The 144,179-nt window shown below is 41.2% G+C and overlaps 4 protein-coding genes and 1 long non-coding RNA gene across 11 annotated transcripts; 2 read left to right on the top strand and 3 right to left on the bottom strand.

Moving 5' to 3' along the window:
- The first annotated feature begins 27,065 nt into the window (after window positions 1–27,065).
- On the top strand, window positions 27,066–98,168 carry cdk18 (cyclin dependent kinase 18). Of its 5 annotated transcripts, XM_014408699.2 has the most exons (17): window positions 27,068–27,182; window positions 27,269–27,420; window positions 55,191–55,326; window positions 65,337–65,473; window positions 71,767–71,898; window positions 71,993–72,049; window positions 79,625–79,739; window positions 80,688–80,782; window positions 80,876–80,938; window positions 82,167–82,290; window positions 82,678–82,798; window positions 83,628–83,725; window positions 87,676–87,781; window positions 88,166–88,208; window positions 88,295–88,385; window positions 91,544–91,621; window positions 93,086–98,168. In XM_014408699.2, exons 3-17 carry the CDS (start codon window positions 55,209–55,211, stop codon window positions 93,118–93,120), a joined length of 1,413 nt encoding a protein of 470 aa, XP_014264185.1. In that variant the 5' UTR covers window positions 27,068–27,182; window positions 27,269–27,420; window positions 55,191–55,208; the 3' UTR covers window positions 93,121–98,168. The 5 variants fall into 5 exon arrangements, with proteins under 5 accessions (XP_076739793.1, XP_014264182.1, XP_014264185.1 ...); XM_076883678.1 differs by having other exon boundaries at window positions 27,066–27,416; XM_014408696.2 differs by having other exon boundaries at window positions 27,066–27,420.
- LOC105941108 (uncharacterized) lies at window positions 53,183–62,497 on the bottom strand. Of its 2 annotated transcripts, none has more exons than XR_013098568.1 (4): window positions 62,356–62,497; window positions 57,537–58,155; window positions 54,074–54,248; window positions 53,183–53,998 (listed from the first exon to the last, which is right to left on the bottom strand). It is a non-coding gene; the product is annotated as an uncharacterized LOC105941108 (long non-coding RNA). The 2 variants fall into 2 exon arrangements; XR_013098569.1 differs by having other exon boundaries at window positions 57,537–57,850.
- On the bottom strand, window positions 72,306–76,178 carry LOC143418693 (uncharacterized). Its single transcript, XM_076884410.1, has 3 exons — window positions 76,091–76,178; window positions 74,183–75,529; window positions 72,306–72,316 (listed from the first exon to the last, which is right to left on the bottom strand). Exons 1-3 carry the CDS (start codon window positions 76,176–76,178, stop codon window positions 72,306–72,308), a joined length of 1,446 nt encoding a protein of 481 aa, XP_076740525.1.
- A 3,883-nt stretch (window positions 98,169–102,051) lies between the features above and the next one.
- slc60a1a (solute carrier family 60 member 1a) lies at window positions 102,052–118,561 on the top strand. Its single transcript, XM_004559892.2, has 10 exons — window positions 102,052–102,426; window positions 107,963–108,161; window positions 109,379–109,633; window positions 111,978–112,101; window positions 112,184–112,299; window positions 112,870–113,043; window positions 113,922–114,069; window positions 115,479–115,549; window positions 115,874–115,994; window positions 116,326–118,561. Exons 1-10 carry the CDS (start codon window positions 102,197–102,199, stop codon window positions 116,376–116,378), a joined length of 1,491 nt encoding a protein of 496 aa, XP_004559949.1. The 5' UTR covers window positions 102,052–102,196; the 3' UTR covers window positions 116,379–118,561.
- Window positions 118,562–118,664: 103 nt separating this feature from the next.
- On the bottom strand, window positions 118,665–143,946 carry elk4 (ETS transcription factor ELK4). 2 transcript variants are annotated; one of them, XR_191406.3, is made up of 7 exons: window positions 143,738–143,946; window positions 130,956–131,170; window positions 126,027–126,800; window positions 123,830–124,072; window positions 122,200–122,319; window positions 121,839–122,119; window positions 118,665–120,038 (listed from the first exon to the last, which is right to left on the bottom strand). XR_191406.3 is itself a non-coding variant. In XM_004559891.3 (6 exons), exons 2-6 carry the CDS (start codon window positions 131,160–131,162, stop codon window positions 122,021–122,023), a joined length of 1,443 nt encoding a protein of 480 aa, XP_004559948.2. In that variant the 5' UTR covers window positions 131,163–131,170; window positions 143,738–143,946; the 3' UTR covers window positions 118,665–122,020. The 2 variants fall into 2 exon arrangements, 1 of the variants encoding a protein (XP_004559948.2); XM_004559891.3 differs by having other exon boundaries at window positions 118,665–122,119.
- Window positions 143,947–144,179: the final 233 nt, after the last annotated feature.

The following is a 144,179-nucleotide window of genomic DNA, read 5'->3' as shown; positions in this document are numbered from 1 at the left end:
TCAAGTATAAATAATATTAGCAAATTAATGATAAATGGAGTTATAACAGAGGATTACAGATTAATCTCTAAATATTGTAGTCATTTCTATAAGGAACTTTATAGTTCTACATTTTCTCAGGAAGATGCAAATCATCTCTTAGGATCGCTGAATGTTAAATCTATCAGCCAAGAAGAATCTATATTATGTGATCAACCCATCTCATTAGAAGAAGTCAAAGTTGCAATTGGGCTATTGAAAAATAACAAATCTCCAGGTACGGATGGTCTTACTGCTGAATTATATAAAATTTTCTCTGAAGAGTTGTCTCCCTTTCTTCTTGAGGTATTTGCAGAAAGCATAGGAAACCAACAGCTTCCCACTACGATGAATCAAGGTTTGACTACATTGATCCCGAAGCCTAATAAGGACCTATTAATGATTGATAATTGGAGACCGATTAGCTTGCTAAATAATGACTATAAAGTATTTGCTCTAATTATAGCTAACAGACTTAAGATGGTTCTTGACTCTGTTATTGATGAAACACAATCTGGCTTTATGCCCAAAAGACACATAACTAACAATATCAGATTGGTTTTAGATGTTCTGGATTATTCTGACCTCATAGATTGCAATGGTTTCATATTATTTTTAGACTTCTACAAGGCCTTCGATACGGTGGAGCATGAATTTATATTTCAAGCTCTGGATAAGTATGGTTTTGGCTCTTACTTCTCTACAGCGATTAAAACATTATACCATAACAGTAACAGCAGTATTAAATTAACAAACGGTACTTCACCCAGATTTAACATACAAAGAGGGATAAGACAAGGCTGTCCCATTTCTCCATACCTGTTTTTGTTAATTGCCCAACTATTGTCTAACCATATGAAATCAAGCAATGTAAAAGGTATATCGCTAATTGGCAAAGATTTACTCATAACACAGTTAGCGGATGACACTACATTATTCCTAAAAGATGAACATCAAATCTCTATTGCTATTGACTCAATCTCCATATTTTCCAAAGCTTCTGGATTATACTTGAATATTCCTAAATGTGAACTTATGGCGATAAAAGACTGCTCGAAAACAGCTTTGTGTAACATTCCACTTAAACAAGAAGTTCGTTATTTAGGTGTCATAATAACCAAGAACCAGGAAAGTAGAATAACTCAAAATTTTTATCCTATTCTAGAGAAACTCAAACACAGATTTAATCAGTGGCTCTTAAGAGATTTGTCGTTAAAAGGCAGAGTATTAATAACTAAAGCAGAAGGCATCTCTCGTCTTACATACGCTGCATTGGCATTGCACCTTGATAAAAAGCTTATAAAAGAGGTTGATAAGTTAATTTTCAACTTTATCTGGAAAAATAGGACACACTACATTAAAAAAACAGTTCTTATGAACTCCTATGTCAACGGAGTGTGTTAGATTTTAACACTTTAAATAACACATTCAAAATAAATTGGTTGAAGAATCTAATTACTAATCCTACTTCCATTTGGAATGCTATACCTGTGTTCATGTTTTCTAAGTTAGGTGGCACTGAATTTTTCCTTACTTGTAATTTTGATATTGATAAAATCCCGTTAAAGATCTCTGCTTTTCATCGTCAAGCTTTTTTAGCTTGGACCCTTATTTACAAGCATAACTTTAGTCCACACAGTTATTATATCTGGAATAATAAGGATGTTTTATTTAAAAGAAAATCTCTCTTCTTAGATAGTTGGTTTAGGAATGACATTGTTTTAGTCAACCAATTATTTGACTCAAATGGTATGCTTTTCTCCTATGAAGAATTTTGTTTACACTTCAATTTAGCTATAAATCGTCATGATTATACCAAAGTATTTAGCTCAATACCATCAGGGGTTTGTATGCTGTTTAAGAATCAACCTAATATCACTTCATTCCACAGGCCGTTGACATCTCCCATACAAACTTTTGTTGGCAAGATTTGCTTTTCTAAGCAATCTAAAAACAACAATAAATCGATCAGAGCTTTATTTCAGAGTACCATAACCACGCTACCATATGTTATTTTTTTCTGGAACCGGCTGTCAGATGGTATTATGTGGAACGAAGTTTGGAAACTCCCTAATCAGTTTTTAATTACCAACAAAATTAAAGATATTTCTTATAAATTAATACACAGAATTTATCCTTCTAAAGATTATCTTCAAAGCAAATTCAAATTAGACATTGATACAAGCTGTAGCTTTTGTAAAACTTCCAAGGAATCTACTACACATCTTTTTTGGTTTTGTAACCTTGTACAAGATTTTTGGCAGAGCTTATGTGTTTTTATTTCAGAAAATATATTTAAAGGATTTGTACTGTTTTGGAAATATGTTTTGTTTGGTCTGCACAAAAATCAAAAACAATTCAATTTTGATAACAGATATATGATTAACTTGTTACTTTTAATGGCTAAATTTCATATTCACAAGTCCAAATATTTAGGAAGACATCCCTCTTTCTATGTATTCTCCTTTGAACTTGTACAGTATCTTAACTCTATTAAGAACTCCACTAACCCAAAAGCTATAAAAACTATTGGTGTTTGTGAAAAAATCAAGATCTTTCAATCACTTTGTTCTTTGGCTTGATTAGTTACTTTCCCCCTAGCATGTTACTATTGTTGTTTTTGAATGCTGTTCTTGTATTTGTTTATCTATGCATACAATTCTTCTGTAAGTACATCACCATTATTGTAATACTGCTTAATTCCATTTTGTATTGTACTGATGTTTAAATAAAGATTTTGGAAAAAAAAAAAAAAAAAAAAGGTAACACAAGCTCAACACTGCGCCTAGCATCCTGGAGCACTTCTGTTGCGTTTTGTACAATACAAAAACCAACTACTTACATTTCAACTTTTAAGTAATTACATTTTCAGCTTTTTCCTTTTAAACAATTTTAAAGTGAAACAACACAAAACGCTGCAAACGCTGCAATTAAATATACATTTAAATATGAAAACAAAAAGAACATGCATATTCTCTGTCATATAGGCCCTGCTTGAATAAACTTTCTGAATCCTTTATAATCCACAACTGAATATAGTTGTGGATTAGTGATGGGATTTCCGGCTCTTTTTAGAGAACCGGCTCTTTCGGCTCCCAACCGGCTCTTCAGGTTGTTTTGTTGCTTTAATTAATTTATTATTAACAATAATATAAAATTATGCACAAAAGGAATTACTAATGTAAAAAAAAAAGTAGTTTTATTTATACATATTTATATATAAATAGAAACGGTGGCCCCTAGAGACAAAAACACGTACAAACTCCAAAACACATCTCTAGCATGATCTGAACTTCCAAAACGGAGCTACCTAGATCACTTAAATTACACAATTGAAAGCATGAAAGCATATGTGTATTGTTTGTGTATTTATACACAAGCATTCATATATAGTCAAATAATTTTTTTTTTTAAAAAAGTTCATTTACCTGTTTTTACCACACACCAAATCCGGTCGTTGGTACCTGCTGGCTTGTGTAGCCACTAGGTAACAAGAGCTCAACACTGCCCCTAGCATCTTGGAGTACTTCTGTTGTCTTTTGTACGTGTTTTGAGTTTTTATGTGCTTCTGAGTTTTTACGTGTTTTGGAGTTTATACATGCTATGGAGTTTGTACGTGTTTTGGAGTTTTTACGTGTTTTGGAATTTTTACGTGCTTCAGAGTTCGTACGTGATTTGAAGTTTGTATGTGCTTTGTCTGTAGGGGCCACCGTAAATATACTTTTATTTATTCACCTCACATAAAATATAATAAATAAATCATATAATACAAAAATCAACTATTCACATTTCAACTTTAAACTATTTAAATTTTCAGCTTTTTCCTTTTAAACAATTTTAAAGTGAAACAACACAAAACACTGCAAACCACAACACAATTAAATATAAATTATAATATGAAAACAAAAAAAACATGCACATTCTCTGTCATATGGACCTGCATGAATAAACTTTCTGACTGATGATTACTATACCTTTCTAATGTGACGTTGTTGTCCCTGGCTCTTTCTCTGTCTCTCCCTCCCGCTCTGTTCCTGTGCTACTGCGAGTGTAACTACCGCCCCCTCCCCCCTCTTCCCACCGTAAAGCACAAGGCTCGCATGCTGAGTGAAGCGGGGAAAAAAGTGCGAGAGAGAGGGTGAGAGAAAGAAAAAAAAAAAAACCCCACAGCTCGCGATAAGGAGCCGGCTCGCGTCGTTCACGCCAAAGAGCCGGCTGTAAGAGCCATTTCGTTCGCGACCGACACATCACTAATCTGTACAGCAACCTGAGATGAGTGTAACCTGATTTTTTGTTTAGAGAGCACCCAGCTGTGTCGGGTTTCAGTACAGCACACACTTTGTGATTTTGTAGAAGTGTGTGCACAGTGAAAATATAAATACTACTGATTGTTCTGAATTCCCTGTCTGGATTTGTGTTGAAGCAGAATTCCTGCTATGGCTATTTTTTTAGTAATAAGAGAATTTATCACATTTTTATTTTCAGTATTTTAGGTAACAGTAATCTACCTGTTAGATCCAAGCTACCCCAGTGTGGTCTGGATCGAGCTACCTAAGGGTCTGAGTTTCTGGTCCCAAAGGGTGTTACCCTAGTAGAAATTGCCAGAAACTTGTTGAAGCCAATGGTGGGGAGTAGGGATGGCAATCAAGAACCGGTTCTTCTAGAGACCCAGTTCCCAGTAGTCCAATTCCTTGGAATTGTTAGTCTGCCTGCCCATAGATCCCGCTTATCAGTTCTTGCACACTCTTTACGATCAGCTGATTTCAGTTTGTGTGTCTGAGGAGAAAAATAGTGGAGCAGTCTCCAGCGTGGATATGGACATTAATTTTATTGTTATTACACAAAAGGATGAGAGCGTGATGCTAAACTGGAGACTGCTCCAGGACAGAAATAGCTCCATCATACTGTTAACCAACTTCAGCTCTTAGCAAGCACCTGCACAACATGCTAATGCGGATTGTAATCCATAGGCAGCAGCAACAGAACATAATGAAGATCAGTGGAGTCCATGTTTCTTCTGCTGATGATTCAGTCCTGTAAACCATGGGCAGCTTAGGAAAAACTGGCAGTAAATGATAACAATAACTAGGGCTGAACAATTAGTCATTTATTGTGATTAAAATCAAACTTTAGTTATATTCTTTGACCAAATATGTTTACTTTGATATATTTCAGCACGGTGGCACAGTGGTTAGCACTGTTGCCTCACAGCAAGAAGGTCTGTAGTCCAATTCCACCATCAGGCCGGGGTCTTTCTGTGTGGAGTTTGCATGTTCTCCCCGTGTTTGCGTGGGTTCTCTCCGGGTACTCCGGCTTCCTCCCACCGTCCAAAGACATGCAGCTTGTGGGGATAGGTTAATTGGATAATCCAAATTGCCACTAGGTGTGAATGTGAGTGTGAATGGTTGTCTGTCCCTATGTGTTAGCCCTGCGACAGACTGGCGACCTGTCCAGGGTGTACCCCGCCTTTCGCCCTATGACAGCTGGGATAGGCTCCAGCGCCCCCCGCGACCCTGAAAAGGATAAGCGGAAACGAATGGATGGATGGATATTTCAACTCTAATCTAAAATACAATATATGTTAGAAAAATCTGAAACAATTTCAATAAATCATTCAGCCCTCAAAGGCATCAGGTATCACACATTACTCTCCATAAAAATGGATCAGTTTGGTCATCTGTCACTAAATCTGACTTTGCAGTACCACGTGGGGGCCATTTTCACAAGTGCAAATCCTGTGATGTAGCTGATCACTGCCTCCATGTATTCAGAGAGGTTGCATACATCTGGGAGGTCAGGAATCGAGTGATCTTCAGTGTCATTTACTTCCACAAAGTGCACTTCCATTCTGCAACAACATTTACAGCTGCAGATGTTGAATCGAGAATGTATGTGTTGTCTCGAAGTAAACAATTGTCTGTGCCTGTTTTAATTTGGTGCCTAACAAGTAAACGTTTGTAGGCTCCCCTGAACTGTCTGGCATTAGGATTGTCATTGTGCCCACCTCTTGCTCTTATGGCAGTGAAGAAGAGCTCCAAGTGGTCCTGACTCAGTTTGTAGGTCAGAAGATACCTGCATGGGTCCTCTCAACAAGTTTATTATAGATGTTAAGTGCACTTATGCTATTAGCAATGAAGCCATATATGGCAGTCTTCTTTTTTGTTGTTTGAAGTGGCACCATCTTGTCATAGTGCTTGACCTTCAACCCACGAAGCAAGGTTTCTGTATCCTCCAAGATTGTCTCAGCCCTGTGTTTAGTTGTTGGCTTAATTAGAGCTTTGTAACCTTTTCCAAGAGGATTACAGCTGTTGAGCACATCAAAAGCTGCATCTACAGTGTGCACCAACTCCACAGTTGCAGCACAACTCCTCCAACTTCACAGAAATCCATTGTATCCGCTGCACTTCTGCTGAAGAGCTGTGCTGCTAGGTGGACTTTCAGTTTTTGTTTTTTCAACTGTAAATGAGCCATGTCTTGGAGTTTATTAAGGGCTTCAAAGTACTTCCACTTAATCTTCCTCCCATCTTCTGTCTCAAATTCCATCGAAGATGCAAAGGCATTACGAAGAAGCTTTAGCATATGGCATGCATCCAGGATCACATGCACTTTTTGTGTGGGATTCTCTGGATGAAAGAAGTAGGGCTTCATGTTGTCGATATTTAATTCTGTGCCAAGTTCCCTTATCATGCCGAGGTTACTTGTAGGAGCATCACACGTAAGGTAGACAACTTTAACAATGACCTCATGAAGCCTGCTAAGGCTTTCCCGAATAACATTGGCCTTCTCTGATCCATCCATACCATCGATGAGGACGTATACAACGAGTCATGGGAATTTTCCATGACTCGTTGACAGCCACAACCATAAGGACCAAGGCCTGGGTGGCGAGTGTGTTGTCAATTTCACCAGTGCCTATATCTACATAGCCATGGAACTAGTCCTCTGCAAACTCAATCATCTTTTGGATGTACATTTCATCCATCATTAGAGCACACACTGTTTCCTTTCCCTGTTCTCTGTTTGCCTCCACATGATTTGTTAGTGCTCTAAAAGTTGCTACAGTAATCCAGGATCGGCTGAGACACTACTGTACCAAGTGTGAATGGTGTGACTGTGTGGCAACGCTTTATTAAAATTCTCCCGTACATACTCATATGCCTTTGGGCAGTAAAAAGGAAGTGTGGTGGCAAACTGTTTCAGCTCCTCAGAATATTTAGCTGACTTTTTCCCCTCTTGTATTTTATGCAAGATGTGTTTTAGAACTTCACTGATTGACTCAAGCAAAGATGCACACTGATTTGAGATCAAGAGCTTTTTCTTGAGTTCTTTGGTGACATTCTTTAAGGTACAAACTTTTGTCTTTAAACTCCTAGACCAGTGGTTCTTAACCTGGGTTCAATCGAACCCTAGGGGTTCGGTGAGTCGGTCTCAGGGGTTCGGCAGAGCCTCCACTGCGGAGGTCGCAGAGGTCCAGCCACGCCCGAATTATCGTGTAAATTTGTGATGACACGCCCCCTTCTGGCCATCACTGGCTGCAGACGATCATGCTACACTGCTTGGCCAATCAGGGCTGCGGGGAATGTAGCGCGCGCAGTAGTCAACATGTGAATGTCGTGGTAGTACTTCGCGTGATTTTTTTTTTAACATTTTAATCCATACTAACTATGTCGGGCAAAAAAAGAAAGTGGTTGGACGAATATGTACAATATGGATTTACATGTATCACGGAACGTGATGGGAGTGAGCATCCTATCTGCATGATTTGCAACGCCAAGTTGAGCAACTCTAGTCTCGCACCGGCAAAACTAAAGGAACACTTCTTGAAGCTGCATGGAGACGGGGAATACAAGAACACAACACTTGCTGAATTCAAGGTGAAGAGAGCCAGATTCGATGAAAGGCCCACTCTGCCTGCTCTTGGATTTGTACCCGTTAACAAACCGATCCTCACAGCATCGTACGAAGTTGCTTACCTGATCGCAAAGCAGGGCAAGCCACACACCATTGGTGAAACACTCGTGAAACCAGCCGCGTTAAAGATGGTAAATCTGATACTCGGAACAGCGGCCGAAGGTAAATTATCACAAATTCCTCTTTCAAATGACACCGTCAGCGACAGAATAGAAGACATGAGTAAAGACATCTTGGCTCAAGTAGTCGCCGATCTGATTTCAAGCCCGGCAAAATTCAGCCTTCAGCTCGATGAGAGCACAGACGTTGCTAATCTAAGCCAGCTTACTGTTTTTGTGCGCTATGTGAAAGATGACATGATAAAAGAAGATTTTTTATTTTGTAAGCCTCTTACAACAACAACTAAGGCAGCCGATGTGAAGAAGCTTGTGGATGACTTCTTCGGAGACAACAATCTTTCATGGGACATGGTTTCTGCAGTTTGTACAGACGGAGCTCCCGTCATGCTGGGAAGAAACTCTGGTTTTGGTGCGCTAGTAAAAGCCGATGCACCACACATCATTGTGACTCATTGTATTTTGCACAGGCATGCATTGGCAACAAAAACCTTGCCTCCAAAAATGGCAGAAGTATTAAAAACCGTGGTGGAATGTGTGAACTATGTGCGAAATAGTGCTCTGAGGCACCGCATCTTCAGTGAGCTGTGTAAAGAAATGGGCTCTGAATTCGAGGTACTTCTGTACCATTCTAATGTTCGGTGGTTATCCCGGGGACAGGTGCTGAATCGTGTTTTTGCCATGCGTGTGGAATTAGCCCTGTTTTTGCAAGAGCACCAACACTGTCATGCAGATTGCTTCAAAAATCCTGAGTTCATTCTCATTTTAGCGTACATGGCTGATATATTCGCAGCTCTCAATCATCTCAATCAGCAGATGCAGGGTGGTGGAGTCAATATCATAGAAGCGGAAGAACACCTGAAGGCTTTTCAAAAAAAGCTAACGTTATGGAAACGACGAACAGAGAACAACAACTTTGCAAACTTCCCCCTTCTGGACAACTGTGTAAGTAAGGTCGAAGATGTGTCTGGAATCAGAGATGTTTCTGTATCCACGGAACTGAAGCAAACAATTGCAACGCACTTAGATGAGCTTGCAAAGTCTCTCGACAGATATTTCCCTACAAGAGAGTCATATCCAGCATGGGTGAGACAGCCGTTCACGTTTGCTGTTGAGACAGCAGATGTCAATGATGAATACCTTGACGAAATCATTGAAATTCAGCAGAGCCAGGTTCAACAGCAACTCTTCAGAACAACAACACTCTCAACGTTTTGGTGTCGACAAATGGACAAGTATCCAATTATTGCTAAGAAAGCCCTGGATTTTTTTATACCATTTGTTACAACATATCTTTGCGAGCAATCCTTTTCGACGATGCTGGACATAAAAACGAAGAAAAGGAACAGACTTTTCTGTGAAAATGACATGAGACTGGCACTTGCCAAGGTGAAGCCACGCATATCTGAACTGGTCTCTCAAAGGCAACAGCAGAAGTCACACTGATTTGCAGGTATGTAATTTGTTGTAAGTTCATGCATTGTGTTGGTTTTGTTCTTTGAACAAGGTGATGTTCATGTACGGCTCATTTTGTGCACCAGTAAAAAAACATATCTATGTCTTGAATTTGAAGAAAAAAAATTTTTTCACTAAAGAGGGGTTCGGTGAATGCGCATATGAAACTGGTGGGGTTCGGTACCTCCAACAAGGTTAAGAACCACTGTCCTAGACTTTTGGCATTTCAGTCTCAGGTTTTTCCTGTACTTTATTTGCATCTCTTCTGAAGCCTGATTTTTACGCTTTAAAGACTTTGGAGACTCAATGTTGTAGCAGTGATCTTCTTGAATACCGCTCGGTTTTGCTAATGTAGTTGTTAATAATGCGTAACTATGGTCCTGATGGTTAATATCCACTGTTACGGCAGTGTCATTTTCAATCAAGGTGCTGTAATTGGCAGCAGATGTCATGTTGTGGTTTAATTTTGCATGTATTTGACCAACATTACTGTTCCCTGACACCTTGCTTGATAAACCTGGAGAGCCACTTACCTCTGTGCCAGTACCTACCAAAATCTTAGGTCTTGCTCCTCTCACAGTTGACTTCAGCTGAATACATGGAAAACTGAAAATAGTTGGAACTGCTGTGCTACTTAGGCAACAGATTTCCTAAAGCAGCACAAAATAAGAATGAGGAACTTTATATTTAATGTTATTTTTTATAATATTACATATTGTATAGTTATAGATTTTATTAACCTTTGAGTCCGCGATGATGATATTTTCTTCAAAATGAGCACTGCAAAGACGACATGATGGTGTGTGGTGCTGTAGCCTGTAGATTTATATTGTTAAATGGTAATTATGTGACAGTGCGTTTCATTTTACAGAGTAACATGAAAGTAACGTAACGAGTAGTATAACGACTGTCTTTCTCCTGGGAGTAATTAAGTAACAATACTGCACTACTTTTAAGAAAAACGTTCTCAATAATATGCGTAATAATGTTTTTACTTAACTTTTTTGAGTAATGACCCCAACACTGATCACAACTTTGATGCTGATCACACCTCCAATATGCACAAAACATTTGATCACCCAGCATGAAATGAATTTGCATGAATGTAATGTCTTTGACATGCTGCTTAGAGATGATGGTGACTCTCAAGTTGGAGCCAGTGAGAATTGATAAGGAATCGAATTGATAAGTGATATATGAAGTCAGAATTGCTAAATTCTTATCTATTTCAATTCCTGGTGGGGAGACATGCCTTTATCACAGTGCCCCACTAGTCCGGTACCATAACCAGCCAGACCCATTAATAGCAGTTTTCCATTTAATGATCTGTGAACTTTGCTTGATAAAACTTGTAGTTAAGGCTAGCCTGAGTGACCCTAGCAATCCCTTATGTTATTTTGCAAGAGATCAAGGGTGCTGGGGGGGGGGGGGGGGATTCCCATGATACTTTTCCTTCTTTACTCACCTCTTTTCCCTCTGTTTTATATGCTATTCTGCATTTAATCATTAGTTGTTATTACTCTTGCTCTCCTCCACGGCATCTTATGTCTTGCCTCTCTGCCCTCAATACTAACCTGTCGGCTGATGGCCGTCCCTCCCTGAGCCTTGTTCTGCTGGAGGTTTCTTCCTGTTAAAAGGGAGTTTTTCCTTCTCCCTGTCAACAAGTGTTTGCTCATAACGGTTGTCTGATTGTTGGGATTTTCTCTGTATTATTGTAGGATCTTTATCTTTAGATATAAAACTCAGTAAGGAATTGAATTGGTGAATTGCTAAGATTTTACTTTAGTTGTCAAGAAAAGGAACGTATGAAATATCTCCATAGTTCCCTTGAAATCCATAACGCAACATAAGAGAGTGACAAGCATTGCTTGTCTTTTCAAAACACAAATCTATTAAAACGTTTCAAAGAGCATTCTGTTCGTGCACATTTTCCTGTGTTAGAGGCCTGACTTCAGTTCAGGAGATGTGGCTTGAGCTAAGGAGGAATAGGATGATATTTTATTGAGATGTGGGTCAGCACGGCAGCTTCCGCAAACCAGCACTTCTATGTTGTTTAATGGATAAATTGTCAGTTTATGAGACTGCATCGGTTTGTTGAGAGATGCAGTTACACACTAGTCAATATATGTATTTGTGAGTACAACATTATTTTTTTAATTAAATAACCTAAAAAAATAATCGATTGTACGTTTTAACTAAGTTCAGTACAACCGATAATTAAGGAGTATTGTTTGTTTCATATATTATGAATACACGTGTGCTGGCTATCACCACAAAGGAAAAACTTCTGTAATAAACTCAATGTGCTCACAAACCCTAATTACATAAGTTACACTGAGGAAGAAAACTTCTGTCCTGCCTGACTGCCCTAGTCCTTTTTGCCTCGCTCGCTCTCTCCCTGGTTAACTAGTGTACCAGGACCCATCAGCTTGTCTTTTTGCCTGTCCGTCTGTCAAGCTTTCCACTTGGTTTCCCACCAAGATGTGTTTTTTCCACCTCATGGAGCAGACATAAAAAAGAAAAGATTTTCTATTTCCCTTATTTTTTTCCCCCAATATAGCAGTTTGTTTTTGTTTTTTTTACCCGAGTGAGTAAAATACAAAAGTACATGATATTCAGTTGGAAAAAAAATATCTTTGCTCTACAGCATGAATGCTCTACAGTTGAATTCTTGCTTCTGTTAATCCATCTGTTATTCTCTTTTTGTTCATTGTCAGTCTGTTCTGAATTCACAGGAGCAGACAGTGCTGCAGTCAAACAGCTCCACTTGTTCTTTGTCATCTGCTCGTTATTAGTTTAATGGAAGTGTTAAATCAAAACAATGTACAACAGTAAATCCAAATCACAGTGGGCTTCTTATAACTATGTATTCATTGCTGTTTGTTCATTCTCCCTTTGTAACCATCTGTCTGAGGTCCAACCCTCAGCATTCATTTTCCTTTCATCTGTGTCTGAAAAGGCTGGACTGCATAATTCATTATGAAAACCGACCTCATTATATACATGCCTCTAATTTACAATCATTTAAAATAAAAAACACATTTATGACTTTTAAAATTCCTAGTAAGTGGGTTTCAACCATCTATAAATGTTCCTGCTTAATTCTTCAGTGGAATACAAAATGCATAGATGCATTACACTTTGATTCTAATAAGAGCAAGAAAAACAAGTTGTTCATTTTTGGGGGGGTTTCTATTACATTGAAGGCTTAAAAAACAACATTTACAAACTGTAGAATTGCCAATTTACAGATCTAGAATGTATAAGGGAACAATTCAATTGTTTTGGAATGAGTTTTAAATGTTGGAACATTTTCCAGTCGTTTAAGTTAAAGTTTTGGTCTGTACTAACTACTGACAGAAATACTTGGGCCATTTATTCACAAAGCTTGATATTAATGCTATTCTAAAAAATCTCAATCCTAAAAAAAACAATTAACGAAAGTTATAGAAGTGGGATATTTTCTAAGATCGTCCCAGTAACAATAAAAGTTGCTCACGAAACGTGTACTGTCTACAAATCATGTGACAGCAATGTGCACCCTTGTAGTGGAAAGACTCTCTGTTCCATATTATGATGACTTAAAATATTAAATACTCTATGCAGTTTTTATTCTGCTAACCTTGAGTTTAGATCAACTACACACTTTTGTTAATTCTATTTAGTTGTGATCATTTCTGCACTTTTCTTACCTTAGTGAGTGATTTCATCCTGTGATATGGTATTTATCTTACTGACCTATTTTAGCTATTTTATTGTAGGTGGTGGGGGGTTTGGTGTCTGTGTCATGGGCCTGGGTCTGTGACCCGGTGTTTTTGAATTACTAATAGTCTTTGACTTCATTGTTATTTATAGTTTCTAGTCTCTTGGGTTCTGTCTCTGTGCCTCCCCGGTGTTCCTCGTGTCACGTCATCTTTTCATGTCTTCCCCAGTTCCAGTGTCAAGTCCACATCTCAGTCTGTGTCTCATGTTTCCTGTTTTATTTTGCTAGTTCCTTGTCTGGTGTGTAGCGTGTTCAGTTTTGCTTCCCTCCCAGCCTTGTGTGTGATTACTCCCACCTGTGCTCTCCTCCTGTGTCTCATTCCCTCGCACACTGGATGGGAAGCTGTGTGATAGCAGGCTGAACAAAACACATGTTCTTTTGTGGGGTAATCAGGTTGTTAGTTTTTAACTGTTGCAAATCGGTAACGCCTGCCTTGAGAGGGTTAAACAGGATGTGATGGTTTAAATGGCGTTCAGGACCTTTGCTCCTGGTATTATGTGCAATTGTTGCCTCCGGCATTAAGTGTATTCTTCTCTAACTCAGGTGAGGTGAATGATGCGCCTCCTTTTGGTGACAGCAAATTTATAAAGGTTTGCCATGAAACTCCCGTGCTTATGTTCATTTGTTGTCTCAAAAACCCATCCCACAGATGCTACGAATTTGATTTTACTGTGAATAGAAGGTTTTTCTGGAAGGGCATTATTGCCTCCTCACCTTCTACCTGAGCCAAATGAATTGGCATTGATATAGATAAGAGCCTGCTGCTGAAAATACCCCTGCTATCATTATCGGAGGTGCTGCAACTGTTTAGAGAGAATAGAGATCTCAGCAGGTTTAAGAGACAGGAGGAGGTGTATTTATCCTTCTGCTGAGAAGAGAGGTACACTGCAGCGTCTCATCTCATTGCACTGTTCAGCCTGAAGGGGAAACTCCCCCATCTGTTTCCCTGCAGGGAAAATGTTATTTGGCTGACTGAGACAGCTTCCACGATTATAGCCACTGATGGTGGGTAACGTGTGTCTGTCCATGTGCGTACTGTCTCTTCAGTTATTTGGAGATGATTGTGTAATGGGTTGCAGTTGAAAATAGGAAAACTGTACATGAAGTGCTACACTAACAGAAAAAGGAACAAGGAAAACGGGTTCTTTACTTTGAATTATTGAAAGTTTACCTTACAGCTGAGTTCCTGGGATTAACATATGGATCTATAGAAAACCTATATGTTTGGAGCAGCCTGAGTATGGCCTGGGTATGTGGCTCATTTTTACGTATGAGGTATTTGATCCCCACACAAAAGCTTGGTCATTGTCAGCAATGAGTCAGACTTATTTCTGGTAGGGTATTGGACTTCAACAAGGCTTCCTTTTGTCAGCTATTGTGTCTTCAATGATGTGCATGCTGTACTGATGCTGATGAGAAAGCTGAGCGTAAATATGAAACTGAAATTTGAGGACTTCTTTAATCCCACTGAGATGTCGTCTGTAGAGGAAGCAAAGTCTGGAGCAAGGCGACTAAAAATAAACGTATCCATGACCGCTTTGGATGGGGGGGTTTTCGTAGTCGGAAAAAGGTATCGTGAGAATATGTTACTTAATCACATCATCAAAATGTTTTTTGCTGGGTTGACTGGCAGTACCCTGTGAGTTTACATTTTTATGATTATTGAAGCATGTTTGTGTGCTTAACATGATGAATTTTGTTCGTTGGCTCACTGGAAACTCTTGTCAATGCTGTTTTTGTTTTCTGTTTCCAGGTGCCTTCACAGTTACCACGGCCAACTTCTGTAGCATGACCTTCCATCCTCAAGCTTCCATAGAAGCCAGTAGACTCAGCAGAAATTACACTGTCCAGAAGCACCTTCTACACACACTTAAGTAGTTTTATCATTACATAATATTAGATGGGTTATTATGGAAAGCTGACATAAATCGATTTTCACACAAATAGGTTGTTTTGTGAAATTTTAATTCCCTTTTGCAAAGGGGTCAAACAACAATACAGAGCACAACAGCACTCTGTGTGGCTTTTCAGAAAGAATAATAAGAAAAACCAAATCATTTATAGAAACAAGTTATCTCCCTGCTATGGTCACAGCATACAATACGGACATTCCATGCAAAACAAATTGCATTCATAGTCGACTGTATCTTGTATTCAAAGATTATATAAATGATGCTTTGGAACCTCCTGTTCAGCCAGGTCAGCTTAACACACACAACGAGTGAATCTTTACATTTTCTATCATTTTTTCATCGTCACACATCATGTTTACAAAATGGCGCAATCAATAAACTTCGAAACATCTAACCACTAACCACTGGGCTCATAAAAACATCAGCAGAGGAGAAAGTTAAAATGAGAAACACGAATAATGCTGGAATAATAAGACAGAATTCCTTAATCTGTGGCTCAGTTGCTACTCTTCCATATTTAAAGGAGGCAGGTAAGCTGGATCAAATCAAATCACTTTTATTGTCACATCACATGTGCAGGTACATTGGTACAGCACATGTGAGTGAAATTCTTGTGTGCGAGCTTCACAAGCAACAGAGTTGTGCAAAATACAATAATGTAAACAAGCAAAATACAAGAATGGCTACATCTGAAACTAATAAATATATGTACAATATATAATAGTATATGCATTTCTGGATGTGTATACTAAATATTTTTCTACGTGTGTGTGTGTGTGTGTGTGTACACATATTTTACAAATTAAATAGAGTAAACAATGAATAGAATATATAAAATAAATAAAATAAAATATACAGAGTTGAGACATGTGCAAAACAGTGGCATTACTGTACAGTATGGAGTGCATAATGTTAAAGTTCCAGTAGTGAAGCTGAGGTGTCTATGACGTGTTCAGCAGTCTGATGGCCTGATGGAAGAAGCTGTCTCTCAGTCTGCTGGTACGGGACCGGATGCTGCAGAACCTCCTTCCTGATGGAAGTAGTCTGAACAGTTTATGGCTGGGGTGACTGGAGTCCTTGATGATCCTCCCCGCTTTCCTCAGGCACCGCTTCCTGTAGATGTCTTGGAGGGAGGGAAGCTCACCTCCAATTATCCGTTCAGAGCACCGCACTACTCGCTGGAGAGCTTTGCAGTTGTAGGCGGTGCTGTTGCCATACCAGGTGGTGATGGCACAGTGATAGAAGGTCCTGAGGATGCGGGGGCTCATGCCGAATCTTTTCAGTCTCCTGAGAAAGAAGAGGCGCTGCTGCGCCTTCTTCACTGTTTTGTTTGTGTGTACTGACCACGTAAGATCCTCAGCCAGATGTACACCAAGGAACCGGAAGCTGCTCACTCTCTCCACAGCAGCGCCGTTGATGGTGATGGGGGTGTGTACTTCTCTGCACCTCCGGAAGTCCACTATCAACTCCTTTGTCTTTGCGACGTTGAGGGTGAGATGGTTGTCTTGACACCAGTGGGTCAGGGCGCTGACCTCCTCCCTGTAAGCCGTCTCATCACTGTTGGTGATAAGACTGTAGTGTTGTCCGCAAACTTCACAATGATGTTGGAGTTGTTAGTGGCCGTGCAGTCGTAGGTGTAGAGTGAGTACAGGAGAGGGCTCAGTACACACCCCTGTGGAGCACCAGTGTTCAGTGTGACGGGGAGGGAAGCTCACCTCCAATTATCCGTTCAGAGCAGATGAAGTCCCTGACCAGCTTCTCGAAGCATTTGCTTACGATGGGGGTCAGGGCTACAGGTCGCCAGTCGTTCAATGAGGAGATGGTGGAGGATTTGGGTACAGGGACGATGGTGGCCATTTTGAAGCAGGCTGGGACTACAGACAGAGAGAGGGAAAGGTTGAAGATGTGCGTGAACACTCCAGCCAGCTGAGCCGCGCATGACTTGAGGACGTGGCCGGGAATCCCGTCCGGACCAGTAGCTTTGCGTGCGTTCACCTTCGGGCATATGACCAGGATGTCTCCTCGAGATTACATCTCTCAGTTAGCCTCGGCTGGCATGGAGACGGTGGCTGGGAAAAGAGAGGTCTCGGCTTCATTCCTTAGAAAATGGATGGATTTTTTTTTTAATCCTAAATGTGACTTTTTTTTTTAATGACGTTTTAATTAAGAATTTAATGAAGGTTTCTTATTCTAATTCCACTTTCCATTTATTTGGGTATTTATTAATGCATTAATAGTTCATTTAGAAATATTTACTTATAATTTGGCTTTTTATAGTAAATTTAAATGATTAAATATAGAATTACGTCATCAATGATTCAGTAAAGGACTAGATGTTACAATCCCTGATAATGCATTGCTTCAAATGGAGTAAGTCTTGAGGGGTTATTAGGAAAGGCAGTCCAGAGACTTTACCAGCGGGACACATCTATGTGTGCCTCAACTTCACAGGGTGTTTCAGTCTTGTATCCCAGGCTAATCTGCCCTTTTTTCCCTTCCTTGGTTAGGGTTTAGGAATTAGAGATCTGATCTAGATTATCATATTAAAATTTTGGGACACATCGTCAGTAGTGGACCTTGGATTCATCGGGTGTTTCAGCCATTATTACTAGACACTCTCATCCAAGGAGGCCTTCCATGGTTGATCAGGCCCCGGAGTGTGTCACTGGTTTATGTTAAATTGTTATTTCTACTGCTTTCTTCTGTTTAGTTTTCTACAATAGTAATACTTACCTCTTTAATATTTATGGAGCCTCACTTCTTCAAAGGGACAGAAAAGGTGATAGAGAGCAGTAAGACAAAAGAGACAAGATAGGAGAGAGGACACACCTCCCCACTGCCTCCCAGAAAAGGGAAGAAGAGCAGAACATTTTACTTTTCTTTATTTCTCTTTCATTTAGTTTCACTACCATGAAGTTGACTGCACAGTCCCCAGGAGGCCCTGAGACAGCTGTATCAGTCAACCAGCAAAATTTCTAGTGTTTTCTACCCTTTTGACACCCTCCACTAAGGCAGGCCCACCACAGGTTAATCAATCCTGGGCGTGTGTCTCACGGTTAGCTGACTGCCTTAGCTGCCCAAGTGTTGTCAGTCCTCTTTAGCCACAGCCAGTGACTGGTCCTCTCAGCAGTGTTAGCTAGTTCTCTTATAGCCTGATGTTGCGCCTGTCTTCTGATCCCAATCTCTCTAAGCAGTTTTCAGAATCAGAATCAGAATACTTTATTGATCCCTGGGGGAAATTATTTTTTGTTACAGTGCTCCATTTTAAACCAACATTAAGACAAGACAGACAATACGCTAACTAAGAATAGTACAATAATAGTACAACAGTTTTGCTGTTGTACTGGCAACAAAGCCCCTGTACCCCACTTCCACCGGGCGCACCTTGATCTTTCAGCCTCTGTCCTCTGCCTCAGCTGCCAAGTTGGCATACCGCAGCTTCTTACGCTCAACTGCTTCCTCAATTGCATCCTCCCACAGCACCGTCAGCTCAAAGACGTAAACAAGTTTTCGGGAGTTGGACCAAAGGACTATATATTATAACTATATTATTATATTTTTATAACTATATAACTCAACCATAACTCAGATTGCTTTATTTTGATGTGCTTGACTCTCCTGATCCTCCACAGTAAGCATTTTCCCAGAGGACATATTTTGTCCAAATGCTTCATTTTGCAATACATGCTAATTAGTTGGGTCTGTTGCAAAGAGAAAACAGATTGTGCTAGCACATTTTGTTGTGATTTTGTAAGCAGATTTTCCAAACGTCCGCATTTCCACAGCTATACAAGAGTGTGGTCTCTATCATCAATATTTCCCTTTGAAAATTTAGTTTGTCTTCAGAAAAACCGTATAGATGAATGTTTGTTATCTCTATGTCTGTAACTGTGCATTCAGCCAGGCTTGAATGAAAGGATAGAAACAGAAAGCGAGATCTCTGTGTTTGCTCATCAAATATGAAACAGCCTCCTTGGTGGCAGCAGCTCCCCAGGATAGATTTTAATTTCTGTAATGCTGTGTGCTCGTACACCATCTCCCTGTGTGTGTTAATGAGTGAGTAGGAAAGAAAGAGAAACTTGCCTGCTGCCGAAGGACGAGGGCAAGCGTGTGTTTCCATCTGTTTTTACACGTGTATTTGTCTTTATGGCAGTTCAGATGAATTAAAACCAACATTATGTAATTTTTAATTTCGTGGGAATAATATAATGAATGTTTTCTACCTTATTCTTCATCATTATTCTGCAAAATGAAACACTCGCCTGCATTGATTCGTTTTTTGTCACTGCAGAGGACAAACGTGAGTGTCATGATTACATCAGACTTCAGCGTCATTATCAGCTTCACTTTTTTTTCTTTTTTTTCCTCTTAATATAAGTTAATAAACCTTGATGTTTTGAGAAGGGCTGCATGCTGCGTCGTGTTAATCATTTGATTCAAAAGTGGATTTTTCAGATTTCCCTTGTGGGTGTGTGTGCGATAATGCAGAATGACCGATTATAAACAATGTCCACCAAATGGACTGGACTATATATAGATATACTAGATATACACTCCCAACTGGTGCATCTGTGTCCAGTAAAGGTCCCTAGGCTAGACTTCAATGCCAATCAAGCCTACCTCAGACATGAGCAAGAGACAGAAAAATGAAGCGATACCAGCTCAGACATCACCCGGATTAACAAGGTCCACGTCAGGTGTTGAGGAACCAGGACACACTGAAAAGTGGGCAACTGGAACAAGAAGGCATAAGTGGGCAAGAGATGAAAATTGAGTGCTGTTGGAATGCTACTACGCAAGTAACCTCAGTGGAAGGTGTTATATGAATAGAATGAGAGACTTATGAAATCTCCGATACCCAGCATCCAGATTGATGGCGAAACAATGGTTGCTCAGTGTTCCAAAATTGGGAAGAAGGAACTGCTATCACGGCTAGAGACTGACGAGGTACAACACAAATGCTATGGCAAGGGGGAGCCAGGACAACGGGTCAGGGGATTATGTGAGGACAGCCTGGAAGGCTTCTGGAGAAACCTGTAGCAGAGGAGGGACTGGTTCCATTCAACTACCAGCCGATATCCTGCCTCAGTACCACAGGCATCAGAAGAATCAGAATCAGAAAGGGTTTTATTGCCAAATGTTGAGCAGGTTTACAACATTAGGAAATTGCTGCGGTACTTAGTGCAAACATACTGTCAGACAATGCTTAAATAAACATAAAAATAAAAAATTAAGTGCTAAGTAGATAGATATATGCATGAGTGCAGGTGGTAATCAGTGCAAACATGGAATGATGCAGTGAACACAGTGTAGGGTCATGTGTTAGTGGTGGGAACAGTCACATGGTTATTGTTCATGAGTCCAACAGCAGAGGGGAAGAAACTGTTCTGGTGCGAATGGACCGGAGCCTCCTGCCTGAGGGGAGCAGGTCAAACAGACTGTGTCCAGGGTGAGAAGGGTCAGCTGTGATCCGAGCTGCACGCCCCAGTGTCCTGGAGGTGTACAGGTCCTGCAGAGATGGGAGTCTGCAGCCAATCACCTTCTCAGCAGAGCGCACAACACGCTGCAGTCTCTGTTTGTCCCTGATAGTGGCTCCAGCGTGCCACACGGTGATGGAGGAGGTGAGGATGGACTCAATGATTGCAGTGTAGAATTGGATCATCGTCCGTGTTGGCAGGTTGAATTTCTTCAGCTGCCTCAGGAAGTACATCCTCTGGCTAAGATGAATAACCACATGGCTCAATGCATGAGCGGGGCACAGAAAGGAAATGGCAAGAAAACCAGAGGAGCGAAACACCAGCTACTGGTAGACAGAGCAGTCGCCTGAGACTGCAAGACCAGGCCGACCAACCTGTGCACTGCCTGGATTGATTACAAGAAGGCCTATGAGTCAGTGCCCCACAACTGGATCCTAGAATGCCTATAATTGTACAAGATCAACTGGACCTTAAGAGTCTTCATCAGGAATTCAATGGGGATGTGGCATACAACACTAGAGGCCAACTTAAAGGCCGCAGCACAAGTCAATATCAAGTGCAGGATCTACCAAGCAGATGCTCTGTCCCCAATGATGATCTGCATAGGCCTCAACCTCCTCAGTCAGCTCATTGACAAGACAAGACGGATACAAACTAAGAGCAGAGCAATCGTCAGCCACCTCCTCTACATGGATGACATCAAGCTGTTTGCCAAGAGTGAACAAGACATTGATTCACTGATCCACACTACCAGAATATACAGCAATGACATTGGAATGTCATTCGGATTAGAGAAGTGTAGTCAGATACTAAAGTGAGGCCTACTAGTTTAATTTCATTTAATCGGTTTTATTTGAAAAGGGATGATCTACAATATAAACAGAAATCTTGCCATTTGATGAATTATACCAGAGTTAGCTTAAAGCTAATTGGCATGTGCAGTCCCTTGGCAGGTTACATGCAAAGATCACAAAAATGTCACTGTGAGACAAATGAGGACACACACACAGCATTGCACATTGCTATGTGCTTTATTGTGTATACGATTAGGCACTTTCTTTCTGAGCAGCTTTCCAGCTGCTACACCGCTCTCCCCTCCAGTGCCGGCAACATCCTTTAAAGGGGAGACACATTCGATGATGGAGGTCAGGTGTGTGAGTCAGCCTCCCCTGACACCACACCCTGAACACACTGCTCCACACCTCCCCTGCAGCTGAGCCACAAGCCACACCCCGCCGAAGTTATTCACACAACAAAAAATGAACTAGTGCAAACATCCGTCAAATAGATCAAAACCATAAAATTATTGGACAAATAAGAAATGAAGTCTGTGTCCTCATCATAGATTTTTTTCTGTTTCTCATTTTTTCTGTCCAAATTGTAAAACAATAAGAAATAAACAAAAAAAATCTACATTATATGAATTTAAAGTGCACAATACATAAATATGTGACTGGGCATCAGTGTATTATTGCAATAAAGACAGATTAAACAAAGAGAACAAACAGTGAAAACTCAGTGCAAGGCAGCAGCAAAGAACTCTAAAGGGATTTATTTTAATTCTGTAACAGGGTAATTAATCTGCTGCGGAGAGTTCAGTAGTTCATTGTTTTTTTCTTTTCCACCCTCAGGGTTCATTCCAGAAAAACGCAGCTGAACTTTCACCTCTAACATCTTTTTCACCATGTGCTACAAAGTTCTTTTAAAAGACTCTCCAGCTGGTCCCGCAACATCTGACAAGCCTCCTTTTGGAAAGTCTGACCTTACTCAATATAGTTTGTACATGTGCAAGGCTCTGAGGCTGTCAGCATGTGAATACCCATCACTGACGCAGACAGTCCTCATCATGCTTGACCTCAGCTGCACTTCTTTACCAATGGGAGCCGCTCAAAATATACTAGCATAATGTGGCAATACTTTACCTCAAATTACTCTAATCCAAGATACTGGAGATATACATTTAAAATCAACAGGTAATTACATCAATGGTGATAATAATTCCCTTTTTACAACCTACTAATTGTGTTTAAAGATGTAACAAGACGTGTTTAAACTGGTTTACTGCCAAGATTGCAGCTTTGCAATAAACCAGTAAACTGTAGAGTCTGGACTATGGAGAGTCGCAAAATATGACCTTACAGTCACTCAGAGACTTTTTCTTCATCAGCTTGCTGTCTTGCAGAGAATATGAGAGATTTTGAGCTAGGTATGTCATTTCCACCTTTATTTGTCAAGTTTTGCATCAAGGTAAATAGGGACCAACAGAAGCAATCTTTGCATTAACATTAGAATTCAAGTCTGTTAAATGTACATCAAAGCAGTGGTAGATGTACACTTAAACACAAAAAGTACTCAAACTAACAAACTCTAAAAATGAAATCTAAAAAAGCATTAACAGCACAATATTTCCATGAAGTGTTAAAAAAGGAGTTGGTGAACAGTCAAAGGGGATTAGGTAACTCAATTGCTGGAATCTGAAGGGTACAGTGGTCCCTCGCTATAACGCGGTTCACCTTTCGCGGCCTCGCTGTTTCGCAGATTTTTTTGGGTGCAATTTTGCATGCCTTTTATTTCGTACAGCGCATTGTGTTCTGTGTCCTGATTGGCTGTAGACCATTGTCAATCAATCTTGTGCTATGTCTCCTGTGCAGTACAGAATGCATTCAGATTGTCAAATTTACGTAAATCTTCAATCGCTAGCAGTGTGACTCTGAAGTGCTGTACTGTATGTTTGTAGGTTTTCTCCCCAACAAACAAAACAATGTCAACGAAACCGCGGGTGCCTTTGGTTTCATTCTATGATACTGGACTTATTTTTCTACGAAGGTTTGAAATTTGAGAGCATTTAAACAAGAGAGAAAAGTGTGAAAATGTTCGTGCCTGTCTGAGAAAAGTGCATAAATTGTATAGTGAGGGGTTTTACAGCCTTAAGACATCTATAATAATTGTAAAAAAATATCGTGGGTTATTTTTGGAACGTAACTGACGCGATAAACAAGGGACCACTGTACAAGATAAGAGGTGACTAATGCAAAAGTTCTACATAAACTTGAATGGACTGACTTCTTTGTGAAATATTAGTTTCATTACCTGTGTAGTTATCCAATTGAGTCCTTAAATATTCACTGTGGCAAAAATGATCTTAATCATCCTAAAATGTCACTGTCTGAAACTGTGTATAAAAGATGGATGTGAGCACCATGACGCCACCCAGTGGTTAGCGAGGGTTCATGATGAGCAAGTGGTTACTTACTCATGAGCCAACAACGTCTCAGCAATGATGTAGATCTGTTTTATCCTCCTTTTCGGAATGTGTTTTTCCTTACTTTTTTGTTAAGCCACTTAAATCTGACCTGTGAAACATTCAGGAGGAAGAACCTGAGAGATGAATCTACTGTTCAATGAAGCGTCATCAAAAATGGCCTAATTAAAATGTAGCAGTTTTTCCCCAAATTTTAAACACAGTCTATGATCAGACAGCATGGAAAGAAACAACTCTTCTGTACGTAAACTCATTGTTGCGTAAAACCCTCAATAATTACTCCTGCACAACAGGTTATATTTTAATGTTACTGCTCTCATTAATCACCACGGTGTTAAACACACAACACAGTGACCAGCCACAGCTGCTCTTTACATAACACGATCTATCTGAAATGTCTACAAATGGAAGGTGATAGCAGTCGAGTCACCACTGCCAGAATGACTTCAATGTTGCCTAGAGGGGAAGGGGCGTTACTAAATTTGTACATTCACAACAGAGAATGAGAGATCAGAAGAAAAAAGAGGAGAAGAATCGTAGGGTTAGGGTTAGATCCCCACTGGGAAAAGGGTTGTCTTCTGAATCACTGTGATAGTGTCAAACTGAATTAAAATCAGTGTAGCCACAGTTGGATTATGAATGAACATTTGTTTGATTTAGCCTGAGTAATATAACTTCTGTATAGAAAGGATGGGCGTGGTTGTGTGGCTTTTAATTGTATTATTTCTAATGGCCAGCAGGGAGCGACTCCTCTGTTTGCAAAATGTTCTGCTTCCTTTATCTTTGACTGCAGTAAACACTTTCTCGATGAGTTTCTGGGGTCATTTAATAGTTTCTTCTATTCACAGTCTTTGATTAAGTTTTATAACATGGACCAGACCTACCGGATGTGTCATGGTCTTCAAGTCCTCCTAAGCTGCCTCACTCTTTTCTATCTTTTCTCTTCTCTTTATTGCACGATCTCTCGTTCTCCCTGTCTATCTGAATGTTGGTGTCAGTGTGTGTGCTAGCCACACGCTGTGTTTCAGGGGTGGGTCATACTCTGGTTTCCCACCCTCAGAATCTGCGCACCTGGAACTAACAAATTCACCTGTTGGTTATTACCTGAGTCTTCTACTTAATAGGAAGGAAGACCTTCAGCTGATGCCTGATCATTTTTTGGTACCAAGTTAGTGATGGTGCCTCCTTACCTGCCTGTTGCTTTAATTTTGCTCTGTGACTTTGTCTAACCTTCTGTTCTCCTCTGTGCAGAAAACCTGGAAGTGGAAACTGAGTGAGTTACCAAGAGAGAGATTCCTGAGAGAGGTTTATTCTGTGCATGTGTTTGTGGGAGCCCAGGCTAAGCTAACCTTGAATCTTTAATTACTGTAAATAAACATGCTGAACTCTTCTCCCGAGTCCAACCTGCACCTCTAGTCAAGAAAACATAGTATGATAATGTTGTTTCCATGGTAGCTGGAGCCTGGCTATGTAGAGCTTTGTGAATTGATGATAGAATTTTAAAGTGGATGCTGAATTTCACTGGAAGCCAGTAAAGTGAAGAAAGAATGTGAGTGTTGTGCGTCTGCCTTCTAGCTCTTGTTAGCAGCCTACCTGCTGCATTCTCAACCAAGTGAAGTCAGGCTAAGGAAGACAGAGATGCACGTAACGCAATAGTTACAATAATCACAGCAGGAGAGAATCCAAGTGCACACTGAAAGTTCCAAATTATTGAATGACAGTAAATGTTTAATTTTTGCAATACTTCTGCAAGACTGGATAAACTTAGATTCAAACTTCAGATCGATTCAATTCAATTTTATTTGTACAGCGCCAAATCACAACAACAGTCATCTCAAGGCATTTTATATTGTAAGGTAGACCCTACAATAATACATAAAAACCCAACAATCATATAACCCCCTATGAGCAAGCACTTTGGCGACAGTGGGAAGGAAAAACAGGAAAAAACCTCCAGCAGAACCAGGCTCGGGGAGGGGCGCAACCGGTTGGGGAGAGAGAAGAAAGACAGGATAAAAGACATCATGGTCAAAGATGATACCGTGGTTTTGCTTTAAAGGGGGCCGATATAATGACCGGCCTCCTTAGAGAAGCTGTCAGGGTCAAACACAAGAACCCGAGTTATCCCAGGGTTGAGATGGAGGAAATATGGGGACATCCAATTCTTAATAGAAATGGAGAGGCTTTTGAGGTTGTTTTGAGGCTGCTGGGCTTAACAGAAAAATTTAAAATAATTATGATGAAACCCATTTGAGAACATCACTGTGCCAGTGATGCGAAAACAGTTCTATAATCCATTAATAAGAAAAAGGTTGCTAAAAAACTGCAATGGAAAATTCACCTTTGTCTAAGTGCATAAAAATATTAGTAATTTTCAGTAAAGTGGACTCAATGAGCGATGGCAGTTTGAAATAAACGGCAGTTTGGAAGTAGGCCTGTAATTCTAAAATGACAGAACTCTAGGAAGAAGTTGTTTTAAGCAGAGGAAGACATGAGCTCTTTGACCCCTAAACTGGGCGAGTGGCTCCAGCAGATCCCAGGAACAACATCTGAGATCTCTGTCCAGAAGAGCGCAGTCTCAGGCCTCTGGTAGAGGACCTGAGATTGAGGCAAAGACTGTTGCTAGGTGAAATTAGAACTCTTTGGGCCCTAGCTAATTGCTTCATTTGCCCATAGTTTGCATGGAAGATGCTGACTTGTTTGCCACGCTCGCTAATTAACCACTAAGCAGCATTTAAAAAATGAAGACATGAGGCAAACAAAAAAGTAAAATCTGTGCCCTGCACACATAACTTTTTATGCTCATCAGCCATTCTGTGAGATCTTGTGTTTTATTACCAATTATTACTGTGCATGTTCAGATTTACACACAAATATGCACTGTTATATGCATTCTTTCACACACAGAAACACACACACATGCTTTCATAGATGTCGCCACGCTAGTGTGTGCGCCCTGTCAACACCACAGGCTGGCTCTGGGGGAGGAGGGGGAGGGCTGAGAGGCAGAGGCTCGTGTTTTCCCGAGTGGTAATTGGCAGTCGCCATACCAACGAGGGAGGGCCAAAGTCAGAGATTGGTGGGGGAGGAGTTGCAGGCTGATTAAAAAGCCCTCCTCAGCAGCAGTTTCTCCTCTCCTGAGCTGTCTCCACTGTATTTCTGTGTCTTTATTTAGTCCTTCCTGTTATCTGGCCAGTGAAGCGACGCTTTGCGTGGAGGACGGAAGGGAGGGTGGAAGGGTGAGCTGTCAGAAGGACTGGTGGACAGGTTGGTCAGTTTCTTTACCCTGCCAAGTCATCTGTCCATCACTGTGGCAGAGCTGCCTACATCCTGTGGATTTATCTCTGTTTAAGACTGTGAGTGACACCTGGGAAGGCGAGAAGAAACCTGAGAGACAGGAGGCAGGAGGCTGCTCAAATCCCCTCCTCACCTCGCCTCTCACTCCCTCCATCTATCCATCCATCCATCCTCTGTGTGTGTGTAGATGACCTCTGCTCTTCTGTAAGTAAGTAGCTCTGCTGCAGCAACATCCACTCACAATGTTTATTAAAGGCGAACAGACTTCATAGCACCGATCAGGGGTTCAGGGAAAGCATACTTACATTTCTTTTCTTTTTTCTTTAGAAATCCTCCTTACCTCACTGAATATCTCATTCAGTAGCTGTAATTTGCCACATAAGTTGCCAGTTTCGGTTTGACGCTTTGTCTGGTGCAAATACAAGGTCAGACTTAGAGACTGTTTACACATAATAAAAGCTGCTATTACATAACATGCTTTAAGTACAACAGGTACTGATATGAGGAAGCATTTTTCTTAAAGTTGTACGTCTGCACAATAACTGTAGCTGCTACAAAAATAACATCTGAAATCCCTGCCTACTCCCACCTCTCCCCTCAAGGTCTCTTCTCTGTGATCAGCTTCATGCATTAGTACTCACATGTAACCTGACACAGTGATAGCTGTGATGTAATAAGGACCCCTCACCCCAATTTACAGAGATCCATCTACAAACACTGTACACACTGCACTGTTTGCCCATAAGGGCCTGCAGGTGTAATTGTGCGTCTGATGTGTGTGTATGTGTGTGCAGACCAGCTTCTCTTTTCCACTTCATTGTCACACGTTGTTGAATCATGCAGAGTTAAGTCTGCAGCGTTGCTGCTATGGCATCACGAAAATAACTGACTGTAACATTTTAGTGAGAAGTTTTACATCTGCTTAAGTGTTGCATACTGAGCACGCTAAGAATGTGAAGTCATTATTAAATAGTTTAAAGTCTTCGCAGGCATCAAATAGCTTCGACTTTAATTCAGTTTCATTTTTCTGCAACTGCATTTAGTGACATACAGTTGGCAAATGTTTAGTTTGGCAATAACTGATCTCCCCTTATTCTGGACAGCAACTATAAGCTGGCCTGGCATGTTTGACAGGCTTTGATTATATCAAAATAGCAAAGTAGTGTCTGCAGGACTTAAAGTTACTCCAACGTTACCATTAGCTTGCTGCCTACTGTGGTACCTTAGTGCTGTGTGGATATTAGCTGCCATTATGGGTAACCTTAAAAAGCCACTCAGGACCAAAATATACTGAACACAGAGCTGCAAGCAAGTGTGAAAACACAACCAAAAGTGAATCTTTGAACTTGTTGCTAAGCCATCCAGTTCATTATAATCCTAAGTGGTTGAGTTAAAGGCAACGGGACTCCTTTTTAGGTGCATGAAGATATTTCATCTCTTTGAGACATTTTGGTTACACAACTTGCCTCATTCCCCCATTTACACAAACACTTTTTCCTCTTGCCAAAATATATTTGGCATGCAGACTGGAGCAACCAGGGATGGAACCACCAACCTTCCGATTAGCAGATGACCTTAGCTTTTGAGCAAGAGGTAGCCAGGGGTGCTTAATAAAGTGACTGGTGAACATAAATATGTAGCCATAGACAATGTTCCCTCCAAGCTGCGCGCGTGCGCAATTGCGCACTGCTGGCACGGTCTCTGCGCACAGAAAATCTGTGTTGCGCACAAAAAAAAAATCCGCACAAAAAAAAAATTATCCAACCTGAATTGAAATGAAAATTAAAACTTTAACAATTCTGTTTTGCAGTGTTAGTCAGTAAGTGACTGGCTGCTCCAGTATGGGATCAGAATGATGCCACCTTATCCCATAGTCCTGCCAATAATGTGATTCACATTCGTATATACGCAGCTAATCAACGTCGTTGACAGGCTATGACAGCGTACTTATGTGCCGACACCGGTGTTTTAGCTAGCAAAGCGGCGTGGCTGATGTGGAGTGAAGCCACGTTAATGACAACGTGTACAACCATTGGAGATGTGAGCAGGACAGACGGAACAATTGACAGAAAAAGTGTTGACTTTATACCAGTTTTTAAATTGTGTTGATTGGCCACGTAAAACCAGAGTTATGATAAAAATATCTGCAATGTTTGTTTTTCTTCCTGAATATTGTCGTTGTTTATATTTACTGCGGGAAGAAACGGTAAAAACTGCGTTTTATAAGGAAAACGTTCAAAAGCTCTCTCCACCTGTGAGCAAAAACCAAACCAAAAAACTCCACCCTTTCCTATTGGTGGAAAAATGTACTATGTGGACCAATCAAAAAATGATATGGCAACATTGCCTTTAGTTGTTTAGGAAGGGGGGAAGTTTTAGGAGTGACGGCGGTGTTTTGAGATGTGAGAGATTTGCGACGTTTAGCACAAATCTTGTGTAGTTAGTGTGTAGTGTAGTCAATAGTTTTGTTGTGTGTGTCAGAACAATGAGGCGACTGCTGAGTGTTACAGGTGTTACAGCAGTGATACATCTGCTGTTGTCAGGCCTGCAGGTATCAGGCTGTTGTTCTCCTTTATCTCATAGTGGACAGAAATTATTTTTTGGCACAAATAATCTGTGTGGCATCAAATTTGATGCAGAACAGCTGATTGTTCTGTAAATAGTTTGAAATGTTTATTTAAAAACGCTTTGGCTGCATTTAAAAAATAGCTGCAAGAAACTTTGTTGTTTGCATAACTCAGTTACTTTTTTAAAGAAGTAACTAAATAATTAATTGCCCAACATTGGTCATTATATTCTGTATTTTGTAGACAGAGTTACAGGACTCTCTCCCAGACCACAGACTCAGACTCATAATACAAGTCAGAGCAAATAATAATAATAATAATAGTAATAAAGTTGTGTTTTCAAAATTGGAGTTCAAGTTATTTTTACTTCCAATAGTGTTAACATACTATACACGTCATGAACAAGATTTTTTAACATTTTCATTGTAAGTGGGCTAAAGCAGTTAATTAAAAGTAGTCTAACAGAAATGTAAATGCTGTAATTTGATGATTTTAATAAACATGTAACTTGGATGGATTCGATGCTGGCGTGACCACAGTGCACACGTCTGCTGTTGCTCACAGTGGTCCACGGGATTGTTCAGCGAGTTTGTGTGTTCGCTCAGACACATGAAAAATTAGAGGGAACATTGGCCATAGACACATTGTAGCTTTTTGCAGGGTTCTTTAGTGTAAAATAGATTATCAGGTTACAATTTGAATGTTAACTGGCTATCTGGCTAGCTAGTAGTTCTAAAACTCCCATTAGCAGTTTCCAGCTTACCTGGCAAACATGCTTATTTTTGTATTTGTTAACTGCATATGTGTCAAGCAAAAATGAATTGCAAGAGTAGCAGCAGTGGCTCAGAGGGGTCTGAACGGGATGTGAAGGCTCACCTGTCTGCATGCAAGACAGCAGCTTGGATGTGAATAAAGTGACGTTGCATAAACAGTCACTTTCTTTCTAGTTTTCAAGTGTTTAACACTGAATTTGTCCCATCGCTCCAGGATTAATCCAACAGACCAAACACAAGATTTGCTCCTGCTTTTTTGTATTCTGTTAGTCTTTGTCAGCCTCATGACAGCTTCCCGTTTCAGATGACATTATCACATGCGTCATGTGGTTGTGGGTTTTTTTAAAGTAACACTTTGCCACACAGAGAGGTTTGTATAATTTGGAAATCATCATCATGTGTGCAGCTGAGGCACAATAGTAATATTTACATAAGCAGCTTATTATTGAGTTCCTAATTACAGAGCTCTAGGCCCACTCAGCCATGATAATGTGAAGATAGACCTTATCGTATTCAACAATAGCCATGGCACCAGCTCTGAGATGAACAAACACACGCAAACATTTGGTCAAACACACCAAATGGAAGATGGCTTGCCTGTCACACAGCACCAGGCCTCTCTCGCAACTAATGTGATGAAACATTAAAAGATTAAATGCTCCAGCAAGCCAGAATCTTTTGTGCAAATATTTCCACCGTGTCCGTCACCTGAGACTCCATTTGTCTTTACTGTGTCTGCATTATTACAAAGGCTGTATTTCATTCGTGTAACCTGTTTAAACAGGACGTGGCACTTCACCACTTTGTTCCTTTGTTTTCCATGAGACGTACAAAAAGTTATGTTTACTCGCTGTTCTCATAAATCATTTGTCAGTCTTTAATAGTACATTTGTAATCATAAACTAGCAGAACTGCCTGACATCCTTACCACAAATGTGCATCATATTGCAAGTGGCTTCGCATGAATGCTGGGCTGCTGGTGGGACCTTTAAATACAATCTTCTATAAATCATGTTCACATTTTATAAAGTGTTATAATGTTCCAATATGTGGACAAACTGAAAACTGTCAGTAAATTGCATGTAGCAGTCAACTGAATTCTGTTTTCTTATTATGCATAATCCAAGCTATGGTGGCCTCAGCTGGCTGACTAAAGCATACTTGTCCTACAGCAATCAAAAACATTAAATTAAATTAACTCATAGCTTTCATTTAAGTGATAACAGACTCCAAGGAATGAGAAATTAGGTGAAAAATGGATATGTCTTCATATTTTGCACTGTCACTGTGCAGAGCCATATGTTACTGGTTAAAAGGGCTGAACTAGTGCTGCACAATTATTGCCAAAATGATTATCTTAATAATTTTTTATTAATATTAAGATGATAAACATTTGTCAAGATTATGCAATGGGTTCAGTGACAAAAACGTTTTTATTCCACATAACACTGGTTTCACATCCATGTTTGGGTGTCATTCATGGTAATGTATACATTGTTGCATCACATAAAACTGATGACACTGATTCACCTAAATTCAGTTTTATCTTTTAGAAGAAAAGTGTAAAAATATAATTAGAAGAACTGCATCAAAAACAGGGAATTGTTTTCACTTTTAGATTCTGTTCCATTCCTGTTGGTCGCATTGGAAAGCTGGCCCTCTCTGAGCCTGGTCCTTCCAGAGGTTACTTCCTGTTAAAAAGGAGCTTTTCCTTCCCACAGTCGCCAAATGCAGAGTGCCATCTGATGGTTGGAGCGTTCTCTATATTATTGTTGGCCCTTTGCCTTTCAGTAAAAGCTGCCTCGACGCAAATGTTGTTGTGAAATGGCACCACATTGAATTATTTTAAACATCTATGTAGGCAAACAAGGTATGTCTTCACCTGACCTACGTGCATCTATTAGAAGCTCAATGTAAAGTCTTTCACTCTGTTGACTGTGCCCGCATTATGGATGTGACTAAAACCCATATCAAAGCACTCAACAGCTGTATGACTGCTGTACGTTGACCATTTTCCTGAAGCGTGTTCCTCACTGTGTTTAATGGACAGATGTCTTTGGCCAAAACAAATCTGACTGCTTGGTGATTTCATTGTGTCTTAGTGAGCTGGATGGATTGTAAAACCAGCTGCACAGGCTCATCTTTATATAAGCCTGAGCTGATGTTGTAACATTCACATTAGTTACCTTACATTGTTTTTCTTTGCTTTCATGCAGTAATTATACTGCAGCCTGTGGTGGCTTTCCAGGCAGCTGAATAAATCAGTTGTGTTGCTCTAGACCGCTCTGCATATGATTTGTTCTTGATCACTTGTGCTCAGTCCAAATTATTTCCAAACAACAGATGATGGTCCTCTTCGAGGGACAAACTCTTCACCGTCTGCCGTTTGATTTTTGTTTAACATAGTGTTACTCTTCCAGACTAGTACAGGAAACTTCAAGGTGCACAATACACGATGATTGGTTTTGTTTTGTTCTATTGGTGAAGCAGCCATTTTCAATACTGCTTAGGTGGTAGAGTGCACGGTCAAGTCAATCAGGTCGGTGAATCAAACCCTGGCTTTTATAGTCCATGTGTCAAAGTAACCTTAGGCAAGATACTGGACCCCCAAGTTGCCCCTGATGCATCTATCAGTGTGTGTGTGTGTGTGTGTGTGTGTGTGTGTGTGTGTGTGTGTGTGAGAGAGAGAGAGAGAGAGCGAGAGAGAGTGTGGATGTTAGATAAAAGCACTGCATGACTGCATTTGTGAGCATTATAACACACAGTCAATATATGAAATGGTCAAATTTCACAAGCATTCGCAGACAGTCAGATTCTGTCATGTGCACAGGCAGTAACCACGTACTGCAGCATGTGCAGCTCTGGCTGCTGCTGCTGCTGCCAAGGTCACACTAATTTTTTCTTTTTAAAGCCCTAAAGGACGTAAAGTGTTGCTGGGCATTCTTACCTCACTCACACCCATCACGCTTCAAATGGTTGTCACAGGTGTGTGGGCAGCGCTTTCGCAGCCTAGCAGTCCAGCTCATTTAAATGATCCATCCTATCTCAGGCAGCCAGTGCTTTTTAAAGAATAATTGTTGTTTTCAGGAATGTTGGACAAAAGCAATTGTTGTGACAGGCTCCTTCTCGAGGGGGGGGGGGTTCGGTGATGGCATGGGAAAACGGACATCCAGGATCTGCTTCCTTCTCTGTTCAGGAGGATAAACACTTTAAACTGTGAGCTCAGTTTTGTATTTGAACACTCTGGATAATTGCAGGGCTTTTTCTCAGAAGTTGCTACAGTGCTGCAGCTGCGTTGGCTTATTAGGTGCCCGCTCACACACAGACATGTAGAAGACACCTCTGTGGTGTAAAGTAAGCTGTGAGTCACCAAGCTGCTCCTGTCAGAAACCTGACCAGAAGCTAAAACCTGAGGGAAGAGTCTCAAAAACACCAGAATAATCACACACACCAGGTGATGTGAGGCGGTCTGACAGGTGTGAATGTCTGAAACACGATTCCTGTTTCTGCCTTTAAAATGTGTTAATTTCACAACCAAAGTTTGTTTTTCCGCTTATACAAACTGAAAGAAACAGAAGATCCATAAAGCTAAAAATCACATCCAGCAGCTCTAATCTGAAAGTTAATATCTCTCAGTGAAACACTGTTTCGAGTATTTGCCCCCTTTCTTAATTATTTTTGCATAGATTTGAATGACTTTGTTTCTCAGCTGTTTCTTTTGATAGTGGCATGATTTGTTTCTTTCTGAGCTATTTTAGCCTGCTTCACTTTATCAGACAGGTTTTATTTAAGTGGTATATTTCTGTTTAAGGTCTGGCAGTAACCAGGCCTGGGTGTGGCTAGTGAAACTTTGGGTGTTGATTGGTTAAGCTATAAGGACATTAAATTGTAGCAGGTACAATGCACAGCTCCTTATCAGGAGTGCGGAGCAATATCAACAGTAGTACACATGACCTGAAAGATAAGCCTGAAACGTGCCCTCAGTAATTCCTCAGACGGCGTTTGTGAGATAAAAAGCAACACCAGTGTCAAACAAAGCGCATGTATGGTGCCGATCAGAACGCCCTGACTAAACTTAACATTTCTTTCTGTCAACAGGAAGTCCCTCACTCTAATTTTCCACTGAGCCTTTTTGGCCTCACTCGAGTAATTTCATGCTTTCAGTCACAACAAATGTCCATTAGGCTGAGCTGAGCTTGTTTGAGCATGATAGCCTTTCAGTGACGCTGCTCCTTTATTCTTTATAGTCTGGGATTAGTTTTTCTTCTTTGTTCTTATACCCTTTGTTTTTCTGTTTGGCAGCTAAATTATTTGGAGAGACATTTTATTTATGCTGCACTTTGCATCACATGATACCACATTTCAGTCTGAATTCTGAGTCAATGTGAAATCTCCATATCTTTAAGTTAACAGCAAACCTGAGCTAGCAGGATGGTTTATGTTGGATCTATGTCTTTATTGTTGTTCGTGGTGGAGTGCAGACACTCGTTCCCTGTTCTTTGTAAGGATATTAACTTAACATGTTGCGTGCCCTGTTAGCCGCTATGCAGGTGTAGACAGTCTAAATAGATGCGGCAAAAAGGAAATCCCTTCATTCATTTTAGGTTGCTGATGCTAAATTTTTACCCTCATTTGTAGAGGAATGAATGAATGCATAAGTACCTTAACAATGCGGCAGACTCACACTCACTACAAACAGTTGCTGAGAAACGCAGCCACACTGCTAAGTAGCTCCCCCGAAGATCCTGATGAGCTGCAGGTGTGTGAGATCATCCTCGTCAGGTGTGGCCAGCCTCCCAATGGGACACACCCGGGACACAGGGTTGACAGGCCTGGCGGTTACTGTAAACCGGTCCTCTGGAACACGCACACACCCACACACAAACACCTATACACACAAACCCGGAAACGAGGGACACAAGCACCACGGACCAGCAAATATACACAATTCCACAAGCTACTCATGAACCCTGGGTCCACAGACCCAGGGTCCTTGACAGTACCACCAAGTTTGTCTTTTTAATCGAACTGTGTGACAAATGTTGTCACCTGTGGTAAGGCCTCAGTTTTGGTGACTGGTATTTTTTTTAGTCCGTTACATAATCATAATCAGGAGTTTTCTGTGGGGTGGCTGTAGCTACTAATCAGAAAGGACCACAAACACAGTTGGACAGTCCAAGTGATACTTGAATTAAGCCTTGAAGCAAGTGGCTACAGCTCCTTGTTTCCACATAAGTCAGAGTAGTCATGCCCCTCACTGTAAGTCTCACCAATATTTCTTACTCAGTTGTATATAGCATTTGTATTTCTATTTTATTCTATTGTATATATTATTCTATTCTATTTTATTCTATTGTATATAGTATTTTATTTTATTGCATTCCAGTGTTTTCTAATTTCTGCTACATAACTTTGCACTTTTGCTGTAACAAGACAAATTTCCCACCTGTGGGACTAATAAAGGTACGGAGCCCAGCAGGGGAAATGGGAGAAAAAAAAATTAAGACGGACTTTTGCGAGATCTCGCAAAACTATCTCGGGATCTCGCAAAACTTTTGCGAGATCTCGCAAAACAAACTCGGGATCTCGCAAAACTTTTGCGAGATCTCGCAAAAGTTTTAGCCGACCTCCCGTTAGCTCGGAGCTAACGGGAGGTCGAGACCTACTACAGCCGGGAGGAACACCACTTTCCCGGCACATCGTGCCTCAACCTCCCGGTCGGCTTCGAGCCAGCATCCGAAGAATGCGGCTAAAAGTTTTGCAACATCTCGCAAAACTTTTGCGAGATCCCGAGTTAGTTTTGCGAGATCTCGCAAAAGTCCGTCTTAATTTTTTTTCTCTCCCATGTCCCCTGCGGGGCTCCGTATAAAGGTCATCTTATCTTATCTTATTATATTTATTATTAACTATTATAAAGTTTTACAAACTTTCCCCACTATAGAGTTATTATGAAAGGGGAAACTAGCCAAAGAGGCCAAAGCAATTCATGTGCTCGGTTGTTAAGGTTTTCCAAGCACATTCATCTGTTAGGAAGTCAGATGCAGGTTCTGGGAATGTCCATCAGCTGACTGCCTAGAGAAGAATTAATTTTAAAATAAATACTAAAGCTCTTACAAACACATTTGCTGTTTTATTAAAACTTCTGACTGATTAAAAAATAAGCAAAACTCTAAATGAATTAGAGGATATGATAAACAAGGAAACAGAACAACCTCTATGACATTTAACACGTGCAGCACAAACCATGTCGGCCTGGGTTACAATAGGCCAGTCTGACCTGTTTGACCTCAGTACTTTTGCTATTCACTCATGAATACAGTGGGGCTACTGTTGACACGGGGACATGGGGTGACATGTAACAGAAAACAGCAGAGTACAAAGAGATTTATTGTTTCTGTCACACGTCTTGTCAGTTTTATCTCATTTATTAGCATTTATCTTCATCATCGAAGATGTGAACTGAGAATTTAAGAGCGATGGGAGATGAACAAAGTGATGGAAATGTGTAGCAGAGAACAGAAGGCTGCAACTGTAGTCTAGTCAGCCTTGATTGAAAAAACAAGAATAGATGGGATGGAAGCAAACAAAATGCCATCTTTATTAAGGCTTCAGCCTGGAGACAAAGAGGCGGCGAGAATGTGACATCATATTTCTAATTACAAGTATTGTGTAATATGTCACACAAATGTTAAGCACAACAATGCTTGATTTTTCATCATTGATAAAAGGGGGACACCGACTCATAAACAAGCCTGTGTCAAGTCATTCAGGCTCGACTTTGCTTAACACAACACTGCACAGAGACGTCTGGCAGAATTGATTATCACTGTGGGACATGGAGGCAGGGGGAATGTCTGGGTTGCTACCTCTTAAGCTAATCCCACTTGTTCCTGACACAACTTAAGTCAAGTCCCTATCAAGTGTGCTTTAACTCTAAACTCTTCTTAAAACTGTGCTGAAGCCTGTGAAAAGTAAAGAGTAAGCATTCACGGTGCTGCTTTGTCCACAGTAACTTCAGATTTAGTTAAATATGTTAAAGGACATGTTAGACTGCTGAGAGCTCTTCTTTAAGTTTGGTTTGAAGTTTCTGAGATGTACGATTGTTATTTGTATTGTTATGTCAGCCAGCTACAGGAAGCTCACACTGTCATGGACTAAACACAGAAAGCTCAGGCCTCAAGGTCTAATTTTTAAAAAGGCACAAAAGTTACAGCTTGCTTTTAAAGCTCAAATTATAAATGTTTTTAAAGCATCAGATAACAAATGACTACATGTAATCGCACTTCTGGTGGTGACAACATTAACCGTGTTACAATCCCTCAGCTTTGCTCTGCTCCAAAGAGCTTTTAGCAGCTTTAGCAAATTGCTTTGGTTCCTCTTGGTTATTCTATCTTCTATATTCTGGATGGGTCAAGTTCAAGACTTGACCTGTTTTAACATTTAAATGACCAGTATTTAGCATTTAGTCTTCTTGTGGTGAGAAGTTGAAGACTGAAATCAGTGCGTACCCTTCTATCACACCTTAACTTTAGTCCACACCGGACAGAAGAGACTAGCAGCAACATGGAGACCAGCGATCATGAATTGCCAAAGAAATTCGGCAACTTGCAGCAAAAACGGGTGAAATAACTGCTATAGACTCTTTCCACTAGTGCCTGCTTGGGTCAGCTCAGCATGACTCGACTTGGTTTTTAGGCTTTTTGATTAGGTGGTAGTACCTGCCCTTTAGTTCCTACTTCGCAGGGTTTCAAGCAATTGGCTGGTCAGTGGCGTCACAGGATGAATCATGAGTCTTCTTCTAAAATCAAAACCGCCATTTCTCAGAGCAGCAGGTATATCATCACCTCGACGTCCCCCATTGTGTTGTTTGTGTTGCATATAAATGACATCAAAGGACTTTCAGGCACGTTGCTATAGCAACCCTACGCACATTAGGTGCTACTTGATTGTAATGGAACCAAGTTGAGTTGATTGATGGGTGGGGGGTACCTAGTGGATCATAGCACGGTTTTTGTGCTCTCAAAGAACTCAGTGGGACTGTGCACAGGAAGAATTCATTCATAGCGTGATGGCGTTGGTTCCAGGGTGGATGAAATTTACTCTGTATTAGAGAATTACCTATACAACCAGGTTTCAACTCCAACTAGCTTTTGATGACTGTTCTGGGCTACAGTAGAAAGAAGACAGCTCACGTACATCTAAATAAAGTGCTCATTTGATTAATTTTAATAATATTCATATAAGGAGTTCATTGCCATTGTGATCGTTCTATATTCAGGGTTTATTTATGTAATGTCTTAGATTATATAACACTTTGCTCATACAGAGACGTGTATTTGATTATATATGTGTATTGTTGCAGTATGGCTGGATAATGGCAGCTAAAACTTGATTGGCTGCATTACAGACTGTACAGCAGCTATTTCATAGTGATTGTCTTTCACCACTCTGTGAGCAGCACTGTCACTCCCATTCATCTTCTTTTAGGGAAAATGCACGTGCATTTGTGCACGTGTGATGGTGGGTGTTGTGCAAGCAAAGGGGTTTTTTTCAGTCTATATGAAGCAGTGGAGCACACAGTAATTTAACCCCAGGCTCAAGGTCAGTCAAGAGCGCATGAGCCATCAAACGAATACACAGAAGACACTGACAGACATGTTCACGTGCTGAACTCTACTCCCTCTGTTTCTCACACACGTTGAACATAAAGCAGAGAAAAGCATGTATGACGATGATTTTCACACATGAACAACATGCGAGAACATGGCATGAACTACATAGAAAATAAAAAAGTGGTGTGTGATAACAAGACCAACCTTGTGCACATATACAGTACAACAAACTGTTTACCTTTCCGCCACATGTGCTGTTGGTGTGCAGCTGGAGACGTTCTTGCAGGAGGAGTCATGATACTCAAAGAATCCTGAACAGAAATCTGTGGGAGACTTCAAAAAATGGTGGTTACCTCTGCCCCTCGAGAGCTAATTAGCAGCTGAAATATATTAGCTGTTCCACTGACATCGGTGCATGGCAGAGATTTAGATTTGTGGTAGACTCTCTTATTCGTTACCAAAGTAAAGATTTACATAAGGGTACTTTTTATTTTTTTTGTCTTAGTATCTATGATGTAATGTGAGCCTTTGATCACACAGTGAGTTATTAATACAGCTTTAATATTGTGAAACTTTGAGAATTAAAGTGATTTATTTCTAAAGGAAAAAGTCTTTCAAACCTTTTTTGTAGATCCTAGTGTGGATCAGATCACAGCTTGTGCTGTCAGAAACAAGAAACGGCCATGCCAGGTTTCACTGGACAAACACAGCAGTCAGATGATGCAGCAGTCTGAGTGATAGCAGGCTTATGGCCTGCTCTGACGCTACGCCAGAGCTGCTTTTTACCAGCCTCTCAGGGTCATTCATTCACTCACTTTCAACAAACTGAATGGAGAGATAAAAATATATGTTTGCCCAAGGCTCTATATCTGAATGAGTGCACATGTGAACTGTGGTTTGAGTCACAGTGGTATATAGTCATGCCTGTTCTGTTAAATGTGTCATATTTTCTGAGGTCTGTGCTTACTGACCATGAAGCCCATCTAAACAACCCATCAGCTGGCCCCATTCTAAACAAGCGCACACAAGGGGAGTTGTGTACGCCACGGTTCACTGGGCCATGGGTATATGGCTTTTTGCTGAATCAAACACAACATCCACTGAACTACTCCAGTAGATCTGATTCTAACCCAAAAGTGCAATATTTTGTTAGCACTCAGCAGCTGAGCCAAGTTACTTGATGCATTTATAAGTACGTAACTAACAGGGCTACTGTCAGCTTTTGCGATGATCTAAACCACAATAGTGAAAAGCAGATTGTTATTTCCACCCACAGTACTTTATATTTAGCTAAGCCTGCACTGGACCTCCCCGTCCTTTCATGTGCATACGTGGAAAGCCAGAGGCAGGGAGAGCAGCAGCAAGACCCCCCAGCACAGAAAAGGACAGGCATCAGTGACAAGTGTCTTCTATCTGTTTGGTTGTGGTGATAGTGTAACTAACCCTCTGCAGTCCAATTCACCATAAGTGCCAACCCCTAATCATATATTTTGGCAAAACAAAGGGGGGTGGCATACATCAATATTTTTCAAATTTTGTTTCCCCCAATTATTTAGTTTATCAGTTAGAAGAGTAACCATTTTGGCGGTACTGGTGACATTACTTTAACTTGTTTTGGAATGTTGCAACTCTTCCAGTCTCCTCTAACTGTAACGACTTAATCAGAGGTCGGCTGGGACATATTCCCAGGTCACTCTGTGCATGTAAGTCATCACACTGCTTATTTTGCAATCACAATATAAAATTCTCTGTATCCATGGCCAAATCATCATAATAATTTACTCTAATGTTATCCTAATACCTAGAGATATTTTGAAGAATAAACAATATTCCATCCTGTTAATAAAATAACATTAATGTACTAATGCCCAATTCATTTTTAATTGCCAAATAAATACTGGTGTAGAGAGTAGAGCCATATGTGTCCAAGCGCTTTCTGATTGGCTGTTATTCGCATAATATGTTTGTTAACAACATGATATCAAAATGTAATTTTCAAAGTTTTCAAAGCTGTGGTTTGCCTGGATGTAGAAGGTCAGGCAAAATAATTAAACTAGATTTTTTTTAAACAGACACTGAGTCATAGTAAGCTCAAACTGCCCAATGATTTTAATCTGAAGCTTAATAAGCAAAAGGATAAAAAAAAAAAAACCCAAACATAAACACACATTGACTAAAAACTGATCATTAGTGATTGTTTACATTGACTTGGTTCCAGACTCACAGGTTTCACAGCTGCATCTCTTCTTTATTCTCTTCCTCTCTACTTTGCTTTCTTTCCTTTTTCCTGATTGATGTGTCTAACATTGGCTCCCTGTGTCCATTTACGTGTGTAATTAGCCATTAGAGAGCATGCAGTCTGTGGCTGAGACTCTGGCACCTGGCACATAAACTGTTTGCTGATCAAGTGGAATCGCAGTAAGGTGGCTCATGGTGTTGTGGGATTCCTAATGCTAACAGAAATGTATTTTAATATAACTCAAATCCATAAAAACATCTAAAAAGAGAAAAACACATTATTTATGCATGAAAAGAAATTCTGAATTTTCAGAGCTGAAAACTAATTGATAATAAAACTAAGACAACACACATGAATATGTATAGCAGGATCCACCAGGAAATATCCAGTGTCCCCTGGAATAGTGACCAGTCTGCCTCTGACAGTTACAATCATTTAGTATTTTAATTTCTTTTACATATGTATCATTCTGTTAACCAGCTCAAATCTAAATTATTCACAGTAAAAACAGCATGTTTTAAAGAAAAGCTGGTGGTGCAGCAGGTGCAGTGGCTCTATAAGCTCTATGGGTTAGGGCTTTGTCTACGTTCACACATAAGCAGACTATAATCAGCTAGACTTCCTTATGGAAGAACATGATGTTCATACAGGTTTCCATCCATTCCCTTCTGCTTATCCTTTTATACCTTCATTTTTTTCTTGATTCTGTTCTCTTACCTATCATCCAATGTTTTAGTCAAGATCCTGTTTTTAATGTTGTGCTATAGAATATCATCTTAAGTTCATCGTATGTATTTACAGTGACAATGTTTATTTTTTAAACTACCAGATCTCTGGTAGTTTATTCAGGGTGAAGATTTGGATTTTGTTGTGCTGAATGAGCACAACTCGGGTGTGCCAGATGTTTCATTAAAAAATACAATAAAAAATAGAATCTAGTAGCCTAACCTTAACTGTTGTTAGTGTTTAGAGGTTAAAAATAAAGTCACTGGCATGTTTCTGTCTGCAGTGGAACCGAGGGTGCAATGCTGATTTACAACATTTCTGATAGAACAAATTAAGGTTACGTGAGTGACGTGTGTGAAAGAAGCCCTCATCCAGATGCATGAGAGGTGGGAGGGTTGATGGAGGAAGACAAAGAGAGATCAAAGAGGAGAGTGGGTGCTGTAGCAACGTGAAGTGTCCAGGCAGGATCACAGTGAGGGGAAAACTGAGATATGCTGGCACCTTGCTTTGAGCAGATGCACTTATGAGATCAAGCGTGTGTGTGTGTGTGTGTGTCTGTGTGTGTGTGTCTGTGTCTGTGTGTGTTAGTGTGTGGTCAGACAGTATCACACAACTACAACCACAAAGACCAGCTTCCTCCCTTTGATGGAGTAACTCTGAGTGTGATGCCAGATTCTGCTGATTGGATGCAACCATCCAGGACCTAAATCTGCACTCTTCTCCAAACAGAGGAGTCGGTTGTCTGGAAGATAAATACAACACACCGCTGGTCTCACAGAAAAACACACAAACACTGTCCACTGCAATCAGGAACTTTCTCCGTCACGACCTATGCAATTACGTTGTTCAAGAGGGCAAATGAGGGAGCAAAGAGAATAGAAGCTTTCAATCAGATGTTTTTCAAAGTCCTGTGTGGAAAATGAAACTTTTGATTTTCTTTTGGAGAGCAAAGGGGCAAGATCAACTGATATTATCTTTGTGTGGACACTGCAAACAGAAAACATGTGGCTGATTGGCACTCTGTGTGAATAGAGTTGGAGGGGAACTACAGATGAACAGATCTGTGGTTAAAATCTGAGGTTTCAGAAACTATTTCCACTTTGCTCTCTGTCTAAACTTTGGAAATTAAGTCATTTCACATATGCATAATACTGTACATGGGGTTTCAATTGTGCTGGCCTAAAGTTGCCATTAGATCTTAATGAAATTTAGACAAATTAATTTGGAGAAATCACTGAAGAGCAATAAAGTTTACAAATGTCATTTTAATACTCTGGGCAGTGTTGAATCTGCAGGGTTCTGGATTCTCACTTCTTGGTCATCTGGGGCCTTTCTGTGTGGGGTTTGCATGTTTTCCCTGTATTTTTGTGGTTTTTGTGAGTGTCAGTGTGTGGTTGTCTGTCTCTCTGACCTGCACACGCTATGTGTACATTAGCTCGGAGTGCCCAGCATATTAAGTGCTGTGTCAAACCAAGTAGTGTTAAGTGGATTTTAAAGTCCTCCAACCCTAATGCATACTTACTAACCTCACTCCGTGAAGGAGCAGCACCTGGTTTGTTTCTGCTATGGAGGAAACAATCACTTCCAAAACTTAGTTTTTATTATTTCAGTGGAAAAGGAATGTTTTTAATGGAAACTTTGTACATGACTTTCTACATCTGTACATTTAACCCTCAATATTGAATTTTTCCCTCTATAGCATGAAGTGAATGAAGTAATGCCAAAACACATGTCAGAGAATTAGTTTGAAGGGTTAGAAGCTTCTGAAACTAAGCTTGATTAGTGTGTTGCTGAAATGCAACTCTAACCCCAGTTCTAAGTAGTTCACTGGCTGATCTGGTGGATTTGAACCCTTTGGGTCTAAGTCATAATCCTGCCCCTGTGATGGACTGGCAAACTATCCAGGCTGTACCTTGCCCTATGGCCCAGGTGTCAAACTCGAGTCCTCGAGGGCCGGTGTCCTGAAACTTTTCCGTGTGTCCCTGCTGCAACACACCTGAATACAGTCATTAGCGAGACTCTATAGAACCGGACTGAATGCTGAGGTGACAATTCAGCCACTTCATTCATGTAACAGCAGCTCATGAGTGAATGAACATGGTGCAATGAGGTGCAATTTAGAACTACATTTTCACTTAAATTTACTTAGATTTACTTGAGTAGGGTTAGAGTCCCCACCTCAGCATGCAGTCAAGTTCTATAGTCTTGCTAATGACCTACTAATTTTATTCAGGTGTGTTGCAGCAGGGACACCGTCCCTCGAGGACTGGAGTTTGACAGCTGTGCTGTACGGCATCTGGTTGTCTCGACACACTGAAATAATCTGCAAAGACTGGTATGTAAAAACAATATTTACTTAGGGTTTAAGGCCCAGTGTCGGGGGCAGAGTTAGGGGTTAGGAGGTTTATCTAAAAATAAAAACTGGAAACTATTTTCTTCAATGATGCTGATAAAGATTTAAAAAAAAAACCACCTCCTCAATCTCCTTAGAAAGAATAGCTCAGCCAGTAGGCCAGTGCTGATGTAACACGAGGAAGTGTTTGTATTGCTGTTTTTTTTTGCTTTGTTTTAGATCAATTTCCTTGACTTCAGTTTTAGACCACAGACTGAGCTACAATGTTCCTTTGTGTATCTCAGCTCCTGGTAAAGTTCATCGGCGGTACTCCTTGTCTGTGCAGCAGGCTTCCATACCCTGCTGATACACTGGGGAATTCAGCCTTCACACAGGCAGCCCCACAAATCCTCATGGGGAAAAACATTTGCCACAACTGCAAACAAAGCAACACTTCAGTCAGCCTGCTGGTATTGATTTCTGTCTTCTCAGTAAGCCTCTTTCCGCCTCCATTCTCAACTCGTTAATCTGCTTTCTATCTGATGGCTTTTACTATTCCAGCTTCCCAAATTTAGAACTATTGTGCATTCCAACAATTCACAATAAATGCCTCAGTCGTCAGGGTTCATTGTTTATTCTAGTCTCTGGGCTTATGGGATTATTATTGGCATATTATGGACATTGCTTTAAATAACTGCAGCAAAGATATTTACTGGTAGTGAGAACAACTGCAATTTTGCTGATACATTTAACTTAATCTAATGCATATATAAAATGTGAAATGTCAGCTGCTCATTTGACTTGATACTATCAGGTCTTTAAAAAAAGGTGATCTTTAGTTCTTGTAGCTCTGCTATGACAGTGCTGTTGTGATTTATGCCTCCGAGAGTGAGATTCCCTCCACAACGAGGCTTCACGTGAGCTGAATTTGATTTCTAAAGGCTTCCCCTTTTAGAAAATGAGAAATCCTCTCTTTCTCTGCACTGATCTGGGGATTATTTGCTTCCACCATCTTCTTGTGAGCGGCTTCCTCTCCTCTCATTCACTGTTCAATTTATGGCTGCCACCTACACGTCTTTGGTTCTGAGAATGCATTCATTATCTTCCCCCAACCCCCCGGTCTGTATTCATTTTTCACACCTTTAAATGATTTTTTTTTAGCAGATTAAAGCACCAAACTAGTTATGCACTGTCATCTGTAGAGCTGAAAAATAACTAAATACATACACATATACACAGTATGTGGTAACTGTTCCCTGGTTGTTGAAATGACAATCAGCTGAACACAAGCTTACTGGCAGGGCTGAGGATACTGTCTCATAACTATTGCTGTCTGGCCAAAGCCATCAAAGGAATCTTAAATAATCAAACCAAAACAGTTAAAGCAAACTTTAATAAATCAGTTTTTGATTTTCTCCAGTCTCCTTTTGTATGAAGATCCAGATTCCTGTTACTAAAATGAGAATCAGACCTCAGCCATTGCACTTATAAATCTGCTTATATTTCCTGTTTAAAAGAAGAAAAAACTATTGGCTTCTATATTGCAGTGTCAGACTTTTAAATCACCAAATATCCGTCACATTCTTAATAGCCCTGTGTGCTTTGGGTTATCATGAGTACGCTACAAAACTTTTATGTATGTATCAAAATTTGTTTGACAGTTACATTGATACTTTCAGCATGAATTAAACTTCTTCCACTTAACTTTAAGTTTTAAGAGATTATGGATATCTGCCACATACACAAAATCTAATATTAGATTAATGCTATTAATGTTGAAATTAGTCTCATATCAAACTTTTCCATTTAATAATATTTAATCAGCTACAAAAACCAAGATTATGAACGAGTGTGTGCACACCTGTTTCTAATGATGGTTCTCTGAGTCATCACAAGGCTAACATTATTCATGCTAATCTCATTAGTCTGCAGTCCCACTGTTATCAAAAGTATCAGTTCCAATATTGACTAAGCAGCCTGTGTTGTCTTACCTTGAAGCTGGATTTTAAAGGTTATTCACCACCTTCAGTGTTTCCCCTGGATTGACCAGTTTGGAAGGGGGAGGTGGTTTGTAGTGGCGACATCACCGAGTCCAGCAATGACACGCTTCCCTCAGAGACCATTTAGAACTCAGAAGGTGCACAGACTTTGTCATACTGACTGCTCCGGTGCCTGCCTGCTTTAGAATTCCTTGGAATGTTGTGGAAAATTCTGGAAATGACCATTGTCGTACTACTGTCTTTACCTTTACTGGGAAAGGATCGAGAAAATAACTGAAATTAAAATTAAAAATGTTGTTTTTAGCTCTGTGTGCATATTTGTGAATAATTCATCTAAATTCACTTACAGGACATTTGTGTATGAATCATTTCTGTGAGTGAAAATTTCAAAATTTTAATTCCATTCCCAGATCTCCACATACAAGTCTAGATTTTTCTCCTCAAGGTTTTGGGGCCAGCTTTGTGTTAACATGTTGGAAATGCTAAGAGTGATTTGATGTCCGTTTGCAGCAGTGAGCTGTTGTGTAGGATCGGGCACAGTCTGTACTTTACCATCATGTTCTTGTCCTTTTCAGAAAAGACCTCCTTTCTGAAAGCTGCAGAAGTTTTAACTGAAAGTGCTCTCACGTTAGAGGGATCTGAATGCAGTTTGTACACTGCCTCCTGATTGTCAGCTATTGAAAGACACTGTATGGGCATGCTTTAATTTAAACCTAAAATGTTACCCACCTTAACCAGAGACTAACTAAAAATATTCAATCTTACCAAAGAGTGAAATCTGCTCAACAATGTCATTAATAGCAAAATGCTAAACATAAGATATCATGACTCAAAATATCAGATTTTCTAGTTTTTTGGAAGAATAAAACAAGATAACATAAAATAAATCTTCCCAGACAGAGTGCTGCTGGAGTGTGTCATGACTTTTAGATTGCTGCTATTTTCTGTGTGCGTCTTTGTTGTTTTTGCTTTGAGTCTTTCTTTCTCTGCCACCTTGTCTTTCCTGTTCCTTTGTTCTGTCTCTTCCTGTGTCTCCAGCCTTGGTGTTTTCACTGTATATGGCAAATAGACTGGTCTTTACATAGCACTTTTCTAGCTGTTATGACCATGAGCCACATTTATAAAACATTATTTTCAAATACTTTTTCTGTTTTGCCCACACTGGAAATTAAAAGCTCAGTATCTTGAACCATCCAACCTCCAGTTTGCAGATGAACAGTTCTCCCTCCACAAACACATCCCCGTGCTTTTTCTAGTCTTTTTGCTTTTCCTGGAATTGCATATGTTTGTGGTCCTGCGTCAGACCTTTGTTCATTATACCTCCCTCCTGATCTATATCTAATGTCAGGGTAAAGGGAGATGAGTAGTTTGATTAGGTTTCTCAATCATGCTTTTATCTATTAAAAAACTTTAGTGATTGTTAAGGAGGGAAAATTCTGGGTAACAGATTCATATCAGGAGTTTGACATTTTCTGCAGTTACAAAAGACCTTTGTGAAACCAGGCTCACTAATCATGAATACCTAAAATGTTCGCTTCCTGGAAAATTAAACAATTTCCCACTGATTACATGTGAATTGTGCTGCTTGGCACCAAAATAACTCCTGATATTCATCCTGCATTTTTGGTGCAGATGTTTAGTGAGGTAAAGGTGCAGCTGCTGTATTTCCCAGAGAGAGAGAAAAATATTTGATCATTTTATGATGGAGAAAGATGTCATGAATGCAGGAATTATTTTTGAATGTAAGGACTGCTCCATGACATTTGATAAACTGGACATTTAAAGCCTACATGTGATGTCCTTTGTTAGAGTTTAACAGAGCCAGATGATTTGGTGCTGATATGTTTTTTCTTTCTTTTTTCTTTTTAAAATATCTTCCAAAACAAATTGTAAAAAAAAAAACAAGAAGTATACTAACTTGAGAATGAAAATATTAAGCAGTTTCATGTTAATCAAATCAAGCTGAATTTAAGCTGTTGTCGATCTGCAGAACTCATTGAGCTTTATACTGGGTTTATATTGTCTAGAGGTTGAAAATCAGTCATCGCAGATGCAACAACATCTGTGTATATCTTGTTAAATTATTTTGGCTAAATCCATAAAGAGCAGTGAATCTCAGATAAGAGATCACAACTTCTCATCCCAGTCTATACACATAAATCTTAGCCTATTTTTAAGGGACTCAACTGGACTTCACTTTTTCTGTTAAGGTGAGGAGGTAAAGACAACCATCTACAATGTAAGAAACGGCAAATTTCAACCTCCAGGAGTACACGGACACTGTACTCTCGTACATCAGGAACTGTGTTGACAATGTCACCGTCAACAAAAGGGTCAGGGTGTTTCCAAATCAAAAACCCTGGATGAATAGCGAAGTGCAATCCCTCCTAAAAAGCCGCAACACTGCCTTCAAGTCAGGGGACAGGGCTGCGTATAGGGCGGCCAGGGCAGACCTGAGTAGAGGCATCAGGAAAGCTAAGGCTGCCTATAGGAGGAGGATTGAAGATCACTTTGCTGACAACGACCCCAGAAAAATGTGGCAGGGGATCAATCACATTACCAACTACAGAAGCAATAACCAGGCAACATCTAGGACTGATGCCTCACTGGCTGAGGATCTAAACCGTTTCTTCGCCCGCTTTGAGACGACCAAGCCCTCAGCTGCCACACCACTTCCACCCGCCCCCAGCACTGGCACACTAACACTTAGGGAGCACCAAGTGAGGTGTGTTCTAAGGTCAGTGAATCCCAGGAAGGCGGCAGGTCCTGATGGAATACATGGAAAGGTTCTCAGAGCATGTGCTGACGAACTGACCGGAGTCTTCACTAAAATCTTCAACCTTTCCTTGTCATCAAACACCGTCCCGCCCTGCCTCAAAACCTCCACCATCATCCCCATCGCCAAGAAGACAGCTGTGGCCAGCCCAAATGACTACAGGCCTGTGGCACTTACGCCTGTAGTGATGAAGTGCTTTGAGAGACTGGTCTGTCAGCACATCAGGGCCGGTCTGCCTCCCACTCTGGACCCCCACCAATTTGCCTACAGGACAAATCGTTCCACCGAGGACGCTATCACCATAGCGCTCCACACTGCGCTGAGTCACCTGGAGCACCGAGGAAGCTATGTGAGAATGCTCTTTCTGGACTTCAGCTCAGCATTCAATCATATCATCCCGGAGATCCTGGTCCAGAAACTGTCTCACCTGGGACTCTCCACCCCCATCTGCCTCTGGATCAAGGACTTCCTGACAAATAGACCACAGTCTGTCAGACTCGGCCCCCACCGGTCCAGCACCATCACACTCAGCACCGGGTCTCCACAAGGATGTGTTTTGAGTCCCCTCCTGTTTACGCTCTACACATCCGACTGCTCCCCTACCCATCTCTCAAACACCATCATAAAGTTCGCGGATGACACCACAGTGGTTGGACTCATCTCAAGGGGGGATGAGTCGGACTACAGAGATGAGGTCAACAGACTGACTGAGTGGTGTTCAGTTAACAACCTCCAACTGAACACCACGAAAACTAAAGAACTTATCTTGGACTTCAGGAAGGGCAGAGCAGACCCGGCCCCACTTTACATTCACGGGAGCTGTGTGGAGAGGGTACACTCCATGAGGTTTCTGGGCGTGCAGATATCTGATGACCTCTCCTGGACTGCAAATACTACAGCGGTGGTTAAAAAGGCCCAGCAGCGTCTCCACTTTCTGAGAGTGCTCAGGAGGAACAACCTGGAGGAAAGGCTGCTGGTGACATTTTACAGAGCCACCATAGAGAGCATCCTAACGTACGGCATAACAACATGGTATGCAGGGTGCTCAGCTGCAGACAGGAAAGTACTGCAGAGGGTCATCAACACAGCCCAGAAGATCACTGGCTGCTCTCTGCCCAGCCTGGAGGTCACTGCAAACTCTCGGTACCTCAGCAGAGCTGGCAATATCATCAAGGACCACTCTCACCCCAGCAACCAACTGTTTGAACTATTACCGTCAGGCCGACGGTACAGGTCACATAAAACCAGGACAAACAGATTCAGGGATAGCTTCTTTCCCAGAGCTATCACCGTAGTAAATAAGCACAAAAACAATTGAACCTATTCCATACCCTCACTGTCATTATATTATGCTGCTATTCATACTGTCATTATATTAATGCTGCTATCCTGTATATATTGTACATACTATTGTTTGAGTACTTACGATTGTTTTTTTTGTACTTTTTATATTTTACATTTATATTTATTATTGAAACTTGCACCAAGGGAGTGGCACTCCAATTTCGTTGTACTCTGTACAATGACAATAAAGGCTATTCTATTCTAAATACAGCTGGATGTTTTAATTCCCTGTTTCCTGCTTTTCTTCTACTAAATAGATGTTCAAATTGAGCACATTCAGAAGAATTTGAATTTAACTTGAAATAAAGTTTGTACTCCCCTGTACAAAGTGATTTATTTTGTTATATATTAATATATGTTGTACAGTTTCCTCCAACAATGTGCTTTTTACAACCTGCACTTTTTCAATGCAAGTTAATCTTCTACTTCAACTTTTTCCAGAGTTTGTCAAAATGTTTGTACGTTGCCACTGCAAAAGTCACCAGATGCAGATGAAGTGGCGATGACTCCATCGCAAAACCTTCAAATGAAGGATTTTGAGTGCAGTAGGCTTTCCTTTTACTTTTGTTCTGCACCTTTTCCCTGGATGTGTTGTTGGGCCCGGGTATAACGGTTATGTCTATACACTAACGCTACTCTGTAAATAAAAGTGATTACAGGATTGTATTGTAGAGCAATACAATACTGTGCACTGAGAAATGATGCTAAAAACATGTACAGCAGGCTATATTGTGCCAGGGATGGATCCTGACCACATCATTGTGCTAACCATCTGAGGCAAAACTAAGTTTTTGGGAATATTTTTCTTTTCTTTTAGATAGTGTGATCATTTAATATGTTCCTTAATTACCAGAGACTTGGAGAGCAATTGAATAAAAGCAAAAAGGGACATATTCTGATTCACTAAGGGGGACAGAGCTGTCAAAGATGATGACATAAACCTCGGGGGTTAAGACTCAGGAGTGAGAACAGGTTGCACTGTACATTAAAATCCGTATATTCAAATATTTGGTAGTGGGCTGGAAGATTGCACCTGCTACTGGCAGAGTTCTTAAAAATAGAGAATACTGTTATGGGCTCAAAATGTGGTCATAAATATTTTGTACTTGTAAATCGGTTTTGTACTTGTAAAAAAGATTTGTGTGTAAAAAAAAAATTTGTGCGTGCGTAAAAAAGATTTGTATGTGTAAAAAAGATTTGTGCGTGCGTAAAAAATATTTGTGTGCAAGTTACAACTAAGAATTTTGACCCTATTTTTCTTCCTTTCATCTGATTGGTCGATGTCATGTCAATCACAAATGTAACAATCCAATCAGAGAACAGATGGGTTTGGCTGTCGGAGGGGCGCTTTTTTGAACTGCAGGTCCTTGAAGGGTAATCTCTATATAAATATCCGATAGCAGCTAGGTCCCCTAACTTTCAGTAGCTGTTGAAAGGAAAAAGTTGTGGTATGTCAGTGGTTAGAAATACCATTATTACTTTAGGATTAGTGTAACACAAAGTCAGGGCTGACCCGGGACCATTGCTGTGAGTCACAGTGCGCAGCATAAAAGTCCTTTCACATCGGACGCAGGATGTGCTGCTAATGCTAATTGCTAACTAAAAGCAAAGGATCCAGAATTTGTTGCTGGCTGCTGGGCTCTGTGGGTTTTTGCAGCAGCTCTACCTGTACTAGATGCACCTGCTCCTTGTCGTTTTTATCTCTGACTTTATGTGAACTACAAGAGTTTGTGGGTTCTCTTGCTAGTTCTTCAAATGTTCAATAAAAACATGTATGCTAGTTCATAACGAAGAAAGCTTTGTAATGAAGACTGTCATTTCCAAAACACTGCCCCCCCCCGCGTCCGCAGCGCTGTTGAAAAGGCTGTGGAAGTCCCTGTATTAAACACGTAGTCCTGTGACACAAAAATCACCAAACTCGGACGACCACAGACTGTTTTCCTTCGTGGTGATGAAGGAAAACGCTGGGTTGGCATGTAAAAGGGCATTTATTCCCTTCAAAGACCTGCAGTTCAAAAAAAGCGCCCCTCCCACAGCCAAACCCATCTGTTCTCTGGTTGGATTGTTACATTTGGTCAATGTCATGTCAATCACAATAAGATGAAAGGAAGAAAAATAGGGTCAAAATTCGTAGTTGTAACTTGCAGGGGTTTTTTTGGCTAAGTCCACACACAAATCTTTTTTACACACACACAAATCTTTTTTACACACACACACACACAAATCTTTTTTACACACACACACACAAATCTTTTTTACGCACGCACAAATCTTTTTTACACATACAAATCTTTTTTACACACACACACACAAATCTTTTTTACGCACGCACAAATCTTTTTTACACATACAAATCTTTTTTACAAGTACAAAACCGATTTACAAGTACAAAATATTTATGACCACATTTTGAGCCCATATACTGTCTCCTAACCCTCTTAAGACTTCTGCATCACCAACAACCTCAAACCTGGCTCCAAACCCTAACCTTGACCCTTTTCTGTCATGGGCCGTGGTGCGCGGGCACGAAAAGATCCAGGCGCAGACTCCGCGCTAACAGGAAAAAACACTTTATTGTAACAACGAAAGGCGACCCGGGGAAACTAGGGAGCAAAACAAGAAACTAAAAACCCGGGGAAACAATGACATGAGGAAGCCTGTTCAGAGTCTGTTCAGTGACAGGTTGCTTCTCCCCAAGACAAGAACTAACAGACTTAAAAACTCCTTTGTCCCACACGCCATCAAACTGTTTAACTCCTCTCTGGAGGGGAGAGGGAGGGGAAACAGGAGGACAAAGGAGGGGGGAACAACTAAGCTGTAGTGCCTCTTCACCTCACTGTACAATACCTTGTGCAATACTTTTTGTAAATAGTCAACAGTGCAATAGACTCAATACTTGAAATGTGCAATTCACTTGTATTTTTATTTTTTATTCCTATTTATTCTATTTATCCCCTTTGTATATTTTATTTATATTTGTCTCTGTATTTATATATGTGTGTGTGTGTGTGTGTGTGTATATATATATATATATATATATAACAATTCTGTAACTGTAACTTCGGTCGTTGCTGTGCTTTTTGGAAGTCGAATTTCCCAGAGGAACCCACCCGAGGGATTAATAAAGTTCTATCTTATCTCTTATCTTATCTTATCTTATCTTAAGCCGGGATCGGGACGGTGGGAGGCTGCAATAGAAAGGGGAGATGATTACTAGGGAGCCGGGAAGTGGGGAAAACACATCTGGACTGAGTTAGAGTAGGGGGCTTACGATAGAACGGGACCGTGGGAGCTCGGGAGGGAAGTGTGGCAATCCGTGGGGGCAGGAAGTCCGTGGGAATGGCGAATGGGCCAGGTGAGCACCGCGAGATCCAGTTGAGCCGGAGGACAGGCAGGTAGCAGACGCCGAGTAGAAACCTGGACAAAAGTAGGCAGGTTAAACACAGTTCCAATCCAGAAGAGAATGCACGCTTTTCGTGGAAGTCTGGTTACCACTGTGGGGGTGACTAACGGACTGGCGTGGAGCATCCGTCAGCGCCGGGTTAAGCAGATCTCCGTGTAGTCACCGTGATGGAGAGCAGGTGTGCTGGTGATGGCCCAGCCCGGGGGTGTGGCTACCCGAGCATCACGCATTCCACAGACACAGGACCACGGACCATGACATTTTCTAGGAAAATGTAAATAGTTTTTGAAATGTTTCAGTTATATATTCACACACGGTTAACGTAATCACAGATGACAACTTCCTTTACATTATCCCTTACATTATATATGCCTTACAGGGATATATAATGGACAAGCACAGTATTTTACTTGGTGCATTCATACATTTTTTCACATTTTCTTGACTGGGCTAGGCGGCCGTCTGACCTGCACTGTGTACAGACGCACGTTCTCTTAGTACCTACGAAGATTTCTCTGAGATAGCAATACTCTTATGAGCGAAGGCTCAGTACTGGTTGTATTTGAACCCACCACACACATCTCTTAGCTTTTTGCAGTAATGAGCAAAAACACATATACACATATGCTATATGTGGAAATCTTAGATAGTAAAGAAATGGTGGCGACCCTACGATACCAGTCTGTGCAACACACAGACCACAGGAAAGGAGGAGGATCAAAAAAACAAGACCAACAAAGTAAAAACTAACTGCTAGGGCAGGATTTGGCTGTGTAACCTACTGAGAGAGGGAGTATATTGATCAGCTGCTTTCCCGCTGCTTTCTGCCTCATTATCAGACAACACACATGACTTTATTTGGTCAAGCTGCACATGAAGATCAGAGCTGTACAACATGCCCTGCAGCCTGTGCCATGTAGACGGTGTACCAAGGAGGATTAACACTTAGTTACTTGTATTGATGCTATCCTCTTTACATCGATCATTCTCTTTGCCTGGATGGAGGTATGTGTTTACTGCCAATTTTTAGTTAACAAGGTCATGCAAAAGCCCCCTAACACAAAAAGAACAAAGGAAAAAATCTCACCCAGTGCACTCATTCTAAATAGTTTGCATTCAAAATGACTGACTACCGAGTGTAGTGTGCATGGCTTTATTACACCTTGAAAGTTTTTGTGAAATCTCTCTCTGCTTGTCTTCTCCTAGAGTCAACTACTCAGCATCATGAACAAGATGAAGAACTTTAAGAGACGTTTCTCTTTGTCGGTTCCTCGGACTGAGACGATTGAAGAAAATGAGTTCACTGAGCAGATCAACCAGCTCAACATACGGCACACTCAGGGTAAGAACACCTTTCCCCCTCAAATCACCAGCATTGTCTGAGATTACTACAATTATCTGTTCAATTTTGAAATTTCACAGATTATGAAAACCATTGCGGTTGCAAACATTTTAACAGCAAATAACTCTTCAAAACTCACTACGATGGTCGATTTGTCGTAACATCCACTGCTAAGCCACATAGTGTCATATGATGTGGAATTGAGCACCCAAAGGACGAGTTGTGGGACAGAGTTCATAAAGAAAAAGACAAACATTTATTCAGGTGTACCAGAGAAGTCCAAATGGCAACTGATAAGCAAAGTCCGTAAGTCCAAACCAAGAGAGGAAGGACTGATAATCAACAGAGAACTGAGGGGAGACCGAGGGTATAAATATACAGTAGGCAATCAGGGAGAGTGACGAAACACAGATGCAAATAACCAATAATTAAGAAAAAGACAAGGGAAGTAAACTTAAATATACAAACATCATTTAGTTGCTTCACTAAACAACTTTCTATGCATTGTTTTGATTTAACAGCCAATTCAAAGATGTCCACTCTCGTCAACAACCTTTGGCACCAAAACAACAAACAAAAATCCACACGTCAACAACTAGGTGCTGAATGCAGTGGAGCATTTAGCATCTGCAGCTAGAGAGAAGACCAGAGCAGAGTTGGTGGAATTGATCACTTTACTGTTAGAACAGGTAGCTGGTGGAACATTTAGGAGCTTGAAAAGCCAGATATTTCTGCCGTTCTAGATTTAAAGAAAAAATAGTGCATATCTGACTTAAGGTTGTAAGGTGAGCACGAGCTTTAAATGGAAGATGTTGTTCTTTAACTGTTGAATGTTTGATTTCTCAGAGTATTCAGAGGCCGAACGAGCTTTTAAAAACAATAAAGCACTGGGTAATTAAAAGCATTCAAATCCATTCACATTCCCAACCCATGAGCTCTTCTACCTCTTTGCATCTTTGGTCTCCATGTGAGCATGAATGGCTTGTGTCTAATAATAGAGCACAAACTGCAACACCGCTCTGGGTTTTAATACAAAAGCCTTCCTTCCTTCCGTGTCTGTAGCAGACCCTCACAGATTAACTGGGGGTTTTCCGGCTATGACTGGTACCACCACCAAGTTGGAGCCAGAGGATCAGCAGGCTTCAAAGGGGAATAAGGGTTATAGTGGGATAAATTGGGGTAGATAATACCAGGAAGCTGAATACACTCACAAGTAGATCCTTGAGTGCCTGTGCTTGATTATGTAAACCACGTCTGATACTGAGAGATGGAATAACAGTGCAGAGTCTATAAAATGCATCTGATTTAAACTTTCATCACAATTTCCAACCATTTGTTCCCGGGTTCAATTCAATTTTATTTGCACAGCACCTACTGCTACGGTGCTATTTTGACGATTCAGTATTATTATGACGTGTTATTATAAGATACCTTAGGCGTCCGTGTGTACTACCACATAAGTAATCAAAATGAGGCATCTAAAGTGCTTGCTTCCTATGAAAATATTACATTTGAATGAGGATGTTATTCAGCTGTCTAACGGAGTAGCAGCTGGCTATGTAGTCTTACCCCCCCAGAGTCCATCAGTCTGCATTACTGTCTGCTACTGAAGGTCAGGAGAGAGGTAAGCAGACAAACCCAGCTACCTCCTGATATTTACAGTCCACTCGTAGCTCTTACTGATCATTTCTCTTTTTTGTTTTGCTCTGTTCCATCTGAAGCATGTAGGATTTTATCATGTCCCATAGTGTAGCAGACTTGAATAAAAAACATCTCGGATATAAGCATCACATGGAAAAATCATGTGATGCCTTAACATTTTATTGTTGCTGTATGCCAACTTCATAATTTGTGTGGTGATGGAAAAAGTTTGGTCGGCATCAGCAAACATGGTTTTTGGGGTTTTTTAAATTCAACCCAGAATTGTTTCTCGTGCAGCAAAATAAGTAGACTACCATACTACGTCAAAGGTTTGGACACACCTTCACATTTTTCTTCTGTTTCTTCTTTATTTTCATTACTATTTACATTGTAGATTCTCACTGAAGTGAAACTATGAATGAAAAGATACAGAATTATGTAGTAAACAAAGTGTGAAATAACTCAAAACATGTTTTAGATTTTAGATTCTTTAAAACAGCCACCCTTAGCTTTGATTCCTGCTTTGGACACTCTCGGCATTGTCTCGATGAACTTCATGAGGTCGTCACCTGAAATGGTTTCTAACAGTCTTGAAGGAGTTCCCAGAGATGCTGAGCACTTGTTGGTCCTTTAGCCTTCACTCTGTGGTCCATCTCATCCCAAACCATCTTGATTGGAGGTCAGCCTCCATATGTCAGGTGACTGTGGAGGACAGGCCATCTGGTGCAGCACTCCATCGCTCTCCTTCTTAGTCTTCCATTCAGTGTGCCTTCAGTTTTGAATAAATCCCCAACAGTGTCAGCAGCAAAGCACTCCACACCATCACACCTCCTCCACCATGCTTCTGGGATCCATGCATGTGGAGACCATCCGTTCACCTATTCTGCGTCGCACAAAGACACAGTGGGTGGAAACAAAGATCTCAACTTTGGACTCATTCAATTCAATTCAATTCAATTTTATTTATATAGCGCCAAATCACAACATAAGTCGCCTCAAGGCGCTTCATAGATACAGAGAAAAACCCAACAATCATATGACCCCCTATGAGCAAGCACTTTGACAAGAGTGGGAAGGAAAAACTCCCTTTTAACAGGAAGAAACCTCCAGCAGAACCAGGCTCAGGGAGGGGCAGCCATCTGCTACGACCGGTTGGGGTGAGAGAAGGAAGACAGGATAAAAGACATGCTGTGGAAGAGAGACAGAGGTTAATAACAGATATGATTCAATGCAGAGAGGTCTGTTAATACATAGTGAGTGAGAAAGGTGACTGGAAAGGAAAAACTCAATGCATCATGGGAATCCCCCGGCAGCCTATGTCTATTGCAGCATAACTAAGGGAGGATTCAGGGTCACCTGGTCCAGCCCTAACTATATGCTTTAGCAAAAAGGAAAGTTTTAAGCCTAATCTTGAAAGTAGAGATAGTGTCTGTCTCCAGAATCCAAACTGGAAGCTGGTTCCACAGAAGAGGGGCCTGAAAACTGAAGGCTCTGCCTCCCATTCTACTTTTAAATACTCTAGGAACAACAAGTAGGCCTGCAGAGCGAGAGCGAAGTGCTCTAATAGGGTGATATGGTACTACAAGCTCATTAAGATAAGATGGGACCTGATTATTTAAGACCTTGTATGTGAGGAGCAGGATTTTGAATTCAATTCTGGACTTAACAGGAAGCCAATGAAGGGAAGCCAAAACAGGAGAAATACGCTCTCTCTTTCTAGTCCCTGTCAGGACTCTTGCTGCAGCATTTTGGATTAGCTGAAGGCTTTTCAGTGAGTTTTTTGGACATCCTGATAATAATGAATTACAGTCGTCCAGCCTGGAAGTAATAAATGCATGAACTAGTTTTTCAGCGTCACTCTGAGACAGGATATTTCTAACTTTAGAGATGTTGCGCAAATGGAAGAACGCAGTCTTACATATTTGTTTAATATGTGCATTGAAGGACATGTCCTGGTCAAAAATGACTCCAAGGTTCCTCACAGTGTTACTGGAGGCCAAGGTAATGCCATCCAGAGTAAGAATCTGGTTAGATACCATATTTCTAAGCTTTCCAGGGCCGAGTACAATAACCTCAGTTTTATCTGAATTAAGAAGCAGAAAGTTAGCGGCCATCCAGGTCTTTATGTCTTTAAGACATTCCTGCAGTTTAACTAATTGGTGTGTGTTATCTGGCTTCATGGACAGATAGAGCTGGGTGTCATCTGCATAGCAGTGAAAATGTATGCTATGTCTTCTAATGATGCTGCCTAAGGGAAGCATGTATATTGTAAACAGAATTGGTCCTAGCACTGAACCCTGTGGAACTCCATAATTAACCTCAGTGTGTGAAGAAGACTCTCCATTTACATGAACAAATTGGAGTCTATTAGATAGATATGATACAAACCACTGCAGTGCAGTACCTGTAACACCTACAGGATATTATGGTCGACAGTATCGAATGCTGCATTAAGGTCTAGCAGGACAAGCACAGAGATGAGTCCACTGTCAGAGGCCATAAGAAGATCATTTGTAACCTTCACTAAAGCTGTTTCTGTGCTGTGATGAGCTCTGAAACCTGACTGAAACTCTTCAAATAAACCATTCCTCTGCAGATGATCTGTTAGCTGTTTGACAACTACTCTTTCAAGGATTTTTGATATGAAAGGAAGGTTGGAGATTGGCCTATAATTAGCTAAGACTGCTGGGTCTAGAGATGCTTTTTGAGTAAAGGTTTAACTACAGCTAGCTTGAAGGCCTGTGGTACATAGCCGATCATTAGAGATAGGTTGATCATATTTAAGATCGAAGAATTAATTAATGGCAGGACTTCTTTGAGCAGTTTTGTAGGAATGGGGTCTAAAAGACACGTTGATGGCTTGGAGGAAGTAATTATTGAAGTTAACTCAGAAAGATCAATTAGAGAAAAAGAGTCTAACATCAATGGTACTAAGAGTAGCTGTAGATAATATTACATCTGTGGGATGATTACTGGTAATTTTTTCTCTAATGATAAAAATTTTATTTGTGAAGGAAGAAGTTCATGAAGTCATTACTAGTTAACGTTAAAGGGATTGTTGGCTCAACAGAGCTCTGACTTTTTGTCAGCCTGGCTACAGAGCTGAAGAGAAACCTGGGGTTGTTCTTATTTTCTTCAATCAGTGATGAATAGTAAGATGTTCTTGCTTTGTGGAGGGCTTTCTTATAAAGCAGCAAACTATTTCTCCAGGCTAAATGATGATCCTCTAAATTTGTGACACGCCATTTCCTCTCCAGATTACGAGTCATCTGCTTTAGGGTACGCGTTTGAGAATTATACCACGGAGTCAGGTATTTCTGATTAGAGACCTTAGTTTTCACAGGAGCTACAGTATCCAGAGTCGTACGTAGTGAGGAGGTGAAATTATTAACAAGATGATCGACCTCTGTTGGGGTAGCGTTCAGATAGCTGCTCTGCTCTATGTTGGTACGGGGCATTGAAGATGATAACAGTGGGTGGATTATATTCTTAAACTTAGTTACAGCGCTTTCAGAAAGACATCTACTGTGATAAAGTCTACTCTCCACCGCTGTGTAATCAATTATTGTAAATGTTATCAGGAAATGATCAGACAGGAGAGGGTTTTCAGGAAACACTGTTAAATGTTCAGTTTCTACGCCATATGTTAAAACAAGATCTAGAGTGTGATTAAAGTGGTGGGTGGGTTCTTTTACATTTTGAGAGAAACCAATTGAGTCTAATAACAGATTAAATGCCATGTTGAGGCTGTCATTTTTAGCATCTACATGGATGTTAAAATCACCCACAATAATTATTTTATCTGAGCTCAGAACTAAATTAGATATAAAGTCTGAGAAATCAGAGAGAAACTCTGTGTAAGGCCCGGGTGGACGATAGATGATAACAAGTAAGACTGGTTTCTGAGTTTTACAGCTGGGGTGGACAATGTTAAGCATCAGGCTTTCAAATGAATTAAAAGTCTGTCTTGGTCTTTCATTAATTAATAGGCTGGTGTGAAAAATTGCTGCCACACCGCCCCCTCGGCCTGTGCTTCGAGATGTCTGGCAGTTAGAATGACTCGGGGGTGTTGATTCATTTAAACTAACATAATAATCCTGCTGCAACCAGGTTTCTGTAAGGCAGAGTAAATCGATTTGTTGATCAATTATTAAGTCATGTACTAACAGAGACTTGGAGGAGAGAGACCTAATATTTAATAATCCACATTTCACTGTTTTACTCTTTGGTTCAGATGTGGATACTTTATTGTTCTTTCTTTGTAATTGTTTATGTTTAAGTTGTTTGTTGCTGGTTTTTAGTTTGTTTTTTGTCTGTTTGGGAGTTGACACAGTCTCTATGGAGATGGGTTTTTGGGGGGTAGCAGGAGGAGAGAAGCTGCAGAGAGGCGTGTAAGACTGCAACTCTGCTTCCTGGTCCCAACTCTGGATAGTCATATTTTGGGGGGTTTAATAAATTTGTCCATATTTCTAGAAATGAGAGCTGCTCCATCCAAAGTGGGATGGATGCCGTCTCTCCTAACAAGACCAGGTTTCCTCCAGAAGGTTTGCCAATTATCTATGAATTCCACATCGTTTCTGGGACACCACTCAGACAGCCAGCAATTTAAGGAGAACATGCGGCTAAACATGTCACTCCTGGTCTGATTGGGGAGGGGACCAGAGAAAACTACAGAGTCCGACATTGTTTTGGCAAAGTTGCACACCGATTCAATATTGATTTTAGTGACCTCCGATCGGCGTAACCGGGTGTCATTACTGCCGACGTGAATTATGATCTTACTGAATTTACGTTTACCCTTAGCCAGCAGTTTTAAATTTCCTTCAATGTCGCCTGCTCTGGCCCCTGGAAGACAATTGACTATGGTTGCCGGTGTCTCTAGCTTCACATGTCTGAGAACAGAATCACCAATTACCAGAGTTTGACCCCCGGCGGGTGTGTCACCGAGTGGGGAAAAACGGTTAGACACATGAACGGGTTGGTGGTGTACCTGGGGCTTCTGTTTAGGACTATGCTTCCTCCTCACCGTGACCCAGCCGCCCTCTTTCCCCAGCTGCTTGGGGTCTGCCGGGGAACAGCTAGCGGGGCCTACGCTATCTTCGGCTGCACCAGCTACAGGGGGCTGGCTAGCTATGGGTGAATGAAGGGTGCGAAGCCGAGTCTCCAATTCAGTAATCCTGGCCTCCAGCGCTGCAAATATGCTACATTTGTTACAGATATCATTACTGCTAAAGGAGGCCGAGGAGTAACTAAACATCTGACACAATGAGCAAGAAAGTGCAGGATGGACAGGTGAAGTAGCCATGGTGCTAACGAGTCGGCTACGAGCTAAGCTAAGCTAGCGAAACAGTACAGAGACAGTGAGTGAATACTTTGGCTATAACTTACTGTAGGTAGTGAGTACACAGAAAGTGTGCTTCGGATGAAGCACGTGAAGATTATACTATGAAAAAGAATGTATTTAAAAGTTGTTAATTAAATTGCTAAGCAAATAAGCTACTCAGAAACACCACTGTGTTTGAGCAGGAACAGGAAGTGATACTCTACCTCAGAGCGAGCAAACACCAAGTGACAGCGCCACACACATGCATTCTTCAGACCAAAGCACAGATTTCCACTGGTCTAATGCCCACTCCTTGTGTTTCTTGGCCCAAACAAATCTCTTCTCCTTGTTGCTTTTCCTTAGTAGTGGTTTCTTAGCAGCTATTTGACTATAAAGGCCTGATTCACAGTCTCCTTTTGAACAGTTGATGTAGAGATGTGTCTGCTACTGGAACTCGGTGTGGCATTTTTCTGGGCTCTAACCTGAGCTGCTGTTAACTTGTGTTAACTTTTTGAGGCTGGTGACTTGGATGAATTTATCCTCAGCAGCAGAGCTGACTCTTGGTCTTCCTTTCCTGGGGCGGTCCTCATGTGACCCCGTTTCCTCGTAGCACTTGGGGACGCATTCAAAGTTTTAGAAAATTTCCAGACTGACCTGGCAGTAATGACGGACTGTCATTTCTCTTTATTCATTTCTCTGATTGGTTCTTTCCATAATATAAATTGTAACAGTTGACAATGCACACCTGTGAAGGGAGAACCATTTCAGGTGACTACATCATGAAGCTCATCGAGAGAAGGCCAGCGGTTTGGAGCACTGTCAACGAAGCAAAGGGTGGCTACTTTCAGGAATCTAAAATATAATACATATTTAGAGTTATTGATCATTTTTTTCTTTGCCACATATATCTTGCTTCATATATTTGATGACTGTATCTATAAAGAAAACCCATTAAATGAAAAGGTGTGTCCAAACTTTTGACTGGCAGTGTATAAGTGGTCAAATAATTCATGCAAACATGAGCTGGCGTGTCTATTTTTAAAATACAATCAATTACATGAATAACTGAATGATTTTACAGACGTGTGGCAACAGGACTGAAAACACCTGATGAAAAATTACTTATACATATAGACCTATACTACAGCGCTGTAATAGTGAAACACAATAGTGCAGGGCAGTGTAGTATATGTTGCATAATATATGTTGTTTTGGTAAATTGTCTCTATCATTGTAGTAATACGATGGTACTTTGTCATAAAGATGTCAATAAAGGCTCAACTTATAAGATCCCACTATCCATACTATAATAGTTTTAATGTAGTGTATCCTGTCAAATCATTGGTTTCTATTACATGTTTTTTTTTTTAAAAAAAACATTGCAGCATCAAACAGAGACGATTACAATCCCTGATCACGGAGTACAATCAGCTCATCAGCGTAACCTATAGATTCATGCACACATGAACAAAAACACACACTTTCAGTGCTGTTTTCTGTCATTATAAAATTATTATATTACATTGCAGGAATATTTTTTTGTTTGCATGAAACTACGTGAGAGTGATTTTGTTTTAATGGATAATTTAAAGCCGCTTTGCTGAATATGCTTTTGTATAAGTGTGATATTTAAATGTCAAGTGTTTTCCCTTAAGGAGCTATACCAGATCAGAAATTCATCTCAGTCAATTGTCTGTGCAGACGACGTGCAACACTGATGAAAAGCAAATAATCTAACATGTCCAAGTCAGTACTGAAGGTATTTCTTTCCCCGCTCATTTGTTCCTATTTCAGCCTCTCACTATGAGCACAGTTTGAGATGGAAATGCTACAAAAACATCATGCTGCGTACCATATTGGATTGTCCTTTTTCTAACAAGATTTCTAGCAGGCATCCATCCATATTTCACAGCAATGTGACACTTTGTTAGCGCGTGTTCATATCAGTGTCACCTTCACCGACCCTAATTAGCATCAAGAGATCAAAGGAGTGCTGTAGCTGTGATATTCAAATGACCAGCAAACAGGTTGTCATTTCATCCCCCCGGCCCATTTAGACAGTCACTGAATACAACGCATAGCATGGCTTGTTAAAAGCCTCTCTGCGGTGCTGTTAAAACGTTGCATCAAACCCAACCAGGCATGCTCAAATCTGAGCACCTGCCTCTAGTTTTGCGTTATCTTTTTATATGTGTATGCATATATGAATGAGCTGGGTGTGTGTAGGCAGGTTGAGAAAGGCCATAGTTACACAGTAAATGTTTAGCATGTATGCATATAAATGTGAGTGTGTGCTGTGCGGAAGCTAGGAAGAAACCTACTGTCTGAGACCTCCTCCTTAACACGAGACCTGCTTCCCTTGTTAAGCAGTATCTCCATGGAAACAGGGGCGCTTTGTATTTTAATGCACATACACATGCCTGGAGGCTGCAGATGAGATGAAGCTTATGGACAGTGAGGAGCTACTACCCCTGTGCTGGCACAGCTGTCAGTCAAATCAGGTCAACATTCAAACTTTAAGTCTCATCAAAATGGTTGTAAAAAATAAAGTCACACACACAAATGGAAGACGAAATATCCATAAAATCGAATACTCTTTTGTTCCATCCTGTAAACATGCCGTTTAGTTGGGCATTTAAAAAAAACGTCCTTATTTCATTTAAAGTTTAAATGCTTATGCATTTAAAGTACATAAGCAGAGTTTTAAACATAAAAGGAGAAGGCAGTTTTCTTGGGAAAAACACAGATTTGTGCACACATGGATATCAGGGTCAGATGTACAGCTTTGAAGTCGGACTTAATTACATGGGTTGGGGATGGATGTTTTCCCTTGATATTGAAAGTCAGCTGTAGTTGTGTGATTAAAGGACCACGACTGCAGAGAAACCCAAACTGAATTACTGCTTAAACTCAATGAATGCCGACGCTTTACAGGAGCTAAGGTGCCAGTCGCTGACTGTTCTGTCAACGTATCCCACTGAGATCTTAAGCTGTTCTCAGAGTTTTCGGTGGCCCACCACCGTTGATTATATTTCCCCTCTGTCAGGCCTGACTCCAGACAGACTGGGTCCTCCATCTCATGATGTCAGCCCAGTGAGCCCTGAACCAACCACTCCAGGAGCTCAGTCTCCATCCCACCTCCACTACCACAGCAAGGCCCAGCACAGACGCTTCTCCATGGAGGTAAGTAAAAACTCAAATTGCAGTATTACAGTACAGTAAATAAACCAGTGCAGTGGAATTATAAGACGTGTGTGTGTGTGTGTGTGTGTGTGTGTGTGTGTGTGTGTGTGTGTGTGTGTGTGTGTGCACGCGCCACATCAATCTCCTGCATGTTTGTATTATCTGTTGTTTTCTCCTTACTACACTGATACAAATCATTGTACCATTTGCCTATATGTGTCACAGCATGCAAAAACCATGCTACAGTCCAAAATTGAATTTTTAATTTTTTTAATGAATCATAAAACTTCAAAGCCTGTGGATTAACATGCAAAAACAGATTGGTTTAATTTTCTATGAATTTGTTGCTTAAACGTGTTACACTGTGTCTGTTCTGTGAATTATTGTGGTTTAGCAATGATGCATAAATAGTAATCTATAAATCATCACTTACAGCATGTTTGTAAATGATTAAACGTCCAATAAAAACTCGACCAGGGTTACAAGAAACTGTTAATCAATCATAAACCACACAGTGTTTGGACATTAGCTGGAAAAATGTGCTGCCACGTGACTGTAGAGTGGACAACCAGATGATCTGGCAGAGACAATATATACATTGAGTCACAGAAGACAGGAAGAAGAGGAAGTCATAGAAAAGGAGATGAGAGCAGGGCAGACAATCACAACAGAAGGAGACAAAAACAGAAAGTAAAATTATCAAAGGTCCAAAACACAGCAACATGAAGATGAGATGTGAAGACTGACACTAAAAAAGATGTCAGACAAAGAGACAGAAAGGACGAAGGCACTGAAGGAGAGACAAGACGGAAGGAGATGAAAGGGAAGCACTAATAACAATGCAGTCAAAGCAGGGACCATGGAGTGAATCACATTAATTCCATCAGGAAGTTTTACTGAAAGGTGAAACTATAAAGATTAAAACTGATAACTTCGTCATCAGAAGGACCCAGCAGAGGTAGTTTGGGTATCTGACAACAACCAGGAGGAAGCCCCAGGGAAGACCCATTACAAGCTGGAGAGATCGTATCTGTCGACACTATGAGCTGGTTAAGGTGGCCGGGATGTTGGAAGTCTGGGCTTCTCTGCTCAGACTGTTGCCTCCACGAACTTAACCCAGACAAGGGACGAATGGAAACTGATCGCTAGAATAACAAAGAAACTCATGTGAACTGAAATCCATCATGTCTAGAAAAAGAAATCTGGATGATAACAGAATGGCAAATGTTCCTTCTTATGTGCAGAGGTAATGAATTGTTCTGAAGGATTTTACAGCTTCTTTTAAAACCTTCATCTGTCATTTGAGAACTGAACAAAAGAAACTGAGAAAACTCTTAATACTTAGAGTATTTGAGGATATCTAAGTGTTGTAGAGCAGCGGTCTCCAACCTTTTTTGCGCCACGGACCAGTTTATGCGGACATTATTTTCACGGGCCGGCCTTTAAGGTGTCGCGGATAAATACAACAAAATAAAACTAGTACTGGTACCGAAAAAAATAAGATTTATTCATAACACACGTGAGAAACCCGGGAAAACCGAGGTAACGATAAAAACGATAACAAAATAACGCTGAAAACCAATTAAAAGCCCTGAAAACCATACATTTCACACCTGAGCCTCAACTCTCGTGGCCCGGTACCAAACGACTCACGGACCAGTACCGGTCCGAGGCCCAGGGGTTGGGGACCGCTGTTGTAGAGTATTCAGTGTCACTGAAATACCTGGTTTAAAGAATCTCAAAGGAAGACGACATTTTGATGGCAGTGAATTATTCATGCAACGATTTGATTTTGATGTAAAATCAATACTTTGCTGTGTGTATGAGTTCTTTCGTGAAAAGCATTTTCAGAGGTGAGGCGCTAAAACATGTCGTGTCACAGCACTACAGAAAAACTGTAATATAATAGATGGTAGGGTTTGGATTCCTGTAATGCCTTCCATCTCACACGCTGCTTTCACACTAATTTGTGTTTTGCCAACTGACTGAAAGGAAACTGTCTAGGTTGGAGTGCATATTAAAAACATGAAACATCAGCCAGACGCAGATATCACCAGTTACACGAGGAGATGTCCTCCTCCCCACGAGTTATTTCTCCATTTCCACCTCCGTGGGCTCAGTGAGATGAGTCAGAAGCTTTTAACCCTGCGCGCTGCAGCAGACATTTTTATTGAAAATGTGAGAGTTCACAGTTCTACCTTTGCAGAAAAAGTCCCCGTGGAGCAAAAGTCGTTCACGCCACACAGCACAGACAGTCGAGCGAAGCCACGAGAGAAATGAGTGCTCAGTGAGAAGACAGAAATAGGTTGCAGCCTGCGAGCTTACACAGACTTGGACAGCTTTTGTGTGCAGCTCTTTCTAATAAAAGGCTTTAAATACTGTAACTAATTAATGTGCTTTAATAAGAGATCGTTTCATGGATTCGGCACTCCTCTGCTCACCTTCAGTCTGAGCAGAGTTGCAGTAAATCCAAATAGCCCCTGTGTGGGTGCTGTCTTATCAAGTAACACTTTTTGACCACACACTCTTTAATTACACGTCATGTTGCAGTTACTAAAAACGACTGAGTTAATTGCTCAAGGGCAGTCATTAATGACTGTTTAATAGCAGCGCAGTTACTTCACTTTATGCTTTCATTAAAGTGTCATTTCTTTCATTTTAACATGCAAAAGAGCAAAATGGAATTTAACCTATAATAAATGCACACTGCCTTATTTAAGTGTGTATGTAGGACATATTAAATCTGATATGTATTTTAACCCCCCGCTCCCCAACGTCTCACTTAAGCTCCTCCCTGAGCCTGGAGGGAGGAGCTTATACGGGGGTTGTTTGATTGTTAGGGTTTCTTTCTAATGTTTAGGTTTTTACCGTACAGTAAAGTGCTTTAAGATGACTGTTGTGAATTGGTGCTTTATACAACACTGACTTGAATTGAATTGAAATCATCCTGTAGTAACTATATAACTATTTCAAATTCAAATTCAAATTTTATTTGTCACACACACACACAACCATACACAGTATGACATGGGGGTGAAATGCATGTAGCTGTACAATGCCCGACCATTACATGACAGAAGAAAAGTTTTACAATATTTACAATTTACAGTTTACTACAAAATTTACAAATTAACTTAGGAATTTACAGTAAAGAATGTGCAAATAGCAGAAAAGATTATAAAGATAAGGATTATAAATTATAGGAATTATAGGATTATAGGAAATGTGTGGTGGTGCGTGTGGTGATGTGTGTGAGAGTCCAGTCTTATAGTGACGTGTTTGGGAGAGTCTAGTCCTACACCTGGTTCAGGGCCCGAATAGCCTGGGTGAAGAAGCTCCTCCTCATTCTTTCTGTTTTGGCCTTAAGGGAGCGGAAGCGCTTCCCAGACCTCAACAGTGAGAAGAGTCCATTGTTGGGATGGGAGAGGTCCATCATAATCTTCCTAGCTTTGGACTTGCACCGCTTGGTGTAGATGGACAGCATGTCAGGGAGCTCTGATTGAATGATGCGTTCGGCTGAGCGCACCACTCTTTGCAGATCTCGTCTGTCCTGCTTGGTGCTGTTCCCAAACCAGGTGCAGATGTTTGCCGTCAGGATGCTCTCGATGGTGCAGGAGTAAAAGTTCTTGAGCACCTTCAGTGGCAGATGGAAGTCTCTAAGTCTTCTGAGGAAGAAGAGACGCTGACGGGCTTTCTTAACCAGGGAGTTGATGTGGCAGGACCATGACAGGTCCTGAGTGATGTGGACACCCAGGTATCGGAAACTGTCCACTCTCTCAACTGGCGTGCCACTGATGATGAGGGGTTTGTAATTCCTCGCCTGCTTTGTAGTGAGGTCCACGATCAGCTCCTTAGTCTTGCTGATGTTTAGGAGGAGGTTATTCTCCTGGCACCAGGTCTCCAGGTTCCTAATCTCCTCCAGGTTGGCCGTCTCGATGTTGTCGGAGATCAGGCCCACAACAGCAGTGTCGTCAGCAAACTTGACAATGGAGGTGGTGTCTGATGTGGCTACACAGTCATAAGTGTACAGTGAGTACAGCAGGGGGCTTAAAACACAGCCCTGAGGCACTCCAGTGCTGAGTGAGATGGAGGGGGAGACTTGTTTTCCCACCCTCACTGATTGGGGTCTGTCTGTGAGGAAGTTGAGGATCCACTGACACAGTGATGAGCTGAGTCCTAGATCCGTCAACTTGGTGAAAAGCTTAGATTGAATTATTGTGTTGAATGCTGAACTGTAGTCCACGAACAGCATCCTAACATAATTCCCTCTGCCAGTGTCCAGGTGACTCAGGGATGTGTGGAGCAGGTGAGATATGGCATCGTCTGTGGAACGATTAGTCCGGTAAGCAAACTGAAGTGAGTCGATGGTGGCAGGAAGTGAAGAAGTGATGTGATCTCTCATCAGTCTTTCAAAACACTTCATCACAATTGAAGTCAGTGCTACTGGACGGTAGTCATTGTGGCAAGCGGGCTGTTGTTTCTTTGGAACAATAATGGACTGTTTGAAGCACGTGGGAACCACAGCTTGGGCCAGGGAGAGGTTGAAGATCTCTGTGAACACCGCTGCTAGCTGGTCAGCGCAGGCTCTAAGGACCCGGCCAGGGATTGCATCTTGTCCTGCTGCCTTCCTGGTGTTCACCCTCCTGAAGGTGTTCCTCACGGCATGCTCTGTGATGATGAATGCATTGTCTTCACTGGTGCACTCCGAGCGCGCGCAGCCTTTTGTTGTTTTAATTGCTGCGGCGTCGAAGCGAGCATAAAACGTGTTCAGCTCATCAGCCAGTGAAGCATCGGCATTCATCATTGAAGAAGCTGGTCGTTTGTGGATGATCTGATATCCTCGTGTTGGTGTTGTTCCCAGACCATCATGAAAATGTTGTTCCAGGTTCAACATTGCAAGTGACCAATCACATTGTTGTGACATTATTCCTTTGCGCGCCAAGCCATTCGTGCATTTATGAAATTCCAATGTTGCAAGGACAATATCAATTCTGCTTACTGTTTATTAAAGGGTTATGGTTAGGGTAAGGGTCAGGGTCCGTTGATCGGCGGACAGAGGCGGTTTCGCGCAGCTTTAGTACAGTTTTTTGTTTTACGCCAGTTTTTCCCGAAGTCGCAAAAGTATGACGTCACAACATTCTGATTGGTCACTTGCAATGTTGATCCTGGAACAACATTTAGTATGATGATCTGGGAACAACACCAACACGAGGATATCAGATCAACCGGTCGTTTATAGTCCGTTTATAGTCCGACTAGAGTCACACTGTCGTAGCTGTGACTCTAGTTTTTCCCCATAGCTCCGCTTTGCCTATTTGTGGGGAGATTTCCATCTTTTACTAGATCTTTGAGGTTTTGGCTGCAAGTAATTAATTTCTGTTTAATATGAATTTCTATGAATGTAGACAACTACATGCCAAGTAACTAGACTCAATCCCTGTATTATCACAAACACATTGCCAGTTTGATCCCATTCTGTCACAGAATGATAGCAGACTGATTGTCTTATTGCTGCTTCATCACAGTCCTGATGCTCTAAAGACACTCGGAAGGTGGCAACTGACTGGAGAGTCATCGCAGATCTGGTCCCCATCTTTGAAGCAGCCATTTGAAAGGCAACAAGACTGCATGTTCTTTGCACACGGTCAAAATAATTGTGGTAGTGCCGCAGTTTCCAACCACTATTTTTACCCAGTCTGACTTTGGCATGATTTAATAAGGTTGTGTGATGTCGGTTGTGTAGCATTGTGTGGACTTTGTATTTTGAAGGCAGACATGACTAACAAGTGAATTGGACTGAGTGAAAATAAACAGACAAAAAGTGTTAAGCAATGACGTAATTTAAAAATAATAATAGTTATAAATGGTAAAAGAATTAACAGTATTAATGACAATGGCTCAAAAAGTACAGATTCTCCGCAGCCTTCGGGAACAGTAAAGCCATTATTGTGGATTACAGATGACAGCTGAGGTGTGTGGAGACCAAGAGAAGGCCTAAAGGATATTCACTCCAAGAAATATCCAGCCTACTTATTGAGGTCAGGTCAGTTCTCTTGTTAGATGGACCCGTGTGTTGAGGATGAGACTGCTGGTGGAGCACCAAGCTGACAGGGTTAGCAGTTCCTCCCTGTATGCAGTCTCCTCATTGCTGGCGATTAAACCGATGACTGTTGTGTCAACTGCAAATTGTATGATGGTGTTGTTGCATGAACGGTTTTTGTGCCAGGATCAGTCCCTCGAAGCACTTGGAAATGAGAACGTACAGTTTTTATGAATCACTTTTATTCTTGCAGGACGTTAGTAAGCGCATGTCCCTGCCAATGGACATCCGCCTGCCTCCAGAGTTTCTGAAGAAGTTGCAGATGGAGAATGAAAACTCACCGCTCTGCAAACCTCTCAGTCGCATGTCTCGACGCGCCTCACTGGTTAGTGATGTGTCTGTTTTTGCCATGTTTGTCTGCCTTTTTAATAGAACTTTCTCATTTTAGTGACTTTATTGGCTTTTCTTCTTGCTCCTAGTCTGACATAGGATTTGGGAAACTGGAAACATACGTTAAGCTTGGCAAACTGGGTGAGGTAAGTTGTAACAGTAACAGTTTTCATGTTTCATTAAGAACATACACATAGGTTAAACACTCAGTTTTGCTTATAAAGGCTTTGAAACGAGTGAAATGACGTGGACACATCTGCATAGCAGCCATAATAAGAGCTGGGTGAATTCTCTAAACACCTGAAATGGCATCATTGCTTCCTGTATTACCTCTTTTATCAGAGGGCAACCCTTTGTGAAAGGAAAGGAGATAGTGCCGTCCAATATTTCATAGTGACACTGTCAAGGCTCGGCTGTGTGGCAGGCAGGAGGAGGACCCAAACGCAAAACTCACAGACACGGGGATGAACTCAAAATCACAGCTTTAATGCTGGAATGGCAGAACATAGGAAGTACAAAACTAAACTGGGAAAAGTAAACTAACATACGCAGAGAGACACAGGGAGATCCACACAACATGAGGGACGACGTCACACTGAACAGAGGGAGACGCAGACAGAAATACACAGAGGGTTAACGAGGGAAGTGGGAACACACGGGGAACACAGGTGACACTGATAATCATAACGAGACAGGGCGGGGTGAACTGAACACTGACGGGAGAGGTGAAACAGGAAGTACAGGAGGAGAGAGAGCACGAGTAGAACCCCAACGTAACAGGCAGGGGAGACATGGAATAAACACGAAAGGGGACGAGGGCTCATAAATACATAGAGGGTACACAGGGGGAAGAGAGAGCACGGGGAGAACTTAGACATAATGGGCAGGGGAAGCATGGAATAAAATACAAACATACAAGGAAACTAAGAACGCTGGGCCAACATGGCCCAGGACCATGACAGTACCCCCCCCTCAAGGGCTGGCTCCAGACAGCCCAAACACAGAAAAACAAAACCAAACAGAAAACAACCCAGGGCGGGCGGCGGGGGCCCAGGACGGAGGGCCCGGAACAGAAAACAAAAGAGGAGCACAGCAAACACCGGAGCCCAAGAAAACAACCCAAACACAGAGCAGTTCAGGGGGCCGACCATGCGGAAGGCAACGGCGGAGACGTGGAACCAGTTCAGGGGGCCGACCGTGCGGAAGGCAACGGCGGAGACGCGGAACCAGTTCAGGGGGCCGACCGTGCGCACGGCAACGGCGGCGATGCGGAAACAGTTCAGGAGGCCGACCGTGCGCAAGGCAACGGCGGCGATGCGGAAACAGTACAGGAGGCCGGCCGTGCGCAAGGCAGCGGCGGCGGCGAAGGAGACGACGGAGCAGTTCAGGAGGCCGACCGCGCGGAAGGCAGCGGCGGCGGCGAAGGAGACGACGGAGCAGTTCAGGAGGCCGACCGCGCGGAAGGCAGCGGCGGCGGCGAAGGAGACGACGGAGCAGTTCAGGGGGCCGACCGCGCGGAAGGCAGCGGCGGCCCTCCAGTCTCAGGCGTGCTGGCCATGGCCTGGTGGGCACAGGACCAGACGAGGCGGAAGCTGGACCAGACGAGGCGGAAGCTGGACCAGACGAGGCGGAAGCGGAGGCTGGACCAGACGAAGCAGCTGATGAGGAGGCTGGACCAGACGAAGCAGCTGATGAGGATGCTGGACCAGATGAAGCAGCTGATGAGGATGCTGGACCAGACGAAGCAGCTGATGAGGATGCTGGACCAGACGAAGCAGCTGATGAGGATGCTGGACCAGACGAAGGCTCTGAAGAGGCTGCAGCAGACGAAGGCTCTGAAGAGGCTGCAGCAGACGAAGGCTCTGAAGAGGCTGCAGCAGACGAAGGCTCTGAAGAGGCTGCAGCAGACGAAGGCTCTGAAGAGGCTGCAGCAGACGAAGGCTCTGAGGAGGCTGCAGCAGACGAAGGCTCTGAGGAGGCTGCAGCAGACGAAGACTCGGAGGCCGGACCAGACGAGGACGAAGACTCGGAGGCCGGACCAGGCGAGGACGAAGACTCGGAGGCCGGACCAGGCGAGGACGAAGACTCGGAGGCCGGGCCAGGCGAGGTTGCAGAGGCTGAGGCCGGGCCAGGCGAGGTTGCAGAGGCTGAGGCCGGGCCAGGCGAGGTTGCAGAGGCTGAGGCCGGGCCAGGCGGAGCTGCAGAGGCTGAGGCCGGGCCAGGCGGAGCTGCAGAGGCTGAGGCCGGGCCAGGCGGAGCTGCAGAGGCTGAGGCCGGGCCAGGCGGGGCTGCAGAGGCTGAGGCCGGGCCAGGCGGGGTTGCAGAGGCTGAGGCCGGGCCAGGCGGAGCTGCAGAAGCACAGGTAGAGGCTGGCCCAGGCGTAGCAGAAGCGGTCGCAGATGGCGGCTGGACAGGCTCCTCGGGCCCTCCAGCTGATGCGGCGTGAGGCTGGACAGGCCCCTCGGACCCTCCAGCGGAGACAGGAGGCCGGACAGGCCCCTCGGACCCTCCAGCGGAGACAGGAGGCCGAACGGGCCCCTCGGACCCTCCAGCGGAGACAGGAGGCCGAACGGGCCCCTCGGACCCTCCAGCGGAGACAGGAGGCCGAACGGGCCCCTCGGACCCTCCAGCGGAGACAGGAGGCTGAACGGGCCCCTCGGACCCTCCAGCGGAGACAGGAGGCTGAACGGGCCCCTCGGACCCTCCAGCGGAGACAGGAGGCTGAACGGGCCCCTCGGACCCTCCAGCGGAGACAGGGAGGTGCTGGCCGGGCTCACTGGAACCCCCAGCGGACGAGGTAGATGGCGGCGTGGGGGCCGCGGAGTCCTGGATGAGCTCATCCGAGCTTCCAGCAAGAGCTGATGTAGAGCCAGAGAGAATTGGGACCCCGGGCTCAACGTTAAGCTGGCTAGAAAACCGCACTGCTACGGGGAACAGGGCCAAGGGTTCAGGTGGGACCTGAGCTGCTGGACACACGGGGACCTGAGCTGCTGGACACACGGGGACCTGAGCTGCTGGACACACGGGGACCTGAGCTGCTGGACACACGGGGACCTGAGCTGCTGTCTGTAGTAACGGTGGTGGTGAGAGTGGAGTAGGTAGTGGAGTTAATGACTTCACAGGGGAACGAACTAGAGGTAGTGACGGTTGTGGTGCTGGTGGTTGAGTGGGTGACTGTGCTAAAGGAGGCTGCACTGGGGACACTGGAGACTGCACTGGGGACACTGGAGACTGCACTGGGGACACTGGAGACCGCACTGGGGACACTGGAGACCGCACTGGGGACACTGGAGACTGCACTGGGGACACTGGAGACTGCAGTGATGGTTGTAGTGGAGGTGTAACGGGTGAAGGAGTGGCTGAAGTGGCTGTGGGTCGGGCGGCTAGTGGCTCAGCTACAGGGTATGGTAACGGCAGGGCTATGGGTTGAATGACTGACCGAGTAGCAGCCTGAGTGGCTGGGTGTAGCGACGGTTGTGGTGAAAGAGAAACAGGTGGTAGTGTGGATGACGGAACTAAGGGCGACTGAGTGGCAGACCGAACTGATGACTGAAGCGATGGTAGAGGTGAAAATGGAGCGTGTGGTGGAGTTAATGGCTGAGCTAGCGGGGACACAGGAGACTGAACTGAGGGGGACACAGGAGACTGAACTGAGGGGGACACTGGAGACTGAACTGAGGGGGACACTGGAGACTGAACTGAGGGGGACACTGGAGACTGAGCTGAGGGTGGCTGCGAGGGAGCTAACTGAGCTGAGGGTGGCTGCGAGGGAGCTAACTGAGCTGAGGGTGGCTGCGAGGGAGCTAACTGAGCTGAGGGTGGCTGCGAGGGAGCTAACTGAGCTGTGGGTGGCTGCGAGGGAGCTGACCGAGCTGGAAGCAGCAGCGAGGGAGCCGACGGAGCTTCTGGTAGCACAGCAGGTGAATTAGAAGGCCGAATGTCCGGCTGTGGGGTGGCGCGTCGGCGGCGTGAATGCCGTTTCCTTTTTGATGATGGCTCTGACGGGCCGAGCGGCTCCACATCCGGGCCTTCAGGCAGGTGGGTAGTAGCAGCTGGGGGATGAAGGTGGAGCTCGTTGCGGATTAAATCCTGTTCGAGTGGGTGGAGCGCACTGAGTAGCCAGGGAAGACCAGAGATTAAACGCTGTAGTTTGGTTTCCACAGCACGGCGAAATTCCTTCCCCTCACGTTCGAGCCACAGATGCAGGAGTCTTTCCACGGAGTAGATAATGTCCAGACGCAGTTCTTCTGGTGGGTTGAGTGCTGCTGGGTCCATATCTGGTGACGTCGTACTGTCAAGGCTCGGCTGTGTGGCAGGCAGGAGGAGGACCCAAACGCAAAACTCACAGACACGGGGATGAACTCAAAATCACAGCTTTAATGCTGGAATGGCAGAACATAGGAAGTACAAAACTAAACTGGGAAAAGTAAACTAACATACGCAGAGAGACACAGGGAGATCCACACAACATGAGGGACGACGTCACACTGAACAGAGGGAGACGCAGACAGAAATACACAGAGGGTTAACGAGGGAAGTGGGAACACACGGGGAACACAGGTGACACTGATAATCATAACGAGACAGGGCGGGGTGAACTGAACACTGACGGGAGAGGTGAAACAGGAAGTACAGGAGGAGAGAGAGCACGAGTAGAACCCCAACGTAACAGGCAGGAGAGACATGGAATAAACACGAAAGGGGACGAGGGCTCATAAATACATAGAGGGTACACAGGGGGAAGAGAGAGCACGGGGAGAACTTAGACATAATGGGCAGGGGAAGCATGGAATAAAATACAAACATACAAGGAAACTAAGAACGCTGGGCCAACATGGCCCAGGACCATGACAGACACACTACAAAAACAAACCATCAACAGAAGGTTATCATGTAAGCTGCTGCTCCGTTTCTTATCTTACAGGTTACAATGTGATGTTAATACACGTTTTGTACTCTGTACAATTTGTTAAACCCACCGGTGAACTTTAAACACTTTGCCGTCGTGTTACGTAGTTGTTGTTTCAAGTACTTTGGAATTTGTATAGTGCTTTTCAACCTTACTGACCAATCAGAAAGGTTATGCCACGTTCATGCACTTCTGTCCACTCCACTTTATCTACCTCACATCCATGACCAGTGTGGAATCACCAGTTAACCTAATATGCATGTCTCCGAGTAGGGGTCAGAGTACTCACGGTTGGTCAAGTTACTTGAATATAGTAATTAGTTCCTAATTACTGATCACTTCTCAAAGAAAGTAATCCCGTTACTTTACTGATTACTTATTTTCAAAAGTAATTATTTACTTTGTTACTTTGTTACTTTTTAAAAGCACGATACACAACCTGAATATGTAATAAAGCAACAGACCTCTCAGCCATTTTTTTCTGTATAATCCATCATATGAAACTGAATCAAATGAAAAAAAGTATCTTTTTAAAACTTGTTTTATTACTTTTCATCTTTTAACGTTATGCACATTGCATCAAGCAAAAATTCATTGCGTTAAATGCAGTTATATGCAACACTGTTTGACTTGAAGAAATCTGTTTAACATTGAAACCTATTTTCTGCATATTCCTGCATATAAAATTAAATAATTTTAAACGCTAATGTTTTTGTCACTTTTTACGGACTAAAACTCAAAGTGATATGAGTACTTCCACACTTTAAACGCTGCATGGTCGTGTTCTCTCCTGCACTCCATATTATCCATTGTTGATCTGCACATGTCTGTTACCATGGATGTCGCACGCTCGTACGTCATTAATGAGACACTCACAAACAAAATCACGGTTTAGTAACGCAGCGTGCTTACGGGAAAGTAACTGTATTTAATTACCTTTTTGCAATAGTAATCCCTTACTTTTTTCAAGTAATGAGTAAAGTAACTGGATTATAGAGAGACCATGCAGGAAAGGCCCCAGTCAACCAGGAAATGTAAATCAGGAAGTTTCTTGCCATGATTTTGAGCTGTATTAAAATGATGAAGTGGAGTTTGTAGTCTTCATCATTTTGGACATAGTTGTATTTTAATTAGTTTGCCAAGTTCGCAGAATGATTTTAATAGGTTTTCATATTTTTAAAGTCTCATTTTTATTTTCATTTTAGTTAACTACGTTTTTAGTTTAAGTTAACTGTAAAAACCTCGCTCCAAGCACTCTGCTTTTTTCCATTTCACATGGTGTTAATTTGCCTCTCGTCCATTTCTAGAAACACAAGAATCTGAACTGACGTGTTTTTGCAAAGCTTGAATATTCTAACACAGATTACTCTCTATTCAGTTTTGCCTGGAGTGAAGTAATCTCAGTTAACCTAACATAGTGTCATGACACTTCATGTTTCCTGTGAATGCACACTAGACTTTACAGAGGTTGGGAATTAATCTTGTAATGAAGTGATTTTTGCTACTGGTTTGTCCACGTTGACACAGCCATTCATAAAACACAGAAACAATGCACAGGGCAAAGTATAAAAGATGTGAGTTTTGTAGTCCATCTCTGGGACATGATATCAACTCAGCAGACTGACATCAGCAACATACTGCTGTCACATTATCACGTGTCAGAGCAGTCAGATACACAGTGGTTCTGTTCTCCTCAGTCACTATAACTGCTGCTTTGCAAGAAATAGATTTTCACCCACATCATAGTCCAGTGAGATATGAGTGTACACAACAAGTCCACAGATAAACGTCCCCAGAGGACAACGTTGTCTGTGATCAGCCATGCTCATCGTATCAAAATGAGTACCACATGCAGTATGTGCCTTCTTTGCTTATATACCAAGCCAAACTAGTGTACCCATGTGTCCAGATTTCTGGCATGGCTTCATGACAAATTGCTAAGTGGATTACATTTCATGGACTTGCCTAAGATGAAGAGGGCTCATGGGCTGAAAGCACCTAAATACCATGCTATTCATGTGAGAACATTTATTGCCTTAAGGGCTGAGGAATGTTTAGTGGCAGAAGCAGCCTGCATCAATCTGAGTCACAAGGCTCAGCAGCTGATGACAGGGGTGGCAGGAGATCAAGAAGAGCTGCTTTTATTGTCAATTATAGTGATAGGAGGTCCACAAAAGCATGGTTAGCTTTACACAAAACCAGCAGTGGAAGGTTATTCTAGATGACAAATCATCAAACTTTAATAATCAGATCCTAAAACAATATTTACATATATATATATATTTAATTATTGAATGTGACAAAGGCTGTTCGAGATGTGAAGTTGATGCTTTCACACACGATATGTGAAATCTTAATTCAGTTTGTAAAAGAACGGAAAAGTTTTATTGGGAATCTTTTAACAAATGATATTATTATAGCATTATAACCTATTGTGACATCAAATTGTTCCTTTAAAAGAAAAATTGTTATTGTTGTTATGGATTTTCATAAACTATAGACTTCATTGTTTCATCCTGCTATGGATGGTTCCACTGCGCTTCCCAGTATTCCCGTTATGACTCCATTAGCATGCAGATGTTTGAACCACTTCAGCTCTTTCCTTTTGATGGAATACCAATAAGAGCCAAGGATACAGCTAACGATTGAAAATATATTAAAGGGTTATTTGTGCATAAGTGATGTGGATGTGTGTGTGGATGGTGCCACACCCATAGTCTCTATGTGAACATGTACTTTTTATTAGTATATTTTGTTGTAGTACAGCAACATCAGAATATCAGTAAGCTCTTCGGGGTGTTTCTCTGTGCAGGGGACATACGCTACAGTCTTTAAAGGGCGGAGCAAACTCACTGAGAACCTGGTTGCACTGAAGGAGATCCGGCTGGAGCACGATGAGGGGGCACCTTGCACTGCTATCAGAGAAGGTATGTGCGCACACACACACACACACACACACACACACACACACACACACACACACACACACACACACACACACACACACACACACACTTTACAGTCCAGTGCTGCTGTGTTTGTGTAGCACTTCTACTTGCAGTTTTGGTAATCACACCGAACAGGTAGGTCTAATAATAACACCGTGTCCTTTCATTCACCTGCAGCATTAGTAACAGAGCAACTTGAATTAATACTACAGAACTGTTGATACAGTTCAATATATCAGGTCGATGTTGCTAAAGAATTTGCTTATGTATGATCCTTTTTAGAAGCTGAATTATCTTAAATGGTCATTTAAATGTTCCTCATGTGAGTCATGTCACGGTCTCAGGATTTTACAGTGTTATGGAATTTTGATCATCATTAATTTTTTATTTTTGTTCTTATTCTAGTCTAGTTGTTCTAGTTATTTTATTCTGTCTCTTAGGCTGAGATGTGGAAAGATCTTGCAGACCCAAATGCAAGACGCAGAAGATGCAAAATCAAACTCAAAACAGACATTAAGTGCAAATTTAATCTGAACAATTTACAATGTCCAAAGAATCCAAAGGGAATGCAAGCCAAAGAAAATAAGTAAAAGGGAACTCATTAAATAGTAACAGTGAGTGAAACTTAAATGAACATATCAGAAACTCAAAACACAAAATCTTTGTGTGGAAACAGTGAAGTAGGAGTATAAAGTAGCATGAAAAAAAATCAGTACATGCATGTGTGTTAAATTTGATGAGAAGGATCAAAGAGCTCTCTTTTTGTTGTACAGTGGCTATGCAAACTTTAAAGCAACACACAGCTGCTAGCTTTAGACCACAGACTGTATATAAAGGTGGACAAATAAGTGAAGCCTCGGGTGTAGTGTTGTCAGGTTTTGTTGAATAAAATAGCTCACTTCATGTCTCCTTCCCTTGCCCAACCAGTGTCTCTGCTAAAGAACCTGAAGCACGCTAACATTGTCACCCTGCATGACATCATCCACACCGACCGCTGCCTTACTCTGGTGTTTGAGTATCTTGTGAGTATATCACTTCATCTTTATTAGGTTTTCTGAAGATGTTGATCTCAAATACCAAAAAGCAAAATGGATCAATTTGACTGTGTGTTTCAGGACAGTGATCTTAAACAGTACTTGGACAACTGTGGGAACCTCATGAGCATGCATAATGTCAAGGTGAGTCATATGCATGAATCATCATCTACATACTGCACATTGTAGAGAGTTGCACTAAGTAAGTTTCCTGAAAAATGCGTTCAACATTTCTTTAACAAAGGTCGGGAGGTCACCGAACCTCACCAAACCAAATTACAATCAGGGGGAACCAACAAAAAATTCTGCCACTGTGGAGCCACCTGCTACAGTGACCCACGTGAATAAGAGAGCAGCCAAAACGAACTATTTGTTTGCAAATGTGAAAACCTTTGGGCAGATCTACGGTCTGTATCAGGACAAAACTGTTTAGTTTTTTGATACTAAGAGTTGCTCTCCATATTCATAACTAGGTCCAGTGTAAATTGTGCAGTGGAAAGCTGGCCTTACTGCATATGTATTTATGGGAGCTTCCCTTTAAGCTTGAAAAACTTTGGAAGGAGAGTATTTAAATGATTGACAGAAATGTGCTTTGTCCATCTTGTATGATGTATGTTTTGATTTAGTTAAACGTAAACAGTTTTTTAATTTTATTTTAGAGTTACTATACGAGTTTCCTTAAACATTGATCAATTTTTTTCTGCTTATTTGGGCCCTAGTTGACCACCCTCTCCCCAGCCACCTCCTCTAGTGTGTCCATGGAAAAACCAAAGCATTCCCAGCCCAGCTGAGAGATATATTCCCTCCAGCATGACAACTACATTGTTTAAGGACTCTGATAATAGATGATAGTTATGCAATACACTGAACATAGAAAACATATCAAATGTTTAAATTAAGGGAATGTACCATTTTAAGATGTAAATAAGGTCTGTACTTGCCTCTCAGAATTAATGCTGCCTTTCCAGATCCATTCCCACACTCTCAGAAATGCAGAGTGCAGATGCGCATCCATGTTTTCTAAAAAGAACTTCAAATTTCGATTCATCTGACTACAGGACAGTTTGACACTTCACCACAGTCCAGTTTAAATTAGCATAACGGAGAGAAGAGGATGCTGTTTCTAGATGCTGTGCACATGTTCACAGACCTTTGACCTTGCTTTGTGAACGGCACGGTGAACTGTGTTCACAGAGGGTGATTTGTGGAAGCGTCCCTTAGTGTCATTTTTATTAAAGATTGTTTTGTTTTTATCTTTTCTTTTGTTTTAAATCTTAACTATTACACAACTACTGCAACTCTTTTTCTCCTCAGATTGGTCCTGTATTGTTGTTCTGGTAATTACATCCTCCTTTCATGTTTCTGTCTGCAGATCTTCATGTTCCAGCTGCTGCGTGGTCTGTCCTATTGTCACAAGAGAAAAATCCTCCACAGAGACCTAAAGCCTCAGAACCTGCTTATCAATGATAAGGGCGAATTGAAATTAGCTGATTTTGGTAGGAAGGAGAACAATAACAAACACACAACAACATGCACACATTAACAAGTGAACTTTTGTGAAGGAAACGACACGTTTCTGGGCATGATCACTCCCCAGTTCTATTTTACTGCCACTCAAGAGATCGCCTGTCCTAATTACTTTAGCACCTTTACTTCCTGTATCCTAGCAACTGTGCCCCTCACTCTGAGTTTTCACAGTTTTCTGCTGGAAATGGGAATTAAATCCACCAGTACTTTCTGACTGCATTTCAAAAGTTTTAAATAAACACGGGTAATGTGCGGATAGCGGAAGCTTCTCTTTACCTGCTCACAGTGTGTAGATGATGGACTTATGATATTTCACTGTGCTGTTACTGAGGTCCTGTGACTTGTGTAATGTCCAGGTCTGGCCAGGGCCAAGTCCGTCCCCACTAAGACCTATTCCAATGAGGTGGTAACGCTTTGGTATCGACCTCCTGACGTGCTGCTAGGCTCTACAGAATATTCCACACCCATCGACATGTGGTAAGCAGGGGACAATAGACGTTTCTGTTGAAGGGCCGTCCTTACATTTTTCCACATCAGTCACGGTGCACACTGACCTGCTTGGCTGGAAACTAAATTTATTTATTTATTTATTATTTATTTCCACCAAAAGTGCAAAAGTGTAGGAGCTCCGGGCCGCTGCGTCTGTGCGCGCCGCCATCTTGGTACATGGTAAATGCTTGAAACACAGCTAGAAGTGTACTTTAAACCACTGAGCTGGTCAGGAAAGGAATTGGTGCCGACCCTGGTTACAGTAAAATCCTGTTACTTGGTGAAACACTCAAATATTCTCGAGGGCCATCCAGGATTTCCATGACTCAGTTCTGTCTATTAAAATGTCACAGGTTGTTAGCAGTGAGGTGAGTCACTAGTCATACAAAGGGGGCGTGCATTCACTTTCCTTACGTGTTTTTGCACACGGTTTGCTGTGGTGAGAACACCCCCACAGCTCTGCTAAATCAGAAATATAAATGTGGCTCTCTAGCAACACAGCAGCCTTTTATGAGCACATAGAGCTACATACACTCTCATCAGACTGCAGGATGCCTCTTCACCACGCCATCCTGTGTGGAACAAAAGGCTGGACTGTGCCCACTCACTGCATACTAGTTTGCACTTACAATTAACAGTCTTTGAAGTGTGTGTGTGTGTGTGTGTGTGTGTGTGTGTGTGTGTGTGTGTGTGTGTGTGTGTGTGTGTGTGTGTGTGTGTGTGTGTGTGTGTGTGTTGAACTCAACCTCACTCAGAATTTTTATACCTAACAGCTTGTCCTCCTCTGTGCCTCCTTATCTCCGCCTCCTTCTCACAGGGGCGTAGGCTGCATCCTGTATGAGATGGCAACAGGTCGTCCTATGTTTCCTGGTGCCACTGTGAAGGAAGAGCTACATCTAATTTTTAGGCTCATGGGTAAGAAAAACATTATTCAAATGTAAAGGCCATACTAAAGTATATTACAGCAGCGAGAGACAATAAGTAAAGCTTTAAATCGTCTTTATCCTCGACCAAGTTTAAAAGTCTTAGAGGACTTGGCCACTACATTTAATATTTCATTTCTATTCCAAATATTGCATATTCAGAGTTTGATGCAGCTCATGTATGTTCTACATTCAGCATATTCTGCTCTGAATTGTTATTCTGAAGCATTTTTATGGAGAGAAATTTGCCTCAAAAGGGTTCCAAATGCGTACGGTATGATCCACCAAGGGCGTAATTTCCAGGGGGGTTGGGGGGGTTATGACCCCCCCAATAATCAGACCCAGGCAATCCCCCCCCCCCCACCCAATAAAATTATGGATTATCTTGCATAAATAGGCTGTTGATTTTCTTTACTCGTTTCAGTTATTACCAGCAAAATAGTTGCATATTTAATCATCTGGGAATTTACCCAGTGTGATTCAGTCCACACAAATGTGAAGCAACTGGCCACACATGAAACTATTTTACATCCAAACCTGAATAAATAGTCATTATTTATGCACAATTTACACACAAGTTCAGTTTCATGAATTGGATAAATTTCTCTTTCAAAGAGCTTTTTAAAGCTTTGTCTAAGACTACGTCTAACCTCTCTCCCGCTCACAAAACTTTGCATGCTTGTGCACCAATCGCCTGATATTTACAGGTCGCATCACGTGCCGACGTGGGGTTTTGAGGCCACAAATTCCACAAAACCACCCAGATCCACAAATACAAAATCATCCGATTCGTAAAGTTGAACTTAATAAATAAATTGACTTCCTTATGCATATACAAACTGCTGCGTCTTTATACAGTACTGTGCAAAGGTTTCAGGCAGGTGAGAAAAAATGCTGTAAAGAAGGAATTCTTTCACAAATCGAAGTGTTAATCATTTATTTTCATCAATCAAAAAAATGCAGTGAATGAACAAAAGAGACATCTAAATCCAATCAGGATTTGGTGTGACCTCCCTTTGCCTTCTTCTAGGTGCACTTGCACAGTTTTTGAAGGAACTCTGGTGGTAGGTTATTCCAAACATCTTGGAGAACTAAGCACAGATCTTCTGTGGATGTAAGCTTCCACACATCCTTCTGTCTCTTCGTGTAATCTCAGACACACTCGATGATTGTTGCCGTACCATCACTTCCAGTACTTCCAGTTCTTCTTTACACTGAAGATAGTTCTTAATGACTTTGCTGTGTGTTTGCGGTCGTCGTCCTGCTGCAGAATACATTTGGGGCCAATAAACAATCATTTATATTTCTGAAAGCATTCTTTGTTTACACCATTTTTTCACACCTGCCTAAAACTTTTGCACAGTACTGTGTGTGCCATACACAAAGCTGCCAACCAACATTTTATAAGGCCGGGTACAAGCACATCTCCCAAGAGTAAGTTAGTATAGACCTGAATATCATTTGTGCATGTTGTTATTTTAAAAACATTTATTTAATCCTTGAGATCATGAGCTCATTTTTAGGAGAGGCCTTTGTACAAAGCACATGTAACAATATGGACAGGCACACTTATGTAATACAAAGATACATGTTCACACATAAATGTAACCTTTTAAAATGCTCTAATGAAATAATAAAATGCAGCTCCATGCTTTTTTCTAGTTTATCGTGTTCATAGGCAGCAAAGGTTTCCATCCACTTTGTTTCAAGTTCAACGTAACTGAGAAGAAGAGCTGATGTTAACATGAGTGCAGAAAAGAACCACCTGTGAAAACACACAAAAACCCCACCAAAGGCAGTGTTGGGCAAGTTACTTAATTATAGTTACTAGTTACTTCTTCAAAAAAGTAACTGAGTTAGTAACTGTGTTACAATATTCTAAAAGTAATTAATTACTTGAAAAGTAACTATTGCATTACTTAAAAAAAATGTTTAACCCTCTGGGCTCCAGGGTATAATTGGCCATTTTTAACTACTTTTGATGTTTCCTCCACATTTCACCTTTAAAAACTGTTTATTTGCTTGTTTGGTATCATTCTTTTCAGCACAACCTCACGTGTCTGAATTTACAGTTATGTTTTCATTTTGACTGTATTACCACAATTGATCTAAAATCAGACAAAAAACATAAAATCAGAGTAGAAAGAGTTATATTTTTACTGTAACAACCACAAACATGTTTATTGAATCATATTTCATAACTTTAAATGCAAATATAAATTGTCAATTTTAAAATCCTATTTGTGCCACTCCAAATATTTCTGTCCACTATAAAGGAGAACATCACAGCCTGATACCTGCAGGCCTGACAGCAGCAGGTGTGTCACTCCTGTTTCTACCTGGAGACAGCAGTCGCCTCATTGTTCTGACACACAACACAAAACTATCCACAACACTACACACTAACTACACAAGACAACACATTAACTACAAACTACAAACATGCTAAACGTCACAAATCCCTCACATCTCAAAACTCACTCTTTCTCTCTCTTTTTCTGCTCTCTCTCTCGCCGTCACTCCTAAAACTTCCCATTTTTTGTTTTTTTTTGCTCATAAGCAGAGAGTGCTCGCTGTGCTGTCATTAGACAGTAAATGTGACGAAACTATTGAGGAAAAAACACACGTGTATATTATTTATCATGACTCTGGTTTTACGTGGACTATCAACACAATTTATAAACTGGTATATATCACATTGTTGCTTTGTCTTTAAGTGGTCATGTGATTGGCTTACCACGACTTCCTCAGTCAAACAGCAGCACTCATGTGATTGTTTTGCCCCCTGAGCTCCAGGTGTTGTGCAGTGATCATGATTACCGTCCGCGGGAGCGCGCAGCTGCTTAAAGCTGTAATGCCCAGATTACTTACAGCTGCTTCCGTGCAGCTGATATAAGATGCGGTAAGATGAACACAGCTTCAACCGTCTGTTTGTTGAAAAATAGTAACGGACCGCATTTTCTTATTAGTAACTGTAACGGCGTTGTAATGATAGGAATAGTAATTAGTAGGAATAGTAATTAGTTAGATTACTCGTTACTTAAAAAAGTAACGCCGTTACTTGTAACACCGTTATTCCCATCAAAGGTAATCGAGAAAAAAATGTAAAAATTGAATAATAACTTTCAAATTTACATTTTCTCAAATTTACTCTCCTGAAGTCTCACAGAGAAGACAATTCTTTCCATAATAATGATTCCATAAGTAACATTCAATCCTCAAAGACCTGGGGAGACACAAATAAACATGACGCCACAGGGCAAAGTAAAACTAAACACATTAAACAAGAAAACACTAAACTCTTCAAAATAAAACAGGAACCATGGAGAGACGTAGACATGACAACACAAGCCTGACAATTAGAACATGGAACACGCTGAGAGACGGACACACAGGCATAACTGAAAAGTAAAAACACTGAGGACAAGACAGACTACAAAGAGGACAACAAAAGACTTCAGGAGTTATAGATGAAACAAAAACTAGAATGAAACTCAATTAAATTCTAACTAATAATAACAACCAAAGAACTAAACATATTTCTAATATAACACGAGGAATCAAAAATGCAAAATAAACTCAAAACGCTCGGTCACAGACCCAGCGCCTGACAATTTCTTTGAGCAAGCCATCATTAGCAATAATATTTAGCCTTGTTTCCAGAGATTGTTGATCCATTTGTTAGTTCCTGCAAATTTTTAATAATTTTTTTTCTTGCCCAACTGTGCTTGAACCCCAAAAGTGTGCCCTTTAATTCCCTTCCATCTTCTACTGTAGTTTGCATTGCACCATTATTTTATTGGTGTCTATTCAGTAACGATTCAGTGAGCTTAATGCTTCTCTTGCTCCTGATTTAGATATAGATCAGCTCAATATTTGTATGAAAATGTCAGGTGGCAGTGTCCTCTGATCAAGTATTTCTTTTGTTTCTTTGCCCAACAGGCACTCCGGCAGAGGAGACCTGGCCTGGTATCAGCAGTAATGAGGAATTTATGTCCTACCTCTTTCCTCAGTACAGACCTCAAGCTCTCATCAACCATGTGCCCCGGTAAAACTCACAATCTTCTCTTCACTGCCTATTCACTGGCACAAAAAACAAGCTAACATTTGCTGATTAGCATCACATGCAGAATAATTGCTGATGCTGGTATCAGTTTGCTGTAACTAGTTTTTGAGCCATCACATTGATAATGGTAACTTTATTTGTCCCCAATATGCTCATGTTGTTGTCATGTTTCAGGTCTTACATAGTTAACTGAACTCAAAGTTAATTATGTCAATTCTAAACACAAAATACAATACAGTATAAAAATGTTATTCATTGTTTACAGTAGTAATATGTATTTAAAGGCACAATTAGTGTCCTTTACAGAAACTATTTCTTGCAGCTAAACTCATTATACAGTCTGAACTGTTGCTTTGTGTCCCTAAGGTTGGACCCAGAAGGGATTGACCTGCTGTCTGCTCTGTTGCTGGTAACGGACCACACATCCACACTCCTGGTTATGAGGACCTAAATATTCAGACTCACCGATGAGCTGTTTTTATCTCATGATTGCAGTATGACACCCGGAGCAGACTCTCCTCTGAAACCGCTCTACGTCACCCCTACTTCCTGAGTTTGGGAGACAACATTCATAATTTGGCAGACAGTAAGACAGACACACACACACACACACACACACACACACACACACACACAGAGTATATCAATATCTAACAAAGCATGAATGCTGATGGTGCTTTGTACTAAGTTAAAGTACTAAACTCAATATTTGTTCTAATTACTGTAGGCAGGAATGTTTTTACTCTGTGTGTGGATAGTATTTTCCTGCTGCTGTATTATCACTCTTCAGAAACAAATGTCTTTTCCTGCATGTCAGTTTGTCTTTTCATAGCAGCGTATGACCAGTGTGTAGCTAATTTAGTTAATTATGACCCTGTTCCAATTGGGGGGACACCCGTAGATGAACCTCTCCACAGCCTGCTCTTCAACATTGTTGAAGCAGTGTGGGGTCATCTTGACAGAGAACAGATTTGTATATATTTGGACCAACTTTGTCTTATAGCATAGTGATTAACATTTCCTTGTCAAGCAAAAGGTCAGTTGTTCAGTTCCAGCCAGAGACAGAAATCCCCTTTGGGGTCGAATCAGAATCAGAAGTATCCAGTATGAAACTCCTCCAAATGAAGCATGTGAAGCTGCCCGCACTGGCAACCCCTTTGTGACAAGGGAGGACCTAAAAATAAATTCTCCTGTTACTCAAGAGGATAAGTGACTTTGCCCTTTGCTGGGCTGAGAGAGGTGCCAGCTGCAGCCTGAAACCTTCACAGGGGCGTGGGTTTCTGGCTGGGCTTTAATTTCTTCTGGTCTTCTGTAGAGATTATTGCCACTGTAACGGTGTGCCACCAGATATGCATGTACCATCGCTGGGATCTGAACCTGAAAGTGCAGGTAGTATATGAAGAAGGTGAACTCCTTCCTTAAACACAAGAAGAGTGCAGGTTCACAGCTTTGTCATACCATCTCACAATGATGTCGTCCTGCTTTTCTCTGATGTCTAAAGAGCCTCTTCCCTTTTTCTTCAAATCTTTCTCATCCATTGTGTTGCAGTCTTTTACTCTGCTCATTCAAACTTTTCATGTTATGTTTTGGATTCCTCTTTTTTTCGAGTGTTCCACGTGTAAAAGGGAAGAAAGTAGTTTTCTGCAAAAACCTTGTGATTTTATTTTTCCTGCTGGAAGAGCTGAGGCCATTTTTACACAGCATCTCCAGTAGAACCAACATCAGATTTACAGGGAGTGCAGAATTATTAGGCAAGTTGTATTTTTGAGGAATAATTTTATTATTGAACAGCAACCATGTTCTCAATGAACCCAAAAAGCTCATTAATATCAAAGCTGAATGTTTTTGGAAGTAGTTTTTAGTTTTAGCTATTTTAGGGGGATATCTGTGTGTGCAGGTGACTATTACTGTGCATAATTATTAGGCGACTTAACAAAAAACAAATATATACCCATTTCAATTATTTATTTTTACCAGTGAAACCAATATAACATCTCCACATTCACAAATATACATTTCTGACATTCAAAAACAAAACAAAAACAAATCAGCGACCAATATAGCCACCTTTCTTTGCAAGGACACTCAAAAGCCTGCCATCCATGGATTCTGTCAGTGTTTTGATCTGTTCACCATCAACATTGCGTGCAGCAGCAACCACAGTGTGTCTTGTTCAGTGGTGGTCGTCTTTCAGCCTTTCTTACCTTGGCCATGTCTCTGAGTATTGCACACCTTGTGCTTTTGGGCACTCCAGTGATGTTGCAGCTCTGAAATATGGCCAAACTGGTGGCAAGTGGCATCTTGGCAGCTGCACGCTTGACTTTTCTCAGTTCATGGGCAGTTATTTGGCGCCTTGGTTTTTCCACACGCTTCTTGCGACCCTGTTGACTATTTTGAATGAAACGCTTGATTGTTCGATGATCACGCTTCAGAAGCTTTGCAATTTTGAGACTGCTGCATCCCTCTGCAAGATATCTCACTATTTTTGACTTTTCTGAGTCTGTCAAGTCCTTCTTTTGACCCATTTTGCCAAAGGAAAGGACGTTGCCTAATAATTATGCACACCTGATACAGGGTGTTGATGTCATTAGACCACACCCCTTCTCATTACAGAGATGCACATCACCTAATATGCTTAATTGGTAGTAGGCTTTCGAGCCTATACAGCTTGGAGTAAGACAACATGCACGAAGAGGATGATGTGGACAAAATACTCATTTGCCTAATAATTCTGCACTCCCTGTATTTGTTCTGGATTTTCTGCCCCTTGTAACAACAAATCAATGTAAAAAAAACACAAATACTTTGTCCTGTACGTCTCCGCATCTTGAAAATCCATTGTTGAAGCTTTGCTGGCATGTTAGATGCGTAAATGTTTTTTAAGTGAATCAGCATCAGGACTTTCAGGAATCTGTCTCAACACATCACTTCACAAACAGCAAAGCGCTTTGCCTTCATCTCCCAACAGACTCGTACACTGGGCAGCTGTACTTATCCCATGTGCATGTACATACCCAGAATTTGCTCAGTTTCCTTAGGAATTTTGTTTAATGACTTTCTTCTTTCCACACACTACACATGTTTATTTGTTCTGTTGTTGTTGTTTCTTATAGCATTTCGTATTCACAGAATTTACAAGATGCATGTATGGTGCTCAGACAAGTCTGTCGTCTGAGTCGTCCTCAACACATTCCACAAATTCAACATCTCAAAGTCAGGATGTTTTTCTTTTTCCACTGATACTCTTGCCTTTGCACTTTGCCTCTTGCTGAGTGCTTCGAGGTCAGTTGGTGTGTGATCTGGACAGTTTAGGTGTGACATGTGACAAATACTGGATGAAAATGGGACGCCGTCCCACAAAAATGTGTGACCAAGCTGGTGATCAGCATGAGGAGGTTGCAGCCTGTGTCAGCTGTGTATGGTTCCTCCACATGCTACTGAAGGCCTTTATTGTTAAATGAATACATTAAATTGTCAATACAGTAAACACCAACAAACAGCACTCAACAGCAGAATAACTGTTTGGTACTGACAGAGAAGCTTTAGCAAGGTTTTCATGGGAGCAGCCCACATTCAGTGCTCTACTCACTCCTTACAAATGTGGCACCATTTCAAGGGCAACAAAGTCTCTCCAGTTGTTTACGATTTATTGTGAAGAACTATTACTATAGAGCAAAGGAATAACTGACCAAACAAAAGTGTCCTTACTTGCTTTGCTACGTTTGTTCTCCACCTGCGTTACAGCTGCTTCAGTGTTTTCTCTCAGAGAGGTGCAGCTCCAGAAGGACCCAGGACACCGCAGCTCAGTATTCCAGCCTTTAGGTAAGGGATCTGACCTCAGTGCAAAATCTGGCCACTTGTTGTTCACATAAGTAACATTTATAACATTCAGTCTTTGTGTTTTCTTCATATTGGTCACAAGAGAAAAATTTCCTTCATTGTTAATTTATCTGATTCTAAAAAAACAACTTTGTTCTTGAAATGCTGAGGTGTCTGCACATGTACTTTGTCAATTAGCAAAGCACTCTGAGAGGCCAGCGTGCCTTGTTTGTTTATTCTAATGCAGTAAAATTGCCACTCCAAAAACTCTCAGGGGAACTGAAAGACAAGTAAAAGTAATAAAGCCCTCTCTACTTTTTCAATTCCTTTTCTTTTATTGGAAAGTAGGCTCAGCTATTGTGAGATTTCTACTACTCTTTAATCAAACTAATTAATGTTAGGTTGAGAGATTCCTTTGAGGAAAAAAACATGAGTCATTCTTTCTTTTAAAAATTGCTTTAATTTGTTTGAATTAGTCAATAGGGCTGTTCGATATAACGATATATGTCGGATGACAATATAAAAACATCTATCATTTCATTTTACGCTATCTGTCTGTGAAGGTTCTCAGTCATCCAGGTCATCGTAGTCAAAGGAGCTTGCAAAGAAAAGCGTCTGGACTTCTTTAAGTTGTCCCTTTTGTCCCTCTGTGGGGGGTCACTCCCACTAGGTTTATATCTGGGACTCTCCACCATTTGACCTTAGAACTGAAGAAGCTTCTCGGATGAGAGGTGAAACGTCTTCAAGCAACTTAAAGAAGTCCAGACGCTTTTCTTTGCAAGCTCCTTTGATTTTACGCTATCGTTTGTTTCGTGGTGTCGAAACTGTTTACGGCAATATTTTTTCATCGTTCTGATGGTCACTGTAGTGGCTAAATTAATTTCTTAAAGTTCTCTCTTTCTCTTATATTTAATATAACCACACTACAGACGGACAAGCGCCTGTTTTTATGCGTTGTCGTTAGCAACAACAATGGTAACACCATCGCGAGTCCGCTTGTATGTTCCACATAGACCTTTCACAATAAAGCTCAAGATCCTGTTGAGACTTTTCAAAATAAACTGAATCACGTGAAAGAGCAGATTATTTACGGATGAGAAGTAAAAAAGAGCCGCCAGGTGCTAAAAAATAAACCTTAGACTCAAACCTTAGAACAGGCTTTTTCCCCGCAGCACGCCGTGTAATAAATACTCACAAAGAAAACTGCGGCTGTTACAACTTATGTCTAAAAATGTATCGTTTCATGCATCGGATAAAACACTCGACTCCAGCTACATGACGCGCAGCTGGAAACACTTCACGCAAGTTGAGCTGCCCGAGATTCACAGGATTTACAGAAAATGTTACATTTTTGTGATTTATATCGTTATCGGGACGATAGAATTCTTATATCGGGATATGAGATTTTGGTCATATCGCACAGCCCTATTACTCAATGCCAACTACAAGTGTCAACTTCAATTACAGGTCGAGGAAAGAACCGAAGACAAAGCATCTTCTAGAGGTCGTGGAGAGGATGAAGAGAGAAGACGGCGAGGAACTGCCTTTTCAGATCACAACACCAAGGCCATCGCAGCTCAGCACATTCACAGCATGTTCACCTGCACGGACAAACACGCACTCATTTCCATGGCAGCTGACCGTGGAGGCACACAGAGTTTCTGGAGACAAACTTGTATTGCACTTGAAATACCTTCTCTATTCATACATATTTGCACACATTTGCACAATCAGCTACACTGAACATGCTGCCGTGATGTAACTGGACACACGAGAGATTCATCCTCCCGACACGCACATGCATTTCAGCCTAAGAAGAAACGGAGCACTAAATGAAACGCTCTGCTATGCTATACTTACACAGGCCTGCTTTACATAGTGTTCAGAGCACACCCAGGGTTCTAGCCATTCAAAGTAGCTGCTATCACAACTGGAACAATGGATACAGTTGCAGGTGTGCGTGTCTTTGCCCTAACAGAAATGCAAGTATTGCATTATGTGTTGAGTTTGTTCCAGGTCAGTTGGTTTCTAAATTATTTTCTGGTTTTATCTTACAAAACTTATGGTCTAACACTGATATGTAGCTTAAAGACACAGTTTGGCAACCAAGGACCCTTATGAATCCTAATTCTTCTCTCAGCTCAACAGTGATTCACCAGGGATTTGTAGTTTGAGGACAGGGTTAAAACTTATACACCACCACTACCCACAGAAAAGGCTGACCAGAAACCAAAGAGAATAGTCACATTTTTTTCTGTTACTTGGATTATCGATTTTGTGATGTAATTTGTTTAAACATTGTGTAAATATATAGTTAATATTTTATTGTCACACAAGATGTTCATATCATGTTTTTAAGCCCCTTTGCTTTGCTAATCTGAAATTTAAAAAACTGTAATGTTAGATAAAACTCTGGGTGCTGCTAGGCACTTGCTCAATAACGGAATCGTATGCATTTGCAAAGTGTTTTGGCGAACTGATGAGGCAAAAACATTATGTGGCTGACAGAAAAACACTCAGTAAGGCTTCATGGTCATTCATTACTTTGCATAATGTGACAAGCTATGCATAATGTGCATTCACTAGTGACGGTTAGCTATCCCAGCTAGCTAAAAACTTATTCCAAATCCCACTGACATTTGAAATTATGCTAATAGCTAAAAGTTTATTCTGGAAGGGCATCTTTTAAAATGGCACGTTATAGGCACACAGATATTAAATTAGATATTTGAAGACTGATATAATATTATTGCTCAATAATCAGTCTGTTTAACAGTGCAGGGTTGCATGGAAGTTTTAGCATGTAGTGGTCAAACCATGTTCAGTTTCTGTGTTTACTGTGTGTTGCAGAAGGCGTTGATGCTCTCTTGGCTTTGTAATGAATATATACTTGTAGGTGCTGCTTTCAGTCTTGTGAGGTGCTTCTCTGCACCTGCTCACCTGACCAAGGATTCAGCACGGCACTAATCTGAAATGCAGTCGCAATTTACTTACACTTTGACAGCACAGTAAATGGGTTTAAATGGTGTGAGTTGCATTTGACGGTGGATTTTTACCGCTCAAGTTTATGAAAAGCACCTGTAGAATTGGAAAGTTAACTTTAAGTGTTATATTATCGAAGTATTAGGGTTGCTAACAACAACTTAAGATATTTTGTTATTAAAATATTCTTATAGGGAAACCCACAGATCCAAAATCATTTTAAAATTCACTCATGGTCATTTTTAATTGAGTATGAGCCTCTGTCCCATAGTTACAACTGGAGGTTCAGCTCTTCATGAACAATATGGCAACCGTGTTGACACAATGGTCCAATGAACCAAGCATTGCAGCATCTACATGTATATACCTTATCTCAACTGTTGTTATTGAACAGAATGGAATCGGATGTATTGTGATATTACCTCCGACATATAACAGTCTTGAAGTTGTAGGCATAGCGTCACACTGCTCATTTGCAGTACCTCTGCCGTCACGTAACAACCACTGAAGCTACCATAAAATCTGACTCCGTTGTGAATATAAACCTGGAAACTGGATAGACTCGCCTCGCTACAGTGCCCGTGTCTCCTCGTTGTGGGGGTAACATTCCTTACAGTGTTAACAGCTGACTTTCACACCAGTTTGTTGAAGTTGCCTTAGTAAACTGTGCATGATATTTTAGCTTGTGAAGAAATTATATTTGCTTCAGTGTATCCAATGTGCTAGGAGGCATTTATTTTGTGTATGTAAATAACTCACTATGGGTGTATGTATTTTTGTAGTTTCCTATTTGCACAAGCCGGAAGTGTCCTCTGAAGCCTGTTCCCCTCCCTTTGTGTCTTTCCTTACACGGTTCCAAAGTATGACCCCATATTTTACCAAACCCCCCATTCCTAAACCAGTGAATGGAGAAAATATGCCCTGTAGGTACTTTCTAGTATCAGTTTAATAGGGGTCACCACTACCCTAAATAATTTGCACAGCCTGTTGTTAGAGAGCAGCTTTTCACAGTAGATTCACTAAACAAAAGCACATACAGTGAGAAGTACACTCATCTGTTAATAGACAGGTGAGAATTTCACAACTGTGTTTTTAATAGTTCCCATGTGATCATTTGAGCCAAGAGCTTATGTGTATGTCCTGTTCAATGAATATTATCTGGAGACAAAAGTGATAATGGCTTTTGGATATTGATACTCTCCTCTGTCCTTAATTTGCTCTAACATCTTGCCTGTCCTCTTCCTTCTTGTTCAGTGCTGCTGAGGTATCCTCATTAACACCTCTGAGGTGTTGAGGCAACTGAGGTATTATTAATAGTTTTAGATACACCGTTTGGTGCCCTTGGACACATCATCAGTGATGTAACCTGAGGTCATGGGGGGTTTCGGGTCTCTCCATTGAAAAAGAAGATAGGCATTATTTTGTGACACGTTCAAAGTCTAAGTATGTGATCTGTAGTAAAAAGGTCCATAAAATATGTGAAAATCTCAAAGACCACTGTACTGGGACCACTGCTCTCCTGCCTCGCAGTATGTGGTCACCTCTGAGCTAAAGCGGTACTGAGTAAGCACTGGTTTTGAAACTTTCAGGGTGGTGCTTACACCGCTGAACCTTGCAGATATATTAGTTTGTTTTGTCTGTAGTTACCAGCCCGGCTGCCTTTGTAAGAATTCAGCTCTGTATGTATGAGAGAGACATGAAAAAGTCCCTCCTTCCTGTTTTTTTTTATCCTTTTGCATATCTGTCACACTTACAGGTTTCAGATCACCAAACAAGTTTTAATATTAAAATATTAATATAATATTTTAATATTAGACAAAGACTGATCCAAACCCAATGTAAGGTTTATGTCACAGCTTGCTAACAGTATCAATAATTACAGTTGTTTCTTTAATGCTTAATCCACCAGTTTGTGCAACATATTTAATCAAAATCATATTTTTAATACTACAGTGTAGTAATTGTCATTATCTATGAACTTTCAAATTTACTATTATACATAAATCCAAAAAAATAAAATAAAAAGCACATCATTATTATTTTTGTATTAAGATAAATAAACTAAATTGTTATAATTTTTTGCTGATATTCAAGTACAAAATTAGTTTTGGTGGTTGAATGCTACACCTGATTGATGTCTGATTAAAGTCCAGTGTCGGCTCAAATTTGAGTATAAAAACATGAATTCAGTAATAAATAACAATCACATTTTTAGTTTTAAACGTGTTTTTAACAGATATCTAAAATATCTGTTTTCTAGTTTTTATGAAAGGTGGTCTAAAAAATTGGTAAGCGCTCTCCATACAGTAAATAGATACAGGAAGGCAACCCAGCAGCCTTTGTAAGGCTTTTGGTTGGGAGACCAGTCATTGCATTTTGAGCAGAATGGCTCTAAATCACTGCTGTGTATTCCAGACAACCCATGTGGTCGTGCTTTAAACTTGCATTCTTTCCTAAGGCCAGCTGTGAGCAAGTCCTCTAGTTGCAAAAAGAAGTCCAGTAGAAGTCTGTTGTTTAAGCCTGTGATCTCAGTAAACACTGTCCCCATCAGCCTATGCTAGTTCATGTTCTAAATGATGGTCCCTGCTAAAGTGAAAAGGAAGAGCAAAGCTGGGAATGCTGTAAGGCTGTGACTGATGTGTTGCTATTGTATAAGCTTCACGCATTACAATAACCTGAGGATTATGATGGACTGTGAAGTAGATGGGCTACTATGTCACTGGCATTCTGGTGTACATGTGAGTCTAGTTTTAATATAATTTTAATGCAGAGTAACTGATGTCACACCATGTGGTATAGGTTGCTAATGGTGGATGGCTGTGTGCTGTTTTATTGATGTCAAGGACAGTTTGAGGTCATCCTGGCTGCTAAAAAAGACCAACCCTTGATTTTTATGTTGCAGTATTGGGTATTGCTGCACATCTAATGTGAACAGTCTCACAGGCTGCAGTAGTTTTAACATGCCAAATGAGGCGTTGAGTGGGGATGGCAATTCCAAGAGGCTGTAAAAGCCTTTTTGGGTGAGTGTAGATATGTCCTAATGAAATCTACTGCCACTCCAGTTGTATTTTACTTAGCTTGAATAGATAAGTCAATCCACAGATTTACTGGCTATGTGTGCTCTCTATCCAAGTGCAAACAAACAAATGTCACTTTAAAGTGCTCATAGAGGACAGCAGTAGAGAAGCAGAGAGCTGGGTCCAAGTGTCCTTAAGTCAAGCAGGTGCTTGCTGAGCACCGTCAATGGGGTTACGCTTGTATATGAGTGAAGAGACAGACGCCATTCAAATTTTTTTCTACCTCTACAAGTGGGTGAATAGAATAATGGTACAACCATCCCAACCTCTGTTCACCTGTCAGCGTGTTAGAGCAAAGATAGACACCGAGGAGAGGAATTCAGGGCCCACCTGCAGGGACTTCAGATGGATGTATCGCTGTAGACGTTACACTTCCAACCTTCCCCTCCTCCTCCCTCAATGGCAGAAGTATTACTGTGTGTTTAGTTGTGGTAAATGAAGCTATTTTAAATATTGTAATAAAGAAAAAATAAATAATATATGTATTTTAACAGATGTTCTCATTTTTCTCAGTGAGTTTTATGATGTTAAAAAAAAGCGGAGCTCTTAAAATAAAAATAAAGAAAAAAACTGTAGATGACGTCTAAATGTTTTATAAACGATGAGTTTAGATTTTGTATAAGATGTGATATTTTGTGGGATTTGTCTACACTGTTATACAACGAGAAATTGAATGTACTGTGACCGCCATAGGCATAAAACTGATTGAATAATTGCTCACTTAATGAATCAATAAACTGCCGAAATTGTGGAGAAAACTGGTTCCAGTCTTTTTGTGTACGTTTACCATAATGCTGCTCTTGGTGGACACGATACCAAGGAGAAGAAGTAGTAACTCAGATGAACACAAGGTGGTGCTACTGGACAACTACAGGCTGTTTTTGCTGGATGAATGAAGAGAATACAAGGACAGTGACAGCTCCAGTAATTTCAGTTAACAACAATTAAACTCAGTTGTTATTATCAGTTAAGGTAAATATTGGAGGACCAGAGAACTGACTGTGACAGATAAACAGGTCCAGAGAGTGTCAGTGTCACAGGTATAATGAGTTTGTAGACCTGTAAACTGCGGCAGGAATTCAAAGAGTTGATTTAAAAGAAACAAAGACCAGACAGATGTTGTGCAGAGACGCAGGATGTGGCCACAATCCAAGTCATTCCAGAGTGTCAGTGAAACATAGAAGTCATATGACGCTCTGGATATGTTTGCAGCTTCTGTAACTGGCACAGATGGTGGCAGCAGAGAGACGCATGCAGAAGTGTGCAGACAGAAAGTAATTCCTTAATTCTCACTTTTATCCCACAGCCAGACGATGATCTGAAAACACCCACCAACCACAGTTTTTATTCCAGTATAAAACAGGAAGTGTTAGAATGGTTAAATCAGTCAGGGGTGTTGTAACAACAATAAAGAAACGCCCCGGGAAGAAAGCTTTTCTAAAGCAAATGTTTAGTTCTGTCAGTAGTCACAGATTTAATGGCATCATTGTATCGACAGCCTGTGCGATAGAGTTGTTTCACTTTTGTTTGCCATGAGATTCATCTGTTAGCAGAGTCAAGATCATCATTACTGTTTGTATGAAATAACAATTTATATGCATTTACATGTATAGAGTTATGAAGATCTCTGCTCCTTTTTGTCCTCCATGCAGTACAAACCAGTCCTGCAATTCAATTCAACTTTATCTATATATCACCAATTCACACCAACAGAGACATTATATTGTAAGGTAAAAGCCTAAAATGATAGAGATAATCAGATAACTCCCTATGAGCAATTACTTGGCAACAGTGGGAAGGAAAAACTCTCTTTTAGCAGGAAGAAGCCTCAGGCAGAAGCTTCTTCCTGCTCAGCGAGGGGAAAGCAGAGAGAGACTGAAGAGAGCGGGGAGAATGAATGTGTTTCTTAATGTAGAAACATCCGACTGTGCCCTGTATGCCATGGAAAGCATCGTAAATGAGCTATTATTTAAGGAGTTTAACAGTTTACCTTTCAGCGTCCACAAGGTCAGTGGCAACCCTTGAAGAATCAGGGTTAGGGTTTAGGGGAGGTTAATATCCCCTCTTTTTACAAAATCTTCACCCGTTTGAAAAATGGTAAACCTTCGAGGCCAAAATGAACGTATGATGCTTCATTTGAAAGACACATCTTTTATAGTTACACCCTCCCACTCACAAACCCTAAAGCTAACCCTGAACATGTTACTGCTACGCATGTCTCTCAGTAAAGGAAACAATGCATTTCCACCGGAAACTGAGGGAACTGTTTCACTCTGGGGACCTATGGCTCAGATTTTTTGTTGGAAGAAATATGAGTGTAAGAAGTCCACATATAATAATAAATAAACAAAAATATTATAATTATATTTCACCAATTACTGTTCTCCTTCAGATTTTCCAAAGTCATCCAGCGGGCCAGATTGGAGTCTTTGCGGACTGTTTGACACCACAGCACTAGAGAAAGCTCTAGCTTAACCTTTTAAGTCATATTTGACATTATGTAGTCTGTGTAGGACTACAGAAGAGAAGGAAGATACAACTAAACAGTTGAGACAAGATATTGGACGACCTGCACAACTCTGAAATTGATCATACATCGGATATCGTATCTGTGTTGTAGAGGCGAGAACACGCCGCAGCAGCTGTAACTTACTTTAATAAAAAATAACTATGTTAAACCTGTAATTAGTTCTTAATTTGTATATGAAATATTTGAGATGACATATTAAAATAAAATTATTTAATAGTTATTGCAAAATATATATTTCAAAAGAGCTCACGGTGACTTTCACACTGAGGAAGGTTCCTGCTGAAGGTCAACACTGACTCTGACATAGTTTTCCTGACAGTAAAAAAGCATCTGGGCTCAAATGGATTAACTATGATTTGTTTCTTCTTCCAGTTCTATACGCCATTTAATGTCATCATCTGCATCATGTATGGGTTGTTTTTGAGGAATGTTGCTTTGAATCCTACAGGCATGCCTGCACAGCCTCCTGTAACGACAGTCACATGAGAATTCCGTCGACCCTCCAGGAAGAACCACAACAACTTTTAGACGTTTCTGTCCTCACAGAAAACGGATCTCGGATGAGACAAAACGGATCAGATCTGTCATTATCATGAGGGCGGTGCTTTCGACAGCCAATCAACGTGATTTTCACTACAAGCTCGCTGGCACAGCAGTGGAGGACGCCTCGGCTGTAGTGATGGGATTTCCGGCTCTTTTTAGAGATCCGGCTCTTTCGGTTCGACTCACTAAAAAGAGCCGGCTCTTTCGGCTCCGAACCGGCTCTTCGGGTTGTTTTGTTGCTTTAATTAATTTATTATTAACAATAATATAAAATGATGCACAAAAGGAATTACTAACGTAAAAAAAAGTGGTTTTATTTATATATGTTTATATATAAATATATGCAGTGGCCCCTAGAGACAAAGCACGTACAAACTCCAAAACACATTTCTAGCATGAACTGAACTTCCAAAGCAGAGCTACTAGATCACTTAAATTACACAACTGAAAGCACATGTGTGCATTGTTTGTGTATTTATACACAGGCACTCATATATATTCAAATAATTTAAAAAAAAAAAAAGTTCATTTACCTGTTACTACCACACACCAAATCTGGTCGTTGGTACTTGCTGGCTTGTGTAGCCACTAGGTAACAAAAGCTCAACACTGCGCCTAGCATCCTGGAGCACTTCTGTTGTGTTTTGTACGTGTTTTGGAGTTTTTACGTGTTTTGGAGTTTTTACGTGTTTTGGAGTTTGTACGTGTTTTGGAGTTTGTACGTGTTTCGGAGTTCGTACTTGATTTGAAGTTTGTATGTGCTTTGTCTCTAGGGGCCACCGTAAATATACTTTTATTTATTCACTCCACATAAAATGCAATAAATAAATCATATAATACAAAAATCAACTATTCACATTTTCAGCTTTTTCCTTTTACAAATTTAAAGTGAAAACAACACAAAACACTGCAAGCCACAACACAATTAAATATAAATTATAATATGAAAACAAAAAGAACATGCATATTCTCTGTCATATGGGCCTGCATGAATAAACTTTCTGAATCCTTTATCACCTGCAACCGAAAATAGTTGTGGATGATTACTATACCTTTCTAATGTTGTTGTCCCTGCCTCTCTTTCTCTCTCTCTGGCTCTGTTCCTGTGCTACTGAGTGTAACTACCGCCCCTCCCCCCTCTGCCCAGCGTAAAGCACAAGGCTGGCGTGCAGAGTGAAGCGGAAAAAAAGTGCGAGAGAGAGGCTGAGAGAAAGAAAAAAAAAATACAACCCACGTGACGGCTCGCGTCGTTCACGTCAAAGAGTCGGCTCTAAGAGCCATTTCGTTCGCGAACGACCCATCACTACTCGGCTGAGTGCTCGCACTCTGTTTACTTTGTCGGCTGGCAGTGTGTTCAGTTCAGTGTGAAGGAGCCGGCTCTGTAGATATGAGCAGCTGGCAGCTGTGAAGCCTCTCAGGACTTCCGTCTGCTCAGACGTGTTAACGATGCTGCTGGACGAGCGGATCTGGTTGCTGTTTAAGCGCCACTGGCCACAGACTCTCACCTACTGGAGCGTGTTCTTCAGCTTCGGCCTGTGCATCGCCTTCCTGGGACCCACTATCCTGGACCTGAGGTGTCAGACCCAGTCGACCCTGCAGCAGATCACCTGGGTGTTTGTCTCTCAGCAGTTCTTTCTGCTGGTGGGCAGCAGCGTGGGAGGACTGTTTAAGAAAACGTGAGTCTGGTTAGTGAACACAGGGTGTTTTCACGAGGTCTAGCTTCACATGTAAAACACCTCACCGCTCACTGTGTTTCATCCAGTGCGTCCTCTGCCAGTCATCGATGCTTTGACTTGTGTTTGTTATCAGAGCTCAGCTGTGAAAGCTGTGAATCCTCTCTCACTCTGCATGTGTGATGGGTTAGACACAAGCCCACTGGGACGGTTTCTAACAGGGTCCATGTGAACCCACACCCAAGGAGTGTGTAGGATAACATAGTTTACATGTCAGTGATGAACTTTATAATAAACAAAGGATCATATACTTCACCTTTACAGGTCCCAGCTGTGCGGCAAAGGGAGTTACTATGAACTGTTTTCAATCTGTTCCACACATTTCCTAAAAGAACCTGGTTTGTACTAAAAGCATGATATGAATAAACTGCTGGCTGCAAAGCTGAAGCCACTGACGTCAGTGGTTATAGGAGAGGCTACTCGCTCAGGTGGGTCTGTTATCAGGGTTTCTGTGACTACAAGCACAACTGCCTGCAGGAGCCTTTCTAGATACCAAAACCACAATTGTTAAACTAGTTAATATGTCTTATTAGCCTTCTGTTACATGTTGAAAATACACTTATTCACAAGGGGGTGCCACAGTGGGTGGCGTGGCATGTTTGGATCTTCAGCTTGTTAAGTTTTAGGGAGCCACTTAACCATGAAAGCAGCTAAAAAAAAGTTAAAACTTTTTAAATAAGGAAAAGAGGACGAGTTTACCTGTTAAGTTTAAGTCAGTTACAGTGGGGCAAAAAAGTATTTAGTCAGCCACCGATTGTGCAAGTTCCCCCACTTAAAATGATGGCAGAGGTCAGTAATTTGCACCAGAGGTACACTTCAACTGTAAGAGACAGAATGTGAAAAAAAAATCCATGAATTCACATGGTAGGATTTGTAAATAATTTATTCATAAATTAGGGTGGAAAATAAGTATTTGGTCACCTCAAACAAGGAAAATCTCTGGCTCTCACAGACCTGTAACGTCTTCTGTAAGAAGCTTTTCTGTCCCCCACTCGTTACCTGTATGAATGGCACCTGTTTGAACTCATCATCTGTATAAAAGACACCTGTCCACAGCCTCAAACAGTCAGACTCCAAACTCCGCCATGGCCAAGACCAAAGAGCTTTTGAAGGACACCAGGAAAAGTATTGTAGACCTGCACCAGACTGGGAAGAGTGAATCTACAATAGGCAAGCAGCTTGGTGTGAAAAAATCAACTGTGGGAGCAATCATCAGAAAATGGAAGACATACAAGACCACTGATAATCTCCCTCGATCTGGGGCTCCACGCAAGATCTCATCCCGTGGGGTCAAAATGATCATGAGAACGGTGAGCAAAGATCCCAGAACCACACGGGGGGACCTGGTGAATGACCTTCAGAGAGCTGGGACCAAAGTAACAAAGGTCACCATCAGTAACACACTACAACGGCAGGGAATCAAATCCCGCAGTGCCAGACGTGTTCCGCTGCTGAAGCCAGTGCATGTCCAGGCCCATCTGAAGTTTGCCAGAGAGCACATGGATGATACAGCAGAGGATTGGGAGAATGTCATGTGGTCAGATGAAACCAAAGTAGAACTTTTTGGTATAAACTCAACTCGTCGTGTTTGGAGGAAGGAGAATACTGAGTTGCATCCCAAGAACACCATACCTACTGTGAAGCATGGGGGTGGAAACATCATGCTATGGGGCTGTTTTTCTGCCAAGGGGACAGGACGACTGATCCGTGTTAAGGACAGAATGAATGGGGCCATGTATCGTGAGATTTTGAGCCAAAACCTCCTTCCATCAGTGAGAACTTTGAAGATGAAACGAGGCTGGGTCTTCCAACATGACAATGATCCAAAACACACCGCCCGGGCAACAAAGGAGTGGCTCCGTAAGAAGCATTTGAAAGTCCTGGAGTGGCCTAGCCAGTCTCCAGACCTCAACCCCATAGAAAATCTGTGGCGGGAGTTGAAAGTCCGTGTTGCTCGGCGACAGCCCCAAAACATCACTGCTCTCGAGAAGATCTGCATGGAGGAATGGGCCAAAATACCAGCTACTGTGTGTGCAAACCTGGTAAAGACCTATAGTAAACGTTTGACCTCTGTTATTGCAACAAAGGTTATGTTACAAAGTATTGAGTTGTATTTTTGTTATTGACCAAATACTTATTTTCCACCCTGATTTACAAATAAATTCTTTACAAATCCTACCATGTGGATTCATGGATTTTTCTTTCACATTCTGTCTCTCACAGTTGAAGTGTACCTCTGGTGCAAATTACTGACCTTTGTCTTCATTTTAGGTGGGGGAACTTGCACAATCGGTGGCTGACTAAATACTTTTTTGCCCCACTGTATGTCACTTATGTCCTCTAATTCACCTGCGTCTTCTAATTACAGGACTTACCTGCAGTGATATCAGCGTTCTTGTTCTGGCAGAATAACTGGTTCTCACATTTGAGCAGGACAGTGGTTTAGAGTTTCACAGAGTACAGAGCCAAATACAGTAACTAACCCTGTGGGTAACAAAGACGTGCCTTTGCTGATATCTCTGCTACCTTTAAAGCTTGCTTTTTGGCCCTAAAACAGAATAAAGTTACATTGTAAATAAACACATTCAAACGAGAGTTCAGGTTTATGAATGCACAGATAAAATAACTGAGCAGATGAATTATTACACCAAATGGGATTTTTTTTTTTCTTTTCTTTTTTTCTTTTTAGTGACTGAAGTTGAGAGTGGTCTTGATGGACGGCTCAGTATGAAATGTTTTGTTCCTGATTAACAATAGTGTTGAAATAATTTTGCAGCTAGACTTTCACCTGTGACAGTTGGACTGAATATTGTATTTGACTGGCAGATCTGTGGCATGCAAATGACAGAGTTTTGGTTCACATCTCTGTTTGAAATTTCCAGCCACTGAGCAGGAATGACAGATTGTGTGAAATGGAAATCTACATGTGTTGGGACACAATGAACATACAGTATGATGCCAAACACATTCACTCGTCTGTGACATCCCATTCTTAATCCATAGAGCTTAATATGATGTCGGCCGCTGTTTGCAGCTATAACAGCTTCACCAAGGTTTAGTTTTTGCGGGAATTTCTGACCATTTTTCCAGAATCACACTTGTGGGGCCAGACACTGATTCTCTAACTCATCCCAAACGTGTTCTGTCAGGTTGATTTGAGGCCAGTTAAGTTCTTCCACATCAAACTAACTCGTCTGTGTCTTTATGGACCTTGCTTTGTGCAGTGGTGCACAGTCATGTTTGAACAGGGAGGAGCCATCTCCAAACCGTTCCCACAAACTTGGGAGTATATAATTGTCCAAAAATTGTCCAAAATGTCTTGGTATGCTGAAGCATTAGGAGTTCCTTTCACTGAATGTTGGGTTTTTTGGTTAATGGGAAAAAGCCTTTGGAACCTTGGAACGTTCCCATGGAAGCCCAGTCTCTTTCTTATTGTTAAATCATCAAAACTGACCTTAACTGAGACAAGTGAGACTTTTGAGACATCCTGGCTGAGTTGTTCTTGATGTTTCTTTGTGCAATGATGTGTTGCTTTTAGAGATCTTTCAGCTTACTTCACTTAATACATGCATACATTTTCTACTTCAGTGAGCAGGTCTGGCAGTACTCAGGATTGTGTGGCTGTTGAACCAGAGATTAGCTTTCCAAAAAATGTAGTTAATCACAGTTAATTTATGATTGAATAAGGAGGGAACTATTAATATAAAATAATATTTACTAAAATAAATCATCATTTAAAAAACTGATTTTCTATTTACTTGGGTTATTTTTAAGATAATTAAATTTGTTTCGTGATCTGAAACGTGTGAGGAAAAAGAGGAAAAACAGAAACTAGGAAGTGGGTAAATACTTTTTCACAGCGCAGTTTCAGCCTGGTACCTATCATACGGGCATGTGGAATTCTCTAAATACTGAGGAAAGGTGCTTTTTTTTCTTCACTCCTTTACCAAAGACACGCTGGACCATCCATTACGAACAGAGAGGACATAATGCTGCCGCATTCATACAAACAAACAACATAATTAATAAGTGACTTTGGTCATTATGTACATTGCTGTGTTCTCCCCTGTTACTGTTACTTGCCAATATGCTGTTAGGTGTTGAACTTTCATCAGTTTGAAGTGTATAGTTCACTTATAGATTTAACAAACTTGAAGCACTTTACAAAAGCTTTGGTGCTATAGTTAATGACCTACAGTACTGTATGTTTAAATAATCCATAAGAATTTTGGCACATTGCAAAAAGCAGTTGGAAAAATAGGCACGCATAAGGTCAAATTGTTATGCCTAAATGACTGGGTCAGAGCATCTCCAAAACTGTAACTCTTGTGGGGTTTTCCCAGTCTCTATGAAAGGGAGTCCACGGAAGGAACAGTGGTGAACCAGAGACTGAGTCATGGTTGGCCAAGTCTCAGTGATGCATGTTAGCGGTTGGCCTATGTGGTCAGATACAAGAGAAGCGCTGACCCCTGTCCACTGCCGAATGCTTACATAACCCTAACCCAGGCACCAGGATGCACTGTAGAAAGAAGTCAAGCCGCTAGAAAGGTAATGTCAATGTTCTGCTGGGAAACCTTGGGTCCTGCCATCCATGTGGAGTTTACTTGTACCACCTAGCTAAGCATTGTCGAGGACCACGCCCACCACGATTCATGGGTGTATTCATGGGGTTTTCCCTGATGGCTGTGGCCTCTTTCAGCAGAATAATGCACCCTGCCACAAAGACAAAATGATTCAGGAACAGTGAGTTTGAAATGTTCAGCTGTGATCCAGCTTCAGCTTCTGAAAACGGGCCTGTTTGGCATGTGGCTAAAGCAAAGTCAAGTGGCTGTTAAGAGGTTAAACAGCCAACCATGTTTCTTGGACATTTGTTTTTTTAACCATTATCTTTTAGTGCACCTACACTGTTTTATCATTATCACTGTTGAGAAAGCTCCTTTATCTTTATCGTGTCTGCTGCTCACCTTGCACACCTGCGTAGGTGAATTCATTTCCCAAAAGCTAATCCTGGATGTGTTTGTGTGCACTTTGGAAGCCTTAAACAGTACATTTATATCATTTAAAGTGGAAGCCTTTACAAACTCAGCAGGTGTGATTCATTATTTTTGCTGCTGACTTTTCACCCTCCGGTGGTTTTTGTGAATGTCCCTGTAGCTAACAGAGGATTATCTGGGACAAGCTGAAAGAGAAGAAGGGGAATGTAAGGTGAAGATAAGATGTAGGTTTGCTGAATGTGTGTGTGTGTGTGTGTTTGGGGGGGGGTGGCTGTGATAATTTTGGCTAGGTAAATAAGTTTTAAGCGACAGACCATCAAGGTGACTTTACTGCAGCAGTAAGTAGGTGTGAATGTAGGCGGAGGATTATTGTTGGTATTTTCCTTTAGTTTTAGGTTAGTAGAGCATAGGAAGTTTATTTATTCAAACAAAACTCTATCATGTGTACACAGGATGTGTATTCTATCCTCTTTTTTTTTTTTTAGCCTTAAGTCCTCGCTCTTAGCCCTCTTCAGCTGCACCCTCATCATCTCGCTGGTGTTTGCCGTCATACCACTATGTCACCACGTCATACTGCTGTCCATCGCCATGGCGCTGGCTGGCAAAGCCATGGGCGTGATCGACACCATCGCCAACCTGCAGCTAGTGAAGCTGTACCAGAAGGACTCTGCCATCTTCCTGCAGGTCACTAAGATGTTGATGTGTCTGTGTGTTTGTGTCGGTGCAGTTAAAAAGCTGCTGTCGGTCAATTTGGGGAAAAAAAAAAGAAAATCACTCTTTGACATAGCCTTGTTGAAAAAAGTAAGGGGAGTAACTGAGAATAATGGTGCCTTAATGAGCATTTTTATTTAGTCAAACAGTCACATGGTTTTGTGTCTGGATTTTCATGGATTTTATAGGTTACTCATTTGTTTACTGTTTGGATTCCTTTCATTGGGCTCATTAGGAGGCCAAACTAGGTTAAAAGGAGAGTGAATGTGTGACTTACATTCATCGTGCCAACAGAAACCAGGCGCCTGCACAGTCAGGTGAAAATCCTGTTTGCTTGTCATTGCAAATGACCCCTTATCACGCTGCCCTTGACACACCACACTAAGCCTGCACGATTATGGCAAGAATGATTATCACAATTATTTTGTTCAGTCTTGAAATTACTTTTATTTGTAGTGATTATTAAAGAGACAAAGTGTCTTTTTATTGCACTGTCATATAAATTGAATACTGCTTTCACATCTCAACGTCTGTATAAATCTTAGCACAAATATAACATCTCTTCATTATTGAGCTGAGCATCTCTTAGAAGAAAAGTAGAAAATACATGTAAGAAAAACAGAACACACCAAAATGTAGCACAAAATTAATTCAGAAGGACACTTTCACTTCATTTCACCTTTACGTTGTGCTACATTATGCTAATAAATTAGTCTTTGCAGACAAATAATATAAAGTCTGTAATTCCGTCCTGTCTCTGATGCCGTGTATTTGTTCAGACTATTCCAAGAAACTTCAAGCTGTGTGGTTCAGGGAACAGCTGTGATAATTGGTCAGCGGCTGATTTGGTCAACAGAGCATGCTTTTTAAATATCGCTTGATCGTGCTCATATGATTGTTGGAAACCAAAATTGTGATTGAGTTTAAAATTGTATTAATTGTACAGATCTGGCTGATAGAATAGAATTCAACTTTATTGTCATTGCACATGCACAGGTACAGGGCAACGAAATGCAGTTTAGTACAATGCCAGCTAAAATAAATGAATAAGTACATGCAGGGCTGGAGGAGGGTGCAATATTTTAAAAAGTAAAAACAAAACTTTTTTTTAATCTTGAAAGTTCTGACTCCTAGACTGCTAGATCCTCTTAATTTGAATAACGGAGGCTGCTGTTCGTGTCTCTTGCTAGGCCTTGCATTTCTTCACAGGCCTTGGGGCACTGGTCAGTCCCCTGGTGGCCGATCCCTTCCTGGCTGAGGACAGCTGTGTGCTGGGAGCTAACTTGACCACCAACTCATCCTCTCCCAGGAACCTACAGCATCTCCGCAGCACCCTCGCTGGCCATGGAGCAGCACTGCACACCATCTCTCACTTTCGTCTGTATACTGACGGGGTTGTCGTCACCAGGGTGTCGTATGCTTTCTGGATCATGGCTCTTATCAATGTGAGTTCAATGTGATGATCCTTGATTTCTTAATTTTTGTATATTTTTCACACTTAAATGTTTCAGATTATCAAACCAATGTAAATATTAGGCAATGATAACCCGAGAAAATACAACAGAGTTTTTAAGTGATGATTAAATACATTTTTTGGAAAGAAGGTCAATTTCTCTTACAGTAACCAGGCTTAATTACTTCCAGACCCACTGAATCAAAAAAATCCCCCTCTGGACTGATGAGATAAAAGCTGAACTTTCTGGAAGCTTTGAGTCCCTAAAACTAACACAGCATTTCATAAAAAGAACATCATACCAGCAGTCAAACATGGTGCTGGTCTAGGCCTGCTTTGCTGCTTCAGAACATGGATGACTTGCTGTAATTGGTGGAACCATGAATTCTGCCCTTCGTTTGCGAGGTGCGCCTGCTGCTTAACGGCACAGAGAGGAGAGGGCGGGGCGGCGAGGGAGTCTCTGACCGGCTGGAGCGGCATCTAATAACCAACTCGCAAAATAAAATAAAAATAAAAACAAACCAACAAACACGAAAACACCAGACATTATAATACAGACTTATAATTTGCACCGATGTTTTTTCGAAATTCTGTAAACGAAAAGTGAGCGCGAGAGCCCTCGGTGCGCCTGCTCGCTGCTGAAGTCAAAGTAAACTTTATTGTCATCTCCGCTACAGTCCAGTATATAGAGAGACGAGACGGCGAGGCTCCAGTTACAGCAGTGCAAGTAAACAATGTATATAAGAAGAGTAAGAAAATAAATATACACTTTAGGATTAAGGATAAAGGGATCAATAACAATTTAAAATTTGATGATTTGGGGGGGGGCGCCAGAGGGAGTGTTCGCCCAGGGCGCCAAACAGGCTAGGACCGCCACTGCCTGAAATGATTTTCCAACAGTCTTGAAGGAGTTCCCAGAGATGCTGAGCACTTGTTGGCCTGTTTGCCTTCACTCTGTGGTCCATCTCATCCCAAACCATCTCAATTGGGTTTAGGTCAGGTGACTGTGGAGGCCAGGCCATCTGGTCTGATCTGGGGTCATTGTCCTGTTGATTGGTTCTTGCCATAATATGAATTCTAAGGTCGGGGGGGGGGGTCCCATTTCACTGCAGGGCAACCTGCATGTGACGAATAAAGCTTTGATTGATTGATAACAGTTGTCAAATAGAGCTGTCAGCTGTGTACCAACCTGACTTCTAGATAATAGAACTGATGCTCCCAACCCCATTAAGAAAGCTTGAAATTCCAGAAATGAACCGTGACAAGGCACACCTGTCGTGATAACCATTTCAGGTGACTATATCATGATGTCACTGAGAGAAGGCCAACGGTTTGGAGCACTGTCAACAAAGCAATCTTCAACAATCTTAAACCATAATACATAGTGTTACTGATCAATTTTTTTCTTTGCTAGATAATTCCATGTATCTTGCTTCATATATTTGATGTCTTCATTTTGTATCACAATGTAGAAAGTAGTAAAAATAAAGAATAACCATTAAATGAGAAGGCGTGTCCAGACTTTTGACCGCTAGTGTACATGTGATGAATATGCAAAAAAAAAAGTCATGAAGGGGCACATACTTTCCCATGGTACAGGACATGATGTGAATAATGCAAACACATAGTTACATAATACATGATCTTGAAAGTTAATCTAAGCTGTCTGTTGTGTGTTGTGAATAGGATCCTCTTATGAATAGAACACTGGTCAGGTGTGGTTCTGAATGAACAAAGAGCCCCTGTTTGACATGTTTGCCTCATTGTTAGTAGAGTAGTCAAACATGCTACTAGAACAGTGTAAGAAATATAATCAGCTTTCTCTTAAACACTGAATTTGTGTGTAAGTTTGTACCTAAGTTAAATGTTTAGCTTGGTCGAGTAATTAGCTCGGGGTGCTGGCGGCGAAGAAACAAAACAATCTGCACGGATTTTTAGCGTAGTTTTCTTCCCCATAATGAAATCACTGATGTATCCCATGACTAGATTTCCCGAGTAGTGCTGAACAATTTCACATGAAAATGGCTCAAATGGAAGTTAATGATATAATGACATTTCCAGATAGCACTGCTGCTCCTCAGAGTTGCCTAAACCTCTTGTTTACAGTTTATCTGGGTTAGAAGTAACAGAAGTTCAGATGAAGTAAACAGACTTCCCCATCACTGCGTGCAGCATTTTCAGAGTGTGCTGGATCAGTTTCAAGCTGACGACAAGAAAAGAAGATTGTATGTTTGTGAGAACCTCTTCTCACAAACATACAAACAGGAAGTGTTATCTCTTCATTTGGTGAACAACGTTCTCATTGTGTGTCTGTGTGTTTGTGTGTGTTTTGACAGCTCCCTGTCCCAGCGGCAGTGCTCGCATTGATGTCCCATGAGCGATTGCTGCCTTGCTCCAGAAGCAGTCCACGTCTGCTTGATGCAGACTCCAACAGGAGCCCCACGGGGGACACGGACCAAGGTAGTGCACACGTGTTTGTGTGTCTGTGTGACAACTTTGCTGAGATGAAAGTGCAGACCTCTGAGTGTGACTGTCTCCCCAGAACATGGGAGTGTTTTTAGCTGCTGTAACCCTGCCAAACTCCGGGATCGCTCTGCTACTTTCTTCATCATCCACGCTCTAGGAGGAGCTATCCTCTTTATCACAGATGGGATTATAGTAAGGCTTCCAGCTAACACCACACACAATTACACATGAACCCAAGTAAAATGGGAACAATCCAAGAATAACCTTTTACACACAAAACAGGATCGTGATATGTGAGAGCTTCAGTGCTTTTGGCTTTGCTGTATTAAAACATCATCTAATCGACTAAGACTCTGCTTAGGAGCAACACAGAGCAGTACATCGATGTGCCGTCACCGTTAAAATAGAAAGTTTGCACTTGTGACATCATGACTGTTTATTACACTGTGTTATATATTATATTGCACCCGTGTTATATTTATAGAAGCAATATCCTGGGAAGGGATATTGCTTCTATAAATGTGGTAAGAAATCATACAAAAAGAGCACCTTTACACGTCATTATTAGAGTGACCGGCTGAAGGCTGTCTGTGAATCCAGTGTAAACAGGCAATATAAAGCTTTAAGAACAAGGCTCAGATATTATGGTGCCTTATTTGATCTGATTATATGTTACCAATGAGAACAGGGAAAAAAGTGAGCGACAAAGTTTGTTCCTGGGCCTGATCTAACTGACCTCCGGCCGGGTTTCTGGTCCTGCAGGGCTCTTATGCTGGCTTCGTCTACACCTACGCCGTCTCCCCTCCTCTGCTGATGGGCCATAAGATGGCAGGCTGTCTGGACAGCATATTCTGGGCCGCGATCACCGTGGGAAGACTGGCTTCAATGTACTTGTCCTACAGATACACGGCACCCAAGCTGCTCACCGTCAGTCTGGTATGGACACGTGTCTGAAGGACAAACCTGCATGAACAGAGATATCACAGGGCAGGAAAAGCAGAAGTGACCATCAGGGGTCAGGCTTTATTCCTCTTAAAGCTATAAGACGTTTGTCTTACGACAGTTCAAACCAAATATTTGAACAGGGTGGGAATGCAGCCACCGAGAAGAGGATTGTTGTCTGAGTGGGTACACACAGTGTGTCTGAGCTAACCTGGTTCAGTCTCACTTTACCACATCAGTCTCATTCATTCCACTCAGTTTCGGCATTGTAGTGTCTCTGTGGACAAGCAGTCCATTACAAACGTATAAATGCCGTCCTGCTTGCTCTCATAAGTAAGGATTGTTATTATCAGTTTTCTGCAGTGTTAGCCTGAACATAAAGTTTGCCTTTCTCATGCAAACAGTGTTACTGGTGTTTTTTTGTCTTTATTAATTTTGTTAAACAACAACAAAATTGTATGAAATGCAAAAAAACAAATTTTCTACAGTTTCCTGGAGCCCGATGTGATTTTAAATGATCGTGTTTACAGGTTTTAACCTGTAATGGTTTCTAGTTTTGTTCGTCACAACAGGCTCTCTGTTATGTGTTGAATATCTCAGCTGGTCAAGTGTTAGACTGAAGCCGACTTTGGTTCTTTGCTGGGTTTTGGCAGCACTTAGTTCCCTTTTAACCTTTAGCAGGACTTTCCAGTGTTAGTCTAAGCTTTCAAATCCAGTCATCTGTTATTTCCACTTTACAACAGTATGTGTACATTTCCATCAACGTCTGTGCATCACCTCTCTGTTGTTCTTTCTGTTTATGTATATTTTATATTTAGTGTGTGTGTGTGCATGTGTGTGTGTGTGTGTGTGTGTGGGTGTGTGTTTCTCAGGTGGGAGTCATACTGGTTCAGTGCCTGCTGTTAATCTTCTACACCAGCTCTGTGTTTCTGTTCTTTGGCACCTGTGTGTTGGGCCTGTGCATCAGCAGTGTGTTCCCCTCTGTGTTAGCCTTCACAGAGGACATATTAGAATACAAAGGTACACACGCATCGTCAGTGCCTCACAGGAGTACAGCCATCAAACAGTCATTGTTAATATTAGGCTAAGATAACCCGACGATTTCATTTATTAAAGGGAAAAGGCTTCCCAACCCTACCTGGCCCGGTATAAAAAAGTAACCTCCCCAACAGAGAGTGGCTTATGAAATTAAATTCAGTTTGTTTTGCCATAGTCTGGCCTGATTACTGCCAGACCTGTTGAATCAAAAAATAGAATCTGACCAAGTGAAGTTCTCATAGAGCAACACTTCATGCCAAAATGTAAAGAATCTCAAGAAGAGAAACAAAATCAGTCTAGAAAGGTCTTTTCTATGACTTTGAGAGAGCTAATTTCCAAAAATGGATATAATGTTGAACAGTGGTGAACCTTCACAGGAGGAAAAAATAACTCCTATCAAAATAAGAGCGCACTCGTGGCTTATTCAGGTCACAAAGGAACGCAGACAAACACGTAAAGAACAGTTAAGGTCAGCGTTCATACAGTTTGCTCACTGAAGTATTTTCATTTGTAATATTTCTGTCTTTGTTAGGATTTGTAGAAAAAGAAAACAACGGTCAGAAAGAGGACAAATACTTTTTCACTGCACCAGCGTGCATACTGCATTTGCTGCATAAGTAACCTTATATATTGTAAACCAGTAGGAAATGAGTAAAATCATTCCTGATGACACTCAGTTACAGAAAAGTTAACAGTGAAAGTGTAAAACAGAATAACTTGTTTGCAAAACATATAAATACAATATTGGATGAAGAGCAGATCAAACTGTGGGCATGGAAACATGTGCTCACTTTGAATTTCATGCCACAAAGGCAGCAGAAGGAGAGATTTATAATACATGAAATTAAAACTATCACATAAAAATGTAGCATTTTTACATGTAAAAATAAAATATTGATGTTCTGTTTATAATTCGCATCATAAATAACTGTGTTTCTACAGTTCTGTTGAGGGTTTTTCCCCACATTCCTGCACTTGAGTGTAATAATTTCCCCCAAAACAGACAAAGATTGTTTAAATATACATGTTTGTCTTCAAGTATGATTTATTATTAGTTCTTAATGATCAGATCTTACTGATTAATTTATACTTTCATTAGTTTTTACAATTTTTATGTCATCCAGTTTTTATTATAATATTCAAATTAATTAAAATTTCTCGATATATTTTACATCAAGTGTTTAATATAAACAGAAACCCTGCTCTCCATGTAACACACACATATGATCATAATCTAACACATTTGTTCATTTGTTTGATTATTAATTATTATAACTTAATAATAAGCATTGATTTTTTTTGTTAATTAATTGCCTCATGTACACTTTTACAGCGTGCAACTTTTGTCCCATAGCTGTAGATTATTCCTGTGTGCTTATTGTGTGTTACAGGCTGTGCCACAACAGTGCTGGTAACGAGTGCCAGCACGGGGGAGATGCTGCTTCAGCTGCTTGTTGGATCGGTAAGAAAGGATTCGAGACTCTTCTGTCTTCCTGAACATTTTTATAAAGCATTCGCTTTCACAAAATGCTTTTACATTCAGTGTTTTATATGAATTTCTCGTTTCTTTCTGAAACATTTAAATAAGTGTAATATAATAGTGCATGTCCCCTCACTGGGGAACAGGCTTTCAGGTCACTACTGAGCATTTGTGCAGTGACTGTAGCCTGCTGTGTCTGCATGAATTAGGCTAAAGTGCCTCAATAACGTTGCTTAGTGGCTTCCCAGGGTTGACCACTGAGATCTTTGCGATTTGGAACTCAATGTGTGTTTATGTGTCCTGCAGGTGATCCACAGTCAGGGCAGCTACTCCTTCCTGCTGTGCGGTACAGTAGCATCCTTTATCGGCTTCTGCCTGTTCCTGCTGCTCCTCTATATCCAGAATATCCACAGAAGCCAGCACACAGGTAAATACATGCAGAAAGACTAAATGATTTGCCAAAACACTGGTGATGCAAAAGGCAGCCTCATGTGGCCATTAGAGGAACTGCAATTTTGGCACTTGCGCTTCAGTCACATTTTCTGCCCTGGAGGTTGCTGCCTGGACTTGTTTGGACTAATTCTGACGTTTCATTCTGGTTCTATCTGCGCTCACAGGTAGCAAACCAACAATCAAACCTCCTTTTTCATAGATTTTTTTCACCTTGACAATATCGCATCCAATGTGACGTGTCAGCCTGTGGATGTCTTTTTTTTTTCTCCTGTTTTCCTTTAGTAACCAACTCTTTTACCTCTCAGATTTGTCTCAATGCACAGACATGAAAGAGAAGCCAAAGACCGGAGACTCGTGACACACTGGAACCCAGAGAACAGAGGATACAGCAAAGGGAGAAATACTTCAGGAGAAGCTGACACTTCTTCCCCCGGGTGGAGGGTTCACAATCACACTCCTGCGTCATGGAAATCACATGCTGAATAATTATTTGCACCCTACTTTCACAGCCTGATGATCAACAAACGGCTCAATGGATGATTAGAGTGTACACAATCATCTCTTTGAGCACATTAAACTGTGCGTTGATTAAATACGACCTCTTCAGTATGAATGTGAATGGACTCTTATAATAGGACTCGTTCGGTGGTGGAAAATAAAGATAAGATGCAGTCGGTTAGAGATCTTTTATTATTGGTTTCTCCTACTGCAATTCTTCTTATATCAACTCTTCCTCACACATCAATACGCAATACAGTCAATCCTGTGTGTGCATGTAAAGTGAGTCACTAATGGAGATTATCAGTCATCAAAAGTGGTTTTGGATGGGGCCAGACTGCAGGCCTTTCTCTGAAGTGTTTCACTTTTGAACTGGTAGATGTTACGAGCAAAGAGTTTCAATTCACTTTCACTTATATAGAACCAAATCACAACAACAGTCACCTCAAGCACTTCATAAGGTAAAGATCCTACAATAAAATAGATGGTAATCAAGTTCTTATATAGTGCTTTGCTATTCTACCTGAACAATCCAAGCACTTTATACATCATGTCTCATTCACCTAAGTGCTTTTCTTCCCTATGCTTAAGTACTTATAAGTAGTATATCCAACATTTACACACTGATGGATGCAAGCTTCTGTTTAGTAGATGACCTCTTGAGCTACAGCCACACCAGACAACAAGCAAAGTGTCAGATACCAAAAGATCTTATCTTTCAATTCAAGTGTCTTATATAGACTATATGTTATGCATATTCGACTTAACGGTTCTTTTATTCTAGAAGTTTAAATTTGGTTTTGCCATATGTCATTTGAAAGGGTACTAAGTGGTGCTGTAAAGACGATTCCCACGTCTGGTAGGCCTTCAAAAGAATCCTGAGGGAGGCTGGGGAGCTCAAGTGTACCATGTTCAACATACCATTTATATTAAAATGGTTACCTGTGGTAAAACGACTCAGTATCCCAACACCTTCCATAGTTACACCTCTTTCATAGCGTGCGGCTCATAAAAATCGGTAATCCATTATCTCAGATTATTAGAATATTTTCCAAGGTCAAGCAGAAAAGTATTTACAGAAATATCTGAAAAGTATGCTCATTTAAATACTGACTGTATTGATGGAGTTCATTAGCTTGTGGGACTGCTGAGGTGTTATTAAAGCCTAGGTTGCTTTGATAGCGGTCTTCAGCTCATCTGTAGTTTGAGGTTGGGTGGTTCTTGTCTTTTTTTTCAACATGTGGAGTTCATGTGTGAGCGAGTTGGCTGGCCAGTGGGAATATGGCCAGAAAATCATTTGGTAAAGTTCTTCTGAAAAGCTAAAGTCCATCTCCATATAGCTTGTCAACAGATTAAAGCATGAAGTGTTCTGAAATGACATGGCAAAGTTTGGCTTTTGACTTTATAATAGTGGACCGACCACCACAAATACCAGCAAAGGACATGGTGCAAGAGTCATCACAGGCTTTACACTAGACTTCAAACACCTTGGACTTACTGCCTCTCCACTCTTCCTCCAGGATTTTCAAATGAAGTACAAAATTTGCTTTAATCTGAAAAGAGGACCGGATCACAGAACAAAAGTCCAGTTTGTTGCGTCCTTAGCACAGCTCAGAAGCTTCTCACACTTCATTCAGGAGCGACCTGAGGTGGCTGTAGCTCAGGAGACAGCGCAGGTCATCTGTTAATTAGAAGGTTGGTGGTTTGATCCCTGGCTGTTTCAGTCTGCATGCCAAAACACCTTTGGGCACATTAAATTCTTAATATTTGAGAGTTTATTAAGGTTCATTCTTAAAGTCTTTCAAGAGTTTTCAGTCAAGACGCTTTCACTGTTTGAACTGGACAGATCAATGTGGTAACTTAAGCACATAACCTAGTCTGGAACAACTTGTATTCAAAGTGGTGATGTAGACAATGTAGCAATGTTTTCAAGCTTGATGCTGATGCTGCTGGACTACAGCACTACTGGAATTACAACAGAGAATCGATGTATTTAGAGGCTATTCCTGATCATTTACAGTCAATAAAATTAAATTCACTTTTTCTGAGTCTGAATAAGTTTAGAAAGTGAAATTCATTTAAAAGTGAAACTGATTTGTGTGAGTGTATGCGCGTGTTTGTTTCCTGGCGGACATTAAAGAAGCAGTCAGTTAGAGATCTTTTATTATTGGTCTCACCTAACTCTTTTGATATAAACACTTCCTCGCACATCAATACGCCACTTAAGACAAGCAGCTTGTAAACATTTGAAAAAAGCATCAAACAGTTGGAGAACTGGACAATACAAAGCAAGAAGGGGCTCAATTTGTCCAAAACAAGATTTTACATTTGAAGGAAAAGTCAAGGGGGGAAAAAATAAAATAAAATCAGAATACAAAAACAAATATGTCGACGAATAAAAGGCCAAGAGGAAATTTTAAATGGAGTTGAGGTTGAGGTCACATTCCAGCTATTTCATAGTTTTTTTTCATTAAAGTTACTGCAAAAATATGCAATATAGCTTACCAATTCTATTGGGTATAAAGTCATACAAATAAATATTAAGTGGCAGTGCCTGATTACAAATTATTGTAAATTTATTTGATACACGGTAAAAGATTAAACTCTTGTTTGCCATATAAAATACCAAGTGCATAATTGTTTCCTCCCTTTGGGAAAATAGACATTTCTCAGTAAGCAAACAACATTTCAAAGAGCAACTCTGAGGCATAGAAAAGTGACAGAATCCAATACTACAGGAACCCCGAAGATTTAAGTGCAAACGTTTCATCACAACATCTGCATTTACAATATCAGCACTATTATCAAAACACATAACATAGAAAATGCAGATTTAGATTTATCCCATAAGGCTTTGATTCCCTACAAAACAAAACAAAAATGGCCAACATCGCCACGGGGCCGTCGTTGCCACCTCCTCCTAAATCCACAAGAGGAAACACATGCACAGAGAGAACATTAAATCAGAAAACCCAACATAGGAGACATCTAACTACTTGGCCATTACAAAAATAGAAATTAATCTTAAAATTCTATTTGTGTTACAGGAAAATAAAGAAGATTACACACAAACAAAAGCTTAAACAGGTCTTCTATATATATTCATATACTTTCTGAGTAGAACATTGAGAAGCAGGCTGGAAACAGACATGGCTGCCAACTTTAATACACTGCCTGATTACATTTTACATGCTGTGCATGTTGCTGTCCGTATGTACAGTAAAGCATCCAGAAGGTCACTGCGGCACATTTGAGCTGCAGTGTGCTTGTGCACAAAACATCCCTGGTGAAGTTTTACTCCAAACTTCCGGGGTTTGGTCTAAGATATGGCATAAAAGCGAAGAGGAGAGCTGTGGTATACTGTTCCATCGCTTTACCTCCATCCAGTATCGGGAGAGACGTGGGCGCGGCTGTGGTAAGGCACCATATATCACTCTGATGGACAGTGGGGTCAGTTAGTTGAGCAGAAATGAGCAGTAAGTTCCCCCACTCCCCAACATCCATCCCTGGGGTGCAAAGTCTGGTAAACACACAAAATTCAGTGTGTTTTATCCAAGTATTGTGTAAACATGTCATGTACAATTTGCATGTTTAGCATAGAAAGGTGGGATTTACCACCTTTGGGATTTCAGTCTGTCACTCAGACGTATGGCTTTAAAATCAGTGGCAAAGAAGGTGCAAACCTCTCATGGCTGATCAGCGAATAGAGGGTCCTAAGGGGGAAGGAGCTTTTCTGCAGATGAGCCACAACATGATGGCTGCTCTCATGAAGAGAGAATAATCTGGGGTGTGTTTAAAGGTACTGTGAGCGAACTGCGAACTAGTAAATCTCGGAGAAACAAGCAGATAGCTCTTACAATGGCCAGCGACAACACATATGGAACACCAAGGCTGGCGTGTGGGGTAGTAACCAACAAACCACCTTCAACTGTCTGATATAATCCCCAACACAGCAGGTGTGCACTGTGGCACATGAAGGTTCATTAGCATATGATGAGAGGTGACCATAAATGCTTTGGCTCGTCACTGCATGTTCAGATGACTAACAGCCAGTGCTGGGAACCAACAACAGCACTGACACGCCAAGCAACACGTCAGATATCAGTGAGGCTGTAAAAGATGCTGGGAATGTTTCCTGGGAGAAGAATCCTTCTGGTTTCAGCTCCCACCAAAGATCAACTAATACATCAGCTCAAAGATATTACGTCTTTAAAAACACCAGCTCAGCTGACAGAATAACCCAGTATATATGATGTCTGCCATTTTTACTGCATGTTAAACAAATTGTACAGAGAAGATGGACACAGTCTCCACGACATTGCCAATTGGTTTTGGTTTAAACATTTTGAAGCCTCAGTGTTAGGAAACAAGAGGCTGTAAACATACATTTTAATGCTGTACTGGAGACTTCTCCACATCACCTGTCTTTTGCATAACTACATCAGATAATGATAAACTGGTGTTGGCACAGGTGAGCTTTCATCCATACTGAACTAATGTTATGCATATTAATCACTGAGCTTTAGCGGCTTCTGCTGGAGTGGCAGTAGAGTGGCTGCTATGCTATTTTCTCTCGGCTTTTCTCTTACATGGTTTGTTTGAGACACTTATGGTAAGAGCCGTTAACATGATGCCTGAATTACAAATGAAGGATTTGTCGTTGCTTGGAGAAAGAGTTATGGCTTCGCTTTCTTTCATTCCCACGTGAAAGCTTTACCAACCGGAGGCAGACCAGCTCATGCTGGATTTCAGACCTATTCTACTAGAGACGCACAATTCACTAGAGCTGATACACCGAGGCAAGGTTCATGGTTCAGCTTGGATTATGACCACATGTTACGATAAGACAGAGCAGCTGAGGCTAGCCTTAACATTTAAATTTGTGTTGAGACCTGGCTGAAAGATAGAGGAGCTGCAGGTAAACATGCAGGTTGAAATAAATCCTTTAAACTAGAGGAAAAGTTAAGGACTGAGCACAAAACCAAACAGAATCACTGTGAGCAGGCCCGGTGTCGTGTTTGGCAAGAACACTTTAGCACGAGAAAAGAAGGTCTGAGTCTATAAAAGGAAAGATTCAGCTGCTCCGTGTGTCCAGGTATGAAGACTGCAGCTGCTGAGGGTTCAGTCCACGTGCACATCTGCTTCCATAAAAAAGGGGTTTCAAAAAACAACTTTCTTTCAACTTTTGTGACACAAGGAGCCCCAAAAAAGCCAGACTCTGTTTAAGTGTGTTGATATTATTAAGATAATAGTGAAGATGAAAATAAACGAGCACAGCAAAGCAGTCACACAGCAGGCCTGCCGACACTTCTCCACACACCTGAGCGTAGTGTGAATCCTGTGGCAGAGAACTTCAAAGCACCAGAGTGATGTGAAATAAACACTCAGCTTATCGTCCTGGATGTGGGTGGAGAAGGTGGAGTAGGAGCGGGAGAAGAGTAGGTGTCTGGCTTTCTGGGTCCAAATGTGTTGGTACTGAGGGGAGAAGGAGACGGGCTACTCCTATGTTTTCTGAGGGTCCGGTGAAATGGGGCCAGGTGTGTTGGTCCCGTCCATGCTGTGCACTGGGATCTGGAACTGGGGGGTGACGACTGACGGAAACTGAAAGAGATTATCAAGGGGTGAGTTAGATGCACCGATAGATACAGAAAGACTGACTGAGAGCAGAGAGCGGCACTGACTTGGAACAGGTGGCCTCCCTGGCGTCGCGTGGCTGGGCTGAGTGGAGCGACCGGACTGAGCGTGCTCCAGAAGTGGATGTTGGAGAGAAGCGGGCTTGGAGTCAGCAGAAGCGTTGGAGTCTAAGGAGGACAAAACAAGGCCCACACTTAAACTAGACTGAGATTAATGTGCATAAATGATAAAGATGTTTTTATAGCAGATTTTTTAAAATAAATAAATACACATTGGGTGTCAGTTTGGCTCAGTGAGAGAGCAGCGGCCTGCTGCATGTCTTCCCTCTCCATCTTCACTGTTTCACTATCCAAATATGCAAAAACACAGAGTCATGACTTTCTAGTCATTGTGCTGCACAGAGGTGTCACGTTGCATTTTTGGAGTTTATTTCTAGTCTAACTGTTAGGATCACGATGCTTTTGTTCGACTCCAGTGTTGCCCATTAGCAGCAGCAGCATGTATTTCTCGGAGGAACCCTGAGAATGCAATTACAACGCACTAATAGACCTTATCAAGGTCCGGGAAGTAGGATGCTTAGGATGCTGCAGGATACCCAAGGGGATCATAGAGAATCTGCACATCCACAGCTACTTGAATGAATAAATATGCATGTGATATATGATCTGATATGGCACGGAGAGAGAATCACAAACCAAAGGAACAACTACCACCGAGTTAGTGCCAAAGCACTTTCACTTGGTTTTCTTTTTTGTTTATTGTCTGGCAGTTTTTGCAATCAGAATTGTGATCTGAATCCTTTGTGGTGCCAAACACACTTTGCTTTTGCAAGAACAGCTCTAGAGAATCTCTACAGGCTCGTCTTGCTCACATGACTCTTTTAACATTACTCATTTCTATTTGTGTTATTTCAGTTATTACACTATATGTGGCATATAATGACGATGTCTAAGGCAGGACACACACTGACACATTCAAAGACAATACACAGAATAATAAATACCAAGTGACCAAATTGAGACAAACAAGTCCCAGGCTGTGTGACGTAGGAGACTTTTTCCCCGGTGGCAAAACTTCTTTACCCAACAACACAGACATTATGTTAGACATCAGAAAAAAGAACAATAGTTTCCTGAAAACATAAAGAGACATTCAAACAGAAGCAAACTGCTTTTACATGACACCTTGGAAATTACTCTTTCATTGTTATTAAAAGTGATCGAGACCTCTCACACATTGCTTTAGTTGAAAAGATCCCCATTCAGTCTAAAAATATCTGGATAGGATTTTGATCTAGTTTTATAGAAAGACAGGAAATAACAGGATGGATCACCATGCATTAAAAATAAACTACAGCTAAAACCTCTAATGCCACCAGTGCAGCTCTGACTCCATCACAGGCTGCGAACAGAGAAAACATGAACTCAGTCTGAGCTGGATCTCATGATCAGACCTGGCTGGCCTGCTGGGGGACAAATAGTGAATCAACAACACAATTACATCTAACAGACTGTGACATTTTATACAGCAGCGCACGCAGGCATGTGATCTGTAAATAGCATGACCAGGAAGACTCAAACATCACAACAAAGCAAGGGAGCATCAGTTAATCCTGAAGCACTGCTGCCCCCTGCTGGACATGATCACTACCTGTTTGAGCCGTTTCTGTGAACTCACCTGAAGCATTGCTGGTGTGAGCGAGGCAGTAGGCAGTGAGGGGCTGCAGAGATTCATGGGGGAGAAGTCAGAGGCAGTGACGAGCAGAGCTGGTGGGCTGAGGTGCAGGATTTTGGGGGGCTTGCGTGCCTTTCCTGAGCTCTGGGTGCTGACTGTGGTGCTGCTGCTCACTGAGGAGGAACTGGTTTCAGTGTCCAACATGCTGGTCTCATCTCCAGACAGGACAACGCTGCTCTCCATCTGCTGCTCAAAGACAGGTTCTCTGTTTTTCTCTGACATATTCAAACTACAACACAACCCCGCCAAAGAGAACTAGAACAGGAGTCCATAGTGACTTTAGTGGGCATGCTCATTCCATTTAACTTTATTTATAAAATATCTAGTTTAAATTGGTGTTTATTGTTTTCAATTAGTTCTACTTTTCATTATATGGAGGGGTATTTGTCAGGTGTACCACGTCAAAAAGATATATTCTAACAGACAAGTCAAAGTTTTAGCTGAGTTCTACTTAACTATAATAACCTTGGTAAAGGTGCATCGAGTGTAGCGCTGAGAGGAGATTAAAGTCAGACTTTGACAGGACTGTAAAATTTATGGAGTAATCCAGTCAGTTGTTTTATCACCAGTATTTAAGGCATCACAAAAAAGCAGCTGCAGAATTCTAAAATACACTTTGACGTTCTTTTTATTACTATCAATATAAAAACACACATAATAAACTAAATCAAATATCCTGTATTATTAAAAAAGTTCTACCATTTTTAAAGAAAATGAACTGCTTGAAAACTCAAAATATGTATGATATCCAGTACTGTGTAAAACTCCAGACTTTGTGTGGTTTTCTGTAATCTTGAACAAGAGTTCTCCAGACTTTCTGAAGGCCTGTCAAAGATTTTTCTGCAGACATTGGCTGCCTTTTCCCCAAGTCCTTTTTTTGGTTTTGTTTCTTTAGTCGCTTAACACTGACCTTTGGATCATTCAAACAAAAAAGAAAGGCACATAAATAAACAGTGTTGTATATACATGTAACAGAAAACTTGGCAATCCTATTTCTTTTTGCACTTTTTGCAAGGTGACTCAGAAAGAGCTATTAGCTGCAAACTTGGCATATCAAAAAGAAGGGGCAAAAAAATTACTTATAGCAGATGAACAGTATCTAAAGGTCATGTCCTGGGAAGGAAAGGCTGGCAAAACTGCCAACAGTGAGCATGCAAAGTCTGTTAAACACAGCAGAGGTCGTGTCCCTCTGTAGCATGTACATGGTTTGGTTATGAAAAGTCTGCCATGGACCAGAAAACTGTACTATGCAAAATATACAGGAAACCGGTTCCCACCTCAGACTGAAACCCGGCAAACCTCTACCACCTATGCAAGAATCACGTGAAAGAGTATGGAGACAGTTTATGGATGAGAAGTAAAAAAGAGCCGTCAGGTGCTCAAAATAAACCTTAGACTCAAACGTTAGAACAGGCTTTTCCCCGCAGCACGCCGTGTAATAAATACAAAGAAAACGGCGGCCGTTACAACTATAATAATAATAATGGATTGGATTTATATAGCGCTTTTCAAGGCACCCAAAACTATGTCTAAAAATGTATCGTTTCATGCATCAGTTAAAACACTCGACTCCAGCTACATGACGCGCAGCTGAGAACACTTCACGCAGGTCGAGCTGCCCGAGAGTCACAGAATTTACAGAAAATGTTACATTTCTGTGATTTATAGCGTTGTCGGGACGATATATCGGGATATGAGATTTTGGTCATATCGCACAGCCCTACTATCAGTCAGTGACCCACCCAGAGCCAGCACTGAAGCAGCGTGGGAACATTTTAACAGAAACAGAACAAAATGTAGTCAACATCCAAACAATGGCTTTCAATGTCCTTCAAGAAGTCTGGAGAACTTTTCCTAAAGACTACTTAAAGTACCGCTGACGAATAAAGGTGGTCATACCAAATATGGAGTTTCAAGCTCTTTAAAATTGTACAATCTCATGTGTACTGTATTTCCACGTCTGTTTGCACATGTTTCAATAAATCGTTGCACCTCCAAGAAAAATTTTAATAATTTCAGTTTTAATTATAACTAAAATTGAGGCATGATTCAAGGCTCTTGCACAGTACTGTACTATGATGATGTGTGATTGTTCCACTGAGCAGAGTGACTGTCTCTCTGCGTTTGAATGTATACTTGCCTTCTCCTGTGCCTGAGAATTTGTGGGCTCCGGTGCCTGAGCGTCTGTGGGCTGAGAAGATCCAGACTCAATGTCGCTGTCAATCACCAGCTCCTGGGAAGAGTCTGGCACTAGATTGGGCGAGGGGCTGGTTGAGGTCAGATCTGGGAGGCTGAACGTTGGTTCTGATGGGCGGATGTTATCGAATGAGTAAATGGTCTGTGGTGGCAGGGAGGAGTGTGTGCTGATGTCTTCAGCCCTGCGGGGAGGAGTTTGAAGAGAATCCAAGGGGCTGGGCATGAGGCCGGGCTCTATAGCAACCTGAGGAGGCAGTGCTGGTGCTGGTTTTTGAGGGGTGTTTCCGAACTTGATGACCGAGGGCAAAGCAGTGGGTTGCTGCGTTTGAGGCAGCGTCTCCTGGCCCTGTGAAGCGGCAGTGACAGCCCTCTTCTCAGCCATCTTCTCTGCTGGATTCTCTATTTTGATGGACTTGAAGAGCTGCCGCCCATTTTGCAGCGAGTTGAGCGTGAAGGACGTGTACATGCCAGAGTGAATGTAGTCATTGCGGTTCGACTGCTTGGTGCTGGAGGCCAGAGATGCTGCGCTAACTCCCACCCTGGCTCTGTCGCCAGACTCGGCCTCCTGCACAATGTCGTCTGCCCTCTTCGATAGTGGAGTGGTACCCCCTGCGCCCGCATCCACGCCCTCTGCTCGAGCGACGTCTCCTTTGAGGATGTCAGGATAGGACACGAAGCGATAGACAAACTTCTGACCGTTCACCTTCTTTATGATGTTCTACAAAACAGAAACACAGCGTGATAATTATGCACGCACACAGCTAGTGCAGTGTGAGACTGTGGTAGTATGTTTCTAAGAAAAAATATAGAGTCAAACCACAGAAAGGCTTTGTGCGTGGGACAGATCCGTCTTTCCTGTCTGTACGAATCTACTAACCACGAATGCTGCAGCCAAACATACCAGACCAGCCCTGCCCTGCACGCCCACAGGGTCAGCCTGAGACTCAGCCAAACCGCGAGCAGAGTGGGAGACAGACAGCTCTCTCCTTCTCTTCAACATGTCACAGAGCAGTAGGTTTGAAAGGCCCCTCCCCACACTCAAAAATGCATTTGACTCTTATTGTAGACAACCAAGTGTGGTACTTAAAGAGGAAGTGGGAATGATTCGGTGACATTACTACTGCTTTGAAGCCAATCATGGTGCCACATGTGTCACAGATTACTACTGAAAACTGTTTTTCTATACGTCTGTATATACTCTGGAATGGTTGCTCTTTGATGCAGCTGCCTGGAAGAAACGACCTCCGAGTCTCCAGCTGCTGCTTCAAAACACACAACAGCTGCACACCTGATTTCACACACATCAGAATGTGATCAAACTTACAGTACACGTTTTGGAATGTGAGTCTTTATGTAGTTAACATTCTGCCTCCCGGACAACATGCCGGGGAGCATTTTTAAATATTCAAATTTAAAATTCCCTTCTGCTTCATCTGACCTCAGGGGCTTTTTGAAATTCGAGAAATAGGACAAGAATAGAACAAGTGATTCATCATAGATTAACTGTGCTAATGTCATATACTCCAGCATTATCTTATTTTGAAAACAATCATCAGTATCTAGAAAACAAGGCCAGGAGACTGTGCTGCACATTTAGTGGGAAAACTATTGCTGATCTCTACTAGAGAAATCAGAGATGATCTGAACCTGTATGGCCCTCAGCCCAAGGTGCCATCTCTGAAGCTGAATGACACTACCATGAGTAAACTGCAGGTCCTCTAAAGGTCACTTGAACCTGGCTGCAAAAGCAAAGTGATCACCACAGACTCCCAGTTTAAAAGCCTTAACTTGACATCGTGAAAAAGCATATTTACATCCCAGTTTAAAAATGGTTTTCCAACTAATGGCTATTTTACTCCTTCACAACAAATGCATGGTAGCTGAGGGGTTTTTGTTTTTACTTCTCCTGTTTGGATTTTACTGAGGTTTACAGTAAGGAGCATGTCAGCTTGGATTGACAGATGCGGTTATGGTTAGGCCTTAGCTCTGCTAATTGGAGTCAAAGAACTCGATCGCTTGACCACATTTGAGGGTTTGAGTATGTTAATGGCCTAATTTGATAAATAACATCCCGCTGGGAGACAAAACCCATTCAATAAGTCTGTGCTTCAATTTCAGTGAAATTCAGTCATTTTATTAGTCGGTTACTTACCGCTGTAGTTCTCTGCATTGTACAGTTTATAAATATGGTCAGCTTTGGCTCCAAAGTGCACGTTTCAAAATGAGGAGTCCAAAAACCATAGAGGGTATATAAATCTTTTCAGACTAAGGAAAAAAAATTGAGAAATTGTCACAACTGTGTGCTTTTGGCTCTTTACCCTCTGCCTCCGTTACCTTTGAAAGCTAAGTCTGTTTCACTAGTCACTCTTTGTGTTACTTAAGTGGTGTTACCAGTAGAGCTGGGCGATATAAGATTTTTTCATATCACGATATGTTTTTTTCATTTCAGGCGATAACGATATCTATCACGATATAAGCCAAATAACTATATTTGTAAGATTTAAATGTGCCGTTGCTCACAAGTAAAATGTGAAATAATCAGCAGCTTGTTTTTATTTAAATATTTATTTCCCATAATAAGTTCAACAGGGTAGATGTACTTAAGGAACATGAGACTTTTTCAGATAAATAAAGGCAAATATTGCAAACTACACAAAAGGCAGCCGCTAAAGCGTTTAAATTTTAAAATAGAACAAACGAAACAGACTAAATTGTCAATTCCACTTAGAAACAAAATATTAATTCTAAAAATAAATCTTAGTTTGTTTTACAGAAGAACAGACAAAACTGACTAACTTTTGTCAATATCAAATAAACTGAGAACTAAAAGGAAATTCTCAATCTCTCCTTGTTGTATAGCTTAGCTTTTCAAACAGTTTTAACAGTTACTTTAGTCTGACAAAAGCCGAATGACGAATTAGCGCTTCCAGTCAGAGACTGAGGCTACGTCCACACGTACACGGGTGTTTTTGAAAACGGAGATTTTCCGTTTTCGTTTTAAAAATAATCCCGTCCACACATAAAGGCAGAAATGAAGGAAAACGCTGCTATGAACATGCCAAAGCAGCAGGTGGCGCTAGATTCCTAACCGTGCAGAAATGTTGGCCAATCAGAAGTCTAGAAGCCTCGGTGGGAAAAAGTAAACAAAGCTGGGGCATAGAAGCAGAACCGAGTCGTATGTGTGGACGGACAGTAACTGTGTGTATATGTAAGCATTTAAACACTGCAGAGAGTACAATTAACAGTATTGTAGAAATTCATTTCACCGAAACAATAACGTGGCGCACAGTGTGACGTCAAAAAATGCGCACACCTTTGACGCTGCATTTTCTCCGTTTTTCTAGTCCACACGTAAATGCAAAAACTGAGTTTTCAAAAATCTTCGTTTTCAGTGACCAAAAACGCCGTTTACGTGTGGACAAAAGGTGCAAACGCATAGAAAAATCTGCGTTTTCAAAAATACCCGGGTACGTGTGGACGTAGCGCATGCACCAGTTCATTGTATTTCCAGACTTGCTTTCGGCACAATTTACAGTGCACGCTACTCTGTTTTTTGTCAGACTTGAAATAGCCGAAATACCTTCACACTACGGAACTTCTATGGCTCTTCCGTTCGACAATCTCTCCGGCATTGGAACCATCATCTGTTTTCTCTTCGGTCACGCTCGCTTGATTTTTCTAGTCGGCACACTCATTTCCTCCATTACCCGGGCGGTACGGTGGCTGGCTGCTTCCCAAACAAATACACATGTGCGACTTGGCACTTGTGCTGTACGTAACAAGTCACGTGACGTGACGCTGCGGCTGTGATTGGTTCAGCTCTGCGCTACGTAATTTGGATTGGCTGTTCTTTTTTTTTTTTTTTTTAAGAGGACAAGAGCGGCGAGGTCTATCGCGATAGTTTAATTTTTCTATCGAGAAAAAGTTATATCGCGATACATATCGTTATCGTTCTATCGCCCAGCTCTAGTTACCAGTAACAGACCAGTCTCAGATTCAGATTATTACAGTTGCAATCACTGCAACTTTCTTGGCTGATTCTGATTTGTTGTAACTGCATCCCGCCGATACAGATCTTCTTTTTATACCCGATTTTCTTTCTAAAACCTATAATAAAATAAAAAACAACTTTTCTTCAATAAAAAGTTTTATTTTCACAATAACAGAAATGATTCAACTTTACAGTTTTCACAAGTTCTCACTTAAACAACTGAAAATAAACTGCTCTCCTGCTGTAAGAGGTACAAACTCTGAAAACAAGTGACCTGACATATTTTAGCTTACAACACAGAAGCAGGTGCAACAGTTTCGTACAGCAAAACAAATGGCAGTAACTCGTATCACGTTGCAGTATGTTTATAAACTCCTTCGATAAAGAGACTTTTACGCTACTCTCTTTTTCACCTGTCTCTATAATTCTCCTCATAACCACTTTGATCCTTTGCCTGTACTTAGCCTGCTAGCTTGTGACTGGCTATGAGTAGCTTTAGCCCTTTTGCCTCTGCTAGCTTCTTTAAAATAGCCATGTTCAGCTGGGTGAGGGGGATTTTTAAAACACCCAAATAATAATAAAACAAAACAAAACAAAAGAACAACTTTTCAAGGCAGTTAAGGCTCACAGCAGCTGGTAGCCCACCAACCACACAGTACCCACCCTATCAGCCACAGGAAAAAACATATCCTGACATCATCTGGCCTACATGAACACCAGCCTGCAATTGGTTGAATGTTTAAGAATACTGAAGAACAATGAATGGTTTATGTTCAGTCTTAATGAACTGAAAGTGTAATAACTGTTACTTGAAGAACAAAAAAACCCTGAGCTTTCAGCTGCGATGTATCTCACCTGATAGAAGACTATAGACGTGCTTACCTTGTCATAGTAGTATCTGAGTGCCCTGCTCAGTTTGTCATAGTTCATATTGGGCTTGTTCTTGCGGGCTCCCCACAGCCGGGCCACCTCCTCAGCCTGCAGCAGTTTGAACTCCCCTTCGTCATTGGTCCAGCAGATGAGCTGCTCATTGTTGGAATCCAACAGAAGCTGAAGCAGGAACTGCCACAGGGTGACGGAGTTGTCCATGTCTGTCACTGAAAAAAAAAAACAAGGCAGGGACAAAAAAATAAATAAAAAAATGATGCTTTGGGTCAGTATTAAATCAAATACTGAGATCCCACAGACATGTGGCCCCAATTTATATTATATTACATCTTATAACTAAAGATTTACAGCTTTTACAGGACCAGGTGGAATATCTGCTACAAGCACTGTTCACCTGTGTGGTTCTGCCATTGTATTACTGTAGGGTCTACCTTACAATATAAAGCACCTTGAGGCGACTGTAGTTGTGATTTGGCGCTGTATAACTAAAATTGAACTGAATTGCTAGATAATAATGCAGCCACACACTCTGCTGAATAAACGGAAGACTTGTTTCTTTACCAGCTGGACTGAGTCAAAAATCTTCGATGGAAATTTCTAATACGCAGAGAACACAGTCACTTTGGTTCGTCTTCATATCTTGGTGAGCAGGAGCATTCTGAACGACTGCGGTTGTTTACGACCATGACACACTCATACTAAATGGAAAATCACTTGCTGAAGGGGCCCAAGATATGCACAGGTGTGTCATCTGCAGAGGTGTTTATGTATATATTGTATATGAGTTAATAGACCTCTCTGCATTGAATCATATCTGTTATTAACCTCTGTCTCTCTTCCACAGCATGTCTTTTGTCCTGTCTTCCTTCTCTCACCCCAGGACTCTTTAAAAGAACTTTTATGGGTTTGTTTTTTTATAAAGATGATCAAACTTCATGCCTTTCACTGTTTCTCTGTGTGTGATTTAAAAAAAAGTGTCTGATATGTTGTTGCACTGCACCGTGTTGTGAATTGAATTGACAGCAGCTAAGCTTCGATCACTGACCAGAGAGGAAGAACTTGGTGCAGACCAGCGTTTGTTATTTTTAATGTACCATGCCTTTAATGTAGTGTTCAACATTGCGGGACTATGAAGCACTTGTGACATCCACAAGCAGCAACCCCCGACTGGGTAGCAGGCAGCTATTTCTACCCTGCTGCTAATGGCCCACGCTTTGCTAGACAGGGCTGTTTCCAAATTTTACAAAAGGCAATTACGACAAGCAAAACAATTTTCCGTATTATAAACTACAATAGAAACGGTCACTAACACAAATACTGGATTTACATTAAACAATTTAATAAAAAAAAATAAATAAATAAAAAAAAAAAAAACCTAAAAGGATCTAAAATTAAAAAAAAAAAAAAAGGATCCCACACACAATTCCATTCTTGGTCTTTCCCAGAAACTTGAGACTGTTTTCCATTCTCTGGGGATACAGTCGCCTGAACACCCTCAAAAAGTACAAAGAATAAAAACAGGTGAGTCCTAAGTATAATAAGTATAAGTGATAAGTGACTGCCTCCACTTCACACTAAAATTAGCACCCTTATTCATAACAGATTCAACACACATTTACCCACACAGTAATCAATTACATTTGATTTCATGTGGCTAAAATTGTCTCTTTATCTAACAGACTCATTCTGCCATACACCAAACAGCTGCTCGAGTGCCTGGAAGGCAAAGACAGAATCACACACACAAATCATGTAAATGTATAATAAGTAACAAGTTCTTCCAGGCGCATTTACACTTTGAAACTAAATACCAGTTATTCTGAACCAAAAATAACACACCTCGTTATCACAGGCACAACAGTAGTTACACTATAACAGAACAGTATGTCAAAGGTCACATTTAATTGGCACTGCTTTAAAGTGATGGATCCAAGTCAAAGGTGACTCGTTTTTGTTAGAAGTTAGAAGGCTGTTTTCTTGCCTCCTCTGCTCACATTTCTAGTGGGAGTGATTAAGACACGAGGGGAGGAGCTGAGGATGAGAATCATTGATGTGCAATTCTGGATAACTGTGACAGAACTCGGACAAAGATTGCTATAAGAATATTTACAGCTTGGTTAATTAATGCACATCTTTTCAAATGCTAGAAGATGCAATCACTACTCAAGAGTATGTTGATAGAGGGCCGACAAAACCAAAATAAATGGTCACTAGGGATGGGTATCGTTTAGGTTTTATCCGATACCGGTGCCAAATCGGTACTTTTGAAACGGTGCCGGTGCTCAAACGGTGCTCAAACCGGTGCTTAAAGAATGGAGAACACAAAATTGGTCCAAAAACCTCTCATGTTCAGCTGTTTTTTTTGTAAAAAGATAACAATGTTAGCCTTTTCTGCAGCTATGGGGCATATATGGTATCACTCTTGGCTGGAAGCAGTGCTTAAACAATGGAAAAAACACAAACTTTGTCCAAAAACCTCTCATGTTCAGCCGTTTCCCTCTTTTTCTTTGGTCATTTTAGCCTTTTTGGCCAGGGTGAAGGGAGTATCTGCCATCAAACAAGAAGACAGCCGCATGTAGCTATGATGTTTGCTAGTTCACCTTACATGCATTAATGTAATAACGTGGTTAGCCTACTCAACGTAAATTAGCTACTCACGCAGAGAAGAACGGCTGCTGCTGCCATCATCATCCTCATCATTTCTGCTACACTGGCAGGGCTAGGGGCCAGGACTCTCCTCTTCGTGTTTTTGGGGGATGTTGCATAACAGGCAACCCACCCGCAGTAGATGTGCTCGGTGTGAGGTCTTGCAGCAAGCTATCAAATACGGCGCATTTCTGGGCTTTTAAAAAAAACGCTACGCGTCGCCAGGTGTTTCATCGGATTCGAGGTGTTACCTCCTTTGACAGTATCACAGTATCAGCTTAAAGCACTTGTTGCAGGCTGCTGAGTTTGCATATTTTGCTGTGAAGTACAGCCAGACTTTTAACCGCTTCGCCTTGGGCATTTTTAATCTGTAGCTCTGCTCTAACAGAACGTACGTACCTGGCCCCGCCTACTATCCTCGGAAACGTAAAATGATTGGCTAGAAGTGTATCACAGCTCAGGAAAAAAAAGCACCGTAATAAAGCACCGAAATGTGCGCTGCTTTTCGGTCTGGTTACTACCGTTTATGTCAGAACCGGTGCCATCATGGCACCGGACACCGGTACCCATCCCTAATGGTCACTGTTGGCTAGTTGAGCTAAGACTTGGAGCAAGTGGATTTTTTCTTAAAATGAAACAGAAGGAATGAGAAAAGATCTGGCACCCTTTCATTTTTGACCATTTTGACCAGTGTCCATTTATGAGGCAACAGTGATAGTTCTCTTCTTGTCTCATTTTCTTCTTACTGTCGTTATTTTTCATTGATTCCCTGTTTTGTTTTTTAATTGTGTATCTTTTTTTAAAGCTAAAAGACAAAGATGTTTGAGCATTTAAACAGCCAGAACAACTCAAGCTGCCAACTCATGCACTAAATTATATGTAGGAAAACATTCCACCTTAACAGTTGCCAGCTGCCTTGGAACAACAGTGAATTTGATCATTATTTTGTTACCAGAACATACATGGACTGTCTGATAAAGACGGTGAGTCAGAGGCCCTGGCACAGTCAAATGACTTTAAGAACTGTCTACTCAGTTACATCTAAGTGTTATATGTAGAACTGCCATCATAGGAACGGTGGTTACATCACTTCACAAATCAGCCACAAATAACTGCACTCCGGTTTTTAAGTAGACAGCAATTTTAAAGAAGGGTAAAGTCTGAGGTGGTCACCATCAGAAGTGTGCATCCCCCAAATAACACAATAACTGTAGCAATGACAGTGGTAGCAGCATTAATACGACTGCCACCCGTAAAAGTGTAACCATGCAGCCTTAACGATTTGACTCTGTCCAATCCTTACCGGCTGTGTGATGAAGCGATCAGTTTCACTATAGCCTCATACCGTGGCGTACAGTACTGTTCAAAAGCCTCAAGCCAGCTCTCATTTCTTTAGATTTGGCCTCCAAAAAGCCAGTAATCTTGAGCAATAGTTCTCCAGGATTTCTGAATGTCTTTCAAATTTTTACTTCACTCACTTGTTTTCAGTCCAGTCCTTCTACCTGACCATTTTCAGAGGAATGGGTTAGGATTTATTATTATGACTTATGAATCATTCAAGTACAAAAGGCACCTAACTCAAAGGATGAACCAGCGTAAGAGAATTTAGCAAAGAACCAATATATAATTCTATCTTCAGACACACAGAATTTGCCATCACTGACAAACACAAAATAGTACTGTTGCACCAATTAGTAAAAGTGTTATTAGCCAAAAACTGATAACTTATATGATCTTTTGGTGTGCAGCGTGTCCTTTTTAAGACATGCTTAAGGAAGATAAACGGGGAGAAAAGAATGAAGTATGCCAAATGACACAGGGACTGGACTGAAAAGCAGCTGGACCTTTGAAGTGATGGATTCAAATCTTAGGTTTAAATCATCACCAAATACCCAGAGGTCATGAGACAGGTACAACAGTGTGTGTTTCCAGGCATCTGTACAACATGGTGGAGCCTCTGTCATGGTTTGGAACTGCATTTGGGGATCTTGTCAAAGATGAAGGAATAATGAACACAGAAAAGAGCAATCTGATTTTGTCATACCAAATATTGACTTTCAAGCTCAGTAGAATTGCACAAACTCCATTTTTGCCACATTTACATATTAGATATATGCAGGCCTGCTGAGGCCCATGTGTTTCTGACTGTCTTTGAGTCATGGTGGGAAAAAACACCAAGTGAATATGCTTATTATGCTAATTTAGCAGAAAAGAGTCCTGTTATTTGCAGATAAATCGCGGTTTCAACAACACTGCAAACAACTGAGTAACAATCAAAAGGCTGACTTTTGATAACACTTTGGTTTCCTGTATTGTTTTGTAATTTTCAGATCATGTCCTCGGTGTGATTTTCTTTCATACTTGTGATTGACTTTACTGATATGACAGTGCGCTCTGATTCCAGCCCACAAACACAGGCGGCACACCCACACAGGTGTCCTCACTATAACTAATTAGGACTATGTAGGAGTGTACAGAATGTTGTTGACTGCCATCTCTCTCCACATTGCAGCTCACATATTTGTAAGCACCAACTTTTATTTTCTTTTTGTTCCATGCTTTGTGATCTTGAAATCAAGAGCACAGGCAACTGGTACATCTTACTTCAAACCAGCCAAGACAGCCTAACTATAGTTCTTCCTGCTTGTTACCTCAGCTGGGTGCATCTCTCAAGGGTCACCTAATTATATGGTTTCAAAAAGAAAAATGAGAACTTCCTTTTCTCAGCAGGGAAAAGGCTTCTATGGAATTAGAAAAAAAATCAGCTGAGTTCATGTTGTGAGTGACACTGCTGCAAGTCCTATAGTGAAGACAGGAGAGGAACAAATGTATACTGAGTGAGCGGATACTACACATAACCCTAAAAGTACACAAGAGTATAGCTGCCCTTTGTCTCCGGTGTTCCTTATCCTGCCAACTCTCTGGACTCGTGCAGTTTTTGGACATAAAAAAAAAAAAGAGTGGACAATCTCTTTCTATTTGGCTGGGGGCAGGTGACCGTTTCATTATAACAACATCCTACTTTTCATGTAACCTTTTTTCAACCTGTTTAGAATTATGAAAACAATAACCTGGAATCTCTGGTCCTTTCTCACACTTTAATGCTATGACAACAATTTTCGTGCAGTTGCTGTGCTGTGGAAAGCAACAGTCTAAAGCTAAATGCTTTCAATTTTTTCACTGCATATTAAGAGCAAAAGACCGTGCAAGTGTAGAGTAAATGTAGCTAAACAAATCTGAAATGGAGGGCGGAAAATGTATGTGATAAGCAAGCAAGCTGCTCTACAACTTGTATCTAATTGTAGCAAGATTCGTTAACAACAGAGCTGCACAACTAAGACCATCAGGCACATTAAATGTGGCCCTCCTGCTCCAAAACGTAGCCAATCTCCATAGACACCCATGTTAGAATGCACGGTTTTACAGCACATTTGCAGCCTGGGTCAGGCTAATCGCAGCATTTATCAAAGATAGGGCAATAGAATGATGAGCTTCCTTGTAACATGTTCAGTATATTTTGGTTTTCTGGTATTAGTTTACTGTTAAAAGAAAGGTTCAACAGTAATTTGCGATTGTCTGGTGACAAGCAAGGGGAATGGACAACTGTTTCCAATAGAATAAAAAAATAGAATTATTAAATGCCTGCAGCCTTATCAATTATTTTAATCACCACTGGAATGCGTGCGACAGTTTCTCATTCCAAAACAATGACATCAAATTTAAGGCAGTGGAGCAACAAGCAAAAGCGCCTAATAGGGCTGGGCGATATGACCCAAAATTCATATCTCGATATTTTTTAGCTGGATGGCGATATAAGCTATATATCTCGATATATTTTTTTTAAAGCCATAAAGTAAGAACAAAAAGAGAGTTCTTAGTCAAAGCTGTGTCCCAGATGTCACACAGGCACTTTTATTAACATAGAGCAGATGTACATAAAATTTACTCAAAAATAAATTATGAGCATTTATTAAATAATCATGCTCCATAAATAAAAGAAAACAATGTTGTTTTTGTGCATAACAAAAAGCTCACAATTGTGCAGTCAAAATGTAAACTAAAAGACGCTGAGCACAATAACAAAGACAGATTTCACAGCTGCTCTGTTCCCAACTTGTACTGCGTGACTGACAGCCTGGAGTTTGAAATCCGCTTCGCAACCACGTCTCTTAACAGGTGCCATTTATGGTCCTTATACACAGTAGGGTAATATTACGTTGAAGCACAGTACGTATCACTCCGCGAGGCTCAGCCGTAATGCTCCGACAATCCATCAAGCGGTGCAGCTCCGTAGCTTACCAAAGTCGTACTAAAACATTTTTGACAGATTGCTGAGCGCCGTGTTCCACATAAAATCGGTTTGCGGCCATCAAGCACAACCAGAATTCATATATAAGGCGCGCTGTCAACTTTTGAGAAAATGAAAGGATTTTAGTCCGTGCAGCACCTCTGGGCTGCATGGCGTTAGCGTGGTTAGCTCGTTAACGTGGTTAGCTAGCTAACACGTTGACGCCGTCCAGCCCCACGCACGGGGCGATGCGCAGTAACTCGTTAACGGAGATTTGCCGTGTCCATCTTGTCTCTTCCTGCAGGTGAAGCGATGGGGGAGGAAGGGGAGTTGTGTTCAGTGAAGGAGAGGTGAGGCCGAGTAACGTTGCGTAAAGACGAAAGTGGACGAAAGAGAGGCAAACTTGCGGCTCCACAAGTATAATTATAACGTAACATAGACTATATCGATATAAAAGATATTGTCACATCTTATATCTCGTATAAAAATATATCGATATTTTTTAAAAACTCGATATATCGCCCAGCTCTAGCGCCTAACCCTAACAGGATCTTTTGCTTGTTGGTTTCCAACAGTAAGCTGGTATTAATCATGTAGTACTAATTATGGGTGGGCAATATACTGAATATACTTCATGCATATTTGCAAGTTTTTCCACGTACAATGGTTAAAATGGCTTTATTGTAATCATCACGTATAAATTGGAAATATTAAGCTGTCTGCAGTGTATCAGCTTTGGGGTTTTTTCTACCACATGCTGTGAATGCATCATTAATTCCCCCTCCGAACCAGGACATTTTCTACCTAGCACACTACGCTGAGCATGCGTGCTTATATACTACCAGATAGGGAAAAATATGGAGACTTCGGGAGTTTCAGACATGCGAGGGAATACTCGCTGTCGTTCGGATTTCATACGGAGTATGCCAAACAAAATGCAATCATTTGCAAAGCTTTCCATAAAACTATTGCTGCAAAAGGTAGCAGTACCACGAATTTATTCCACCAGCTGAAAGGTCATCCACTGCAAAATGAAGACTGTTTTAAACTCGGCATGTCAACGTCTCCCTACACGCCAAAGAAAATGTTAAATAAATCAGCTGTGATACTTGTGACTGTTCTTGGTCAGGTGTTTTTATAGTCACTCACTGTATAGATCTGTAATTTGAGGTCATCACATTTTTTATTTTACAATTTTTATATAAGCAAAAAGAACACCTTTTTAATTTCAATTGTTTTATTTTGTCTCCTGAATTCTACGGCACTATGTAGTTAAAAACAACATTAGTATACGGTGTATCATGATATAGCCAAAACATGTTGTGATTAGATTTTCCTCATATCGCCCAGCCCTAGTACTAATGGTATCAGTCTACAGCTCTATGCTGACTGTATGCCAGCGTTAATTTAATTATTTCATTCACAGAACACAATTGCTTTACTTTTCACAATTTACTCACCCTTCTTTGAAAATTAAGTCAATGCTAACCAGCTAGCTATGCACTGGTTGGTTAGGTTGCTATTGTGGTGGTCATCAACGTCTTTCAGTTGTCTTGAGTTCTTGAGTTTTCTCAAGACTGAATGCAATGCATGCGCTCTGTGAATGCAATGAATCAAATGCACAAACAGCACATAAATACAACATCTTTGTCTCCATCCATACTGGCTGTATTTTCCAAAAGGCACTGGATCGACTAGCTAAGCTGCAATGTTTTGGTTTTGACTGGGTTCCATTTTTGTACAGTTCATTGTCCAAATACTGTGCCACACACACTCTCCTACTGGCTTTAATGGTAGTATATCATAGAATTCCCAGCATTTTGAGTCAAGCCCCATCATTCAGCACCAGCACAGGTCCATATATGTGAGGAACTGAGAACCCTGTGCTTAACTTATTTCCAACAGCAATGCTGCCAAAACAACATTATAAATGTGAGTAAAGTTTCTTCTTAGCTGATACACTGATGGTACATAGCTGACACTTTTTCCGAACTCTATAAAGGCCAGTTTCGAGCCAGGGAAAACCCTGCTACCGAGAACTTGTGATGAGAGACTAGAGAGACTTAATCATTGTTGAATAGGAATAATTTTTAATACTTTGCTTAGAAGGTTTGTGTTTTGTTGACTAATATATCAATGCACACTGATATAAATGGAAGAAGGGCTGTTCTTTAAAAAATTTTTTAAAACAACAAAAAAAACTTATCTATTGACCATTTTCCCTCATTAGGACTAGGGCTGCCACAATTAGTAGACTAGTCACGATTACGTCGACTTTCAAGATCGTCGATGACTAATTTAATAGGCGACGAGTTGTTTAAAGCCTTTTAAGATCTTGAAAGACGCAGGAATAAGCAGTAGGATTTAAGAGTGCAATAACTGACTGAAACAGAAGATGGCAGCACGGAATGTACAAGGAGTCCAGCTGCCGTTAAACCCCAAAGAAGAAGAAGCAGTGCCTGGTATTGTAGCTGTATCCACATTTCGGTGGCCGCATTTGTAGGCCAATTACATTACAGCGACACGGCGAAGCCTGTCCAAATTTGAAGACTCCCCCAAACACGGCCGAAAAATGAGTCCTTCATTTCCCCAGATGTGAAGGATGGGTCGGGTGTATCCTTCGTGGCCCAACCTATCCCAGGTTTCATAGTGCGGCCCAGCCAATTCCTGTTTCCAACAATGGCGGCAGCTACTTAGTTTTAATTAGAGCTGGGCGATAGAACGATAACGATATGTATCGCGATATAACTTTTACTCGATAGAGAAATTAAGCTATCGCGATAGACCTCGCCGCTCTTGTCCTCTTTAAAAAAAAAAAAAAAAAGAAAAGGTCAGCCGATCCAAATTCAGTAGCGCAGAGCCGAACCAATCACAGCCGCAGCGTCACGTCGCGTGACTTGTTACGTACAGCACAAGTGCCAAGCCGCACGTGTGTTTGTTTGGAAAGCAGCCAGCGGGTAATGGAGCCAGCGCGTAATGGAGGAAATGAGTGTGCCGACTAGAAAAATCAACCGAGCGTGACCGAAGAGAAAACAGATGATGGTTCCAATGCCGGAGAGATTGTCGAACGGAAGAGCCATAGAAGTTCCGTAGTGTGAAGGTATTTCGGCTATTTCAAGTCTGACAAAAAACAGAGTAGCGTGCACTGTAAATTGTGCCGAAAGCAAGTCTGGAAATACAATAAACTGGTGCATGCGTCACACTGTGCGCCACGTTATTGTTTCGGTGAAATGAATTTCTGTCCCTCCACACATACGACTCGGTTCTGCTTCTATGCCCCAGCTTTGTTTACTTTTTCCCACCGAGGCTTCTAGACTTCTGATTGGCCAACATTTCTGCACGGTTAGGAATCTAGCGCCACCTGCTGCTTTGGCATGTTCATAGCAGCGTTTTCTTTCATTTCTCCCTTTATGTGTGGACGGGATTATTTTTTAAAACGAAAACGGAAAATCTCCGTTTTCAAAGATACCCGTGTACGTGTGGACGTAGCCTCAGTCTCTGACTGGAAGCGCTAATTCGTCATTCGGCTTTTGTCAGACTAAAGTAACTGTTAAAACTGTTTGAAAAGCTAAGCTATACAACAAGGAGAGATTGAGAATTTCCTTTTAGTTCTCAGTTTATTTGATATTGACAAAAGTTAGTCAGTTTTGTCTGTTCTTCTGTAAAACAAACTAAGATTTATTTTTAGAATTAATACTTTATTTCTAAGTGGAATTGACAATTTAGTCTGTTTCATTTGTTCTATTTTGAAACTTAAACGCTTTAGCGGCTGCCTTTTGTGTAGTTTGCAATATTTGCCTTTATTTATCTGAAAAAGTCTCATGTTCCTTAAGTACATCTACCCTGTTGAACTTATTATGGGAAATAAATATTTAAATAAAAACAAGCTGCTGATTATTTCACATTTTACTTGTGAGCAACGGCACATTTAAATCTTACAAATATAGTTATTTGGCTTATATCGTGATAGATATCGTTATCGCCTGAAATAAAAAAAACATATCGTGATATGAAAAAATCTCATATCGCCCAGCTCTAGTTTTAATATTACTCTTATTATTCTTTCTGGGTCACAAAATAAACTTTTAGCATATTTTCAGGCGAGAATGTAGCTGTGTAAACTTCAAATATCTGCTTGGTTTATCAAGACATCACATATTTGCAAAAGTGCTCCGACGTTTTTGGAGACGTCTGTTACCCACCAGCTCAATAGCTCGTTTTTCAGTTCAAGGCTCACTAGAGCGGCCAGAACATCGCGGACTTTTGCTACTCATATATATATAAGTCACTTAGATAACTTAAAAATGTTGTTGTTTGGCTTTTTTCAGTATTTTATTTGTTCCTCGGAAAATCGGTTTGGCTGAGATTAAAGTTATAGTTTTTACACAGCTGAATAAATGTCAAAAAGAACTGATTAAACAGAAGTGTGAGATGGTCGAGAATTTACTCCAGTGTCCTGTTATATTTTAGATAGCAAGGAGCTGAGTTTATTAAACTCCACTGAGACAATCTGCAAATTTCATCAAAAGTTTAATAAACTATCATCTTGTCTTTACTTTTAGTTAGGACATACCTTAAACACATCAAGCTGTAAGCTAATGATAGTTATATAAGAGCAGACACATGCTGGTGCAATAAGCCGTACGTTTTACATGATCTGATTAGTCGACTAATCGCAAAAAATAATCGGTGACTAGTCAACAATCAAAATAATCGTTTGTGGCAGCCCTAATTAGGACATTAGTACATAGAATCGAATGTGTGTATGTGAGAAAGATTTTTTTATGCATTTATCAAATGAAAGTAATAAAAGCATTGATAAAAGCCACCCAACATCACCCCCGTCTATATTTTGGAGTGCTGTGTTCAGATGAGAGATATATATATATATATATATATATATATATATATATATATATATATGCGCATGATAGCTTTATTTAAAAAGTCTAATGGATCATGCTTGGAGCCCAGTCTCAGTAATCTACAAGTGATGTAGTTTTGGAAAAGGTCGTGGCTGCCTTATTTTGTAAGAAGCTCGTTTTTTCCTCATGCTTACTCTTCAGTTTTAATAACATCTCCTATTGCAGGTTTTATGTACCTGTAAGTCACAGCTCCACTCCTCTTGCGCACAACAACTTATTACTGAGGTGATCGCTGCTGCTGCTGTGTGTTGCTGGCTTTTTCATCTGCGATTCTTGTTATTTTGTCCAAGTAACAGGTTCAATATGACTTATGCTCTCGTCAGTATCTGTCAACATGTGTGCATATAAGCTTCTTATGGGCCAGGGAATAATAAATCTGTCCTGACTCATCGAAACCTGCTGGGATGGAGACACCCAAACCCACACACTCACACAATCTGTCCCAAACTGTCGTGTTAAACCGGTGATATCAGGGCAAAAATAGGACAGTGTCAAAACTGGTGCCAGGGAAGAAGATTACCACTGAATGTTATGCAACTCCTGACATTAGCTGCAAATGTTATCTATGCAGATAACGTCAGCTAGGTCAAATCAGTCAAATGAGGTGTGTTATTCGTGTGGTGCGAACGCTAGGACCAGAGTTGCTGGTTTTCTCCCCTGTCACAGCAAAGCACCCACACAGTTCAAAATAAAAGACCACTTGTTGATAGGTAACGTTTGCTAGTTTCGTCACCGTCAACACAGGCTGGACGTCTTTTCCCCCTCGAGACTTGCAAGTCTCGAGCTATAGCTTCGAAGCTACGTTTAGCGCGAGCGCAAACATCCGCGTACACCAACAAATCAAAGCAGTCTGTTATTTTGCTAACTCTAAGTTAGCACTTAGCTAACCTGGCGTTAGCTTTGCCTGCTAACATTACCTCGCTCGCGGAGCCCGCTGAATTTCCGAGTCGTCGAGCCGCATCGAAATATTCCCCAAACATTTCCGGAGGGCTTTCTATGCGACCATAGCTCAGGAAACAAGTTTCAAACAGAACGTCAAGCAAATGCCTGAACATCAAACACATTAAACTGTATTTGGCTCCCACTGACGAGATATCCTCTGAACAGGAAATAATGTCGCGTTCAACGTTCCTCGTACACTTCCAGTTCAGTGAATTATCCGCCTTCAACTGCTTCAGTGTGCTGGCGGCACTAGATTTTTTTTTTATTGGTAAAACCTGAACATCAAACGCATTCGAGTTACGAAACTAGTGTAAGAATAGTCGCTTTTCTTGCTGGATATGCGTTTAATGTTAGCAGTGTTATTATTAAATCGGCTTAAAAGTTATACCGTGCAATCTTCAGTGTTTGCACCTGCTT

Source organism: Maylandia zebra, linkage group LG5, assembly GCF_041146795.1.
Source record: "Maylandia zebra isolate NMK-2024a linkage group LG5, Mzebra_GT3a, whole genome shotgun sequence".
Classification (NCBI taxonomy): Eukaryota; Metazoa; Chordata; class Actinopteri; order Cichliformes; family Cichlidae; genus Maylandia; species Maylandia zebra.
Note: the sequence above shows the minus strand (reverse complement) of the source record. Positions and strands in the feature narration are given on the sequence as shown.

Coding starts and splice junctions, on each gene's coding strand:
- elk4 (XM_004559891.3), bottom strand. CDS start 131,162: ATGGACAACTCCGTCACCCTGTGGCAGTTCCTGCTTCAGCTTCTGTTG. Junction 126,801..130,955: donor TCAGATACTACTATGACAAG/GTAAGCACGTCT, acceptor TCTGTTTTGTAG/AACATCATAAAGAAGGTGAA. Junction 122,120..122,199: donor AGGGAGGCCACCTGTTCCAA/GTCAGTGCCGCT, acceptor AATCTCTTTCAG/TTTCCGTCAGTCGTCACCCC.
- slc60a1a (XM_004559892.2), top strand. CDS start 102,197: ATGCTGCTGGACGAGCGGATCTGGTTGCTGTTTAAGCGCCACTGGCCA. Junction 112,300..112,869: donor TTATCACAGATGGGATTATA/GTAAGGCTTCCA, acceptor CTGGTCCTGCAG/GGCTCTTATGCTGGCTTCGT. Junction 115,550..115,873: donor TTCAGCTGCTTGTTGGATCG/GTAAGAAAGGAT, acceptor TGTGTCCTGCAG/GTGATCCACAGTCAGGGCAG.
- LOC143418693 (XM_076884410.1), bottom strand. CDS start 76,178: ATGGACCCAGCAGCACTCAACCCACCAGAAGAACTGCGTCTGGACATT. Junction 75,530..76,090: donor CCTGCATCTGTGGCTCGAAC/GTGAGGGGAAGG, acceptor TGTCCCCCTCAG/TTCAGTCTCCTGTGTCCCCG.
- cdk18 (XM_014408695.3), top strand. Junction 65,474..71,766: donor ACAGACGCTTCTCCATGGAG/GTAAGTAAAAAC, acceptor TTATTCTTGCAG/GACGTTAGTAAGCGCATGTC. Junction 72,050..79,624: donor AGCTTGGCAAACTGGGTGAG/GTAAGTTGTAAC, acceptor TTCTCTGTGCAG/GGGACATACGCTACAGTCTT.